The 144,179-nt window shown below is 39.8% G+C and overlaps 1 protein-coding gene across 3 annotated transcripts; it reads right to left on the reverse strand.

The window, feature by feature from the left end:
- Positions 1 to 1,932: 1,932 nt before the first annotated feature.
- phf14 (PHD finger protein 14) lies at positions 1,933 to 102,703 on the reverse strand. Of its 3 annotated transcripts, none has more exons than XM_030063323.1 (18): positions 102,574 to 102,703; positions 97,963 to 98,073; positions 95,752 to 96,476; positions 95,256 to 95,397; positions 81,490 to 81,649; positions 80,558 to 80,669; positions 79,708 to 79,845; positions 78,261 to 78,407; positions 77,542 to 77,788; positions 76,041 to 76,147; positions 71,595 to 71,690; positions 61,916 to 62,022; positions 57,995 to 58,126; positions 52,856 to 53,006; positions 44,006 to 44,068; positions 43,063 to 43,184; positions 26,808 to 26,925; positions 1,933 to 3,540 (listed from the first exon to the last, which is right to left on the reverse strand). In XM_030063323.1, coding segments are annotated over exons 1-18 (2,754 nt in total). In that variant the 5' UTR covers positions 102,575 to 102,703; the 3' UTR covers positions 1,933 to 3,465. The 3 variants fall into 3 exon arrangements, with proteins under 3 accessions (XP_029919183.1, XP_029919181.1, XP_029919184.1); XM_030063321.1 differs by having other exon boundaries at positions 77,542 to 77,812; XM_030063324.1 differs by lacking the exons at positions 1,933 to 3,540; positions 26,808 to 26,925 and adding an exon at positions 38,432 to 40,773 and having other exon boundaries at positions 77,542 to 77,812.
- Positions 102,704 to 144,179: the final 41,476 nt, after the last annotated feature.

Genomic DNA, 144,179 nt, shown 5'->3' on the forward strand with positions numbered 1-144,179 from the left:
TAAAGGTAGTGTGTTCCAAAGCTTGGGGGCATACGTAACAAAGGCGGCATCCCCAATTTTCTTTCGACTTTTGTGGGGAACCAATAAGCCAGCAGCAGACGATCGCAGTGCTCTTTGGGGTGCATAGCCAATAAGGGAGTTGGCAATGTAGCTTGGTCCTAGCCCATGAAGTGCTTTGTATACAAGTAGGAGAACCTTAAAGTCAACTCTAAATGTTACAGGGAGCCAGTGTAGGGCAGCTAGGACCGGACTAATATGCTCTCTCTTCCTGGTTCTGGTTAATAAGCGAGCAGCAGAGTTTTGGATGAGCTGAAGTCTGTCAGTGGTTTTCTTTGGAAGGCCGGTAAAAAGTACGTTACAGTAGTCAAGTCTGCTTGAGATGAAAGCATGTATTAGTTTTTCAGCATCTTTTTGATTTATAAATGGTCGCACTTTAGCGATGTTTCTAAGGTGGAAGAATGATGTCTTCGTCACCTTGTTAATGTGGGACTTAAAACTAAGATCTGGATCCAATACAATGCCAAGACTTGTAACCTCAGATTTAATCCTGGAAGCCAGTTTCCCCAAGTTAATGGACAGCGTCTCTCTTTTTGTTTTGGGGCCAACTAACAGGATCTCTGTTTTGTCTTCATTTAGCTTTAAAAAGTTATCACTCATCCATTTGTTCACCGCCATGAGACAGGTAGTGATGGGATTTATCGCTGTAGCATCATTTGGTTCAGCAGAAATATACAGTTGTGTGTCGTCCGCATAACTGTGAAAACATACATTGTGCTCTCTGATGATGTCACCGAGTGGCAGCATGTATAGTGAGAAAAGTAATGGACCAAGGCAGCTCCCTTGTGGAACTCCATAGCAGTTGTCCTGTTCCCCAGACACATGATCTCCCAGTCTGATGTAAAACTTTCTCCCTTTGATGTAAGTTTTAAACCAGTGTAACACACAGTCAAAAAGACCAACCAATTTTTCAAGGCGATTGATTAAGATGTCATGGTCAATCGTATCAAACGCAGCACTAAGGTCTAAGAGGATAAGAACTGAGACCTTATTTTCATCATAGTTCAGTCTGAGGTCACTGACAATTTTAGCAAGCGCCGTTTCAGTGCTATGATGTTTTCTAAAGCCTGATTGAAATTCCTCCAGGATGTTATTTTCTTTAAGAAAGGCATTTATTTGCACTGCAACTATTTTTTCAAGTATCTTACTAATGAATGGTATGTTTGATATTGGCCTATAGCTGCTTAGTGCATTACTATCTAGGTTAGGTTTCTTTAGTAAAGGTTTTACAACAGCTGTTTTGAACTCATCTGGGAAGATGCCAGTTTGAAGTGACATGTTTATAATTGCCAGGACATGACCTGATACACTGTTGAACACCCGTTTAATAAATGCTGTAGGTACTGGGTCAACACATGAGGTAGTGGAGTTGCATTCATTAACAGTCTTACAGAGCTCAGATAATGTTATGCTGTTGAATTTCCCCATGGTTGCATTGTTTTTGCAGAATTTTCTGAGATCACCTGCGTTTGCATTTGTGTATGGATTAACAGGAATAGTAGTTCTAATTGATGTTATTTTGTTATTGAAGAACAGTGCAAGTTCTTCACATCTGGATGCAGAGATCTGTGTATTGTAGTATTTCTTACTCCTCTCCAGCTGTTGTGTAGGACAGTAGTGGCTCTATCTTCCTCTCATTGTTACTGAGTGCTGGGTACTGGCTGGATGCTCCACATGCTAACTGTTAGCCTCCTGTCACTGAGCTGGACTTCCCCTTGGTGACAAATATGTTCTAATATGTGATATTTCAAATGCCTTTTGTCATTTTCATGTCTCACCAGTCAGGCATCCACACTGAAAAGGCTGAGAAGCTCTGCCTCAGAGAAGCTGATGCTCTGACGTCCACACACAGTATCAATAACAGAGAAACACTCGTGCAATTCACTGGATTTATTGGCACTTTAAGGGATAATTCCAGATTTAATATGAGAGTGTGATGGTTCTTTGGCCTGACAGTAGGTTTTGGTCCAGATAAAAGCAAAATACACATTTTGGTTCTCTGGTAATAGTCATGAGAGCAAAGTGTAATCACTGCTCAGATTCATGGAACAGTTTGATAGGCAGAGGTGAACACACTCCTCAGAGGGTAAACGCAGTTCTTCTGGCATTAAATATCACTACATAACGTTAAAGTATTTGATCGAGTGTTTGACTGCGTTTGATTTAAAAAGATCATTTGATCGTGAAAGCTGCTGCTGCTCATGAGGTGCTAAACTTTGCTGTGCGTCTGACGATTACCAGAGAAGCTTAACAAACTACTTGAACCGACCTGGACCGCTGCGAGGACAAAACACCATCTGGCTAAAAAAACACAGAGAGAGAGAGAGAGAGAGAAAGAAAAAACAGCCCAAAAGAAATTCTACTTTAACTTAAGTGTACAAACTCTGAGTTGACACATTTCCTGAAAGCTGCACAAACCCAATAAAGAAATCTACTGGCATGGAGCACTTAAACAGACTGTAAACCAAAGGCAAAGTGTTTTCTTTTCTGAAACAGGGAAACCACAACTCCTAGTTTGCACAATAGAGATGTAACTGCACTAAAATAAGTAAATACTCTAAATGACAGAAGGAAGCAGAGATTTTCTATCGTCGTGTGAGTAAGTAACACATCATGGACAGTAAGTATGCATAAAATATAAAAATAAAATCGTAAAAACTACAGCATCAATAGAAACAGATATCGGATAGATGAATTCATTTCAGCGGCTGGCCTGAGGCCGTGCTGTGAGTGTGCTTGGCGAGGAAAGAAAGTGTTACGTGGGCCTTGAACGAAAAATTCAACACCACTCTGGTAGCTTCATCTTGTAAACAGGACACTGAGGATACTGTGTGTGCACACTGTATGCTGATTATTAGTGTATGAAAATAGATTGCATGGAAAATGTCTGGTTGGACTCATAAATACATCAAGCAGTCGGCCGTTAACAGTCTGACACATCCAACCAAACACTTGCCGTGTGTTTATCTCTGCTGTAAAAGAACCACAGTGGTGCGTGCGCCCCTGGCAACAGAAATCTATCGCAGGGCCTGACAGGGTGGAAGATGTGGCTGAATACATCCATGTGCTGCTTCATGAGGATGGTTTGGGGGGTGGGGGGGGGGGTCAGTGTGTTGTCTCCAGCTTCTGTCCAGCCTTCTCCACTGAAAAGACGAGCTCTACCCTTACATCTAAACATACCACCTTTTACTTACAGTGTGTTCTACAGACACTGCTCCTCGGGCTGCTAAACTATGGTGAGCAGAAGCTAACTCAGTCGTCTGGCTGTCTAGAAACATCGAGACGGTGTGACACTAGTAGAAAGTTACATGTGCTATCGGAGTCTGAACGGAAATCCTGGAGCTGGAGGTGAAGTCGCAGACCACCGTGTTGTTTTGTTTCCTGTCGCTCGGGATTCGGTTTGGAGTCTCAGTTGGGAATCTCCTGCTCTGCCGCCTCCTCCTTGACAGAGTCGTCCTCCGCCGGCTGCTCCTCCTCTTCCTCCTGGAAAAACATCAAACATCATGTTGTCATCGAAACGAGGCAACGTGAGGCATGCCGTCTCCGACAAACCAAAAACAAAAGGGTGGCTGCTTTATCGCTTTCAACCAAGACGCAACAACTTGAAAACGATGGGAAGGAAGAACAAGTGCAGACATGCTTGGCAGCTGATAGGTTTTCTAAAAACTTTATAAAATGTCTTTATCAGTGCATCGAAAAAACCTCCACCAACACTGTGCAGCTGTCAAGACATGCCAGCTTCTTATAGCAGTCCTGCCTAAGTCCACTGGTGGAGGTAACAATGTGTTTGGAAGGCACGCCTTCATTAGGGTCTTGTGTAAATGTTATTGTACTGTTTTTCTCCCTCTCATGTAACCCTGATGAAGGTTTACTTTTTGACTCACTAATGTCAGCTCATGTTAGCTTTCAATTTTCCGGACTGACTGACCTTCATTTCTTAAAGTAATGATGGCCACTGGTTTTTCTTTAGTTAGCTGATTGGTTCTTGCCATAATATGAATTTTAACAGTTGTCCAATAGGGCTGTCAGCTGTGTAGTAACCTGACTTCTGCACAACACAACTGATGGTCCCAACCCCATTGATAAAGCAAGAAATTCCACTAATTAACCCTGATAAGGCACACCTGTGAAGTGAAAACCATTTCAGGTGACTACCTCTTGAAGCTCATCGAGAGAATGCCAAGAGTGTGCAAAGCAGTAATCAGAGCAAAGGGTGGCTATTTTGAAGAAACTAGAATATAAAACATGTTTTCAGTTATTTCTCCTTTTTTTGTTAAGTACATAACTCCACGTGTTCATTCATAGTTTTGATTCCTTCAGTTAGAATCTACAATGTAAATAGTTATGAAAATTAAGAAAACACATTGAATGAGAAGGTGTGTCCAAACTTTTGGCCTGTACTGTATATCTCAAATATGAACACAATATGGTGTTTACTTGGGTCCCTTCATATTTAGAAAACTTATACACTGACACTTATTGTTGTGGTTGGGTGGAAACCTTGTATTTCCAATTTTGGTGATTTTCATGCTTTAGCTTACTTTGAGCTCCACCACGGGTGCAGAAGGTTCAACAACCTCGGGATTATGAAACCTTTACAGAACTAATCCTATGAGCTGTAAAATGTGCAGTCGTCATCCTGGTGACAAGACTGTTTCCCCTGGTTTCTGAAAAGTTGGTATTATGGAGATGCATGGTTTTGGTTGGCCAGCGGCATTATGCACAATCTCAATTAGTGTTGCAAAATTCCCGGAATTTTCAAAGTCGGAAAATTTCCATGGGAATTTTTGGAAATTAACGGGAATAAATGGGAATAAACGGGAATTTTCAGGGAATTTTCGGGAATTTATATTCACTGCATTCACCTGGTCATACACATGTATACATAATACACATTTTGGTTTGTTATAAGCAGATATGCATGCAAACATGTTACATTATAATGAATTTCCAGGGAATTTTCGGGAATTTTCATAACTGGCAAATGACTTTTACATCGCTGTGGAGGAATTTTGGCCCACTCCTCTTTACAGAAATGTTTTAATTCAGCCAAATTGGAGGGTTTTTGAACATGAAAGGGCTGTTTAAGGTCATGCCACAGCATCTCAGTTGCTTTTAATTCTGGACTTTGACCAGGCCACTCCAAAACCTTCATTTTTTTTTTTTTTTTTTTTTTTTTGTTAAGCCGGTGGACTTGCTGGTGCATTTTAACCCAAGTGCGCTTGAGTTTGAGGTCACGAACTGATGGCTGACTTTTTTCCCCATTCACCTTAAGTTAACAACAACAAAAATGAACATTTCCAAATTTCCCAAGCTTAAATTTCCATGGAAACTTTTTTAAACACCTCATTCAAATGGATAACAAGAAAAAAAAAAAAAAAAAAAAAAAAGAGAAAAAAAACGAAAATTCCCAAAATTCCCGAGCTGAATATTCCTGGGAATTTTCGGAAAAATTGGAAAAAGAGTGAAAGCAAAAATCTCCTGAAAATTTCCAATAATCCAGAGTGAAAATTCCCACAGGAATCTTTGGAAACTTTCCGGGAAATTTAACAGAAACTTTCCACCCCTTTGCAACACTAATCTCAATGTACATGTACTGCACACACACACTCTTTGTGGTTCCTTTGAGCCAATCAGTGTCATTTTGATGCATCATTCCCCCAAATTTCATCAAAGTCTGACCTGTCGTTTGTGTGATAAACAGGCTGATCAGTACTTTCACAGCAGAGTCATTTACTGAATGGACAAATTTTAATAAACTATCGAGCAGAGTTCCCTCAAAATGTATTTTTCTGTGCTAAAACCAACAAAACGAAGGCACCCAGTGAGGCAGTGGGCAGCCCGGTCACGTCCACAGAACAGAGAGCAGAAGTGGTGGTGGGTGGAGCGAGGAGCCGGCTGATTTAGTAAAGCAGACAAAGTGAAAGTGACAGCAGAGAGAGCAGCAGCGGCGGCTAAACGACTCTGACAGATACAATTATCCCCCCCCCAAGAGGTTAATAAACACATCTACACACTATAATGTGCGATCACTAAGTTAGGATCACCGGCCCCACAACACTTGATGAATCTACATTCCCTCGGCGGGCCCCGGAGCCGCGCCACCTCATCTACAATTCTGATTCAGAGTGGGTGAAGCGAGCGCGGCCTCCACACCACACGGCTTTCTTCTGCCCTCCGTGTGATACACAGGGAGGCTTACACTCATATACAACCCTGATACCTGCCACAGTCTGTTCCCTGCCTACAGCACTTGTTGGGAAATCTATTTTGAAACAAAAGGAATCAATCACGTGCCATGCTTGCCCCGGCATGCCGATCTTTGGGGAAGCTATTTTTAAAAGCCCGCAGCGAGGCCCGACTGTGTGCTCGCTAATTAGAAAATGAGGCTTCGATAAGAGGAGTTTCATAGCGCATCTCTGCACAATGGATTCTGATGGGAAAATTTCACTTGCAGACTCATTAATTATTAGACAATCGGGCAAAAACACACAGCTCTACAGAAACTTTCCCCTCTAAAACATAACAACAATTAAAGGCCGGGAATAAGGCAATCTGTACAATCAGGAACATGCCAGAACCAGACTGACGCAGTTTAAAACAAAGTACTGATTCAGGATTTTAGGCACACGGATTCTTCAAGAGTGTGACTTCATTCTGGAAAAATTAGCGTTTTGCTACTTTCTTAGGCCATCAGGACTCAAATTCCAGCTTTGACTTTAACCTTTCAGTTTGCAGTATCCTCTCAGCCCCTCAGTGTACAAGCTGTCATACAGTAAGCCGCTGCGTCTAAATCTCAGCCCGTCTGAGGGAGAAAAGGCCCGTCATCCTGGGAATCAGATCATAAACAAAGCCTGTTACGGGGCTGCTGTGTTGTGACAGGGGGATGCCACGCTGCAATTAGAGACTGGGCTTTAAAAAGAAAGGCGCTGTAAACCTGGAAGCAGGCGGAACGCAGCGTGCAGCGTGATGAGAGCGATGTGCAAGATTTACAGCAGAAAACACGGCGAGCTCCGCAAATCCATTTGTTCCGACATTCTGTGCTCCACTGTTTGGAAACCTTGAAAATCAGTCAGCCACTGTTTTGAAAATCTAAACTTTAGCTGACCCATTCTCAATTCATGTCTAACGTCGTCTTCTTAAGTTTGAATCTGTTAATGGTTTTATCCATTTCCTCTTGACTTTTAAAGTTCTTATTTTAATACTTGATTTTAGCCTTTAATCTACAACCGTGTACATTTGTATTGAGAAGTCCTCTGCTATGATTATAAAGCACTTTGGGTCGACTCCTGTTGTTGCTGAATGTGCTGTAGAAATACAAGTGACTTGACTTGACTGGGGCATCTAGTCTCATGTAGTTCAGCAACATCTAGCAGGGAAAAACGGAGCCTTTGCACTGCAAAAACTCTAAATCTTACCAAGATTATTTGTCTTATTTCAAGTCAAAAGTGTCTTATTCCTAGTCAAAATATCTCATTACACTTAAAATAAGACATGATCACCTCAGAAGTAACTTGTTTTTAGACAATTGTCTCTTGTTTCAAGTGAAAATTTGCTTGAAACAAGTGAAAATTTGTTTGTATCATTTGCAAAATTTGTTTCTTGTTTCCAGCTAATTTTCACTTATTTCAAGTGAATTTTCACTTTTTCCACTGGAAAATGTTGCCAATGAAACAAGCAAATTTTCACTTGTTTTAAGTGAATTTTCACTTGAAACAAGTGACAACTGTCTAAAAACAATTTACTTCTGAGGTGATCATGTCTTATTTTAAGTGTAATGAGATATTTTGACTAGAAATAAGACAAATAATCTTGGTAAGATTTTGTGTTTTTGCAGTGTAGGTGCCCGGTGACCTGAGATGAGGAAGGTTCTCATGTCATCTGCAGTCTGTACTGTAAAGCGGAGGATAAACAGAGGTAGTTGGCTGTTAAGGCATCTCAAGAAACAGTTCATCACCGTCGGCTGTAATGCAGAGGACGCTCCATACATCATCTCTTCACCAACAGGAACCTTGTCTTCGTCTCTGGACCCATCGTGATATGCGCTCTCCCCGGCAGAAATATGTGTTACTTTTTCCTGAACTCGGGATACTTTCTTCTGCTTGCCCATAAGGCGTTATAAATCTCGCGGCGAGGTGACACCTCATGAACTCCACCGCCGTATACACTTGTGCCATCCACCAAATCTCCCTGACAAGCCTGCCAATTTTCCAATTACCTGTGGCGCCATCCGTTATCGGAAGACCAGTCAGCTCTTAAATGGGAAACAAGAGGGGAGGTGGGGCCAGCGCATGCTAACTATCTCATAAAGCCAGAGCTGCACCTCCAATGGCTCCCTCCTCTCCTGATTTAATGTCTGTCCCTGAGGAGAGGGGTGACACCCGTCCTCCTGGCCTCTCAGGGCTCTCAGAGTATTTCTCATGCCCCCTCCCTCCACCCCCCATCCCACCCACCCATCATCCCTGTTTCTGCCTGAGGGGAAGGAGATGGGCGTCTTGAGCGCGGCAGCTAGCAGCCAGTTGCTCCACCATGGCTGGCATTATCCTGCTGCCTGTGTGCCTGCAGAGCTCCCTCCAGTCTGGAGAGGAGGGGAGCGGCGGGGAGATGCACGGGGCAATCTTCATCTGTTTTTATGTTCTGGTTTCTTTGCCTTTCAGGGGAACGCTGTGGTAGAGCTGATACTAGAGCTGAAGATTGCCTTCCGTTAGGACCCACTCCTCATTTATCCGCCCTTATAGTCAGGCTTATGGAGTGAGTCTACAGAAATTGCCTCTGCAGCATGCAATTTAAGCTGTCAGAGAGATGGAGAAGACTGGCTGTTAATCATATTTGAAATACACATATCACCTGGGGAGTATGTGGGGAGTTGCGGGGGGATGTAATCCTTGTTAGAGAGTGCGCCTCACGCGCTGCGGTGGAGCAGTCTGCTGTTGCACATTAGAAGCCTTTAGCCCGGGTCCTTCATGTGTGACGGCATTACTATGCTGCATGCAAACATCGACTGACGCTCCTCACACATTCATCTAATTGCATCTAAATTCTGCTTTCTGAAAGTGGAAACGTTATTTTCACATTAAGGGTGAGGTAGATTGGCTTAGGGTTTGACTGATACAGATTTCTGAAGGTCAGAAGCTGATGCATTTTGTGTCAGTATACAACACACGTGACTGAAACTGAAATGCAGTTTGTGTTGAATCTGATGAAAACGTCTCATCAGGATCAGTTCAGGTTAAAGGCCTCTCATAGACAACCAGTGTAGCTCGGATCAAATAATAAAAATATATAATAGGACAATATGTGGCTTCTTACAAGACAGGTTTGATTTTCCAAGGCTTAAATATATTTTTTCTATATGTAATATTTTTTCTTGTCTGTGACCAACTTTTTGTTCGTTTTGCTCTCATTTTTGCATTCATTGGCTATAATGACCGTCACAGGCAAAATGAAACGAGCGCACCAACAAACCCATCAGCCCCCCCCGCCCCCGCCCCGCCCCCTCACCGCCTCCGTCCTGCCACGTTCAGAGCTGCAGATGTGTTTACAAGTCTAAGATCACGGATGAAACATATTGTACTTGGCAGCCCAACAGATAATTAGAGCATATACGCCCTCATATACTGCAATACACCATAATGAATACATATGTTAGTGTAGAGAAGATATCATTTGCATGAGAAGAATGAACGATTGAGATTTGCAGCATGTTTGAACAACCGGGGAGTACAGCCACACTCCTGCCTCATTGTGCCTGCTCCTCTTTACTAGCGGCAGACCACAGAGGTCGGTGTGTGTGGAGCTGAGTTTTGCGTCAGCGGCCCCTGACAGAGTGATATTTGCTTTGTGCAGAGCAGAGACGGGAAAGCCGCAAGGCAGAAGCTCCCCCTCCGATGGCCCCGAGGAGCTGAAGGGCTCTGGCATTGTGGGATATCTCCATCAATTCCCTCTGGGGAGAGAGAGAGAGAGAGGGGGAGAGGGGGAGGGAGAAGAGGAAAATGGGGGAGAGCGGGGCGGGTTTGCTTTCGCTACTCGCTTTCCATAGGCTGGCAGGCCCCATGGCGCTAACATATACATATATGATAATGAAATGCCACATTTTTCATTGTGAGTGTGGCTGTTTAAAGGGCAGGAGCAGAGCGCCCCCCCCCCCCTCTCTTGTGATGCAGAGAGAGAGAAGGAGAACACAGTCTGAGCTCTAGGTGGCAACAAAGACCGGTCCAGCATTAATGCTTTTCAGGTTGACATCCCAGTGCAATGCAACTGAAGTGAAGACAAAGTAACCCCCCCCTGCGAACACACACACACACACACACACGCAAACGCACGTATACACACACAGCTGCCAAGCACCCAACCACACACCTCATGCAATCAACCTCATAAACTTGGATTAAAATAATGCTGTAAAAGAATTTAAATTTACAACGCTGCATGTACTTTAAGAAGCTTTGGCTTCCTTTATCAAGTCTGCACAGTCCTCCAAAGAATTAGCTGCTAATTAGGATGACTTATTTACTTATCGTGTTTTCTGCTTTCATTGTATTTACTTGCGTGCGGGTCCGTGGTGCGCCGCGCGCTTACATAGCGTGGCAGCTGCTTTATTATGTCCTTCACCTTTGACGTTTCTTTTTTTTTCCACGTGGCTCGATGTGCCCGAGCAGAGATGATGATGTTTCATACATGTAAAAGCAGGACGACCATACATTTTTAGGCTGTTGTCTCCACCGGTGATGCGATACACACTCTGCACTGCACATCGCAGAGATCGCCTGTCAGTCAAAGCGTGTTTAGCATTACTTGCAATGCTGCAGCCAGAATTTCCTTTAGGGGAAATTAAAATCTGATTGCTGGATTTTCTGTTGAGGAAGTTTGAGTTTCTGTACGTGGTGCTTTTGTCTTTGTCTGTTTAGTCATAGTAGAGTGGAGTAGTTTTTATTTTGTTTTTCTTCCCCAGGGGGAAATTTGTTTTGCAGCCATAGTCACCCAAAAATGCACAGACTCAAAGCCACAGAAAAAAAAACAAAACAAAACAAAAAAAACAATTAAAACCTGAATTATAAAACATTAAGAAATCCAACTGCAGCAGGAGCAAAGGACTGTTTGGCTTTATTAGCTCTACATAGTGGAACTTTATAGTGAATAACAAAATAGACTCAATGAAAGACAGAAAATGGATGGAAAGTGGACATTAGCATTGTATCCACTGCAAAACGGCAAAGTTTCTAAAGACAGAACAAGCACTGATTTTGCTTTATGCATTCAGCATCCACATTCACCACAAAGCTAAGGCTGTGACAACATTTTTTTTTTTTATAGTTATCTTCAAATTGCACTGGTTGACCTTTAATCACTCTTTGTGTAAGCTGAGGCTGTCAGCTCTGAAAGTCCATGACCACCTCCTTGGATTTCTTTACATTGAAGTGGACAGAGTGGGCACACCGCAGGGTTCCCACTGCTTTACCGAAATCAGCTTCCAACATTTTTCAAGGACATATTCAATGTCTTATGCACGTTAGCTGTTGCTCATAGAGATTCATCTTAGAATGATTCGAAAGGAACAAAGCGGCCAAATTGCATGAAACTGACAATTACAAGTTGTCATCGTTGTTGATTGTTGTTCCCATTCTAACAACGTGCTAATAACATGAAATCGCATTGATCAAAGCGTTGACTTCATGAGTTTATGACCTGTTTGGGCTTCCGTACACATGACTGCAGCAGACAGGAACACAACAGCTGGGTATGAACGGGCGCTGAAACAGATCATCAGCGGTTAAAAAATGTGCAGTGTGAACTGAGAAAAAGATTTCAACCTGTAATCTCAGCTGAACTTCAGAATTTTCCAGGAGCTCACTAGTATTTCCAGGACCTTTTGTCAGTTTTTGCATTTTACGTGATTGGAAAACTACTCCAAGAATTTCCAGGTCTTCCTGTCCATGACTCCATGATAACAGTGTCATCAGCAAAGATGAGGATGTGTCTAGGGTCACTATTACTTTGACAGTCATTTGCATGCAAAACAAATGTCGTCAGTTTTAACACTGCAAGAGTGCGCACTACCATGGCGGCAGGTATTCTCCTTATTGATAAAAGAGGTTTACTGTCTGAGTCTGACCGCTTCCACCATTTTGGCACTACCACCTCCCTCTGCTCATTTGCATGTCCCATAAACAATTCATAAAAGCACATCGCTGTGCAAAACATTCCACCTGCTTTCAGACGATGATTCCAGTTCAAATTCAGCACTAGAGATGAATTCAAGTTGGGTCTTACTCCACATAAAAATTAATACATTGGAATTATGACTTTTTACTTAAAAACTAGACCCAAACTGAAACCAGTGTTTAATGATGTCCTAATACAGTCCTGCAACTACTACTAATGATACTACTACTAATAATAATATTACTAATACTAACACTAATACTAAATTCATATTATTAACTATGGTTCTTTAGTTGGCGTATTTATCAAATGCTACTCCCCAGATCACCTTGACTTGGCCTGGGCAGACATTGCTGGAGGATGATTTGCTGGAGGAGGAAAACCCCAGATGTGACAAAACCTCTTCTACACACATTTCTGCTGGTGAAAAATCTCGGCCTTCTCCCTCTTTCTGACTGTTTGCTTTCCACTGTGCTTCCACACATGGCTGATTATTAACGTGTTGATTCTCATTGGCTTTCGCCTGGGACACGTGACAGAAACGCCACGGTGATGTGATTCAGCTGCGCTAATCCGCACCACAGTAACTTTATGAGTCACCTCAAATTACCATGATGCTGTTAAGTTGTTTCCAGAGGAGTTTTATGAATACAGGCGATTGTGCAAAGACCAGCAAATATACAAGCTTTCATGAACCGAGTACAGGATGTGGAGTGTATTACCAAACCGTCTACAGTCATGGAATCTGGAGTTTGGTACAGACATCAGCTGTATGCCAAATTTCTTTTGGATTCTTTACATGGTGGGTGGTCATTTTGGCCTATTGGTTAAGGTTAAGGTTAGGGGGTTATGGGTAACTCTGATGCATGTAAGTAAATTAATTCATATAAAATACCCCCCCGTACAAGACTTTGGTTAATTAGAAAACAATAGAAGATTTCAATATAATTCAATGAAGCAATGCTGATTTTGGGGTGACAGGAGGATGGAAATATATGTACACCTCTTTCCTAAACCCCATTTTACTCCTTCCTGCTCTGAACGCATATGTTTGTCTCTGCATGTGTGTTTATGTGCAGGTCAATGAGTCTGTGTGTTTTTGGTTTCCTTGATGCGCACCGGCCTGATTCAAAGTTCCCGTTGCAATCTGAGAGATGACACAATCGCAGCCACTGGAAGGTTCACTGGCCCGTTCAGGCGGCGCGTTACGCGCTACATTTAACCACCTCTGCCCTCTGCGCTGCCGACGCACTTCTGGCTCCTCAGCTCCCACAAACCAGTCACCAGAAAGCACAATTAAATTTCATGACTGGGCATATTTGCGATTCCCATTTCGTTTATTACAAAGGGCATTCATTAATGCCCCCCCCCCCCCATTTTTTCCCCAAGAAACGGATTTCCATTTTAGTGAGGCGTGACTGATACTGAGGTGAACTTACCAGGCGACGCCTAATTTAATCAGAGGTAAAATGCACAAGCAGGTTTTTTTTATCGCCTCGTCTGATAAGACCAGATGCCTCCAAGCGGAGAATATATGGTGGGGTAGGGGGTTGGGGGTGGGAGGGGGAGCGACTTTCTCTCTGTTTCCAATTTGAAGCATTTAGAATAAAGCACTGAATCATAAATAGGTCTGAGTGCTCGGGCACTATGGGCAAATTGGCTGTGTATCTGTGCTATTACTCCTGAATGGAGCTGAGAAGACACAACATATCAAATAGAAAACAGCGAAAATGTCTCCTGAGCTGAAAATACATGTAGAGGAGACTTTGGTGAGGTTGGCTGGGGGATGACTGACTGATGGATGCATTTTATATGTGATAGTTGTGTGCATGATATCGATTTCCACTGGAGCTTTTATAATGAGCTGCTACTGGAGAGGATGTGTGCAGCTCCAGGTGGGGCGGTGTGTGTTGTGTGTAGGTGTGTGTGTGCGGAGTAGGGGGGCCGCTTCATAAATGGCTGCAGAGCCAGTGGAAAAGGCAGGCTCACAGGTAGTGGAGGAATGGAGACTTCAGCAGGCTGCAGTCTATGAAGCCTCTCCGTTGTGAGCGGGATGCTTTTCCCTGAAGCCCATTAGTGTGATTTATGGCATCAATGAGACGCACTCCACCGCAAAAGTGTTTTGTTAAACACTATGTGTCTGTGCGCTGAGTGTGTGTCTCAACACATGCTTGTACGGGCAAATCAGCACGGCCAAACCTACCCTAGATACATCATTATAACATTTTCCATATCCAATACAACAGGGCCGCTTATCTCATGCAACTGAAATGACTGTGTATATAACGCTGCTGTAACACAACTGAACAACAACCTGAACGAACTGAACCTGAACTGAACCACTTGTGCACTATAAAAAGGAAAATAACTACTACTTAAGCCCTGTTTGGACAGGATTACTTTCCCAAATGACGTTTGAGTGTTAATTACTAACATGGGATGTCTGTAATGTCATGTTCCTATGTGCATGGGATTACAATCTCTGGTAATTTCCCCTCATCATTACAGAGATGGGAGTGGCTACCTGATGCTGCAACGCCATCTCAGCAGCTTGTGGAATCTAGCTCTCTTCTCTGATTTATTTATTTATTCATTTATTTTTCTGTTCCTGTTTTCCTGCATTAATGAGACAATTATCTGAGAATTTTGAGAAACAATTAATGGAGAAAAATCAGTCCTGTTTTTCTGAGTAAATGAAATAATTATCTCAGAATTGTGAGAAAAGAGATTTGATGTAATAATAATAATAAAAAAAAAATTCTGGGCAGAAGATGTTTGATAGTGGGAAGATAGTGAAAACATCCATTAAACTCTGTACACAGGTTTTTCTGTTCAAACGGGAATAAATTTATCTGAGGAGATCTGTGAGTAACAAAAAACAGTAGGTAATTTGCTGTGTAATAAAAAACACAGACACAGTGGATTCATGCTGAGGTCCCTGTGCAAAGTAAATCCTGCCTGAATAGGGCTTGAAACATCAAACTATTAAAACCTGCACATACACCAACATCCTCCACTCCTATGTGCACTATACCTACTTTTATGTCTTAGTGGTAGTCTTAGCTAGTCATGTGTTTCCATGTCTCAAGTCCACTATCACTGGTCCATTATAATAAGTTGTGTGTGTCAGTTACTGTAAATATACACAGACGAGGGGGCAAAACTCCTCACACACTTACCTTGCAAATGCCAAAAAATCTCACAGTGTTTAATTATTTTGCCATTATTACTCTACTGACTGACCTCTGGTTAGTCTCCCCTCTCGCCTCGACCCTAGCTGCAGCACAGTGACTCAGCGTTCTCCAGGAACATCAAACATGAATGATCTATCCACCCAAACCAGGAGGATGCAGTTTTCATCTGTTTAAAAAAGAAGTCTCGGCTGACACGGCTTGGTATTTCTGCACCTGCTGCTCCTCGGTCTCAAATGATTACTGTTTGAGTGTACTCACAACTTGGGCAGCAAGTAATTTTACAATTAGCATGTAAGCTGGAGGGCATTTATTGGTCTGATGCAGTGTTTTTGTGTGTGTATTCATTTATTTATTCTTTGAAAAGCACCATGGGCAGTTCATTCACCTTTGTTCTTATTTATTTTGTTAGGTATGTTTGCTCCTCGTTTGGAAACCACCCAACCAGCCCTGCACAACGTTCTTGACTGTATCATCATCCGTGTTTTTGCAGACTTTTGCTGAAAATCTATGCAAGGAAGTCACATGAAGATTTTAAAAACAATATTTTGTATGTTTTGAAAGAGATAAATTTGAAAAAATATATATATTTCACGTGTGGATTAAGGATTAAGGCGGTTATTTTGATGAATATTAGGGAGGTGGGGGGATAATAACACATTTTTCAAAATAGGTTAACTATCCCTTTAAACAATATTCCTAATATGCTTTGTGTTTTAATCACAGCGGCACAGAATGATGTAAAGACAAAGGGCCTGTCATCAAACAGGTATCATTTTATGCTTGAAAGGGTTAATCATTTTATGTGGTAAACAGAAGCACATTGTCACTGTTGGGAGAAAACCTCTCTATAAATGTCCAATTGTCAAATTCACAAGAAAAACACAAGCTGCTTTTTTACCTAAACCACAGTGCATAGCACATTAGAGTTTATCCAGCAGGGTTTTCACAGCTTTTCATTAACACAAGGCTCGCAGGATTTTGTCAACACGTATTCCTTCAGTTGATGTACAAACATGAAAATCACCCAGGGCAGATAGAGTTGTCAAGTTTATATGGTAACACGATGAAGCTGAATTCAAATCAAAACAGCATTATAATTGAATACCTACTAAAGTTTGAATCATTTACACATAAGGTTGGAAAAAAATATGCATTAGAACTGCTATATTCAAATCTGGTAGGTTCACAACCAGAAATTTAGACCAAAGCTTTATTAAGTGTATTTATTAAAGTCCCGGCTCTAAAGAGGGTGCTATTAGACCACAGTATGGTTTGTGCTTACTCAGCAGGATCCAGGGGCTTGTGGGAATGTTATCTTGATGAAGGGCCTGTGCTGCTGCTGCTTGGTGTCTGCCACAGTGTTAATGGTCATAAAGTACTGAGGGGTCCGGAAAGTGGCTTCATGTACGCTCTCCGCTAAGAGGGTTATTAGAATGGAGCCAGGTCCAGAATAATGGACCACTGGGGCCACTGGGGAACCCAACAGCAATCACACACTCCTGTTTACTCCACAAATTGGCCCCTGAGAGGGGCATGGGCGTCTGTAGCGCCTAGTTAAAGTGATGGAGGTGACTCCTACCCATTGATTTTCCCTTCATCTTCAGCCTCCCGCCTGGCCACCCTTGACCATGTCCCGTGCTCCCTACAGGCTAGTTGAGCTGCCCCCACTTGCCTTTAAATCAGATTAAAGTGTCGTTAAACTTTGGCCTTGTCTTAAAGACAACAATCATTGATGAGGATATGATGCTTTCATGTGCTTGAATGAAAGCCTCAGCTGTAAGGCCAGCTGATCAGTGATGAAGACATGCAGACTCAAGAACGAAAAGCAGACACCAACAAATTGGAATCAAGTTCAGGAATTTATATTCATTTCATAAATGGGCCTTTCATACTGATGAAACCAATCGGATGGTTTGTGAAAAAAAAAAAAAATGACTTGAATATATAAACAATAAGGCAATAGGTTACGTTTTTCCACTCAGATAGACACCCATCAGATGACAAGATGTGAGGAAATGCTTTCCTCCCTGCCTCACTCTAAACACCATAACATCTGATGAGTAATGATGCCTATTTTTCTTTCAATTTACTCTATATAGTAAAGCCGCTGAAGTGTGACACTTCATTAAGTTAATTAGGCTAACTTAATTACAATGTTTCACAGGTCAAGCTGTGAAGTCTCTGATTGATGGCACTACTTGTAAAGGTAATCTTCCTCTGAATTGGGAACAGCATCAAAATGTACATTAACTGATACCCTGATAAAAACAATTACAGGACCATACCAGTGATTTGACATGCTTCTGCATGTCTACAAAATGTAGAACCTTCACGTTTCTGCTAATCTCTTCCCAAAGCAAGCAGTCATGATTTCAGAATTCTCCTATCATTTTCCTTCCTTTTCTCCAGCCTTTGGTTTCCATTCAATACACCATGATATGCAAATGAACTTTCAGAGACTTCAAACTTTCTTCACACCAGTATTCCATCACTGTAATAAAGTCGTCCACATTCGTTTTCCTAAAAGCAGCAGCACTGTTGTGCTTTGATGACCTGAAGTTGGGAGGAGTGAGACGGTTCCTCCACAGGAAAATAGTCCCCAGCAAATGTTTGCTTTCCATAGCCAGTTATCAGTTCTGTGGCTGATGAATGGTGATGACTTTGTTAGCAGCAGAAGCAGAATATTATAAGGTGGATGTTCCAAACAAAAATTCATAGTTTAAAATCAAAGGATTTTGATTATGTGTTGTGATCTTTCGTACTCCTGCATGATTTGTTGCGATAGTTTGCTGCGATGTAAATTGTGGGGAAATTCAAATATTCAAAGTCACTGGTAAATATGACTTACAGGATATCTCTATATATTCTATAGTCAAAAAAGGCAAACACTATCCTTAAACACATAACTTTTATCATATAAACATGGAGCTGAATACTCCAAGGTCACAGCAGAACTTCAAACACAAATGAAGTGTTTGCTTTTCTGAGGAGAGGGCCTACAGCTCTGAAGGAATTGAAGAAAACACCACACTTTCACGGACAGTAATTCCAACAGTCGCAAACCCTTTTGATGACAACAAGTCCAAAGTGTAGCTAAAGAAGTGCATCCCACACAAGTTCACAGCTGAGCACTTTAAACACTGCCTGAGCAACTTTAAGAGCTGTTGGCATTTCAAACCTTTTTTCCAGATCTTCTGGTCTGATTCACCATGGAGGCCAGCACGCCAGGCAGCGCCACGAGGGTGTAAATAAAGCCTTAAACAAGCACCCCTTGGCACGGTAACAGGCTTGAATTAAAGGCCATCCGTATATTACGGCAAGACTGTCACTTTATTACTGAAATCAATTCGGTGAGGGCCTGGGGTGACAGCGGGAAGGATGTGGCCTTGGTCAGTGAGAGGTTTATCTAAGCCAGGCAGGCTGAGAGAAACACAGCGTCTATAATGAACTCAAGCCTGTCTAATAAAGCCTTTTATTGCCCCTTCGCACAACAGAAACATGTCTGCAATGACACCGACATTCAGCTCCTGCATTTTCCCACAACACTGTAAACCAACAGCTCCTGCACAATTAATAATAGTCTACAAATGCTTTAATAATCTGAACAAATCACAGAGACAAATCATCTTCAAAAAGACATTTTGTTCTGAAAGAAGACTTCAGAGGCCTAATCCCATTTACTGTGACCTTTAGCTGGAAAGCAGAAGACGAGCACACATGAACGATGACAGATACCCTCTGTCTTAGGCTGCTATTACACCTACAGCGTGTTTTCTTTGGTTTGAACAAGAGAGAAAACTAACCAAAGTGCTGCAAAGCTTTATCCTGTGTTGTCTGAGATTTGTGTACAGATTCCAATCCCCGTAAATTTATTTGAGTATTTGAGTATGATGACAAACGCCTATCACTCCCAAAGCCATGTTCTTCCTTAGACTAACCAGTATTTATATGTGATTAACCTACAAAACTTTTAGATTCTATACACACACACAAAAAATGCAATGTTTCAGTCAGTGACCTTTGTCAGGATGTAAGACTGACACAGTGATATAAACAACATGGCCCAGCCAATCAAACGATCAGACATGGACCCACAGCAATGTGTATTTCACCATGCAAAATCAGACTGGATGTCAAACAGCTGATGCTGAAACTTACCGTCATTTGCGTGGTAAATGTCATTTTTTTTTTTTTTTTTTAAAGGAAGTTTTGCAAATTCCTGCAATGCACAGGACGGCCTCCTTTCTAAATGTTACCTGTCTGAATATTAAATCATAGGGCAGGTACTGTCCATGCTATCGCCATTATGGATATTGGATGTTACCGATTCACATACTGATACATGATAGACGCACACACACAATGCTGCCTGCAATATTTTTATAATATTTCTGTAGTTACTCTACCTCTACTGCCTCCGCAACAGCCTGCCAGCCTGGCTGTAGCTAGTGAACGCAAAGGTGTTCCTCTTCTTGAACAATGCCCTCCTGGGTGCACTGTGCTGATTATGGTATAGCGCCACAGTGGCATAAGCCAGTATTGCATTTAAATAAGAAAATTCTGTCACAGTGGTCATTGCTATGAGCCAAATCTACTTACAAACAGTTGATAATGCATTGATAAGCCTCTTGTAACCTTGCGCATAATGCAAACAACAACAATACTACTACTAGTACTACTAGTACTACTACTACTACTACTACTACTACTACCACCACTAACAATAATAAAAATAATGATGATAATAATCGAGACAAAAGAGCTCTGGTATCAGACTCAGCGTTGACTAATACCCAAAGCCAAGGTATTGGAATTGAATCAGAACTGAAAAAACTGGACTGGTGCCTCCCTAATTTGATGCAAATCTCTTAGCCTTTGTCTTCCAGTGCAAGGACACAAACGGGATCTGATCACCAAACAAGAGATGTAGCCGTAACTGTGGTCAGCCTCACGTACACTGCAAGAAACTGTGTGCGGCTTCCCATGCACCTTTTCCCTCAGATGTCTTACATCTTCCACTCAGATAAGAGCGGTGGCTGCAGGGAGCTTCGACAAATCACTTCCTGTACTGTTCTTTTGTGCCAGGCTGTCAGAGCAGAAGGCTGACCACCCACTATCTCCTCTAGCACCTGAATCTCAGTCACAACGGTCAGGTAGTATTCTGCACTTAACGTTGGCATTTAAGAAACATTCTCCCCCCACAGGCAAAAACGGTGCGTGGCTTGGCATTTAAAAGCAGATAATAAAACTTTCCTTAAATACAGCTCTCATCTCAGAGTGCTTTTTAGATGCCCTGAGTGGAGTCAATTATCTCCCCACACTTGCTGCTATTACCGAGACACTCTGAGCACCTTGCGCCTTAAAAGGTCTGTGCACCATGCTTTTTCAAAAATGTCACATTCTTAACTGCCTCTCAGAAAATTTAGACCCTGTAATATTAGAAATGGTTTAGACTTGTCGTTTCTTTCATCCATTTGTTGCCTAAACATGCCTCCTCGATGTGCTGGATGAACTGAAATCGAATAGTGAAAATAGTCTTTCACCACAAACCGTTTACCCAATATAGTATATCTATATAAACTGGGCCTTCCACGGGAGAGAAAAGACACAGATTGATATAACCAACTGTTAGAATAAGCTTGCAGCGAGCCAGCTTGCTAAACGGGATGGAGTAAAAGAGTTGGCGCTAATTTGTCACGTCAACACGCCGCAGCGTTATTCCACTGTCACCGGCGAAATGTCACTCGGCTTCTAGGGCAGAGAGATCCGAAGCCCCAAGGTTTTAGAGCTTGATGTAAAAACGTGGGAGGAGGAGGAGGAGGAGGAGGAGGAGGAGGATGAGGAGGAGGACGGGAGCAACTTCACAGGGACAAGATACTCCAGAGGCAATGACACACTCCCTAATGTCTGAGAGCTGGTAGAACGAGGGAAACAAGACAGGCGGTTGAGGAGGGAGAGAGAAGAGAGAGAGACTGTTTGAAAGCTCACGTCTCTAGTGTTACTATATGTTGACAGAAGCACAACATGCAAAAATGTTAGTAAATTATTGTAAATGAACGTGACTCAAGGGAAGAATAATGTTAATCAATACAGGGATCTGAATGCTGATAGCAGTATTCAGTATTTCCCCCAGAGTTTTATTCACTGTGCAGTGCCTGTGAGCACTCTAAATATTCTTTACACAATATTAAATGCAGGATAATAATAGAAATATATGGATACTGGATGTATGGAATCCAAGAAGAAAGCTGAATTACCATCAAATCAGGCACAACCTGTGTGGCACTGATCAATACCTAATAAAAACAAACTGAGCACATCCATTAAGTCAGACATGTATGACACAGACTTTATGCAGGATTTTTAATTAAATGCGAATATCGGCTTGGTATACTGGTCCAACATGAGTCAAGGTGTAATGTAAAAAAAAAGAAAAAAGAAAAAAGAAAGAAAAACAGGGGAATTAGGAGCTCTGCGTGGGTTTTCTAGCAGGCAAACAAGAATTAGTCCCCATTTGGAGAGGGCTGGACTGTCAGCAGCCAGGTTTTTAAATCATACTTAGCCATGTCATTATAAAGGCTTTGGAAGATTTTTTTTTTTCTTTTCCAGTGGAACAGGATCTTTTTTTAAGTTCGCCGGTCATATTCTACACAGGATGTTTATTTAAAAATTTAAAAAGGAGACAAACTGGTGGATGAGGGTATACTGGCTGGCGGGCTGTAAATCTATCTCCATCCACCTTTTTGCATATTTTGCTGTAACGGATAAAAGCGCTTGATGGAAATGGCAAGTGTTGAATAAAATGGCGCCAGCAAACGGTGACAAAATACCTCGCTGCTCACTTAAGGCGGATAAATATTTTAGTCAGTAACAAGGAATGTGATGGCTTGCAAATGGAAATGCATTTGTCAAATATGCGCCAGGATATGTGCGTGGGATTTAATCACATGACCTCTGGCTGTCACGGTGGATGGGGGGTCACGTCGACGGCTACAAGTGGACAAATGAAGAAATCAACATATTTGACTCTTACATCCAAAGCAATGGAACGGCGACATCAGACTGGAAGAATTTCTTTGCAAAACCTGAATACATGTAAATTCCTACTGTGGTAAATCCTGTGTATTTCTCATGTACACATTCACACACACACACACACACACACACACACACACTTTCTTGCACTTTTTTTGCCCCGACACACCAAGGCAAATTCCTCTTCCTTTTCCTTTTAAAACCTCCTGGGAAATAAACCTGATTCTGACTCTGAGATGTCATGCACCTTAATTTGCCTAATTCTTTTGCAGCATTTAGTTATTCGCTTGCAGTTCATTTGTATGTTTTATGGCAACATGACTGGTGTGTGTGTGTGTGTGTGTGTGCACGTTCCATAGGATGTCCACTGCAGCTTTGTTTGTTTGTGGCCGTGTCGCGATGCGTCGGCCGGGCCCTGATTAAACTGGACTGGACCCGGTGCTCCTCTGGGAGGGTCTGCTCTCTCTCTTCAGGCGGCCAGTAAGCACATTAAAAAAGCTAAGTCTTGTTTAATCCCAGTGTCCTCCTCCCCCTCCTCCCCCGCCTTCACCTACCGCTGTTAAAAGCTCCTTTTTATGCCTCTCCAGCAGCAGCCCTTCCTCCGTCGCTGCTGCTTGCAACACTACAGTTCTCACAAATTAACAGTGGGTGACCAATTTAAACCTTTCTTCTCTCCCTCTGACTTATAATAGCCCTATTTACGAGACACATATTGTAGATGTAGTGTACAATATGGGCTGTAATGTCACAACTAGCCAGCTTGGGAACTAAATTTGAAAAGCACAACGCTCTGCATCTCTAAATATATGATTTTAAAAGTTATGTTTTCTGCTTTATCTTTGGGGAACATTGTACTAGTTCATGGCATTCATGAAAACAATTCTCCAAAGTGCTCTTTGTACTCTGGTGGCACCAAATAACCGCACCGAGACACCTGAAAATGCAGCTTCTGTCTTTTTTGAGCACAGTTCATTAGGAGTGATGCTGTAATGTGAGCCAACTTCAGGAAAACAATAGTAAAACACAAGGTTTGATGGGTAAAATGCTGACATGTGATAGCCAGCAGTCCCTCAGGGAAAGCCTTGCGTAACAAAATGAAGCAAAATGCAGCCTAGCTTCATATTCAGCTATTTCTGTTTTTTTTTTTTTTTGGTTCTTAACTGAACATCAGAGAAAAGCAATTCCTGTACTGTGCTCATGCTAAGTTGCAGTTCCAGTGACTAGAATCAGATTTGCTGTTGGCTCTAACCTGGCAGGATGATCAGCTTACCAAAATGACCTACCTGTGTATGGAGTAGAGTGTGGATAAAAAAATTCAGAAATGATGTTCGGGTTCAGCCACGTCGGTGTTATTTTAGAGAAACTCTAGTGTAAAATAAGTAAAAATGATGGACCTACTGTCTGTTCTGGGAAACTTTCTGTATGGTGCTGGAGTTTACATGATGCCGCTGAAGGCAACACGTAGGCGGTAAATGTAACCTAGCCATGGAGGACAAGCAAATCCTCAGGTTCGGGTTGAGTTGAGTTTGAACCCCCCCCAAAAAAAAGAATGCCTCGGGTTCGGGTCAGGTTTGATAACTATACTCTCATCTCAGGTCGGGAATGGACAAAAATATGCAGCCTGATCAAACCTGACTTATTTAGAAATACATAAATAAATGAAGAAATTAACAAACCTCTTGAAGAAACTGAGAAATGAGTGAATGAGTAAATAAATGAATAAATAAATAAACTGCATAAAGAAAAAAATACATGAATGAATAAGTAAACAAATGCATAAAACGCACAAAGAACTGAAATCTATGAATATAAATGATCTCATTCCAAATTATTTATTGTGTACTTTATTGCTACTTCTGGATGTATCTCTCATTTTCCAGCGGGGTGTGGTACATTATGAGGATGTCAATCAAAACTGTATGGATTGTTACTGATTAATAATTGGCTGATCATTTCACAGCATCTAGTAGACAGAAATGCATCAGCCAATCACAAATCAACCAAGTGTTTGATTGACAGGTGAAAATAAATTTCACTCCAAGATGAACCCTGCTGGAAAATAAATTCTATTATACAAAATAAATGAATGAATTAATTAATAATAACATAAAAGATGGTAAATTATATACACATTTATAGATTTATTTTCAATTTTTTTTTCATGTTTGGTCCCCATACATGAGTCCAAATATCTTTCGTTTACAGCCCAAGTTTGCTTGATATTGGGCGATATAAGGATAAATGAACTGAATAACAAAATGCAACAAATTGAACTTTCCTGCTGTGGGTCAGACAAAAGAAAACACTAAAAAAAGGAAAACCATGGCTGAAATCCCACCATTAAAAGCAGGTAAGCATTCAAATGTCTTTCGATAAACGGGAAAATATAGGCATTATTCATTGTCCCGTCGTGCAGCTAATGCAGCCCCTGCCTTTCCCACAGCAGCAATAACCAGCAGCTTAACACGAGGAATTCTGCTGCCCACCATCTAACATTCAAAGTGAGCTTTAACCTTTTCATTTTCCTCATATTTTAATGCATTACTCCCGTGATGCAGCGTTTCCAGTATGGCTTTTATGTTTCACTTACTCCATGCCAACATCAATTAACCCCCATTTTCCACATAGATAGAGCCTGGCAGGACAGACTGCCCTTTTCTGGAGAAATAGAAATGGGGATACATTTATCTAATTAATTAGGTTCAGAAACAGCCGAATGTTACCTTTGATTGCAGTGTAATTCAATAAAAAAAAACTTGAAAAAGTTCTGCTGGTGCACTTTTTTTTTTTTTTTTTAAATGAAAATGGAATCCTGCTTGTTATGCGGCATTTGGCAAAGCGTTGACATTATCTTTTTTTCATCCAGTCACAGTAGGACGCTGTCACGTGTTGTCAGGTCACTGTGTTAGATTTGTGATTTCGAGGCATTTTCCACTCAGAAAGAGACACACAAATACAGCTGGAACTGTGGGGATTGAGGACAGAGGCTTTCTAACTTTTCCATGTTCCAAATGCCCAAGTTGACTTTCATTAAGCAACCCACCACCATTTGAGGTCATGTTGTGCTATAGAGATTGTTTTTCACTTGGTTTCTTACAAACACACACACACACACACACACACACACACACATAAATGTATGTGTGTGTGTGTGTGTGTGTACAGTAATCGTGGCTGAAGGGCTTTTCAGGCTGGTGAAGCAGCAGGGTACTGAGGTTACTGACTGAAATCATTTGGCACTGAACATACATTGGTCTGCACTAAAGTCAAATCCATGTCAATATGCTGTCAGAAATAAAGCTGAAATGACGTCTGTTGTCATCTATAGCTGCACTTTCAAAAGCTGTTATCCATTCACCATGCTGTAATATTACAATGACATTTTTGTGCCTCTGCTCAAGCACTGTATAGTCCTGTCATTCATTACATTTTTTCCCTGTAATATATGGCATTTTTTAAATGTAATTTTCAATATATAATTGTAACACTAATAAATATCAATGAATTGAGTGGTGTTCATTTTATGTAAATTTTCAGCAAGAATTCTTCTTCTTAAGAAAAATCTGGTCAAATTCTGGGTTTTAGTATTTTTTGAACTAATCCTCTGTGGTTGTTTCTTGTCATTTTCTTGCTTTTTTATTTTGCAGTCATTCTGTGGTCATTTTCTTGTAATTTCTTTGTAAATATATATTTCTGATAGAAATCAAGTGAATTTTGTCAGTGATTTTCTGACCGCTACAGGGTGTGTTTTTTTTTGTTTGTTTGTTTGTTTTAAATGAGGCACACATTTTACTGCAAGGCTCCTGTTGGATGACTTGGGTTACTTTATCTGAGCTTCCACTTAAAAAATGTGGTGACACTGCAGACTGTCAGCTACAAGGTAAGCTTTGAATAAATTTTCTCTCACGGCATTGCTGATTGATGAGGCACATTCAGTTTGAGAAAAGCTTTGAACGAAGCTGAAGTGGCAAGGGGGAGGAAGTAGGAGGACAGAGGGAGAGCTTATCCCCCGATACAGAATTTTAGAAAGCTCAAACCAGGAAATAACAGCAGAATGACAACAATTACAGTACAGTGGAAAGAGACCTGCAATGACTCACATTGCAAGGGCTCATTTAACTACAAGAGAATGCACATAATATTGCTTAACATATAGCAGCAATGTAAAAATTAACTGTGCTAATCCTGATGATTACTGTATTCCAAGAAAACACTGATCATTAGAGGAAAAATCCCCCATGAGATAAGATGTAAGGCTCAGTTAATATGAGATGCCAACTCCAACTCCAACTCCATCCTGCACACGCCCTCCATCGCTTTCTCAGAAACACACACACACACCCAGACAAACACACTCACCTTGGAGGAAGATGTGTCACACTCCTGGCAGATCCAGCCATATCCCGTCTGTTTGGGGGATTTCTTCAGGGGCGGGTCCAGACACCCAAAGTGATAGCAGAGCCGGCACTCGTCACACCTGAGGCAGAGGCAGGGCAGATATTACACCTCATGCATGCGTGTGTCTGTGCATGTGTCTGTGTGTGTGTGTGTACGTCTCAGGCTCATGTCCCATAAATAAGGCGACCCTCTTCTCCCGGTGATGAGCCTGACTCAGTGGGGAATGATGGACGATGAAAAGGCCGCTAGTTGTCAGTCATGGGATTTTGTTTTTATTTTAATATAGTCAGAAGCACCTCTATTCACTGTATCCTAAAGAGGACTGCCTCTGTTTCCGTGAGCAAAGCAACAAGGGTCAGATGACACAATTCAAATAGGAATTGTTTGGATTATTGTCTCATATGATTTCCTTCACTATCATGGATTAAGTGATGCCTTAAAAAAAGCCAATTTTCTTGTGCTAAATTAGCCCAAAATACATTTATTTGGGATTTTTGGGTTTAAAAATCTATGGAAATTACACTTTTTTGTTAAACCAGATTTGAAATCCAGGACATTTCCATGGAAATATAAAATTGCAAAAAAAAAAGAAAAAGAAATTAGATTGCTAAAGAATGTATTCACTATACTGTTAACCTACAAGATGAACTGAAAGAGATGGGATCCGATTTTCATGAGATATTCTGAAAACAATGAAAACGAAATATGTTGGTCCCTCAAAGATGAAGTATGAATCAGTGATGTTTGCTGAGTACAAGCAAATGATTAAAAAAAAAAAAAGTTATTAAAAATTTATACCGACTTTCATATAAATTTCCTGAATTCACAGTCCAACTTGATATAAATTGCTGCGTTAATTTTAGACAATACAGAAACTGTTTTGAACTACTTTTAGACTTGAAACTGTGTGAAAATGTTCTTGTACATCCATGACATCCACCTCCAGTAAAGAATAGCATTTCATTATACAGCTGCCTTAAATACATGGGTATACCTGCACAAGTAAAACAAGACATGCACCTGTGACTGCAGCAGAACTAGACAAGAGTTTTCTTTTAATCATTTATGAGCCTTGACTGCCCTTCAACAAGCTCTCCCTCTCCAACAAACACACACACACACACACACACACACACACACACACACACGCGCCACGATTAGACCCAATTATGTCCTAATCAATGAAGGAGATTCAGATTCTTCAATGAAAATCTGATAAAGACGATAACAGCCAGGGAGGTCAATCTGTTCCCTCTCTCTATTCATCTCCATTACGGGGCGAGGAAGGGCAGCATGGTGTGTTTCAAGAGAGGGAAACGAATGAAACGAAGACACAACAGAACCAGAACAAGGACAAGGATATCTGCAGAGAGCTGGAAATAAATGAAGCAAAATTGCACTTTGGTAGAGCGTTGGGTGGTATAGTTGAAGCGATATGAGTCCACATGGTGGTGAAATCTCCTCATTAGTTACTCCATGCTCCCCTGGGCTGCTAATCCACAATAATGCATTTCTATCTCACCATTCACTTCAATAGCACAGCAAAACAGCTCCTAAAATAAAACTTTTAGTACATAAACGAATGCAAACAACGCGATTTATGTCACTATAAAAAAACAGCAAGTCCAGGTACCCACTGTTGGAGGAAATTAAACCACTCTATTCTTGTTATTTCTACTATTTGAATTTGAAAGTAGATCTGGCAGGTAGTTTCTGCACAAAACTTCCACATGGTAACCTTGCACCAGGAAGAAAAGACCTGATAGTACTTTGACAAATAACTGTGATCACATGAAAAAAGGGACCAGGTCTTGTTTTGGACATATAGGGAGGAAGTCTGTAGGAAATGGTGTATTGTGAATAAATAAAAAGCAAAACTGGTCCCATCTTACTGCTTAAGATGGTCAGCCAACCTTTTTGTACAAAAATAAGACAGCGATGTCTATGAAAGCTATTATAATAAAACTGCATCGCCTGGAAGTAAATCTGATGAAATGTGACTTGCAACAACTGTATTTAACACATATTAATACTTTTTAAGGCCTTGACCTTTTCAAATACCTCACATATTAGACAGATCACAGCTTCTTTTGCAGACAGCAACATCATTATTACAAACTTCCAACAGAATTCAGTGTCATTCGGGAATCTGCTGACCCAATTTCTATGCCTCAGTCAATAACATGAGCAAGGTTTATTGGGAAATCAATGCGTGATCATTCATTGCCTCTCCACATTGATTCTGTTTCATTTTGTTGGATTGTGCAGTCCTTTCAAGCGGCAGTTTTGGTATGAATGCAATGAAATCACATTATACACTGTATCCAAGAAGCTGTCTGTGCATGATTTATGGCACCAAGTGTTTGGGTATCAATTCCTAGTCTTCAACAATGAAGCCAGCTTTGTGTTGGATGTCTGCGCTGAAAGGAATTAGGCAGTAGGTTGATAATATCAGACTCGATGGCTCTGCAGAGAAATGCAATATGGTGGATGGCAAGACTAACTCAGTTTTTGACTGAGGCAAACTATGAAAAGAGGAATGAACGAGAGCACATCCAGTCTGAACATGTAAGAATGATCATCGAAGGTTGGTATTTTGTGAAGTATATCCTGTGTTCACTTCATGCTGAATTAGTGACTAGGAGACAGATGGAGTTGTACTAATGTTTGCCAACAGTGAGCAATTACCCAGCTCATCCAACATTACGACATTGCTATAGGATTGGGAATCAAGTCTCTATCTCTGCTAGTTTCATAGCTATAGATAAAAGACAAGAATTGTCAAGCAGACAAACTAACTAATGGGTGAAAACATAAAAAAAAGATTCACATACTGCCACAAAGGAATTATCATTATTACCATTGGAAAGGTACTGTATAGGCGCCGCAAAGATTGTGCTTTGTCTCCAGTTCTGTTTGTGATTTTCATGGACAGGATCGAAAGGCACAGAGACAGAGCGTGTCCAGTATGGTGACCTCAGGGTTGCACCTGCTTTTGCAGATGATGTGGTTCTGTTGGCTTCACGGAGCTGTGACCTCTAGCATGCATGGGACCAAGTGTGAAGCGGTAGTGATGAGGATCAGCACTTTCCAATCCAAAGACATGGTTCTCTGTAGGAAAAAGATGTAGTGTCCCCTCCAAGTTGGGAGTGAGTTACTGCTCCAAGTGGAGGTGGTTCGGGCATCTAGTTAGGATGCCTTCTGGTTGCATCCCTGTGGAGGTGTTCTAGACACGTCCGACAGGAGGGAAACCCTGGGGCTGATCCAGAACACATGATATATCCCGGTTGGCATGGGAATGCCTGGGGAACCCACAGAGGGAGCTGGTGGAAAGGAACATCTGGGCTGCCCTCGTCAGCCTGCTACCACTGTGACCCAGGCCAGATAAGAGGCAGAAAACAGGAATGTGGACGTGGATGAATATAGGCACATATTTTCAAAAGAAAAAAAAAAAGTCCATGTTCTATGTTGAGCTTCTCCTGGCACATACATGTATTCACTTTGACAGCACAGTGAAGAACTAAGATGCCCTCAGGGACACACCTTCAACTCTGTATGTCTTGGTTTTTTAGGGAGTTGTTCCTCATCTGATGGGAGGTTCTAAGGACAGAGGATGTTGTATTTCCTGTGAAGCCCTTTGAGACAAATTTGTAATTTGTCATTCTGGGCTATATAAATAAATAAAATTGAAATGAATTAAATTGCCTTAATTCTTTAGCATTTTCAATCATTTTCTACTGTAAATACGTGGTCTGAAACAATTAAATATACAAGTTAGACTGATGTATTGATTTGCTGGTCTGGCTGGTATTAGTCTTTCATTAACAGTCAAATACTCTCCAGTCAGTGTTATCCACCTGATATTGTGGATGCTCTCTCAACTCACAACTATACACTCACAATGCTCACAACTACATACTGTACAAGCAATCAGGACAAGCTGATGTGAAAAACTGACTTTCTCTATACATTTATTCATTTATTCGTTTCATTTGTTAAAATCATTGGTGTGGGAGCTGCAAACATAAAGGGCTTTCATCAATTTGGATTTTAGTGAAGAGGTTTGGTCTAAATGCTGCTTCAGAGTGCTGCTTTAGAATAAAAAAAATAAACCTCTGGGGAAAACACTGACGCCTCATAATTTTCTGGCATAGAAATCGTCAGATTTAAAGATATTAAGTATCAGCATAAAATATTGGCTATTAGCAGTTTTAGTCTAAAAATATTTGTAATAACCTCAGCACCCATATCAGTCTAATCGTAATGTGCATAAACTCACTGAAGGTGGGCCTCTGGCATCGGGCTAAGAAATCTGTTAAGTAGGTGTGATAATACACTTCTAGTGTTTACACATTAAGCATGGTAGATTTACTAAAAACAGTGTAGAAATTTAATTGGCATAGATAATTGGCATCATATGAGTTGTAGAGGCAGAAGCTCGCAGCTGCTGCACATTAGTGGGAATATGCCTAGGCAGGTGGATACACATACACACACACATACACACACACACACACACACAGGCATGGATGGGCTGAGCAGGCATATCTGCCTAGGAAACGATGGGAATTTAAAGTGCCCTCCGGCCGCCCAGTGAAAAGAAGACAAATGACTAAAGTGTGTGTGCTCCACTAATGAGCACACTCCTATTGTTGCACACAAACCGCCAATTGATTTCACATGAATCTCCAACTAAGGCGAATGGAAAGGAGCAAACTCCTTGGCTTCTCTGTTGGAGACACTTGAAGCCCTTCCAAACTCACAGGAGGGCTCTTTTTATTTAGCGAGACTGTGACGATTCTACATGCGCTTCCCTAATTACTTTACCTTAATGAACCCATTGTAGTGTTTGTTGTGTATCGTGGGGAAGATCTATGAATTAAATCACTGCTCAGTGATGCAGACGCAGGGGGTGGTGTTGACCGCGGGGAGGGGCATGTGATAATTAATTAGAACTCAAAATGACAATACATGCACTTTTCAAAAACATTCCAAAAAAAGTAGAGATTACGTGCCACTGCTTACCACAACACTTTCTAACAGAAAATGGACAGAGGATCAAGTCTGTAACTTTTTTTTTATGTTAAAGGCACAGTTTTGATGATTAACCCTTTCAAGCATAAAATTATACATTGATATGTTTGATGAGAGGTCCTTTGTCTTTACATCATTCTGTGCCGGTGTGATTAAAACAAAAAGCATATTAGAAATATTACTTAAAGGGATAGTTAACCTATTTTGAAAAATGTTATATTATTTCAGTGTTATGTAGGACAGTAGTGGTGGATGCATGCTCCAAATGCTGTTAGCCTCCTGCCATTGAGGTGGATTTCAACGCAGCTAACGTTCTGAAAAATAAGCACCTCCATCCACTCAAAGAAGCTTCAACAGCACTTTACAAGTGTCACTTTCCGAAACTAAAATACTGCGTTCACACGGGTTGAGTTTTGCTCAAACGACTCTTTATAACCGTATTTTTCCTGTTATCAACATCCGGAAAGATCTGGTAACTTCTTCACTTCCTGCATCACTTCATGCCAGAGCAGCAGCAGCAGCCACCACAGAGACACAAGCAGATTACTCACTGCAAAAACTCAAAATCTTACCAAGATTATTTGTCTTATTTCAAGTCAAAAATGTCTTATTTATAGTCAAAATATCTCATTACACTTAAAATAAGACATGATCACCTCAGAAGTAACTTGTTTTTAGACAATTGTCTCTTGTTTCAAGTGAAAATTTGCTTGAAACAAGTGAAAATTTGCTTGTTTCATTGGCAAAATTTGTTTCTTGTTTCTAGCTAATTTTCACTTATTTCAAGTGAATTTTCACTTTTTCTACTGGCAAATTTTGCCAATGAAACAAGCAAATTTCCACTTGTTTCAAGTGAATTTTCACTTGAAACAAGAAAATTGTCTAAAAACAAGTTACTTCTGAGGTGATCATGTCTTATTTTAAGTATAATGAGATATTTTGACTAGAAATAAGACATTTTTGACTTGAAATAAGACAAATAATCTTGGTAAGATTTTGCGTTTTTGCAGTGCTTGAGTTTGCTGTCATTTTGTTTTTGAACACATTACTACAAGACATTTTTTAACCTTTACGTGTCTTGGCAAACTGAGCTCCATGATCTCTTCTAGCAATATCCAACTTCACATTCGTCCAGCTCCAGACATTGATGTTAGGAGCTGACCAGTGTGAACACAGTTTCTACCAGCAGCCACTGAGCAGCTCCACTCCAGCAGTTTAGGGGCTCAGTGCTGCTGGTGCAGGAGGGATTGCGTCACTCCTTCACTTCCTCCACCTACATTTCCCCAGCTGGTGTGAGCATTTGCATCAGATGCCAACCGTCGAGCTGAACCGGTATTTGGACTGAAGGCAGCTATTGTGGGCTGCATGCTGGCTCACTGTAGTGTCCAGAATTAAGTTTTGGTCTCACCTGCCAAGAGCTGGTAAAGAAGCAATTATTAGTACCGGCAAAATTAGTGAATATCTTTTTTTTTTTTTTTTTTTTTTTTTGTAGTCATACTACCAGTTTTCACTACTATCATAACTATGTAGTGAAGAATTTAGATGCTGTGAGTTTTACCTCTGAAAAGACTTTTTTTTTTCTTTACACATGCTCCTTACGTCACCAAATGGAAATAAGTAGGCTGCACGCAGGCAGTGAGGAAACAGAGACACTGAAAGCTTCTGACTTACCCACCAAAGGTAAAGGCTTGGAGATAATTGTGCATCCTCCAGGCAGGCTGATCTACGTAATATAGCCAGTCATCTCAGTCGCTTCACTGTCTGAGTCACCTGCTGCCACCAGCCTATCTGCTCCCAACACTGCCCTTACACACCCCGCCACAGCAAGGTCCTTGATGTTATCAAAGCAATTTGGCCTTGCTTTAATCATTGGGAAAATTGAGCAGCACCCCTCCTCCCTTGTACTCTGGAGGCAGACAAAATCCAATCACTCATAAGAGAGGTTATTGATTGATGTAATCTTATTGGAGGTGAGGTGGTGGAGGGGACATTATTGATTGCTTTTGTCTGCTACACATGTTGCTCTCGGTTGGCGATTTGTGTCCACTTTCATCTGGTGTTTAATCTCTGTGTGAAGTTCTCAGAGCCCCCTTCCCTCTGGCGTCACCCCGGGACCCCTCCTCTCTGAGAGCACTGACAGCCAGGTATCAAGGCTGAGCTCATCCCATCCCGTCTCACCCGCCTCTTCAAATTGTCTACATTTTCCCATTTTTTCCGATGGGTTTCGTAGCCTGCGGGCGCGTGAGGAGCCTCCCCTCACCCACACAGCCTGCAGAAGGAGGATGCGCTGACTTGGCAACACCGCTAAATTAATCACACAGTGATAGAGACATACAACACAATATTAGATCGATGATTTGGAGGGATATAATTCAAAATCAAGTGTCTAAATGTGGGCTTGTCAGACTTGTGAAAATGAAACGAGAAGAATACTAATTGAACCATCTCCGTTCTATAAAATGGAGCAAATAATTGGATATCATTTGCTCCATCCCAGTGATTTTGCATGTTTAGTGTAATATCTACAGAATGTATAAACTTCACATATCTGCTAATCTCTTCCCAAAGCAAGCCGTCGTATTTTAGAACTCCCATATCATCTTTCCTCCCTTTTATCCAGCCATTGGTTTCCATTCATTCCACTGCAATATGAAAACGAACTTTCGGTTATTATAAACTTGATCCATCAAAGCCAAACAGTCTGTACTGAGTTCAGGTTTATAGCTTAAATATGATGACAAACAGAATTTCATGCATACTGAAAATATGTAAAGCAAATGCTAGAGCTTCAAGTGTTTAAGTTCTCCAGTCTATGGCATTCACACTGGCAGCTGATCAGCATAAAAACAGTGTGTTGCGAATCAGATAAGAGATAATAGCACTCTTTCAACAGAGAAAGACAAAAGGAAATGAAGTTTTATATGTCTGTTAAATGTAATTAAATGTTGTTTACTTGTTTGGGGCATAATCTGCTTGCGTGCCAATTGTGATTAGCCTCTTTGTGGATTAACTACAAGAAGGAAATTCACAATCAGGCTGCAAAAAAGCATTAAGTTAGCACAACTTTCCTCATCAGTGTCTGTGTTTCCACTTCCTTATCAAAATCAAACCAGATAACAGAAGCAGTAAGAGAAATAAAAATGAAGCACTGGGCTGACAAATAAGCCTCTTCATGACAGGACATTGAACCTGGTGGGGTATTGATGCTTGCTTACTTTACAACTGCTTTGTGCCCACAGGCAAGGAGTCCAGGTATTGACAATGGGCTTGTGGCCTCAAAACTTCTTTTCTCTCCGGCGGCCCTGATGTCTGAGCCCGAGTGGCTGATACAAGGCAGTGAATTTATCACAAGTGGGCAACGCAATTACCTTGGGAGTGGCCACGTGACAAAAATCAATATGGCACAAAGCGCTCAGCCATTGACTCTCATCCATGACAAAGTGCGCCGGTGTCTTTCCATAGAAAGGAGTGGATTATTGGACTTTGCAAGCCTCCTACTTTTTGATTTACTGTTGGGTCACTGCAACATTATTAAGGAGCCATTGTTTTACAAGAAGGGGAAGTAATGAATGGGCTGCTGGAGTCAAACCTATGGAGAGAGCCCTGTCAGGACGGCTACCTTTATTAGCTCATTTGGACACAACTCATTCACCGCTGGGTGGAGAGGAAGGGGAAGGAAGAGAAGGGAAGGAAGAGGGGAGGGATGTCTTGAGCTCTCACCGAGCACTTTCTGTGTGACGGATGTTTCTCCAGATTTCCAGCAGGGGGCCCCAGTGAACCGGCCATAAAGCTGGAGGAGGTGACATGCTGAGTTTCTATCAACAGCAGGTCTGTGCCCTCTCCTCTGCAGGACAAACCTTAGCCCTGCAGCATCTGACCCGACCAGAAACTCAAGTCTGCTCAGCCAGCACCTTGTTATATGACGTCCTTTGGCCCCCGTGACACAAACGGTCCCCGCAAACGCCGTGTACCACACTGCAATTCCCTTAAAGCTGGACTGTGTGTGTGTGTGACGAGGTAAGCTATCAGTTAATTAGTTAGGATATGACGCACCCCTAGGGATTTGGATTCATCTTTATTGTGTAGTCATTGAAAAATGAGTGTAGGTGGGAACAGAATGCAGTAAAAAAAGAATGAAATGTGGAAACCAGTAAGGAGGAGGAGGAAGAGGAAGAGACGATACCTAAGGAAGCATTCAAGCAGACGCACACTGCGGTGGAATCAGTGGGATAAAAGAGGCAGGGGAAGAAGCTGGGGAGTAATAGATTTTAGCTGCTTGGCCACACTTCCCACACAGCCTCAGCCCCGGCTCTTGTGTTTTCTCTTTTAATAGGGGGGAAAAAAAGGGTGAAGTCAGCAAAAACAAAATGCCGCCATTAAATCATCTCCCTAGATCCAGTGTCAGAACAGTAATGGGAAACGCACTCATCATCGGAAAGGTTACTGCTCTTCCAGAACCACCCGGCTTGCTTTTCTCTTCCTTTCTTTCGCCCCTCCCTTCCTCTAGTCTCTTGGCCTCAGTCTCGTCCCCTAACCGGAGCACAGCTGTAGCAAAGCTGATCTCTGGTCACCGGCCACAGTCTGGTCTCCAAAGACCCAGGCCCGACGATGAAGGATTGGGGCATTTACAGTTCGCCACGGTGAGCTGATTCCATCTCGCCCTGACGCCACCGAGTGACGCTGCCACTGTGTCCTACACTGAAAATCTCTGTTTCCCCATCTTCTGCTGCACTTGTTTAAAGCGCAAACGTTATCTATCTACCTGATGGTCGCGTGGTTAGCCTTATTGTACACGAACGCCTCTCAGTATAAGAACAGAAAAAAATACACTATAGTGAATAGAATAAGATTGGTCTATTGGTTTGACAATTGGGTTGATGTAGGTCTTATTGGCCTGTCAATTTCATTCACTGTTGATATAATGGATATATTGCAGATTTATTGATTACATGAAGACCCTAAGATGAACTGAGATATTTTGATCGCTTTCCAGACAAGTATGTATGTCATGATTATGTTAATATTATCATTACTACTATATTTCAATGCAGAGTTACTCTTTAAAAAGCAAGAGTATAATTCTGTTTGAAATACCTTTAGTACAGTTTATGGCATGAAACTGATCCAAATTAAATATACTGAATATGAACAATTGGCAACATTAATGAAAATATATTAGTACTGTTATGTGTCTTTAAAGGGCCATTCCAGTGATTTTGCATGTTTAGCGTAATATCTATATTATGCTATTGCAGCTATTGGTTCCATTCATTCCACTGCAATATGAAAATCAACACTCAGAGATTTAGACTTTCTTCACACCAGTATTCCATCACTGTTATAAAGTCGTCCACATTTGTTTTCCTAAAAGCAGCAGCACTGCAAAATAGTCCCGGGGAAACATTTGCTTTCCTGTCATAATATTCATTGGCTCATGCAACCCCAAACCTCACACACACACACACTCACACACACACAAAAACAACCTAAAACTGAACAACTGTATATCCATATCATCTTTCGAGGACTCTATTATAACCAGTCTCACTGATACATGTTTCCCGACCCAGCAATATTCCCTCACCTTGGTTTGTCTGCTGCTTAGTGTTTGTCCCTTCATTTTCCTGTTTTATTTCTGCTTCGGTTTTGCTTTGCCTGGTTCTTCTGCTTGCTTGTTTGCTACTCTTGCTGTATTGCCTGATGCTGTTGTCTGCTTGCTACCTGCCCAGTGCGTTTGTGCTAGACTGCATGCCTGTTATGAACTGTATGTTTTTAATGTGATGCTTGATGTACCTGCTGATGTTTGCGTGCTAGACTGCATGCCTTTTATGTAATGCCTGTTGTCAAACATGTTTGTTGTGACTGTATGTAAGTGATGGGTTTGTTGGGAGTGTGCTGTCCTCTTAACATTTATTTTCCTCTTTTTAGCCCCTGTACCCCCTCCCTCAAGAGGCTTTGCCTTTCACCACCATTTGTTCTTAATGACTTGCCTGGTTAGATAAAAGTTAAATAAAATAAAATAAAACAAATAAATAAAACAAAAATAAAGCACAGCCAATTAACAGCTTTGTGGTTTATAAATGTGGTTTGTGACTGTGCTGTAGAAGCCGAACATTAGAAGGTGGCTATTTCAATCCAAAAAAAAAAAAAAAAAAAAATCATATTTGAAAATCAAGGGATATTGATTATATGTTGTGAAATCTTTATTACCCCCGGATGATTTGTAAAATGGTTTGTTAACTTATAAAATGTGGCTAAATTGTAGTAAATGGGCCAAACAATCGAAATCACTGGTATGATCCTTTAAAATCCCATGCAGATAGTGAGTGCAGTGGGAGAGTCCAGGCCCGACTGAAACAGACAGATCAGTTTAGTATGTGGTATACCAGGCTGAGTAGTGACGTTTTGTCTGAGCCACCCCCAACAAGAAGGCCACTTCCCAGGTGATAAATCACAGATGACAGAGGGCATTACACGCACAAACGGACCGCCGCTGCTGCACCTTCAGAACAATTAATTAGCTGGCTGACACTCATTTATCACTGTGGCAATAAGGTGAAAAAGTCAAGAGTTTATTAAAGCTCCGCTTAATTTTAGAGAGCTAGGGGGCCAGAGACACTTCACATACACAACAGCAGCAACATTCACATTCTTACTTCATATCACAGTTATACATTACATACATTACACAATTAATCAGAATTAATCCCTTAAAGGCATGTCTGTAAACAAATAAATGTGTAGTGAATAAACAAACAGTGGTAGTCATTTAAAGAGTATGTCACAAGTAAGACTTCAGCTCTGTTCACAACACAAGAAGGCTTATGATATTCTGTATAATAAAGTAAGTAGGCACAAAAAGAAAAAAAAAAAAAGATGACTGACCTCTTCAATAAATACTGTACACATCATCACACTACGAAGCTATCTGGCATTCAAACTCTACAAGAGCACATCACTTAATTTCAGGTTAAAATGAATGTACAGATGTGGGTAAATAGATTTAGCCATGCACCGGAGCTTTGACAAGCAGTCCTTTAAACTGACTGGGCATGAGTGAAGGGAATGGGCTGATCAGGAGTCAGCGAGTCACTCTGCACAGGGATCTCCTCATCTCCAAAGAAAAACCCAGCATGGCTTCATTCCTGGACAGACTTTCCAGAAGGGAAAAAGCAGCAAACTGTGTGGGTTTGACTGCTCCCAAATGCATGCATATAGGGCCCTGGATGGGCAACAGAGTGACATATGAGGGCAGGATGTGACACTTGTCATGAGCCCTGACAGACCAGAAAGCAGCTGTTGTGCTGACAGCGCTGACTATGGGCCACCAGGGACATGGAGACAAAGCTGGGCTTCTTTCTGAGGAGGTGTCAGTTTATCTGTCACTTGAAGATATGGAGAGAGAGAGAGAGGAAGACTTCTATATGCCTAAAGACACTCAAGACATTTGTACTAACATTTTAAGTTACTACTACTGTTAACTAGCCTATTTTGTTTCTTCAACAGATATTTTATTGTAGCATCACTGCACCGCTACACGTCATACACCAGAAAGGGTTATCTTTTCTATACAAAACACTGATGTTTCCTAATACTTCTTTCCCTCCAGTTACTGAACAAACACAACACAAAACTAGAAACTGAGAGAGCCTAGGTTCAAGTGCATATGCAATTAAAGGAATTTAGGTTGAAATACACAGGGTGATTGGGTGGGAAATGGCTTAAATCAATACTACTGATTAGCTGAGATGAGAAGCATTATGAGCGGGTCAAAAGAGAAAAGTGTGGTCCTGGTACCAACGAGAGCTAAAACAGTTTTATGTAGTATGTGGGTGAGCACCTAGAGACATAGAGAGGATTCGGTTAGGACAGAAAAGGGAGAATACACTTCTCTCAGTAAAAGCTCACTGCTGTTTTCCCAGTGAGTCCAAAGTCCAGCATCAACCTGGCTCCTCCTTCATACAGTTAGAAGTGGAACAAGAGATTTGGCCACCAAGGATGCACAGGGGTCACAACAACACTTGGAAGTCCATAAAAGAGTGCAACAGTTTCATGCCATTTATAGCACTTTTAGCATTTGCTGTGCTTCCACACTGCGAGTAACATAATCAGCAACAGTGCTTCCTTGTTTCCCTATCAACGTGAGTTCGTTTCATGAACAATAGTTGTACATGGCAAGTGCAAAATGAATAAGTTGATTACAGTCATTCAAACCTTTCCAGTTCTCTGCACCTTTGAAAGACTAAAGGAATAACTGTGTTAAAAATGATGCTTGGAGAAAGGTTGCATCCACCACTGGGTCAACTGTGAGCTCTGATCTGAAGTCATTTTATTATTTTCTTTTGATTATTATTTTACCTAATAAGTGTTTGCAATTAATTCATAGCAACTCATAAACACAATATTAAATAAACTGATGTCAAAGTCTATACCAAATTAGCAAAAAACACATTCTTTGTATAAATACATAGTTTATTTGTCCTGCTCAAAACTTTGTAGATGCAATCTAAGTACCGCCTCTCGCATGGCCCTCAGCCAGTCAGAATTGAGTGACCTATCAACCAAGTTACTCGCAGTGTGTTCAAGCTTTAGAGTTCCCTGACAACCAAACCTTATTGGCTCAAAGCAACACTCAAGCAATTAGAGTCCTTGTCTTAGATTTCACACAATTCACACAATTTTCATTGGACAAGTTGTTGGTCCAGTTTGGTTCAGAGGTCGTTGGGGAGGTGAAGACCAAGGGGGAGAAGGGAGGGGGGGCGCATCTCGTTCTCCAGCCTGACCCGACCGCCATTCTTCAAACGCCTCAATTTGCCTCTCTCTGTCTCTAAGCCAAAGGTCATCTGTCCCGAGTTTTTTTGGGAGTTGAGGTGGCTGCCCCGGCTCTCACAACCTGTGCAATGCAAAGATAGAAAGAGTCAGGGCAGCACACCTCACACCCCGACCACCAAATCTTACAGCCTAAATGCTGCCTAAGGGCCACTATAAATAATATACAAACACTTTTGGTATTAAAACATAACTCCAGCCATTTTTCCCACTGTACTGACTGATTCAGACTGAAATCAGTTGTCTTACTACAGTTCTACTTAAATCTTGTCAGCATGGGTGTAGCTCTCCATTATAATTCAATAGAGCCAGTGATCACTCCAACCACAACTGTACCCAGAGCATTTCTTTTTCAACACGCTATGATTGCTTGCTCTGTGATACATGTTAGTAAAAAAAAAAAAAAAAAAGCTTTAGCATCTTTGTTTCTTCTTTGCTGCCCATCAATATGCAATGCTGTGTAAAACAGTAATAATATAGTTCAACGAATCAAGTAATGGATAAAGTGAAAATGAAATACATACATCTCATTATAAAGTGAGCATCAATATGCTGAAAAGCACACACACTTGATGCTTTTGGGCACCATTTTTGAGTGTCAGTTGTCCCTGTAGGACTGTAATGAAGAGCTGCATCCTGGCCAGCAAAATACAAGTAGCATAGTAGTGAAGCAATTAACCTCAAATTCATATTTCTTTTAAAAACATGGGGAAAATCGTTATGAGTCAATTAGCAAGAAGTGACACAAAAATTAGAAAGAATCTAGGAAAAAATGACAAGAAAATAACCTGAAAATTATGTGTTTGTATATCTATCTAGATAGATAGATAGATAGATTTAAATAGATACATATATCCGGTGGCCACTTTATTGGTCCACCTGCACAGTCTACTGCAGTTCAAAGAAACAGCTCCACCATTAATTCTACCTTTTAACAAAGTTTTTGTTGAAATTTAGGAGAATGTGTAAATTGAGGTTGTAGTTTGCAGAGGTCTTCTACTGGACTACATTATATTGAGAGGTGTTTCTAATTTTTATAATTTTTTGTCCTCCCTATTTATATACATGAGGGGGACAGATTAGTGGAAACAGCTCTCAGTAAAATGCAGTCCAGTCCAACAGCAGCACTAACTATGAGCTCAATGCCAAACACAGAAGTGATTGAACACCTCTGTTACTGTGACAACAAGACAAGCTGAGCATTTTAGGCAGCAGAAAAGGAAACTTTAAGGAAACTTTATGGCAGAACAGTTGGATTAGAATGCATTAGACTGCACCTAATAGGTGGACCTAATAAAGTGGCCACTGGGTGAGTGTGTGTGTGTGTGTGTGTGTGTGTGTGTGTGTGTGTGTGTGTGCATATCTATCTATCTATCTATCTATCTATCTATATACGTTTTAGATAAAATAGCAAACTAAATTTCCAGAAAATTAGTGAAACATCACCACAATTAATTAAAAGATAACTAATTGCAATGATTATGTATATATAAATATAGATCTCTCTCTCTATATATATCTATATCTATATCTATATGTATATGTATCTATATATAGATAGATAGATAGATAGATAGAGAGAGAGAGAGAGAGAGATGTGTGTGTGTGTGTGTGTGTGTGTGTGTGTGTGTAAAATGAAACCAAAATTACAAAACACATTTTTTTTTCATAAAAAAAAAAAAAAAATAATATAATAACATAAATAACATAAAAAATAAATAATCTCCTGGAAGTTAAAGGGTTAATAATTTTGGTTGGAACTGGTAAATATGATGGAAAACAGCACTGAACTCAAAAATGGCTGTAATTACTCTTTAATTTAATTTATTTAGTCAAAAATGGTTGAGGTTACATTGAGCCAATGACACTTTGGGACCATGTATGTGAGGACATGAAGAAAATCTTTTTTAGTCAAATAACATCAACTCATCCACAGTACAGAGGTCTGATGTGAATGGAGGCACATTTCATGTAAGAAATTCATCAAATGACAGTGTGATGACATTGAGATTTTTTTTTTCTCGTGCACATTTACAAAGTCGGAGAGGAATGTTGTTTATTGGGTGCCTGACACCTGAAATCCAGTGAAAGCACCAGAATAAATTGTGCTATTCATTATGTCTTAATGAACTGTGCAAATGTATGTGGCAGTTCAATAGAGGTGGCCTATGGAGCAGATACCCTCACCCCCTCATTCTGCAGAGCCAAGGCGGCAAGAGCCTAATGAAGACTGAACTTTAATCATCAGGAGGATATGGCTGCCTCACACGACACACACGCACACAAACACACACACACACACACATGTGCATGTTGAACCCAAACCCCATACCAGACACACACATTCCCTCACCTCACTAGGTTTTCATTGTCACCTGGTCCCTTGCAGGTTGTACACTCGGTCCTTGTGTCGTCGGCTTTGGGTTTCTTCTGCATTGCAGACTGGCGCTGCCGGCGCTCCCGTGGCGGTGGTTCCTATGGAAACACAACTGATTAGAACCAAGTGCTGTATAACTGCTTGCTAGTGGTTGGGATATACAAAAAGAATAAAATGTTCAATTCTGGGTGGGGGTGGGGTTTGGAGGTATATTATTTCATGAAAATAATTCATGAACATTTGGGTTAGACCAATATGGGCTTTTTATGGCTCACCTCAGTGTTTCTGGATTGAAGCTCCTGCTTTCTTTTTGCTAATATTCAATAACTTAATATGTGACCAATTCCATACCCAAAAATTAAATATAACATAATATGATATTCAGTGTTTACCCAATTTTACTCTTGTCAGGGTGGAAAACCGTCTGAAATAGCATTTGGACCCCATGGCACTAAATATGAAATTCGTTTAGTTAAGTTAGCAGCTCTTTAAGACAGGTTAGTGTGGTTGGTTTCATTGTATGTTTTGATCAAAAAAATTCTGCCACATCATGCATGCTGAAATGATTTTTTCTGATCAGAAATCTGATATACAACAATAAAAATAAAAAAGACATTCACAAGCTGTTGTCAGAGAGGAAACCCCATCATAAAAGAGGTAGACAATACTGACCGGATGATATCTGATTTTTCATAAAAGGCCAATATTAGCTCTGTATATTGGCAAGATGATATGTTGGTCTAACCTAAATGAACACAGACAGCTGGATTGCAAAGGTAATTAAAGGATGTGTCAAGAAACGGAAATGCACCAGTGAAGATAGAAGACAAGAGCTGAATTCAATAATCACAAATGTCAATGTGTCTTCGTAAGCTGGAAGAAATGCGACAGTTTTCCACACCAGAATGAAATGACAAACCTCGATTTTATCCTCTCTGTCTTCACAAATGGGCACCCTCTTCCTCTTCTGCCCTCTGGTTCTCTGTGACAAATGAAATTATACTTTTAAGCAATGAAATGTGAAATCACTTTATGATGCACTTCAGTTTCAAGTCAATTCATGTACCAACAACAAACTGTTGACAAAGTGGGTTTATATATGGTATCACTGAAGAAAAACTCATTTTACACATACTTCTGTGTGGGTTAGTAGTTCCTTAAAGGACCAGCCCAGTAATTTTGCACTAATATCTGTAAAAGCTCAAAGCAAGCAGTTGTTTTTTAGAAGTAGCTTTTCTCCAGCCAATGTTTCCATTCAGTCCTCTACAATATGAAAATGATCTTTCAGAGACTTCAAACTTTCTTCACACCAGTATTCCAACACAGTGATAAAGTCATCCACATTCATTTTCATAAAAGCAGCAGCACTGTTGTGTGAAATGATGTCTCCACCAGAAAGTAGTCCGTGGGGGAACATTTGTTTTACAAGCAATTCTCAGTTCTTTTGTTTATGAATGGCAAAGACTCTGTTAGTCACAGAAGCAGAACATTATAAGCTGGGTGTTTCAACCAAAACTTCAAATTTGAAAATCAAGAGATTTTGAATATATGTTCGGAAATCTTTACACCCATGCATGATTTGTAAAATGATTTGTTGCAGTGTAAAATGTGGGGAAATTGTATTAAACAAACCAAACATTCAAAATCACTGGTATGGTCTTTTAAGACAGACATCTCACCTATTCAATAGTAGAGTAAACTTAAATGACTGCCAGGGTGTTGTGACTGATATCTTGGGCGGAGGGAGTTGAGCTAGAGCTATGTGTCATAGCCAGCCACCTCTTCATTTTAAGACTGAAGATGAAGGCAGCCTGACTCACTGGACTAACGGCTGACCGCTCACACAGCAAGTCATGATGCTGCACTGAACATGATTGCTGGACATGCCAAGAAACCAGCGGGGGTGGCTCCAATTGCACACTTCCTGCAGAAACCAAACACTTGCGCTTGGCAGTTCAAACCTGCCCTGGCTGGAGGTACAGCAACGACTCCCAATCTACGGAGGCTGGAGGCTAGAGGCTGGAGGAGTGCTTTCTCTAGGCAGGGGATGGAATAGAACATGAAAGGAAATAAAAATCAACCGCCTCCTTCTTGACGCTAGCAAGCGAGTGATGGAGCTGGAGGGAGTGGGGTTAAAAGGGGAAGAAAAATCGACAACATATTTAAACAGATTGTGAAAACAATTCCATCTGTCGCCTTTGGCTTGCCACCATTTGCCAGATGGAGCACTTATCATTATGAATGCTAACTGCAAGAACGTTGCCAACTGGCTCCTAAAGCCCTTCACAATTTCTCCTGTGACAGTGCCACCAAACAAAAGGCCCAACATTATTCAATAATTTCTAGTAGTCTCTATTAAAGTAATCTATTAAAGTCCGCGAAGATCAACACATACTCAGTGCCTGGTTCAGCTCAACATCCTCTGAAAAACACACAAGCACACATCTTATCACAGACTCTGCTCAGGTGAGGAAATTAAAACTGCAGGCAGTTTATAAGACTCATGCAAAATCAATCTTTTAATTAAGTACATTGCATCATTGCATCTTTAACAACCATGAATCATTTCATACAGGATTAGACAAATTAACAGAGCAGAGGACCTGGTACTAACTACTCATATTAAGTTAATTCTCATTATTTCCAACCGACTAATAGCATACGTTCCTACGGGAAGTTTTAAGGTTAGCACCGTGGGAGGATGCAAGCAGCAGTCACATTCCATTAGGAAGATCATACAGTATCACCAGGAGATTTGAAGTGAAACAGTAAATGGCCATCTTCAATTAAAAACTCTGGGCATCATACATATTCTGTTTTTTTTTTTTTTTTGTTTGTTTTTTCTCCCCCAAAATGCCTTAAATTAAATTTTGCCAAGGAGAAGATACTTGCAAAAATTATAATTCTAAAAACAAGTTCTATTCTGATACACGTCAGAATGTAACAAGTATCAGATATTCATAGCAGCACCATGGCTTCAGGTGGCACCTTCAGTTGCAACATGCCTACGTTTTCTTGTTTTTGGCAGAAAGTTTTCATCAAACATCTGACTATCTGTCTTGCTGAGTGCTTCACTGTTGGCATTTTATTCTGTTTTTACAATATACCACATGAAATTTTAACATCACAGTTTAGTGAGGACCACTGTTCAAGGAAAACATGCACCTTATTCAACATATGATAAAAGGAAATGATCATATGTGAATAGAAAGAATGAACAAGGTTGAAAAATAGAAATTAATCTCTAAAAAACTGCAAAACTTATTTACTTGAGCAATTTGATTATGATCGATAAATCAGAAGCATCTATCAAAACTAATGTCATTTTGTGGAGACAGTAACAGTGTGGTGCTAAAAAACAATAAATGTTTAACTTCAAATGGCAACTTTCTGTGATGAATCACTAATGGCTGGTCAAAACATTCTTTCCCAGCTTCTGTTCTGAATAAAAACAGATGTTCAATGATAAGAAAAAAACCTCCTCTCTACTTTTGGTCAGTGCCAAACGTAACTTTCATTTACTCTATAGCATATTCAAACCTAAGAGGCTGTTGTACGGTTCCTGTGACATTACATCATCATATAAATGGGGATGTTTTGTGTTGTCCACCCCTCCCCCCAAAGCTTCCCCAAATTAGAGGCTCTAAAAAAATGCCTTCATGTAAATTGTGGATTTATATGAAAGGTAACATAAAACATGTTGATAGAGAGCAGCATCCAGGGGCAACAGAATTTAGTATCAATGGATATCATAAAAATGTATCCATAAATATTTAGAGAAAGTCCTATTTGGATTCTTTAACATTATGCTCATTTAACAGAAAACCAGGCTTAATTCATGGTTCTTACATAAGGCTCAGTGATTTTTGTCTGAATATGCTGGCTTAAAGATAAGAATGCCTGAGATCTGCTCTATCTTTAGAGGGGCTGTGCTGTGTAAAATCAGGAAGTGTGCGCTATGGAGCATTAATTTTACAGCTACAGCATTTCTTATATGCTAAATAAAATTCAGTTCACAGGTTGACTTTAAAGGTTCTACTCCAGTAGGCACTACCCACGACAGGGCATGAAAAACAGCCAAAGGAGTCTCAGCTTCATGATGGTGGCACTGGGCCATTTTAGCCCTCATGGCCAAATGCGGGTGTGTGCATGTGCACGTACACACCAACACACCCTCCTTTTCCACATACTACCCCCCCCACTACACACACCACATCCTCAGAGGCCAGTGGGAGGTCGATTAGCCAGCCCTGATAAATTGAAACATGGCTTTAGAGAAGTGCCAGTGCCTGGGTGCCCTGGTAAAAGCATTAAAAATGCAAAGGAGGGCCTTTTTAGCGCCTGCCATCGCACGGCTTGCATTTGAAGATAAATGCTGCACTGAAGTGCCTTGACTGGGTGGTTGTGGTGGCGAGAAAAATCAGAAAAAGCTGCTTAATCCCTGAGCACTCCAGCAGGGTCCTAAGCACACGTCAAGGCCTAGGTTTTCCAAACCTGAACAGGAAAATACATTAACCCAGACTGGCACTGTGCTCCTCCACTCTTCAGTTCCCTCTCTGTAACAGATAGACAGAGCAGTAACCTCGAGAGGAGAGGGAAGACATGCCTTTTCTTTGTTCATTTCTCTATTTGAAAATGTGAAGATTGTTTTTGTCATTTGATCACTGATAGCTTCAGCAGTGTTGAACATGCTGTGAGTGTCCACAGTCAGAGGTAGAAAGCCCCCCGCCCCAACCCCAATCCCCACTCCCCCCAACCCCCACTCCTGTTCTTGAATGTGGGAATGGGTTAGATAATGACAGTCTTAAAACAAAAGAAAAGAGAAAGACGAAGGAAAAGGCTGGAGAGCCTGCCATCCCCACCCCAACTCCAGCCCCCGGAAAGATATCAATCTTGAGTGTTTCTTGAGGGACGAGGGAGGCAGGTCTATATCGCAGGATCAGAGCATGGTTGGGATAGATAAGTCGGATCCATGGAGAGGTGGAGAGATTTCTGTTCGCGAACAGCTGACAGAAAATGTTGCACCACAAATAGGACACAGTTCAGATACTATGGCACTTCTATGGCCATAGTCAAAAGTCTGACCGAGAAATCAGCTAGAACATTTATTGCAACCTGGCAAGTTTCAGTCTAAACCACAATGTTTTGAGAAATAATTCATCTGTATGTCAATATCCCCTTAAAACACAGAGGAAGCCAAAGACCCACACTACTGGAACTTTGTCTTGAGAAATTAAATTTCTCCAGCTCTGTAAAAGAAGTACACTCATTGTTCCTTGATTTTTCCTAAACATTTTGTCTTTAAGACACCAAAAGGCCCATGTGTAATGTGATATAAAAATTACATTTTGTAGATTTGTATACATTATAGTTATAAGTAATAGTTAAATGGATGGAAGGAAATGCTGCTTCATTAGTGTGTAGAATCTGCTCCTTAATTTAAGTGGCTGTGGATAAAGAGAAGTTCTTCTTACATTTTCTTTAGACAACTGTCCATGAATGTGGGATAAAAATTCCATGTGTGGAACATGTGATTATTTCCGTTTTGAGCATTGCTCCAAAGCTCGTGCCTGGGATTTCCCACAACTGACAGGGCATTGGAATGTGTCTTGGACTTTTGAGCAGACCAGCTGAAAATGATGTCCAAGCAGGAAGACGATGAATCCAAAATAGAGTCAATAAGCTGTTTATCATGGATTATTTGATAAAATAAATCCTACTATCAATCTAAACAGCTAGAGGCAACTGCAGTCAAAAGAGGTCGTGCAAAGAATACCAAAATTAATAAGTTACTACAAGTGAAAATTATGCTACTGAGTTGTGCAAACTGCACCATGTGGATAAATTGCACAAGTTGAAGAACCAGGGGCCGGATTCTCCAAAGGTTCTTAAGATTAAATTTCTTCTTAAGTTCCACTTTTTTTCTTAAGTTTGGGTTTAAGAAGAATCTTAAGATATTTTCGAATTCACAAACAAAATATCTTAAGAATCCAAACAAAAGATCTGAAGAATGTTCTCAACTTTATTCTTAAGATTTTTCTTAAGAATAAATGGGATTCTTGAAAGAAATTATTTTACTATTTTTCTTAAATAGTATCGTAACTTTAAGACAGGTAAAGGTCGTCTTAAGTAACCACATGCTGTGTGAAGGTAAGCTGTTTTTCAAACATCTTTGATTAATTTAGAGCCAAATTTGATTATATAACATAGATTAATGTAGTAGGCTAATACCTTAATAATTTTACATTGTATATGTTAACATAGTGATAATCGTTAACTAAACTGTAATTCAGCCTAATATCTAAACCAGTATAAAGACACATACAGGCTATTGTTTCTGAGTCTATATGAGGACATTTTGTTTAGCTGTCCAATACAAAGTATGTATCTCAATTTTTGAGAAAGCACTTTTATAACATCAAATCAAAGTTGAGACTATAATGGATATTGTTTTGTTGTATTTTAGATGGAACTGCTGTGGGTTGCAGCTAGAGGCTGTTTGTTTACATAAAGGTAGATAGTTGAGAAGTTCGTAAGTGGAAAAAGTTAAGAAGTTCTTAAGATAATGTGCAGTTCTTAAGAAAATAATGGGGAATAGCACTTGAGAACATTCTTATGAACTTCTCATTTTTTCCTCTTACGAAACGTCTTAAGATTATTAGTAAGAACTTTTTGGAGAATCTGGCCCCAGGCTCACAAGTTCTTCAACTTGTGGATATAGTCAATGCAGTCCTTTTCACGAAAAGGTTCATCAGTGTTGTCACTGGGTGAACCAAATGCTCTATTACTGTCATGATGTTCAGGTGGAAAATCAGCAAAGGTAACCCTTGACAACTTGAGCTAGATGAGAGATTGAGCAACAGAAAGATGTAACACGAACAGTGCACGTCAGGTGGTAAAGGACCAACAAAAACAACATAATCTCCTTTACTGACAATGGGGAACTTCAATTAATAACTGATTTTCTTGCAGATGCCATTGCTTTCAATTGTGTGGACCAGCTGAACGACTTCCTGCTAACTGACAGAGCCGAGACGACACATCGTGTCTTTGATGTTGAAATGTTTTGACTTGTCCTCCTGCCAGCATAATGACTGCACACTTGGTGCAAAAGGAGAAAATGAACCTTCATCTAAAAAACCTCAACACCTAACATTAAAAAGTATGGCAATACTTTAAAAAGAGACCCGTAACACAGTGTGCTGTACACTTTGTAAGTATGAAATGGCTTATCATTGCAGCAGAAGTGCTATGCAGGAATATATGAAATGCAAACACTCTTTGTGAGAGCTCTTTGTAAGACATTTCTGTAAGTCATGTTTACTTTTTGTCACTAATGTTACACAAGCATGATGTTAGCATCAATTAAGCTGCTTCCTATAAGCATAATGAAATAGCTGTATCAGACCACAACATATTTCTGCAGTGAGTAGTATCACTTGGGAAAAGTTTAGTTTCTTTTGCCATCTTCATGTTACTGTAAGAGATTTTCAGGCAGCAGTTTACTTATAAAGGCATGGGTTAACATGAAACAATGAAAGACGGACCACGAACATGTCCAAAAAACCCGGCCACTGAACGCCGAATCAAGGGAAAAGTTAAGAAAAGGAAAAAAAAATCAACAATCCAACAAGGAGAAGATGGCTCTGAGCTCCTAGGTGCCATGTAGCCCTGTGTCCAGCACAAATGACCCGCTGGTTCTTACCAGCCGGCATGCAACAACTGTTGACAGCCCAATTCAGTCACCTTCCAACAGGAAGGTGACTGAATTGCAGAAAGGTTGTTTAGTGGGAAATGTAGGAAATGTTACCTCTACCCTATGTTTGAACTAATTTGGTGCTACTGTGCATGTACACAAACAAACACTAGGAATGTGGAATTGCAGAAAATGTAGAAAATGTTCCATTTAAGTGATGTGCATTGTAGTGGTGGTCTGGCTAAGCTAAGCTTGCATAGTCTTGTTGTTTACCTTCCTTTGCGGGAAACTGGATAATTCTGAGATAGAAAAAAGAAAGCTATTGGAATGAGATGGTATCATTTATGTGACCAAGCTTGTCCGTAAGCCATTAGTCCGTCTACAAGATGACACTGTGGGCCCTCTCTGCAGAAACAAAAGTCATGGCTACAGCTGTATTTCCTTGCAACAAGAGAATTGCTGGTAATTGATGGTAATTGAAAATGGGTGGCTGTTGATTAAATGGTGATTGAGAGATAGTTAAATAATTTACGAACCAATAGCTGGTTAAACTATACACATAGATGGTATCACTTCCCCAATAAATAAAGCCCCTTTTCCACTAGTACCTACTCAGCTCGACTCGGCTCGACTCTACTCGGTTTAAGAGCTTTTCCATTAGGTCGTAGTACCTGCTAGCAGGTCCCATTTTAGCACCTACTCAGCCGGGGTTCCAAGCGAGCTGAGTCGAGCTGAGTCGAGCTGAAAATGTGACGTTAACGCCGTGCAGGCAACTGATTGGACAGGGAGTGACGAGAGCGACTCCCGCACGAAAACAAAACCCGACATTTAAAAAAAAAAAAAAAAAGACGGCAACAGCGGCCGTGCGCATTGGTCGTCAGTGAAGTTGTCAAAGTCGGAAAATGGCAAGCACACCGCAACCGCGGTCAAATAAAGACGTGGAGACTTTTCTGAGCTTTGTGGCGGCCCAAAGAATCCAGAGGGAGCTGGACGGTGCGCCGGCGACTCCACCCACGGCGCGGTGCTACTCAATTGTAATGGAAAACCACCTAAACCGTGTCGAGGCGAGTAGAGTCGAGCCGAGTAGATACTAATGGAAAAGGGCCATAAATATGTAGATATAATATGAATGGTCTATTAATGGTGTAATCCTCTTAAAGAGATTGGGGAGGCCTGATTTGAGGTTAGGTGATGTTTCTCACTATGCCAACCTTCAAGGTGGTCTGTGCCTTACTGTAAAGACTTTACAGTAACAAAGTTACAATATAATATATTAAATAGATTTAACTTGACTTGGCCAATTTTAGATATATATATTTGTCTTGTTTAAAAAGCTGAAGAAAAATTGACTACAATATGTCATCATTAGTTTCAATTGGCAATTGTGACAGTAGGAGTTCTCAAAGTCTAACTCCTACTGCTCTTTACATACAGTACATTTAGGACAATAACCAACTCCTGTATCCTGCTCTGAGAAGTGGCCACTTTTAGTCATACAAACACTTTTAGTACTATTCTTCAATAATTCTGAGAAGCTTGATAAATATCGACCCCGATGTCTTTCAACCCGGCTTGGTTGCAGCCTGGGGTTCAAGAGCTTTGCATCTCTAGTGATTCTGCATCCAGCATGGATTTGTGCATTTTGGGTAAATACCACTGAAACTATTGTAAACTTGGAATGCCTACAATTCTAAGTTACTTACATGACAGAAATATTGAAATTTTATACACAAGGGAATAAACTGATAACATACTAATCTTAACCTTGAATGACTCTTTGATTACTTTATAGAGATACATGAATCTAAAATAAAGAAAACTGAAATTATTTATTTTTGTAGACAGATATTAATTTGTACAATACACATTTCTCAATTAGTCACTCAAATAACTCTTCAGTCTATGTTAACCAACATGGATATCAGTGAGACTCTAGTCTGAAGTGGAGTGAAGGTCAGACTGGGCTTATAAACTTTCAAATCTTATTTTTTGGCTGTAGTTTTTGGTTTCAGTGATTTATTCATCCACATATCACATTTTATATTTACAGTTTGTCTCACAGTTGTCTCTTACCTGATGTTTCTTGGGCTCTGGCGACATCTCCTGCGGGATGAATTTAATTGGTCCTTTGATCTGCCTCCTGGACCTCTTTGTGCCATCGGGCAGCGTCTCCATGGCGATATCTGCCTCGTCGCTGCTGGCCTGGTCACACTCGGAGCATTGCCTAAGGGGAAGAAAAAGAACCAGCTCTGTCCACTACAATGTATTGATTTTATTATCTGGGGAGAAAATCTTTTCTCTTTACTGTAGAAAACAGGCTTTCATGGCTTGTTCTGATCAGAAGGTGAAAAAAAAGAGCCAGATAATAGGGCTGGGTGAAAAAAATCAATATACCAATACATAGCAATTTGTTTTTTCCGATTCAGAATCCATTCTGCAAATTCCAATATTGATACTCCATTTTAATTTTTTCTAGAGATTTGTCTCCTGTAGGTAGTACTATAGAAGTCCTTACTCCAAACTACAACTCTTCAATAACAATGGCGGGTACTATTAAGATAGCAACAAAGGCGCAACATAAGCTCAATGAGAGTAACGTTATCTGTGATATTTGGTATTAATGTCATACTGTTACATGATATCACAAACATGACTATATGTCAGTTGGATATTTGTAAACTGATGTCAGTCTTTAGCCTCTTCAACGTTCTCATCCCCTTGACCTACAGTAGCGGCAAGATGGCAGAAAATAATAAACTAACAATTCATGTTTTCACAATAGAGATGAGAAAGCTAGATAATTAAAGAGGAGATCCAACTGAAATGTCTAGTGAACAGGTGATAAATTCCCATACTAATTACATAGGAGTAACAACACTGTTTTGGCATTTGCTTTTGTGCCTTGAGAATGAAAAATTTTAGCTTTTGTAGCTCAAGTGTCTTATGGCACCAGTTGCTCAGTTGTAGCCCCATCCTCCCCTGTTCAGCAGCAAAGAGACATCTTCAAATCTAAGCACTGGACAACATAATCACTAAGTCACTGGTAGTGATTAAGAACCCAATCAAACTGATGCAGACGTAGTACGGTCATGTTTTGCTATTAAATGGTAAAATTATGCAATATCACATGAGATGGACTGCTGTTATACTGAATACCAGCATGGCTGTGATTTGGTTGTAAGACGATTTGGCTGAAGATCATTCTAGCCATGCTGACATTCAGTATAAAAGTGTGATGTTATTTTTTATACAACAGTTTTGCAAACAGCACGATTTATCAAGTAGCAGTGATATGCAATTGTGACTTATTTATTTACTTAATCACTTGTCGGCTCTGCCAACACACATAGTTCCATTAGCATTTAGACAACTGCACTGAACATAGCTAATCAGAATGCAAGCTAGCTTGCCTGCAGGTTTCCAAAGCAGTGTCTGCACATGGTATTCCCCAGAAAGTTGTCTATAAGGCAGTGCTTCCTAACCCTAAACTTATCCCCGGCCCTTACTACAACCACAGCCTAATACACACGGTCTTCAGTCACAGTCTTCAGTGAATAGAAGGAGCTACGTAAATAAATAAATAAATTGATTAATTAATAAAGATGCAGGTCGTGGCAGTATTTAGGCTTCTTTCCTCCCTAGAGGTAGATCATGGCAGTTAATGTAGTTAACGCTTATTACAGAACACTAGGAAAAGGTGTTAGATAATAGTAAAAAGTCAGAATGTATAGTATCTGGATCCATACTCAAAATGCCATCCTGCCATATGTCCTTCTAAATACAAATTTGTGTGTATGTGATGTATTGCTGAGATTTACTGCATGGTGTGAAGACTGGACACGGGCATGGAAACTGTCATACAATAACAGTAGTACTGGTTTCACAAACCCAGCAATATTCAACTCCTGTGTGTCTACTGCATAAACCAGCATAGCACCCTCTCGTCTTTCTGGATTCTTGCATGTGCAGATCTTTGTAATTAGGTATGATTTGGGCTCCACACAATTTTATCGTTCAAATGCTTTCTAATTTTAATCCAATAAAGCGGAACAGCATCATGCTCCTCTTGTTCATAATTTTAATGAATTGCTCCAGTCACAAAGATTGTGCTATACAAACAAATAACCACCCTGAATTATAGCACCAGCTGCTTCTCTTCACATCCTTAATTTTCAAAATAATACGGAAAAAGGTTTGACTTGGTTTGGCATAAACCAGTTGAAGCAGTAGTTTACCAAGTGACAGAAATGGAATGTAACTACCATGTATGGAGAAACAGATGCACCAAAGGGCTGTATCTCTTCTCTAGATAAAGAACTCCAGTAGTTTAGGGGGGGACTGTGACATTTCCACCATCTCACCATCCTTCATCTGATAATCCTGCTGCCACTGACTGGGCTGAAATGTCAGGCCTAATATGAATAAATAAACTGGGAACCCTAATGTATACTACTACTACCACCACCCAGTTAACATGTACTGGCTAAATAACACTTTTCACTGTTGCTTTTACAATTTGACCAATGCACAGGTTTGCTATTTGCCTTTTATATGAATTGGATATCAGACAATCTGTTTCATTCATCAACAATGAAACGGATATAGAGCAGTTCATGGTTACATATTTATTGGAGAGCTGATCAATATTACACTACTAGTTGATGCAAATGCCCTATAAATTGATTCTATCGCAACATTTTTTATCAGATGCAAGTATGCATCAAAGTATGCATAAATATGTATTATTAAGTAACTATCACCCTCGGTTTCAGAAGGAAACTTTTAATGTTCAGTGATGGTCAAGCTGTTTTAAGTTTTACCTTATATTTATGAATCTATTTTTTATAATTACAGTGTTGTTTTTGTGAAATTCTGTTCTCTTTTTGTTGTCTTTGTTAAGTTGTTACATGAGATGTTGGTCTGTTTTGCAACTGAGGGCTATTAAAACTTTTTTTTCCACCCTGACAAGAATATGATTGCAGAGAAATACTGAATTCTTGTAATAATTTTGGAATGTACTAAGGATGAAAATGCTCATACAATCTTATAAGATAGGGATTGTCCAATCCCATCCACTGGATCGGTATCGAGTTCGATCCAGGCCAAAATGACTAGATTGGGCATCGGATTTTTTTTATTAGAACCCGTCCGATCCAACCCATAAGCCCAAACTATCTCATATATCCTCAACTTCACTTTGCGCGACATGCCGTAACACAGACGAGCTGTCGCCATGGTTGCCATGTGCCTATGTTTTCGTCACGTGAGCAGAAGCCTGCAGAGCTGTAGTCATGTCCTCCGTTAACTTTATGTTAACGGAGGACAAAAGTAAAACAGCTGAGTGCAACATTTGCAAAATGAGTGTCTCAAGGGGTGGTAGCAAAACCGGACATTTTAACACAACGGACTTAATAAAGCATCTGAAGAAGCATCATGGAAAGCAGTACGGAGACTTTTTACAGGCGAGTGCAAAGAAAGGCGAACCGTTTTTGTTTTGGTGCAGCAAATCTTGGGTCCGTTTCCCAAAGCAGGCTTAGTGAAAACTCTGAGTCTGTTAACCCTGAAATGAGGGAAACTCTGAGTTTTCCGTTTCACAAAGGGAGGTAACTCAAACCAGAGAAAGAGGGGTAACTCTAGCCGAGTTTCTGTCTGTGTCCGCCCTCTTTCAGCCACACACGGTATTTAACTTCCTCATTCATTCAGTCAGCAGGCGAGTTTTGGCGTGGCGTATTAGTTCTGCCGTCTGTTATTTTTTTTTTAAAAATTATTAAAAAAAAAAAAAACTGTCAGTAGGCCTTTATTAGAAGTCCATTAGTAGTTAGATGGCGACTTTCTTTTCACGAACATGGCATGTCCTTTTGACAATGATCCCGTGGATGAAGGTGCAGTGTTACTGCGCAGAGAATTAAATATTCGTTGGGAGATAGTTATAAGACCGCGCATAGATGTTTTAGCATTTCCAGACAATTATCTTTTTAAGCGTTACCGTTCCTCGGAACCTAAATGAAATAAATTAATAGGCTACCATTCAAGCAGTTTTCCCCTGTAATATTACTGATTGCAACGGACTACATTTAAACTTATGCTTTGACCCGAGCAGCAGTGTTCTCCCACGCCATCTCCCTCTCCTTTGCCGCTGCAGCGGTGTTGCACTTTAAAAAAAAAAAAAAAAAAAATTCAAACTCGCTGTATGAATGCATTAAGATTTCCAATTCAACTGGGGTGAAAAACGCAGCCCGACACTTCCCCGTTGCGATGGTGACTCGTCAAATCGGGGCCCCGTTGACGCTGTATTTTTATATCTATGGTGCACGCGCTTAACTCCAGGTGAAACTACTCCGAGTTGATAAAACTAACTCAAATCAGCTTTTCTGGAACTGAAAACTCAGAGTTTCCTATCTCAGAGTAGATCAACTCAGAGTTTGGGGTAAGACTCAGAGTTTGTTGAACCTGCTTCGTGAAACGGACCCCAGGTGTATAGCCTAGATTTTTATTGTTTTGATTGTGTGTGCCTACATTATTCTAGTGGATATTTTTTTATATTTTTAATTTTATGTTAATTCATAAAATCATTTATTGCAGCTTTGCAATGTCATTAAGGTATAATGTGACTTTTCTGTTTATACACTGGGATTATTTTATTTAATTTAAATATTTGCACCAAGTTGCACTTTTATTTTATTTCAAACATTTGAATGGTGCAGCTGGGTCTGTTGTGTTTAAAAATGCTGTTAAAAGCGATGTGAGCTTTAAGTTTTAATAAAGCCACAGCAGTTACACATGACTTCAGTTGTTGTCACATATTTTCCTTCTTTCTTTAGGGGACCAGAATAGTTGTTGTACAGTGAATGTGGTGTTTTTAGATGTCAGTATCAAGCAAATTACATCCACATATTATTAACAACTTTTAGAGTGACAAAAAGAATTGGATCGGTATCGGACTGGTATCGGCCAATCCTCAAGGCTGCAGTATCGGTATCGATATCGGATGTGAAAAAGTAGTATCGAGCCATTCCTACTTTAAGATATGTCACAGTAGTTAAAAAAACAAACAAACAAACAAACAAACAAAAAAAACAGCTACAACCACATTCAAAAGAAATGCTTACTGTTGAATCCCAGTGTATCTTGTGTAAGAATATGGGCATGTGAATATGTGAGGTGGGATCCCATCATCCCCAGTCTATGTAGTAGTGTGCTAGTTCTTCTTACCAGTAGCTGTTCTTGGTCTTCTTGGGCATGCGTGTTAGTGGCGGTTCAAGGCAGCCCAGGTGATAGTAGAGCTTACAGGTATCACAGAGCAGCAGCAGATGCTGGTCTTGGTTCTTCTTACAGATCCCACAACTGCAGGAAAATATCCCCGACATGGCAACAGTAAACATGGTTTCCCCTACCAATGACACAGGCCTCCTTTGAGGCAAGTTTGTACGTTTTTTTTAATCATGATCCTTTTTTCGCCTGACAGCGTAGCCTTTTTGGCTTAATGCCACCACTTCTCTGGGCTCCTGCACTCACCTGCTTCATGGAGCCCACCTTTTCCATCAATGTGAGGTATCTAAGTATGGACAGACATTAGCCTGATGCATTCTAATCCACAAATAAGAGATGAACAAGAAATGTATTTTGCAATCCACAACAAATATCTTTCAGTTTGTGCAAATGTAAAATTGACTTTTGAAGTGTTGAATCTGCATTTGTAAACAGTGACGTGTACAGTCACTGAGGGAATTTGGAAACCTTTTTCCTTTCATTTTGAGGTCAACTTTTTGCTTTCAGTGCACAATCCACAATAACACACAAATAACTACTGCTCAAATCACTAGTTATCTACACACAAATAGCTGCTGCTACACACACACACACACACAGACACACACACATGCTATTCTGAAACATCTTTCAGCTGCTGTGCGATCCACACACACAACTGTTTACTGATCAACACATATGTCCCAAAGGCATCTTCTGCTAGTCAGTAGTAGGACTACCAGTTACTCTGGAGTTTAACTGTTCAGTGCCAATCCAACAGAAATGTCACTTGCCATGACAGGCAGTGCAAATGGCTGCCCTTTGCTAAAGTGCATGGTTACTCAGTTAACTGAGATTGGGCACAGCCCTAGATGGTAGTGAATGGTTAGTGATGCTTGACGACTCAAAAATGGCGCCCCATTCATCACAATGAGAGTTTCTCACGGTTCATGGCTCACGGCCAAGTCCCCAGGAAGTGCTCTGGTCAGTGCTAGTGGGGCTTCTATTGAAACACATTTTACTAAACTCAATATACACGCAAGCAAAAGCTCCCATCAGCACTGGATGTTTGTTAACACACCTGGTAGGTGAAGCCACTGTGTAGTGATACAGAAAGTAGTTCCACCAGTTAGCCAGCAAAATGGCTGGTAAATTGCGGTAATGAATCTCCAACAAACGTGTGCTGTAATGCACCCTTCAAAAACATTTTTTCAGCTTTGGGCTTTTGGGCTGCTCAGAATTATGTTGATTGGTGGTCCAGGTATACTATTTATTTTGGAGATGAATACGTCCAGATGAAGCGCTCGATCTGATAACAGGGGAGGAATTGATGGGTCAAACTTCAAGGATCTATCTTGTACTGAGGAGGAAATACCACTATATGGGGAAGAACCCAGACTATCACTTTAACCATTAACAGGTCAAACTAGAGAATGGGGTTAAATTTTCCAGTCAATCGATAAGCAAGTGAGTTGGCACAGTAGTTACATAAAGACATAACCAAACTGAACAACATTAATTTTTGTGGATCGTAAAATATACATTTGTAATGTTTCTCTTATTTCCACATTGATATGTAACAACTCAAATAAATTTTGTAAGGCCACTTAAATTGTCTGACTGCTTTTTGGGAGAAATTTGGCATTCCATAAATGGTACATGGTGTAAACTATACAGTCACCCCTTGGACCAATCAGTAACTACATGAAAAACCCTTGGGGGGAAATAATTTCCAAGAAACTGAAAATGGTTGAAAATAAATATGCTGTACATTGATGGTCCTGGAGGCAAACATGTAGAGCAGATAGCTAGATATGTGTACCAAATGTTACTACATTAGAGTGTTGGAGCTGATGATGTGATATATGTGTGTGTGTATATGTGTGTGTATATAAACTCAGCACAAAAAGTAAAGAAATTTGTGTTTGGTAGATTATTTCTTTGTTGTAACAATGCTTCTTGGCAATAAATCTCATACCGTTGGAAAGCCTGTTTATTTCCCTTTTAAATGGCGCGACATTTGCAAGGATCATGCATTTGTGGGATGAGCAGCAGAGCTGAGTATGTAGGTTGCGCCCATGAAAAATTTGCCAAATCTTCTCTGCCAATGCCAAACAGCTTATTCTGCCATTGACTCTTGTTTGGTGTTTGGTGGATTGGATGATTGAAGTTTGAAGAAACAAGACATATTGGCAATTTAACAATTTATTCATTTAACAAACAGGAGCCTCAGTAGCATGTGGAAGAACCATACACAGCCACAACAGCCTGGCACCTCCTCCTCATGCTGGTCACCAGCCTGCTCACACACTGCTGTGGGATGGCATCCCATTCTTCAACCAGCATTTGTCACAAGTCAGCCAACGTGGTTGTGTTGGTCACTCTGGCACGAACAGCAGGCCCAAGCTGATCCCACAAGTGTTCAATGGGTTGGGGTCAAGACTGCTGGAAGGCCATTCCATCCTCTCCACTCCAAAATTCTGGAGGATGTCTCTGATAAACCCCGCTCTGTGGGGGCAAGTGTTATCATCTTGGAGGACAGAGTTCGATCCCAGACTGTGGAGATATGAGATTGCCACTGGTTACAGAATCTCATCTCGATATCTCTCTGCATTGAGATTGCCTTCAATGATGACAAGCCTCGTTTTTCCAGTGAGGGAGATGCCGCCCCACACCATCACACTGCCTCCACCAAAAGATGTATTACTCTATCGGCACAGCAATCAGCATAGCGTTCTCCGCGTCTTCTCCACACTTTGACCCTACGATCCAATTGCCGTAGGCTGAATCTGGACTCATCGCTGAACATAATGTTCCTCCACATGTTCCGGTTCCATTGCACGTGTTGCCGACACCAGCGCAAACAGGCCTGACAGTGAAGGGCAGTCATGGCAGGCCTCCTGGCAGCCCTGTGAGACCGGAGATTGGCTGTGTGCAGTCTGTTCCGGATTGTCTGGGCAGAGAGCCACTGGCCATATCGTCCTGCAAACCTTGACTGCAAATCTGTAGAAGACAGCCTACGGTACCTAAGTGCTGACAGGGTGAGGAAACGGTCTTCTCGGGGTGTTGTCTTCTTGGGATGCCCACTTCATGGCCTGTCTCTGACATCCCCCGTTATATGGAACTTGGCCTTCACTTTGGAGATGGTACTAGGGCTCGCTCCAAATAATGCCGCAACTTGGTTTTGTGGAACACCAGCTTGAAGTTGCCCTGTTGCACAGGCCCTATCCAGATCAGTCAAACGTGGCATGCTGGTTCTTGGACCAGACACCTGCTGACCACTGTAGCAGGGCCCATGCTCACAGGTGCCAATCAGGCACCTGATTGGCAGCACCTGGGGGTACCAGAAGCTCAAAACAAGAGTCAATAGCAACAGCAAAATTAGCTGTTTGGCATTGGCAGAGAAGATTTGGCAAATTTTTCATGGGCACAACCCACATACTCAGCTCTGCTGCTCATCCCACAAATGCATGTTCCTTACAAATGTGGCGCCACTTAAAAGCGAAATAAACAGGCTTTCCAACGGTATAATATTTATTGCCAAGAAGCATTGTTACAACAAAGAAATAATCTACCAAACACAAATTTCTTTACTTTTTGTGCTGAGTTTATATTTAGATAGATAGATAGATGTGTCTGTGTGTGTGTACATATATACACAAATACAATTTTTTATTAATAAATACTATAATATAATAATAAACATGATCAAATGTGTAGGTTGAGTCTACATAAAGTGATAACTTTACACAGTAAGTAACAGGCGTTCTGGTCATGCCCTTGAGACTAACAATAAACCAAACATTTATATTCTGCTTTGTCGACCTTTCTTTTACCCTTTTTTATATCCTATATGTAGCAACTCCCCAGAGGCTCTGTATTCACCTGTAGAGGATGGCTGGGAGGCTGGATGCCTTCCCTGGGGCTCCTCCCTCCTTCTTACTAGGCTTCCTCTCCTTGGGGGCTTTCAGCACAGCTGGAGCATTCAGTTTCTATTAAGAAACAACAACAACAACAACAAAACAACAGAAAAAATGTTGGTAATAACAATGGCAATAAATCAAGAACACCAAACCAGAGTTTAACAAACATGTTCATATTACAGACCTTTAACCCTTGTACCTTGTTTAAAATTACATCCACTTATCCTGTTAAGGATTCATTGAGTCCTTGTGACGGCTGAAGGTATAATATATTTAATTATTTAAGTTCAGTCCAACCATTACTGTTATAATTCAATCAGTAAAATTAAATAATTAACCCTTTATAGACCAGTTTCTATGATGTACCACTCATTTTTATACAAAAAAAAAACACCCCAAAATCCAAGTTAGAAGGGGCTGGAGGGATTTTTTTTTAAATGACTATCACTGCCCCTGGTGTCAGGCAGTGTTTATGGAAAATATTAGTTTTTATGCATTTTTACTTTTTACATAGTGTAAGATTGAGGTAAAAAATAACTTTCACCCTGTTAAGGACTCATTGAGTCCTCGTGATGGCTGAAGGTATAATTTATAAAAGGATTATTCTTTTCAGATTTTTTTTTTTTTTTTGGCATGTTATTGAGGTTCAGTCCAACCATTACTGTTATAATTCAGTCAATAAAATTGAATAATTGACCCTTTACAAACTAGTTTCTATGATGTACCACTCATTTTTATATACAAAAAACAACCAAAATTTGAAATATTTTCAGTTTACAGCTCACAGTCAGTGCCAACAGGGAAATGAGGTGTGCTGCAGTATGTCACACACAGTCAGGCCTGTGAGATGATCCAGAGGCTGAAAGCAGGCAACAGAAAAAAAAAGAAAAAAAAAAAAAAAAACTTCAGCAGCTCTGTTTAACTGTGTGAAATTACTCTGTTTTTTACTTGTACCAGCCAAAGCAGTCAGGAAAACAACTACCGTAATTTTAGGCGTTGTGGTCCACATTCAGGGATGGCAATAAAACAACATGGCTGGAAACTGAGAGAGTACATTCCAAAACAACACAACACAGCAACAGGCCCAAATGGGAGTGATCCAGCTCTTGAAGATGGTGTAACGTGGTTCCAGGCTAGTCAACAATAGGCAATAACTTTGCAATCCATTCACTTAAGGTTGAGAATATGTAGCCAGGACCGGTGCAGAGAACCATGACACAGGTATAGTTTTACTCGGCTTGTAAATAAGCTGAGGTTCACGCACTGTGGCTTGTATAGCAGAGAATCCAATTAAAACAAGTTAAAACATTGCTAAAACCTGCTATAAAACAGTGATTATGCAATAAAATTATAAGAAAATAATGTTAAAATAAGCACAGAGAGGGAGGATGTAATCAAACACACCACCAACAGCAACCTGATATAATGTAACAATTTGTATGTCTTCTCAGTAGTGTAGCACATAGATACGGTCCTATGACATTTTACTTGATTCATAATACAGATTTAGACCAAAATCTAATGAGAATAGCGGGTTGGGTGTGTGACTTCTTCCTGCGTGCTACAGAATGTGTCCATAAGAAGTAAATAGCATGTACATCAGTAGACCATGTGCGTCCATGGGTGAGAAACACAGGCAGTATAATTTTAATTTTTAATTGGCCATGTAAGATTTCGTTGAACAATTAATAGTAAGTGAGTTAATGTGCAGAAACACAAATCATAGGTCAAACTTTTGTTAATTTTGACTTTTACTGACTGGAAATGTTATTGAACAAAGAGCTGTTTGGGAGCCAAAGGAGCAGGCTCACATTGGTGAACTGAGCCAAATTATGTGACTGACTGAAAAGAGAAGGAATACCCATCACTAGGACTTATATTGCCCCATTCTGATTGCATGATATCTCAGAAGGTTTTTCACCTACCGAGAGAACACTCCATAACTGACCCAATCAAACCACATGGGGGCACTGGAGAGCTCATTAACAGTTTAGACATAATCGCCCTGCTGGCCAGTGAACAAATACAGTGCCAACTAGCCACATGATAGTAAGATAGTTGATTAACATGCATGAAAGTACCTTGAATTTGGCATCTTATGCTCCATTTCATGTACAGGCATGGCAATATGTGCATCTCCTGATGTGAAACAAACTGGTAATGGGGCACTGAAGAAATTATTAAATTTGAGTGAAAATACAACATGCAGTGACATGTCTTGACAGTTGAGTTGGTGGGCGTATGTATGCCATCTAGTTTCAATTCTTTTTAATTAGAAGCACATTTGCGCCTAAGAAAAAAAATGTTATTATACAACCAAGCACTGCATCCTGTAATTAATTAATTACTTCATTCATTCATTCATTGAATAAAAGATACTTTTGGTTTGGATCAAACCTTAGTGTAGTGATCCACCTAGCACCCTACTTCAGCAGCATAGAAATCTGCTTGAAACTGAAAGCTCTTTGTGCAAGACAAGCTCTGATGGAACTTTTCAGCGTTGTGAGAGTGGCAGTGAAGGACAAGCAGTGGGAACCTGTCGTAGGTGGCAGGGGAACAGCAGCCGCAGAAAGACGGTTTATTCTACCCTGCATCTCAGGTGCATTGCTGCCGTGTGGGTTAATTAGAAAACTTATCTTGTAGGGACTGAGTCTGTCACTAAACAGACAAGCTTTTCCCTTGCGGCAGCTCTAATCAGAGCACGCTTGGTCTGCCTGCAGCACCAGGGGAGCATTCCTGCAGGAGGGCCTGATAGATTGGGGGGCCAGGGTGACCGGAGCCTGAGGGGCTACAGGGGCTATCTCTCAACTGTGGACTACAGTCTCCTTGTATCTGGCCACTAGAAAAAGTCTTTCCACCACTGATATAGAGCAGTTTGAACATCATTCAGAGGATGTATCAGATGAAGTAATTCGAAGGCATGGGCTATAAAATGTGAGTAGAGATAGTCAGGTACACAGAAAGCCTGAAGCCAGGTGGCTTCTTCACAGCATAAGGCAGACAGATTAACATGGGGGGTGGCTAAGGGAACTCCCATGTGCCCATGCCCTCAGAAAAACTAGAGACCAAAGTCACTAAAATTGGAAACTAAGGTCACAAATAAATGCACGATTTTTAGTTTGGATTTTTACGCCAGACTTTATGTACTAGGTGACCCACAGACATTGTCTAATTGTGGAGCTTCAGATATGTTTCAGTCAAGTTTAATGGCCGGGTGGCAGATTTTACTAAGGGACGGGAAGACTCCAGGGGAGTCAACTTTTCAGGACGGGTTTATCCAGTTAGGCAAGGTAGCCTCCTTTGAAAAAATGTCATTTAGAATGAACTATAAGACAGATTATTACTTAGGTAAATAGGGAGGTTTTCTGAGTTATATCTGGAAACTGAAATAGTATTTTTAGGGAATGGGACACAGGCCATTCAAAGCCATAGTCCCTAAGTTTTACCCATTCCTCACAGTAAACTATCAATTGTTGCTACTATCAAAAGCCACAAAACCTAAAATATTCATTGTTGGTACATATCCCATTATCTGGCTTCATCTAGGATATGTATTGTAAATCTCATTCAGAATCTTGATGGTGCTATTCTTTTGGATTTGCCAGTGTTTGAAGGCACTAGAGAGGACATTTGTTTATATCATTGGGTTAGGGACTAGAACGTCATGATTGCAAAGATTTGGAAACATTATATACATCAGCAGTAGAAGTGTGAGAAGACCTTGTGCTGGATGACAAGTTTTTTCTTCTTTTTTAATTTTGTCTTGTTTGCGTATTGTTTATATGTCTTCTTCTATATTGCTTTATTTTGAACATTTTATTGTTTTTTTGTAATGTGTTCACAGCAAGGAAATTTGGGTGTCTTTGAAATGAAAAATATATATCATAAAAAATGTGCTGCAAGGGTAATGTGTTATCTTTTGTCTTATTTACTAGGAAATTTATGCTAATCTACATGTAGCACAAACAAGCCCTTAAGAAGACCACTACACAAGCAAAAAGATCTCGCATCACCACTTGCAACTGCAAACTGTGTGCTTCAGCTGGAAGAGTAATTCACAAAAGCTGACACTCTTGCTCCCCATAGTGTCTTTTGTAAGAGCAGCATTCTCTGATCTGATGTAAGATCATATAATGGAAAGCCCTCTCCTTTGCTTCCTGACCTTCTGACAATGTCTCCACTCCACCACCTTATTTGAGGGAGCTAGCATTGTGAAGTGTTACTGAATCAGCCACAACCTCGATAAGCATGGCCTTACCTACGAACATACACTATTTTGGAGCAAACATCTGTCATATGCAAAGTTTGCAAAAAAGCGGTGATTACAAAGGATGCAGTACAGGTGTACTACTTAAACTTAATTGGTATAGTTTAGTAGCGTATTTGACTACAGTAAGTATTATTTTTGAGCAGTATTTGTGGGGTTCTCAAGACTGAATGCGGTGATAGATTTGTAGTCAAAAAGATGGAGTTGAATTGTTTTATATTTTTTATCGTCACTTTTATCGTTATCGCAATAAATGCCAGAAATTATCGTGATAAAATTTTTAGTCCATATCGCCCCTCACTACTGTGCAGGCCAGTCAAGGTCTTCCACACCAAACTCGCTCATCCATGTCTTTCAGGACCTTGTTTTGTGCACTGGTTCGCAGTCATGTTGGAACAGGAAGGGGCCATCTCCAAACTGTTCCCACAAAGTTGGGAGCATGAAATTGTCCAAAATGTCTTGGTATGCTGAAGCATTAAGAGTTCCTTTCACTGGACCTAAGGGGCCAAGCCCAACTCCCGAAAAACAAGCCCACACCATAATCCCCCCTCCACCAAACTTTACACTTGGCACAATGCAGTCAGACAAGTACCGTTCTCCTGGCAACTGCCAAACCCAGACTCATCCATCAGATAGCCAGACGGAGAAGCATGATTCGTCACTCCAGAGAACATGTCTCTACTGCTCTAGAGTCCAGTGGCGGCGTGCTTTACACCACTGCATCCAACGCTTTGCATTGCACTTGGTGATGTAAGGCTTGGATGCAGCTGCTCGGCCATGGAAACCCATTCCATGAAGCTCTCTACTAGGGCTGTAGTCTGTTAGTCGACTGGTCGATTTATTGGTCCATATGAATCGCGCATTTAGGAGCTTCCGCTATCCCTAAACGGTATCTTGCGGCCACACTACCCGCTATACATTATGCCGACTCCGTTATTTGCGCCTGGAGGTGTGTCCATGGGCGTGTTTTACGCACTATCCCTAAAATTGCTATCTTGAGCACACATTTTAGGGAAAGCAGATAGCGGGTGGTCCTGACCACCCACTATCCGCTTTCCCTAGAGTTTGGGCTTTAACAAGAGCGCGCCCAGGGGGCTTCAACGCGCGCCCCCGATGGAGCACGCGGTTGGACTGATACCGGGACGCCGTCGGAATGGACTGAATATATTACTCATATAGACTGTTTAGAGGAAAGACTGTTTTAACTTGGACACTTACACCAGTGTGTTTTATAGTTTTATCATAAGCCAGTAGCTGTGCTATAGCCTATTTTTATTCTTAATATTTTATTTGCCCAATCTACCTTGTCAATAAATTAGTTTACACATAGTTCCACCTCTGCCTCTTGTGTGTGTGTGGTGTGTGGCCCGGGGATTCTACTCAATCAGTACAACCTTGTGGCACGTCCACTTGGACACATAATATTATATATATACAGTACAGGCCAAAAGTTTGGACACACCTTCTCATTCAATGCATTTTCTTTATTTTCATGACTATTTACATTGTAGATTCTCACTGAGGGCATCAAAACTATGAATGAACACATGTGGAGTTATGTACTTAACAAAAAAAGGTGAAATAACTGAAAACATGTTTTATATTCTAGTTTCTTCAAAATAGCCACCCTTTGCTCTGATTACTGCTTTGCACACTCTTGGCATTCTCTCCATGAGCTTCAAGAGGTAGTCACCTGAAATGGTTTTCACTTCACAGGTGTGCCTTATCAGGGTTAATTAGTGGAATTTCTTGCTTTATCAATGGGGTTGGGACCATCAGTTGTGTTGTGCAGAAGTCAGGTTACTACACAGCCGACAGCCCTATTGGACAACTGTTAAAATTCATATTATGGCAAGAACCAATCAGCTAACTAAAGAAAAACGAGTGGCCATCATTACTTTAAGAAATGAAGGTCAGTCAGTCCGGAAAATTGCAAAAACTTTAAATGTGTCCCCAAGTGGAGTCGCAAAAACCATCAAGCGCTACAACGAAACTGGTACACATGAGGACCGACCCAGGAAAGGAAGACCAAGAGTCATCTCTGCTTCTGAGGACAAGTTCATCCAAGTCACCAGCCTCAGAAATCGCAAGTTAACAGCAGCTCAGATCAGAGACCAGATAAATGCCACACAGAGTTCTAGCAGCAGACCCATCTCTAGAACATCTGTTGAGAGGAGACTACGCGAATCAGGCCTTCATGGTCAAATAGCTGCTAGGAAACCACTGCTAAGGAGAGGCAACAAGCAGAAGAGATTTGTTTGGGCCAAGAAACACAAGGAATGGACATTAGACCAGTGGAAATCTGTGCTTTGGTCTGATGAGTCCAAATTTGAGATCTTTGGTTCCAACCGCCGTGTCTTTGTGAGACGCAGAAAAGGTGAACGGATGGATTCCACATGCCTGGTTCCCACTGTGAAGCATGGAGGAGGAGGTGTGATGGTGTGGGGGTGTTTTGCTGGTGACACTGTTGGGGATTTATTCAAAATTGAAGGCACACTGAACCAGCATGGCTACCACAGCATCCTGCAGCGACATGCCATCCCATCCGGTTTGCGTTTAGTTGGACGATCATTTATTTTTCAACAGGACAATAACCCCAAACACACCTCCAGGCTGTGTAAGGGCTATTTGACCAAGAAGGAGAGTGATGGAGTGCTGCGGCAGATGACCTGGCCTCCACAGTCACCAGACCTGAACCCAATCCAGATGGTTTGGGGTGAGCTGGACCGCAGAGTGAAGGCAAAGGGGCCAACAAGTGCTAAACACCTCTGGGAACTCCTTCAAGACTGTTGGAAAACCATTTCAGGTGACTACCTCTTGAAGCTCATGGAGAGAATGCCAAGAGTGTGCAAAGCAGTAATCAGAGCAAAGGGTGGCTATTTTGAAGAAACTAGAATATAAAACATGTTTTCAGTTATTTCACCTTTTTTTGTTAAGTACATAACTCCACGTGTTCATTCATAGTTTTGATTCCTTGAAACGCACTGAATGAGAAGGTGTGTCCAAACATTTGGCCTGTACTGTATATAGATATAGATATATATATAGATATACACACACACACATACACATATATATACATACATATATATATATATCTATGTATATATATATCAGTGAATCCTGGCATGACAGTTACATTTCATATGCATCAATCTGTACGCTGTTAAAAGACCATACCAATTGTTCTGCATGTAAAGTATAATATCTACAAAATGTATATACTTCATACTTCATATTTCTTCAATATAATTTTCCTCCCATTCAACCACCCATTGGTTTCCATTCATTCCACTACGATATGAAAATGAACTTTCAGAGACTTAAAATTTTCTTCACACCAATGCCATCACTAGAATAAAGTCGTTCACATTTGCAAGACAGCCAGTTATCAGTGTTCTACACTTTATAAACGTTGACTTTGTTAACCACAGAGATGGAACATTTTCATTACATATTGTTAAATCTTTAGTTCCCTCACATGATTTGCAAAATGCTTTGTTGCTCTGTAAAATGTGAATAAATTGTAGTAAATGGGCAAAATATTCAGAATCACTTCTATAGTCCTTTAAGATTACAGGACTGTAAGTCAGTCCACACTGTCAACTGGTACTCTGCATGCAAAACCTACAAGTCCAAATAAGATTTTACATGAGAGGCAGATGTTTTAACACCACAAGTTTTACAGAATCTGAATGAAAATGTTTCTTAATGTTTTCTCTTCAGTAGCTGAGAGTGCTGAACTCCCAGGGGCATCCTGAACAAAAACACTGACTATGTATGGGATGAGGGATGTGAGTTCCAGTTGGGAACATTAATAATTTCTGGTAATGCACAAGCAGGATGACAAATAGGAGATAAAAATGTAGCAGATAGATGACACAAAAGCATGTGGTGATGTGACTGATGTTGCTACTTAAACCTTGCATGTTTCTAATTAGGTGATTTATGGTGGTCATTGCAGATTCACTGCCGCTCTCCATCTAGTCCTCGTCCATCCCGCTGCCTTCCATCTTCCTTTACATCACTCCACCATTTATCTGCACAGCCCATACTCTAAACAAGCACACTTTTAATCAAGCCTTTTATGCCTTCAGTTAGGTGCTTATATAGATAGAATTCTAAAGGACTGATTACACTTTGCAGTTCCAGGCACCACAGGGGATATGATTTCAATTTCCTTAAACAAGTCTTGAGAGTTTGCAGCACCTACTAATGTCTACAATGAAATGGGTGATTTTGATAGCTAGAAAATATGCACATGTCAAAGATGACAAAAAGTGACACATTAGAACATGAGCAAGACTGTTTGGAACAGCAAACCTCTGGACAATAGTGTCTGAAGTGGCTAGGAGACAAGATGGGGCTGTCTTACGACAACTTGCTACAAGCTGCTCTCAACTTGTTTGTTTTTGTTGTTTTTTGGGGGGATGGTGTGTCCTTTGTGTTAAGGCAGAGGGAGCCAGAGCACAAGTATTTCATTATATTTTTAATAAACATGACAATAAAACTGAACTTGAGTGAGGCTTCACTGCTTGTGTGATTAATACAGTGACAAAGCAGCGATGCAGAACCTCAGTGCAAACAGTTTGTGCATCAGTTTCTCCAGTTTTTCAACAATTTTTTTGTGATAGTTATGACAACAAATGATTGATTTGCAGGCTGGGAGATTGCAGAACTAGGGCTATTCAATGGTAAAGCTTATTGGTAAATTATGTTTAATGAAATTGCTTATTGCATCTAGGAGGCTAGACTGACAACTGTTGAATGAGTCTATTCCTTTTCCTATTATTTCTTCTATCTGGACACAACTTGACATTGAGTTGACATTTGTATAACTTGCAGGTATAAAATTCTAAGACTTTGGAGTCAATTATTAATTCACACTTATTTGAATTTTGTGTCAGAGAAACATTTTAAGTTTTTCCAAAATAGACCGTTACCTCAACAAAATAGAGATTTCACAGTGTACTTCTGCAGATTGCATTTCGCACTCATTAAATGACCCGTCACCTGTGGTGGCGCATCTTTGTGATGTGGTTGCCATGGGAGCAAGAAGCGAGAGACAGCTTTTACCTCCACAGTCAGGTCTGACTTCATGGCAAATGACAGGTCAATCAGTTAGTGCAAATGAAAGTATTTTTACAAACAGCAGGGCTATTACAGAGTGCAGAATTACCCCACTGTGGGCCATGTGCGTTGCTACTTGCGATCTAGATTCATCTCAATCACAAATCATTACTAAACTCAAAGCAGAAATTTGTAGAGGACTTTTCCTCAAACTTTTTAAACAACTAATCGTTGCCAGGAGAGCCAGACAGATGCAGAAATCAGGAGAGGGGGAGGCTGGAGGGTGAAGAGGTATCGATGGTACCTGGCCTAGGATGCCTCCCAGAAGAGTCCACATGGCCTGGCCTTCACTCCTCAGCTCTCCGTTGACATTCAGCAGTTCCTCCAGAGACTCACAGAGCTGCATAGAAGAGAGCACAGCAGGAGAGCACAGATAACATTAGGAGAGGACACCAGACAGTCTCTGCCCCTATTAACACACACATTCTCTGTCTTTCTTGTTTTCAAAATGCTTCATCTTATATTTAAACCGTTATGCTTGCACTTACACTCATTCACTTGTAGAACACAAGAGCAGTATCTGAAATCAACATTTTATCTCACCTTGAATGTGTTGATAATCAAAATATCTACCTGCTACACATAGCATTTACCAGTCAAAGTAATGATTAATACAGCTGAAACAATTAGTCAAATCGATATTAACAAAGCAATATTAATCGAATAGGCAACTCACAGAAAATTTATCAATTATAATTTTGATAATCAATTAATGGTTGCAGTCATTAATCAAGTAAAAATACCTAACATTTGCTGGTTACTGCTTCATAAATGCTATGGATCACTTACTTTTCTCGGTGTCATATCATTACAAAATGTAAATCAACAACTTGCGCACACCTGAATTGTCTGAGAAACAAAACAAGACCAAATGTTGTGGTCCCACACACTGCTGTAACTTGCAAAACTTAATAAATAAATAAAACCTTTGCTGTTTTCTGCACAAATGTTTATCTGCTTTAACACCAACTATCTGAGATCTAGCACAATTTTCACAGTAAATGATGTGTTGTCATGTGTGCATGTATGGGCTTTTGATTGGCTATGACATGTTTTTACATGATCTTACCGCTTGTTTGCCTGACAAAGGTCTCACACCAAAACTTTACACTTCTTTTTTGAATAAACTACTAAATGAATGCGCTTTTAAAATAATTTCCTACAGTTAACAATTATCAAACAAACTTCCGTCACAGCCCTAAGCCAGAAATATGTGCCTTTCGAGGTGTGTTTGTGAGTCAGATGTACCCCGCAGGGATGTGGAGAATAATTTTGATGGCAAATTTTATGATGCAAGTTTGAATATTTACAAGTTCTTTTTTATTAGGTTTAGGGATTTATCTGCATGGGATGGTGTTCTTGGTGTTGGTTAAACATGTTTGACGTGTTTCTTTCCCGTTTGTTTTTGGGATATTCAAAGTGACACTGCTGAATTTAATTTCTGTTTCAGGGGATGGAGATTGGTAATATCAGCCTCACATTTTCTCTGGTGGATGTGTGTACGCTGCACCAGTTGATGAGTAAGACCCCTGACCTATGTAGGACAAAAGGGGATATGCAGGCGAGATCCCGGCATAAAACTCTACAATGACATCTCCATAAGGTTGTATTTTGGCCATGTGTGACATTAACTTGTAGCAGTGTTGAGAAAAACACTTTCCCTGTTGTGTGGCACAACGGATAATCAACATCTGGTTGCACAGTAGAATTCGATAGATAAAAAGTCACTTTTCATACCGTGGTATACCATGAAACTGCTACACTGCTGCCACCCACATATTCAGACATGATTTTAGTTAAATTTAGATTGTTTCAGATTTTTTATATCAAAGTTTAGATCCTACCACTTTGTGCAGAGCAGCACTAAAGCAATGAAGCCAATCAGGAGTCTGTCTGGTACAGAGCCATTGTTTTGTTTTGACTGGCTAGGTCTGACAGTGAGTACAGTGGACGGCAAAACCAAATACTGAAAAGAACTGAGCAATTCACTTCAAAAAGTTGTCGCCCAGTTTAAGCCAGTAATGCTTATTGACTGATCCACCGAGAAAAGATTTTCTGTTGAGTTGAGTTTCTGTTTGTACTGGCATTTGGTACTTGTCGGATGTAATTTTGGACACTGCACAACACTAGCAATATAGGGCCTCACCTACTTAGACATTAAAAAAAACACATGTGTCATATACATTACAAGCATCACTTTGATATTGAACACAAGATGAACACAAGATGAACTAATACAGACTACGATGCCATGATTATGGCAAAAATTATAATAATTTTTTTGAGATTATTGAGTTGAGATTATTTAACATGATTACTGACTGACTTTGGAAACATGCGTTTATTGAGCTTTAAAAAATGTCTTTTTAACAGTGGATTTCCTTGAACTTTACATGTAAACATGCCGCAGCCTGGCTGAGAGTGAGTTTAGGCTTTCAGTGAGGGGCGGAAGTGGCGTGCTACATTTACAAAACAAGACAAAACGAAAGCATCATTGCAAAACAGAATGCAGCACAATAACTGATTTTCTTGATTATCTTTTTACCATAATCATTAGAAGCCAAAATCGTAACTGAAAATAAAATTCAATTAATTGCCCAGCTCTAATACAGACCAGAATGAGGGGGTTGAACATTATTTATTGCATCTCAATCCAAAATGTTTGCATTTCTCTGCAATCTCTGCAACAATCCAGGTTCCTCTGCATGATCCTGATCTGCAGCCCTTCTACTGGGCTCTACAACTGTATCAGTCAGTCAGTCAGACTTCTAACAACATTCCTCCACTGTCTTTCTCTCCAAGGCCAAGGCCATGTAAAAGCAACTCGAGCGGTGCAATTAGCAACACACACTCCATTAATAACGCTTAATACACACGGCAGAAGACTGAACGCAACATTAACTCCTCTGACTTTTACTCTGCTGTTTTATTCCCCTCCGCATCTTGACAGATGGAGCGACACAGCCTCTTCACAGAGGTCGCATGTTTGAGGAGAGACGAGGAGAGAGAAAGGCAGGCTTAGTATTATTGAGGCCCCCTCTCTTTTTATTATCACACTACACAGTAAAGCAGTATTTAATGGGCTCAAATTGTTTTATGAGTTAACTTGAACATTATGCACAAACAATAAAGGCAACAACCCTTGATACCAGATGATATTTAAAGGGATAGTTCACCCATTTTGAAAACAGCGCTATTAGTTATTACATAGGACAGTAACTCCCTGGATACTAGCTGGATGCTCCAAATGCTAACAGTTAATTAGTTTTATGAAAATTACAGCTTACAACTGTATCCGAAAAGATCCAGTAACTTCAGCATTTCTTGTATCACTCTGCACAAGACGAGAAGTGGCAAATACAGGGGGAGTCCTAAAAAACAGCTGGCAAGTAATGTTGTGGCTAGCTTCTTTTCTTCCACTCCCCTCTATCACACATTGGATGTGCCTTTCAGGCTCCTGCCAGCCACTGTTGTAATTGAGGACAAGCACAGAAACCTGAGACCGCACAAGAAAATAGCCCTACTGTCCACAATAACAGTTTTTACTTATCATGTATTTAAACAATTTTAACACTACTTCAGGCTGTAAAAATTCTGCTACACATCATCAAACTCAAACTTTGTCTATTAAACAATTTGAGTGGAATAAGGCAGTTAATCTTAAAAATGGTAGCTGGTGGGGCTGTGCCATATCATATGATTCATGATAATACTGGTATAAATTTGTATGCAGAAAAAAGTCATATTATGGTATGGATGATATAGCAGCATGATGACATGTTGATGCTTTTGTATCCCCTACAACGTTCTCTCAGCACAAAAACAAACAGAGCAGAAATTAATTCAGTGTATTCAACACCGCCCAGGAATATTAACAGCCACCCAAAAATAATTAAACCCATTCAGGGTCCCCCCCGGCCCTGGTGGTCACCTTCACCATGAGACCAGCACTTTGGTTTGCCCAGACACACAGTCTGAAACATGTTATCAGTAGAGCTGGGTATCAAAATTCATTACCTTAATGGCACCTTAAATGCCTTGGTGTGACAGATTATTGGACAAAGGAAGCATCACTCTCTACCAAGTTATACTGTTTCAAAATGTCATTAATCACAAACTGCCTCCAAGCACAGCTTACTTAGCTGTTGTGAAAACGGAATCACCGGTGGGAGACAGAAAGAGACTGGCAAGGCAAGGTCTAGTTTGTGTAGTGAGACTGTGTGCGTGTGTGTGTGTGTGTGTGTGTGTGTGTGTGTGTGTGTGTGCTTGTGATGGCAGTGCTTGTGAAAAACTTAAAAATAAAGTGGAGAATTAACTAGAATTAAAATGGTGAAATATTTTTAATTTTATTTATTACATTTTATATTTTTTTAATATCACCTTGAATATTTTTACAGCAAATTACCCTGAAATATTATATTATTTTAAGACTATATTGCCTTCCTCTAAGTCCAGCTAAATGGCAGGAGGCTAACAGTTGCTAACAGCATGTGGAGCATCCAGCCAGTATCCAGCACTCAGTAACAATGAGAGGAAGATAGAGCCACTACTGTCCTACAGAACAGCTAGGGGGGAAGTGAAATAATATCATATTTTTCAATATGGGTGAACTACCCCTGTAATAATCCATATTGAAATGACCCTTTGGGTTTGAGTAAGATAGCTTTTTCTGTGAGTAGGTGTTGCTAACCTTGTTGTACTCCACATGCAGCTTTTCCTGCTCGCTCTCCAGCTTGTCTTTCAAGTTCTTCTGCTCGGAGATGTTGTCCTGGATCTGGATCATTCGCATGTTGCGCTCTGAATATCAATGGGAAAAAAATCAATTGCATGATCACAATCTATATACAGGAAAAAGCACATGAGAGAGCGTACTGATGGTAGATAGGCCTTCTTGCTGCAGGCTAATGGAGTGTGCTCTCAAGGTTACTGGCATGCCGTCTCCTCCACATCTGGCATCATCATCATTCATTTGGGGAGAAAATGCCTTTATGCAAGGCTACATGCTGAATGTCTACATGAGCCTGGCATCCTCTCTTAGACTACCTCTGGTTTTATCACAACTCCAAGAAACAATAACTCAATAACTCTGAGCAACAGCAGAAGCAATGGAGGTCTAGACTGAATATCCATAAAAGCTGCTTTTGACTACAGTGTTTGTTTGTGGATAACCTTTGTTAATCTATTAAGCATTCTTAATATTTTAATTATGATTATGATACCAGATGTGATTGCTAAAAGGTATTGCAACACATCATTACGCAAAGTTATTTACCAGAATGAATCTATGCAGAGAGGATCAGAATTATAAGAAAATAAGTTTACATAAAAATAAGAATATGTCATGGAAAATCGGTTAGGGGGGCCCTAACATGTGAATATTATAATTCAAAATCAAAAGGCAATGGAAAATTGAGTGCAATATTCTTTAAGAGAGTATGAATTTCTGCAATGATGTTGTTGACACACAGTAAGCAAAACAATTAAGTATTGGATCCAATTCTACTGGTTTGTTTACTACAGTAGTAGCTATTTTTCAGCTACATTTAGCCATGATGACCAGGAGACAACTTGCACTAGTTCTAGAGTTAGAAACCAAAGCTGTGTAAATTTTCTGTCCTTAGCCAACATGTGTGCTAGAAGCCTGTTTTTCATGTTGTGATTTGTTAGCTGCTAACAAGTGGATGATGTCACAGGCCAGTTTTCTGAAAGGTTGAACTTGTTTCAGCTGGAAAAATACATTTAAAAATTAATTTTAAAAAATATCAAGTAATTAATTAAAATTAATAAATAGGCTACAGGTGGCTTTTCTATGTTTTTTTTGTTTGTTTTGTTTTTTGGAACCAATGCTTTCTGATCGTTTAATGGCTGTCTTCCATAACATTACACACACACAAAAAAAAAGAAAAGACAATGGCAGCTCAGAAAAAACAGTGTGTGTGAGCACAGCCAAAGGCAGGACCATCACTTTGGCCTTAGTCAATCCGTAGCTGAAACATACTGCTGATGCTGAAACAAAAAATATCATAAAAAAGAAAAACAACTCTAAAATCACCACTTGGCATTTATCTTAATGGAAACAAACTAATAATTATAATAGTGCTCTCAGTATTCTCATTTTCTATTTGTGATTTTGAATTACGATGTTAAACCAAGTGTTCCATGCAGCATGAAGCTGGTATGGGTTTTCTCACCCAGGTAGTAATTGACGAAGTCGGCTGTGAGGGCAGGCTGCTTGTGTTTCCTGCGTCCGTCCATGCTAGCGTTGGTGTCAGATGTGTCCACAGGGAAGATATCAGTGCTGATGCCCATCAGTTCTGCCTTTCTCATCAGCTTCCTAATAGCGGAGGCACTAGAGGTCAGGGGTCGTGGCAGCTTTTCTCGGGGCACCCATGCCTGAGGTCGGGTGTTCCTGGACAACTCTGCTTTCGCCCGGTACTGCTGCAAGCGGGTGGTGATACGAGCCTGCAGTTATAATGCGCACACACACACACACACACACACACACACACACACAAATGCACACACTTTTGAGAACCATCCATTAAGTCCATTCATTCTCTAACCCTAATTTTAAACCTTGTCCTAGGTCTAATCTTAAGCTTAACTCTTAAATCCAAAACTTAATCTAACCATAACCCTTACCATAAACTTAATCCAAACTCAAACCTAAAATCCGAATCCTAAACTAGCTCCTAATAGAACTGAGGACAGACAAAATATCCTCAGTCTGAAATACATTCAGCATTGTTCAATTTGTGTGAGGCTATAAGAACACACACACACACACACACACACACACACACACACACAGACACACAGCTGACAGTTTTTCGGAGGTTTTTCTTCTTCTGAGATTTTGCTGCTGCAGCTGATGTAAAGTGATGATGAATGGCTGAATGCTGCTGCTCACCTGAGCTTCAGGAGCGAGCTGTTTCTCTCTCTCCTGTAAGGAAACTTTGCAGTAGGACTGTAGGGCCAGATAGTTCTTCCTTTTCCACTTTCTGTCAAAGCGGTCTGCGTGCTGTTTGCAGTAGGCAAAGAATGGGTCGGCAATATCCTGAGGAAATACACACACACACACACACATATTCGTTGACTGGTACAGTAAGTGAAGAAGAACAACAGCCATTTTTTATAGCTTTCCACTTAACTTACTAAACTCTATTCGCATCCATTTCTCTCTCTGAGTAAGAGGAATACAAAAAAGCAGAGGCATTTTCCAGCTGCTGGCCTCCTGGAATCGTTTAGGCTTAGGGTGTTTCAGTGGATGCTATCAGCACTTTCACCTGTTGATAGGGCTTTTTGCACAGTTGACTGGATTAAGTGGTTTGCAGCGGGTAGGCACTTTCCTGGATGCTTATATCGTACAGAAATAAGTGATGCACGGTGCATACATGATCCACACCGCAGACTAGTCAGTGACCATGAATACTCAATGTGTTTTGTTGAAGGAGTCAGCTGTAAAACAATAACATCAATATCAAACAACCAATGATGGGTTGTGACAAAAAGCATTCAAAACGTTGACTTTAGTAAACATGTTGAGATGACTTAAAATGAAATGAAATGACTGTACATGTTGGTGTGAAAAAAAACAAACAAACTAAAACTAGCTAATTCTGCTTCATTTCAATCTTGCAGACTACATCTGACTTGATTTGAAAATGACAGTTGAATCAACTAGGTAAATAAAATGCCCAAAATGTCTTCCACAATTTACATCAAAGGGTTGAAATGAAAGGAATTCGAACTACATATAAATCGGTTTGTGTGTGTCCATTTGTCTGTCCATCCATCCTTTTGCCAAACTGTGGCAAAACTTCCACTACATTTGGCGCTAAGATTGGTCAAGAACCAAGGAAAAAAGCAGCCCGTTGGCAAATAAGGGGCGTGATAGTGGATATGGCATAATCACAAAAAGGCTCCTAACTTCTGAAGAAATTCACACATCATAACACAACTTTGAGCAGGGCTATCATAGCCCACAGGACCTGATTTACTTTTCAGGCCATTCATTCAAAACAGGGAATGGCAGTAGGCGTGGCCTATTACAAAAAGTCACACAACGTCCCAAAATATTTATGTAACATCAAAAAAAATTGATGAATGCTGAATTTAAATGAATGAAAAAATCAATGAAAATGAATGAATGAAAAACACATTTTTTTCTGCCAACCAGCTGCCTTCCATATATTAGTAATTCAAGTATTCAGGGATGCACCACTGGTGGATGACAACATGTTCACTTGTTGAACACTAATTCACTAATTCTAGCTAAGGCATAAAGTCTCCCTAAGCTATGCTGGAGGAAAAACAAAGTGATGAAATACTACTAGCAATTTATCATGCTTTCTTACCTCCTCCGCTGCAGCCTCAGAGAGGAGCCCCTCCCTCTGTGCACAGGTGACATGGAAGTAAGAGCGACACATCCCTGCATCACAGCTGATACAAACACCGGTTCTGGCAAAGCGGGCATCCTCACAGAAACTGCACTCCTACACAAAATAGAATTCAACAGGGACACTTAAAATTGTGGCTGAAACATCAATCTTCTTCCTATTTTTAAATGCACCCACATCTTTCTTTTTTTCCATTTACAATGTTTTGGTCTTGATAGACACAAGCATACTCCAAACTATGCATCTTGCGTTTTGGGGTACTGAACATCTCTCAGCTTCAGCTGTGCCATACATTATGTAAACTGGAATATTAGTCCTTGAGATGGGATGTATCTATATGAAGCTCTTGGACACAATGATAAAACTCTTTTTCTGTCTTCCCAAGGAGGACATCATGGATCCACGTCCTCCTCTTCCTCAACAAGTGGAGCAATCCGTGGTTTCCTTTTGTCCTTTTATATCGTCAACATTATCTCCTTTGTTACTTCAACTGAATAAGCATCTTTCAAATAATTCAGCTTTCAGAAGCAGCTGGAGTCATTCCTTTTGAAGAATAGTGTTTAGTTAAAGCTAGAATAACTATGAGTGGCCTAATTATGAGGGATTGCACAAATTATCTGGACATAATGTACAGCTGTGGACAGTAACTATGCAAGAATGTCAGATCAATACATTTGGGTAAACACACTGAGCAAAATGATTATCTTGAAGTTACGGTTCATCTGGGGTTTTTAAGACTCAAAAAACACTTCATTACAGGCTGATTCACATCGAACACATCACATAAACATGAAGAACAAGTACTTGCCTTGGCCCCGTATTTTGAATAATTCATCTCTGTGAGAGTCACTGGTCGCAGTTTATCGATGTCGCCAAATGCTACTCCAGGGACATAAAGTGCACAAACCACATGTACCCATCTAAGAAAAAAAATACATTTTAGCAGATAAATAGATTTGTTTGAAAGAAATGGAAAATACTTCTATTAAATTCAGACACTAAAAATATTTTAAGATGAACAATTATTTAGGGATTTTACAAAGCTGGCTTGTAAAACGGACAGATTTCTGCATTGCTAATTTTAAATAACACTAGAATCAACTCAATCAAAATCTATGACTGCACTTGTTTTCTCACTGAGGTCTAACTGAGGTCAATTACTTAAGACAGTAAGAAACAAAATCTTGAAATTAGCTTTACAGAGTTGATCATACACTAAAAAAGAAAAGGATTCATAAACATATGTGGACCTAGACTCTGGCTACAGTTTGGTGTGACACAATTTCAAATGCGGACTTTAGGGAAGAGAATCCTAAGTCCAATATAAAGATATCCATCTCTAGCAAGCAAGCGCTTCACAGTTTAATTTGCTGTGTTTTTCATGCTCTAGTGAAGTAGTAAATTCGGGTGCAGCCTGGCTGAGGAGCACTATCAGCGATAACGTGGCTGAAGTCTCCACGCTTCACATAACACTCTTTTCTCTCACTCCCTTTCTCTCCTTTTCTTCCTCTATCTCTCCCTCCCCCCCCCCCCACAATTCCTCACTCTAGTTCTCTCTCTCCCCTCCTTAATCCAACTTCTTTTTCTCTCCAGTGCTGAATGTATGCACAATTTAGATAGCTTTTTGGCTGCCTGCAGCATTTTGACCAATGAAGGTCAATGGCTTTATTTGTTTCTTTCCAGTTGCAGCTTCTCATAAATGGTAACTGACCACTGGGTCAATAAGATGCTGTATCCCACCTCCCAGCGTCAGTCTCTTTGAAGATGCCGTCCTGGTTGGGGCAGAGCTCACAACTCGGAGTCACACCGTTCTTACAGGCATCGCAGAACCAAGGCTCTGTTGAATTCTCTGAGGCAGAGCTCATGATCGAGTCGCTCTCACCATCAACACCATAGCAGCCTGGAAAACAGAGAAGTGGTTGTTTGTATAGGAAAATCCATTACATTATGGACTTTCCATGGAAAAAATAGTTCTGTGATGGCAATAATATTAGCCAAAACAAGTATCAGGATTTTGTTGCTATCCTCCTAGAACCAGAAGATATACAATTAGACTGTTTCCCATAGTATAGAGAGGCTGTTTTGTAACAATGGAGTACAATCAACGGACCATGCAAATAGGTTCAGACAGTTTGCAAAAGAGGGAGAGCATAAGAAAAAACAACAAAAAAAAACAACAACAAAAAAACAGCACTTGAGACAGAGTTAATAGGTCAACCGTTTACAATTCTTAAAACTCATTTCGTTACTGAATTCTTAAAGACATGAATGATAGTTGTTTTTCCTGTTGCCATTTATGTTTATAAAAGCCTAAACCCACTGATACATTTGCCACAATCAGAAGCCACTTTTTCTTCTACTGCAGGTTTGCCTTGCCTCCTACAAGTCACAGGCTCATTTTCTTTTGAAAAATACACTGAAACAGCTTTCAGAGACACACTGCTGCCTTGACTAGCATAATCCATCATTTTCAACATGTGTATTGCATTTTTACATTTTACAGGGTCTCAAGTATTGCAGTTGCATCAGAAACAGTTTTAAGTCTGCCATAAATGAAGAAACAATTGAGTGTATTTGCCTTTAACTCTGACTTAAGTTTGGTTTAATCTCTTCAGTGCTACCAGAAATAACTCCATATTACCCTTGATAATTAGCTGCAGGATAAAATTTGCAATACACATTGTTTAAAATAATAGCTTACATCAGGTCAGCAGTATCTCTCTGCCTTGGCTTCCAGGAGCTCAGGAAAACCTGCAGCAGAATAGACACTGGAACCTTCTGACTCTGACAAAAAGGTTTAAGGGTTTAGATTTTATATGGGCAATAATGGTAATGTTACATTCGTGGTATCCTTTAAAATGCATGTACAACTCATGCAATTAAAGTTATAGACAGTTCATTAAGTTTCTATGACGAAAAAAATGTCAGCTAACATTTTTGAACAACATTCCTTCGTTAGCTGATGTGGAAAAGTTGGCTCCAACCAATTAGGAGCCAATACCTCCTACTTCAGCTACATCCAATCAACCATCAGACAATAACATGGCAATGCTGTTGCATCAGTATACATATAGTATATCTATTGGATTATGTTTATCTGGGATCCAACTGGAGGGCAAGCAAGGACAAGCAGAAGCAATAGCTTACCTGTCTAAAACTGTCAATCTACTATGATACTGCAGCACCACAAATTGAACATTTGATAAAAATGTGCCCTCTGAGAAGCAAGAAGAAGCCACACAAAAAAAGCATTTTAATGCTGTCCTCTTAATTTTCTGAGGTTGCCTAAACAATTACTTCACTGATGTGGTTTCTATGGTGGCTATTACACCAAGCAAACGTGCTCCTTGCTACCAATGAGGGCAGCAATCAGTGCTCTGCCTCCATTGGGGAGATAACACACTAACTCCTAATTCAGTCAACCAGCCTTCAGGCTTTTTGAGCAATGGGAAAGACTCACAAATGAAAAGCTCAATGTTCTGCATGCCCGTACTATGTACCACACTAGGGAGTCAGGCAGCCCATCGAAAGCAAACACTGAAGCAGACGGAGCTGTTTATTCAGGTCTATACTTTGTTTGGTATGCATGTCCTTTTCTGATTGAGAGACCATTCGCTGTGCGTCATGGTGAATCACTAATTTTGAACTCTGCTCCTCAGAGGCTAAGAGCTATAACTTGTAAGTTTTTACAGGCTTCTTATTTCTTTTCGAGAACAACTCAAAGCCAGGATTACACCAATCAAGCTACTGATTACTTGAATGGGGAAATTAAGACACAGCTGCAGCTCTGTCCTGACCTTCAAATGGGGATAACTGCATACAATCTAAGCACCCACGATGACAAAGCTACCACACATTTTTACCTCCATTTTCCTCCACCGTATGTGGTGAGGGCAGGAGGCTAAGTCCTGCTTGCTCCAATATAGCTCCACTCAACATTTATTTTCTTAAAGAAAGGTATTACTGAAACACATCTGGCAACAGTTGGGAGCCTAATACTGATTGGGCTTTGAACCGTGGCACTGGGGTTTTGAACGACCACCACACTGATTTAACAGACTTATGGCTGAACCGGTGCACAAATCTTCGATGTTCCTTTTGAACTGAGATACAAAGCTCAGCCCACTAAGCCATGGGTTGCTGGCTAATATGAGCTAAGCTGACAAAATGTGATGACTACAGGATAGCTTCATAATCCCAGAAGTAAAGATTATCCTTGTCAGAAATGACGAGCCTAGCAGTAAAAAAAAAGAAATGGCAGGGTTGCGTTGACTAAATCAAGAGTAGTACTTTTAAATTAATCAAGATTTAATAATCAGAAAGATCTAGGAATTGCTTATATGGCCTTAACAAAAGTAATGTATCAAGGGGTGACAATATGAAATCATGTCTGTGTATGCATATGATGATACAATATGAAGGTAATGAAGGGCGGTGTTTTCGTCCATGGGATGAAAAGAAAAGTGATGAGCACCTCATAATAGTAAACGAGCCATCTGTTATTCTGACAGTACATTGATGGTCCCCATTTTCATCTTGGCAGGAGTCTCATACTAATAATCTATCTATAGCTATCTGCATACTCAATAGTATGTCCATGTCTCCCTCCATCACTGTGAGGTAAAGCAACACCATCAGCACTGTAACAGCCTATTATCATCAGGGCTGAAATTGTGATGCTGGTTACATCAACACATCCAATTCTCATATTTCAAGCATAATTCTACATGGAAAAAATCCACTATCTCCATGTCACTGACATATTTCAGTATGCAGTAAGTCTAACTTGTACAGCCTAAGTAATATATTTTCAGGCCCTTTTACAGCTACTTAAATCTCTACAAATTTGAGGTTGAGCATTTATAATATTTAAAAAGTTTAACATCATAATTGGTCTTTGTACAACACTTCTAGTGGAATGGTCATTCACTGTGAAAGATGAAAGTGTTCAGAATCCTTAGACTAGCTCAATTCAATTTCCTCATCAATAGTGTCATGTTTCCTCTCAAAACAATCACAGTTACTTACAAAAAACAGTCCAAAGCAAATGAGCCTGAAAGAGACAGACCATAACACAAAGCATAGCCGGCTCCCAGCCTGCTGTCCCTAAATAAGACCAAAAAATGAAAAAAAAAACTAACTCACAGTGCATGGGAAATGTAATGTCTGTCTGTCTTTTAACCCAAAAGACCAATTTCTTTGCCCACGATGTGTAAATCATGGAACATCTCTTATAAATGTGTGAAATAAACAACCTTCTGAGAGGATAGAGCTCATCACTGCACTATCTGTGCCATTTGCATTATATCTCAATTAGCTGTCAGTGCATCAGTAACATCACAGGTTTACATTTGCACTTACGGGTACATTTTCTGACTGATATTGTATGTACACATTTCTTGATGTTAAGATGTTATTCTTCATCACCTAGCTACACATTATAAGCCTGTAAAAGCCATGATAGTATGCAGCTGCCTTCAATAGTAGACATTTTGATTAAATATTTAAAAAAAGCAGCATGTAGACAGTTCATATTTTTCGTCTGTGTACTTTGTGGATCGCTTGCAACCTTTTTTTGTAGCTAAATGAAGGAATTTTATTTTTATGAACAACTTATAGCTTCTATAGTACCCACAGGCGTTGTCACCACTAGGGGGTCTGCTATGTTAATTCTGAAAAAGCCAGTCTGTAAGTCAGTAAGTTAGTTAGTGACATATCAATTTCTAGGCCTTTCCCTCAGTTTGGGTCCAGTAATTATACCACAAAATGGGCTACAAACACACTGAAATAAGGGGTTCTGTAATTCCACATTGGATTTCCATTTTGTACTGAAGATGGATGAATAAATGGTGAGGGGAGTGAAGAAAGCAAATTATGCTTTACAACAGAAAGCCAGTTTCAAGGGCATCACTGTGAAGAAAAAAAAAACATCCACAAGGACATTTTTTTATCTCTCTTTCTGCCATCAAGACAACACACAGCCACATGTACAGCACATTGGAGGATATTTTAATCATGCAAACTCACTGGATGTGACCAGCGAGCTTATGTGTTACACACTGCTTACCAGTATGTACTCAAAATCAGATGGGCAGTTAGTGTGATGTCTTAGACTCTTCTGAAACTTACTCCATTTTGAACAAATATGCTGAAACAACTCAAATGACTCTGAGCACTTTCAGGGAAATAATTAAGTTTACAGTCCAGAACTCATTAGATTCCCAACTAAATCAATACCACATATATAATTGGTGGTAGATTCAAAAAAGGCCTATTAACATCATCATGGTAATTTATAAGAGAATGCTTTTTTTTTACTGCCACCCACCACTGAATGACAGAGGAAACAATTACCCATTAATGACAAAATAAGAAAACTGAAACTACAAAGTACTAGAGTAGGAGGAGAAAAAAGTTTAATGAGTAAAGTTGTAACAAAAATATAGGCCTTAATTAGCATTTACTGTCAAAAACAAATAAAAGCAATGAGTGTCAGCGGTATGATTAATGGTGTCCGCTTGTACCACTGTCCAGAATCAGATAATCAAAAGGAAGGTCAGCAGGAGCAGCACACTACTGTGTTCTCTGTGTGTATGGCTAGCTCTTTGGACCCCTGCCCATTCAGGCTTTTGATCTTGCACCCAGGTCTCCGTCTCCCACCTTTCATCTCAGCCTCTCCTTTCGTTCGAGGAGGGGTGACGGCATCCAGACAGTGTGAACGCGAGAACAAAGACAAGCACTGGAGTCAAGCAGCAAGACTGCATATAATGACAGCTCATCTCTCATCTCTATGTCGCAAGTCCTCCCTTGTTTGACTCTTTTTCTCTGTCCTGCCAAGCTAATGCTCCATTTCTCATACACATTTTATGATAGTGACATCAAGGGTGCCGGGTATCAACTAAACTCAACATGCTGTGTGGTACCTGGTATGAGCTCATGCAATAACAGAATATTTGATGTTGAGTCTTGCCAGTACAAAAGCATAACACCTGTTGGCCATGGCGGGCTAAATGCTTTTCTGTGTTTATGAGGCATAATCTGTTCCTTATGTGTTAACATATTCAGAGTAAGATTGCTTGGTTGACAAATGCTGAAATTGCTGTTTTTATCTGTTATCCTACTCTGAGTAAGCTGTATTAAGTATTTACATGCGTTGAATAATCTTATTTAATCTGTTAACCTACTCTTAACGGGTGGTCTTTAAATGAAAATTCCACCCTAAGCATCATCGGCATCAATTGGTGAGATGTTTAATGCAGCTAAGGAGTTATTTTGAGACCAACTTTTGTAATTTACCTTTTTATGATATCGTTTCTGCATCATCCTGCTTCATAACCTGCCTCATCTGCATCTACTTCGGTCAGTGATTTCCTATATTTCCCAGAATGCCTTTCAACATCCCACAGTGAACTTGCTTGGGCTTTGCTCCTCCTTTGTGGAGTGAGCTAGATTAATCTGTTGACAGTCTGACATAATCCTGGGATTTTTGGCTCCTTTAGGCAAGATTTAAATTTAATCTAACTTACCAGGGCAACAGCCCCTTAAACTCAAACCTGCAAAAACGCAGGTTTACCCAAGAGTTAACTGGATTATAACCATGACTTTTTAGCCTTAACCCATTCATGAAGTCATTTTTAGACATGGCTCTGCCTTTCCTTAGAGAGGAACCAACAGACCAAGGTGTTATTATGAACAGGTAAAATTACACCAACAAAAATACCAAGGTCATGTGATGTTTCAAATATATATTTGGTCAAATAAGTTCCATAGAGTTAAATGTATACACTAAAAAAATACAGTGCCAGTCTTATGTATTAAGAAAAATATTGTATTTATATTATGCATAAAATGTACTGTTGCTTAAATAAAAAATAAAATAAAATTACACTTCTGAAATGTGCTGGTATCACAAGTAGGAACTACATATAGGCTATTTAAGCTGATTCCGCTTATTTTAGTTGTATCTGAGGCAACATTAATGAAATGTGGCAATATTGTGGCAATACTGTATCGATATATGGACACCATGAATTGATGCAACATTTATGACAGGATTTTATGACGGAGTTGGTCAGTCTGTACCATTTTACTGCAATAAAAATGACTGTGAGATGAACAGAATGAAAACCTTGTCTTATTAGATAAAACAGATGTTGTCAAAGTTTTCATTTTGGGACATAATTTGCAGTTGTGAAAAGTTAATAAATCACAATACATCACAATACATGTTATCACAATGCTCGAGGTTTAATCCGCAGTACTATTGTACCGTGACTTAAGTATCGTGATAGTATTGTATCGTGGGGCCTTTGGTGATTCCCACCTCTACTGTATTCACTGTTAACCAGATGAGGATTAGCAAGATAACATAAGTCAGCTAACATCAAAGTATCTTGGAGTAATTTAGCAACATCAAGGAACTGGCAGGACGAGCTGGATGCAATTCAGAAATAACATAGTCCACATACTGTTTACATAACATTTTCTGCTAGCACCCATAAGCAAAGTGGGTGACATAATACACATGCCAATATAAACAATAAAATTGTGAAAATATAAAAATATGCAGTGTTTGTTGCAAAAATGCATGCCAGACCCATGCTCCTCCCATTGCTTCTCCTACTGTTTCAAGTAAGTGCTCTCCCCTTCTGATCCCTGAAAAGTAACAATAGCAGAATCCATGAAGCAAGTGAGCGCAACAACTGAGGCAAGTGGTGTCACTAAGCCAAAGAGGGCCCTTTCTGAGTAAAAAAGGGAATACTGTGAGAAATGCAACACACAATGCTTGGTTTAGGTTAGTTATTGGCTTGCAGGCACAGCACTTATTAAAGTTTGTCCTCTGCTGCCCTCCGCACAGTTGTGATGAAGTATATTGTTTGTTTGGGGCAACACAGAGGTGGTCAGATAAAACTGAATAGTGCACATTTAACACTGTTGTAATGTTTTACAATTGTGCAGCATTAGGCAGTATGAATGAGCAGCACTTTTTTAAAAACTGGTATCAGTGCTGAAGTTTACTTCAAGAAGCCAATGCCTTTCTCGAGGCCAATCAAAATGTTCTAAAATACTGCACTGGTCCTGGAAAAAAAAAAAAAAAAAAAAAAAAAAAATTCTATCTACCGAATAAATGTCCTTGCATTTCATGGACCTTCTGAGATGCATACTCAAAACAATTAAAAATCAACTCATTTCTAATAAAAAAAAAAAAAAAACATGGCCTAATCAACAAACTTGCTTACTAGCAGAAAGGACACAAATTCTGGGCCAGATCCAACTAGACTGGGCATTGCAGTTGCTCATAACCAAAGTGCTTGATCTCAAAGTTGCAAATCCACAGGAAGGCCTGGATTCATTGATGGCTGCAATATTTTTTAGAGTTTATAACACAACAAGAGAACAACAAGAGATGAATTTGCATTGCATGCTACATCAGAAGCTAGGATATTCTGCTTGTGCTGGCCATGCATACACAATATTATTGCCAACTGCACATTCTTGAATGATAATTCAATGGTGTAAGTGTTGAGACAGGAATGAGAAAGTGAATGATTTGCTGTAATGTATTTCTGATAGCAGGATAAACATGTAGCAGAGGAGCAGATTATTACTGACTGTGATTTAAGCCCCCGCTCCATTCAAAAATGTGTTTTTTCTTATGTCTCTGTTCCCTAAAATGTCTGTCTGTCTTGTATCTGTGCAAAGTTTGTCACTAGAGAGCTGTTTTCACAATCCTATGCTGAAGGTGGAGGTGTGTGCACATGCCCCTCAAATCTGGGGGGCAGGAATCCACACATTTTTAATGAGGGCAAGATTAAGAGTTATATTTAAGCATGGGAAAAAAATATAAATATGTAATACTGATGATCACAGACTATTTTTTAGGGGCTTAATAAATGGCAGGAAGGGGACTTAAGGATGCATACAGCATATATGCTACGCTTAAAATATGCAAGAGAAATCAGTCTTTCTCCCAACAGTTTCAATTGTTATTGGACAAATTCTTAAATTTAAGAATTTGTCCAATAACAATATATAATATAATAATACATTTACAAATGTAAACTCCTATGTCTTTGCTATCTGGGCCTTTAGACCGCAAACCACCACTTATATATGTTTTTACAGACAAACTTTAGGCTTTTTTTCCTTTTCTCTATTTGAACCCTGCAATATATATCCCACATTAAATCCTTTCAAATTATTTTTCAAATGAGTCTGACTTGATCTTACTGCACTTTTACTAATTTTTGTCTACTAACTCTTTGTCGATACTTCCTTTAATATAAAATGGCACATAGTGTATGCATATTATAGCTGAATATATCCCTTTGCATTTCTCTGACATTTTGTTTGTAAGATGACATGCATTACTTTCCCTGTGAAACTCACAAATGACTCCTAGATTGATCTATTTTATACTTAACATATGAATGTCTGCAAGTTATATTAACTACAATTAATAGTATGGTGTGTTCAGCATTAACTTAGGTGAAGAATAAAAAACTAAAATAATTCTTTTATGCATACCGTAATAATAATGGTTTGACCAATATGAAAAATATTACTGTAATATCACTGTTGGCCATATCACTGAGCCCTAGAATACTGTAGACTTAGCTGTTACAACAAAGAGCCTTTTGCCATGAAATGAAGATGTTTTTGAGATGCAGCAGTAGATATTTTTAATCCTCCCACACATGCCTGCAAATCACACGTCAGCTCACATTAATAAAAATTCTGCTTTCTATATAGTTTCAGCCCAAAGCATCTTGGAGTCTTCAAGGGGGATTGGATGTCAATATCCTGCCAGCATTTTAATATAATGTACATGCAGTATATGACATTTTCCCCCAAATTTCCGGGTCACCTTTCCAAGTGAGTGCGTAAGACTTAGGTGAACATTCTTGACACAAGGCATCCTCCCTCCTGTTCCAATCAAGCCTTCTCTCTTAAGGTTGGTGACAGCATGCTGCAGCTGGCACAGAGGTGGCTAGCAGGGCAACAGCTGTCTGTTCGGTTGGAGTCGGCAGCCCTGCCCAACTCTCATGGCCACAAGTAGGAACATGAGCAGATTGAAATGCTTCTATGAGGGCAATACAGGAGAGCTGCTCTCCACGTCATCTTTGATTGAGGGTGTTTTCACCCCAGGCATGTCTGGAGCAGGTTTTTCAAACTCTGCAATGCTTATTCTGATTTATTTGGACGAGTAAGAACAATGCTATTCAAATTCAAAAAGGCACGAAACCACAGAACCATGATGCCTGAAAATGTGGCTCTAGATCCTCTTCCAGCAGTAGCTGAAAGGTCAAAGTACAGTCGTATGTGACAGTTCATGCTTAAGACTAATGGTACCCCTGTCACAGGCTGTTGTGGATTATGGCTTAGTTACTAATCCTTACCTGAAGTGAGAGCGATGCGTCCAGCTAGATCAAACTGGAGAACAGGGGCATTATTCAAGTCCCTGCACTGCACTCCTGCTAACTCTCTGAGTGCTATACATTTCAGATTAAAACAAGGTACCATTTATAAATAAAGTTACATTGTAGAATTTTAACTCTTATTTTGGTTTTCACAGCAGGAGGCTCTTTCTGAGTGCAAAGCAACTCGTCTTGGTCTGTTCATTGTCAAATGATCAAGTGAAAGCTGCACAGCCAGTTCTGTAACAGAAGGTGAATTTGAGATTAAAATTACCTTTTTTTTTTTTTTAAACCTCCTTGACCGAAAGCAATAGGGTAAAGCTACACATAACAAACACCTCGTACATAGCTTTTTTTTTTTTTTGTTAATCGATTAAAGCTGGTTTAAAAGTGCCCTGCATCAAAAATAAACGGTGGTCGTCCGTTGACATTGAGGAGCGTACCCTTGTATTTGGAAAAGGGGGGCAGGATACAAATAAGCTATGCTTCCTCCTGTCCCTCCTCGAGCCTTTTTTTGTTGTCTTTCTTTTTTGTATCTTTTTTTTCTTTTAATCACTTTTTTTGCTGTGTATAGACCCTGTGTCTTGTGATTGTTGTTTTTTTCCGGCTTCACGGTAAATAAAGAAACTGAAACTGAAACTGAAACTGAAACTTAACGCATTTGGGAAAGATGTTAATGTTACCTGTGTAGAGAGTCTCACTGAAGGAAAACTAAATGCAGTGGAAACAGCTCATAGTGATCACAGTTACAGTGATCACCTGTTTATATAAGTTAAAAAGCTTGACAGAATCATTCTTGTACAAATATTGTTTCAATTATTTGCCTACTGTAATCAAGTAGTCCACTTACAGTGTTCATTTTTGTTTTTTTTCCATACATGAAAATATAAAGAGAGAAAAAATTAAACCAATGTAATTATATTTATTTGTTTTTTTTTTGTTTGTTTGTTTTTTTCTTTTTTTGCTCAATTGTTAAGTAGTTGCTTAGTAATTATGCTACCGACTTCACTCTACTTTTAAACAATACACACACAATACTGTTTTAGGATACTGGGTAGTCTCAGTAGTATTAACTATATGATTTATATTTTATGTTCTGCATCATATTTAAATTACATAGTGACTGAATGTGTAATCTGAAAAGCATTTCAAATTGATGCACTGTATTTTCAAACAGTCAATAAATTACAGTAATTAGCAAAACTGTCTGTTGGATGGATGTGATCACTATAAGCGGTTTCCTCTTCGTGTTACTCATGCTGTTATGTTATTCATGTTGAGTTAAGTTAACATTTGCACTATGTTACTTTGTTCTCGCAGTTGTCACTGTCCAATGTGATCAGCTGCTTGAGGACTGGACCGTGCTTTATAATAAATTTATAAGTTTCATGATTTCCTATTTTTTAATATTTTTTATGGCCTTGAACTTAAATTCTTTTTAAAACTCTTTTTCAGGGCTTTTTTAAACACTTAAGTACCTGCAGTCCTGTCCATGCTTTATTAGCCTGCCAAAACCATGCCAGTAATATTAAGACACAAACCAAATGCTTCTGACTTGTTGGCTAATTGTCAGAAGGTTTGGAAATTGGAATCCTTTCTTATCTAATTAAAAGGAAAGTAAAACATTAAAAAAGTCCAAGATTCAATTTAGGCTGTCTGGGTGAATGATAAGTTATGCTGTACATCTCTAGTAAAAAAGACATTGATATAACAAAAAAAAAAAAAAAACAATACTACAATATATCCATCAATTTTGAGCATAAGAACACAAGAACATAAACTTAAAAGAATTACGTTCCATATTTTGTAGCCCCAGAAAAAAAAAATCATCATTCATGTCTTCAGAGAGAGAAAGATAAGAACTGGCCACAAGTGCTGCCACTGCCTGCTCTTCTTTCTCAAGCCTCCACTACGAACCACTTAGTCTCCCTTCTGTGTCTTTTCAGGGAGATTAAACATGTCTCAGAGGAAAAAAATATCAACGAACGAAAGGAACAAGATAAATGTAAGACCTGCTCCTAATATCTTGTGTCTGCCTACAGAGAATTGGTGATTAGGCCTGTGTTTCCACCCCTCAGTGGGCATGCATGTGTGTGTGAGTGTGTGTGTGTGTCTGTCTGTTAGGCTATCTGTCTGAGAGTATCTTATGAGTTTCTCTGAAGTGCTGCTTGCACCAAGTCAAAGGTTCTAGCTGCACCAAGCTTAACCCCTGATTCATTGCAGGAAATCACAGTGATGTGAAGTGTCTTGTTTCTGGATGAAGGGTGGGGTAGGTAGGTACATGTGTCTGTGTGTATATGTACGTGTTTACATGCTAGCTACCACTGTGAATGTGTCAGATATTACAGTGGAAACAACGCAAGCAAACAATAGATTTTTTGGTGACTTAATGAAACTATTACCATTTTGCCTTGGATGAAATTATGATGCTGTTTTCAGGTCACAATCAATTCAAACTATGCAAAATCAACTATACACTGCATCATTGCATGACACATTTCCTTTGAGTGCAAAATTGCATATTCCCCATATCAAAACTCACAAAATCATCTGCTAACATTTTCCATATTAAATGAAAAGCTCTTTTTCATTATGTACTTCATCTCTTCAAGATGCCTTTAAATTAATAAAACAAGGGCAAATAAATAAATAAGTGGACTGACGGAAAATTAGTAGTGTCACATTGATCCATCCCGCATGGTCAGCCGTAACTATCGCTGTCTGGGCGAGAAGGCCAAATCTGAGAGACGATTTAAAACGTCATTGATTTTGTTTCCAACAAGTCAGAGGCACAATGAGCTGATAAAGCGAGAAGAGAAGTTTACTCCCTTCTCAGCCTCTGTGGCCCACTTTCTGATCATGATAATAATGCAATATCACACAGTAAGGAATTCCACAGGCTAAACCTAAGAAGGAAATGCATTTTCTTATGCTACCAGAGCAATATACCAATATATTTGGTATGCTGACATTTGAAAAAACTCAAATGATCATCCTGAGTACTTGAATGTGTAATCTAAAAAAAACATTTCCATCATATCAACATGGACAACAGAGCCTGAAAATTATATTTGACTTTTCAGGCTCTATATGATCATTTATTATTTAAGTGTGTGAATATGATGGTTGGTGCATACACTGCCAAAACTATTCAATGAAGTCGTTCTCCCACAAAGACCTCATGGGAGTTGTAATAAATCTTGTAATTTGTGAACTCTTCTCTTGCTTGAGTTTGCAAACATCAAACATCTTCCATCTACACAAGCTACTTGCACTATATTCAGTGGATAGTTGATATTAAATTCAGTATCGCTGTCAGTAGACTACTGTGATAAAAAATGGAAATTTATTTTTCTGTACCACAGAGTTGATGCAAAGGGCCTCGAGAAAAAATGAATGATACATTGGTGGTCACCAACACAGATCAAGAATCCACTCAATTGTAATAAACTGAGAGAGCTGGATTTTAGATTAGCATCAAGTTCCATAGGTAGGTCTTATGAGGTAAGACATCCCATTCTTTGTAAAGATGCCTGTTTAGCAAGAACACAGCCTTGCTCTCAATTCCCTCAAACATAAGCCGTCAACACCTGATGATAAAAAATTTGAAAAATCCACATTTTCTAAGAAAATTATGGGTTTGCCTGAAGCTGAAAAAAGTGCATAGTCAAGCAGTGGTTGAACCAATACTTTAAGCAGTCAAAACAGTAGCTGAAGTAATTAAAGTAATTAAAGCAGTACTTGAAGTAGAAGAATCAATACCTGAATTAGTCAAAATACTTGAAGTAGTTGACACTAAATCAGCTTGTCTGTATTTCACAAAAGGAGCATTCAGGTTAAAACCTTTCACACTCTGTCTGTTTTGTCACATTTAAAAAGATAAACTGTACCAGTTACAGGGATCAACACTTTATAAAAGTGTTTTTATGGGCTTTTTGCTTGAGCACTACAATATTTCAGTTTGTACTACTTTTCTAGCACAAGTGCTAACTGCTCAAAAAGTTAATATACAGCCCTGCTTTTAATGAAAGATCTTTACTGGCACTGTACACAGACAAACCAATATATCAGCGTAACCCTGCAGCTTACCTTCATGCACAGTCACCCCACAGTTGTCACACTGGATGATCTCATCTGCATCCTCGCTGTTGTCTCCCAAGCAAACGCAGCAGATGAGGATATGCTCCATCCGCTGAGAGCTCCAGGTTTGGGCTCGGTCCAGCAAGGCATCCTGGGGAATCAGGAAGGCACAGCCACAGTAAAGCCACTGACAATCTTCCTCTTCTCTTCTGACCACAGATCCAGTTATTGGCAGTTAGCAAATCCCACACACAATGATGATGGACACTACAGTAAGGCGATTACCACAAAGCCAGAACCATTCTCTGGGGATCTCTCTGATATCATCTAAACTTTTCATTGGATTATACGGCTACTTTGTGACTCATATTATTGTGTTTGGTATTATGCAGTGCTAAACAAAGTGGTTAAAGTGCAGGCCAAAGACCAAGTTCCTTTGCAGTGGTTTAAAAAACAAGGAATAGGAGGAAAAAGAAGCTCAGTAAATCATTAGTGTTGCACTAACCTCATTGCCCTTTCCCTGGGACATGCTGTCATTAGTCAGCTCCTCATCAAAAGTACTGCTACTCTTAGGCTTCTTCTTGGACTTCTTCACTTCTTTTTCACTGTCGCTGCTGCTGTTGTTGTTGTCGTCACCATCTTCCTTGTCATCATCATCGTCGTCATCATCGTCGTTATCATCATCATCATCGTCATCACTGGCACTGCCCCCTTCCTCCTCCTCAGTCCCTCCTTTCTGAGCAGCCGTCTTTCCTTTCTTCTTTCCAGCCGTGGGTCTCCAGTCATTGTCGTCCTCGCTGTCATAGTCGTCCATCTCGTTTAGCTCCTCCATGGTGGTGAAGTCCAGAAGAGGACGGTTCCTGCGGAAATTCCATTTCTTGGGTTCAGCCTGAGCCTCCTCTGTGTTCACACTGCCCGACCCGGACGCTGAGGTAGATCCGTTCCCACTGCTGCCAGCCACAGTGGCCTCAGTGTCTGAAGTCTTCTTGCTCTTGCGTCGGCTCTTGGGTGGGGTCGCAGCGGGGGGGTCTTTGGTAGAGCTGTCTGAAGAAGGCTGTTGTTTGGTCTTTTCTTCATCTTCAGTTAAGGTGTCATCAGCAGCCAGTTCTTTGGCCTCTTCTTCATCTATGCCATCTTCTGCAGAGCCAATGTTATCAGAGTCACTGTCTGAACCTGCAGCACTCCCTTTAGAACCCTCCTCATCACTCCCATTGCCTGTTCCATCTGACCCTATTATAAGACAAAAAATTGATGACACAGTCAAAAAGGAACATAGAGAAGTCTGAAAGACAAAGCAAAAAAAATTGCAACAAAGTTCCAAGTTTATATTGTCAGGATGAGTTACTAAGTCATTTGTATGAGGTAAATTTTGTCACACTGCCACTCAGGGCTTCCAGCAGTAAGTTGTTCAAATGACTTAGCACTACCCTATTAAACTGTTAAAATCCAATGGATAAACGGCACACCCGTTAGGGTTTGGAGATGCCAGAGGTGCACAAACTAAAAACTCACTAGCTCCCACAAAGTTTGACCAAGAGGTCTAAAAATTTACTATGATGTAGCTGAAAAATATAAAATGTATGTGGTCATTCTCAGTTAGTTCTAACTCTGAGCAAGACCTAATTATTGCTATTTAAATAGGGCTTACTGAAGGTGAAAACCAAAAAAAAAAAAAAAATGCTTCCTTCGTGTTTGAGCTGTAGTGTACGCTCTGTTTTAGTCCCATACTAAAGGAGCACATTTTCAGAAACTAGAGGTTGTTGCTTTTCAAATAAAACCTCATAAATGCATTTTGGCCAGTTCTTATTATAACAGTTCTTCTGTTATAAGCTTTTTCATTGAAATATACAAAAACAGACAACAGTTACAAAAGTGGGTTTAAAGAGTTAAACAGGGGCATAAAACAGCCCAAATCCATACTGAATACTTTGGTTTGACCAAAATCAAAGAATGGCATAACCCAAAGGGTCCTTTATGTATCGGTCTTATTTAGCTATTCCAACTCTAACATTATCCAAATTAACATACAAAGGATGTGTGAGGCTTGCTTATAAAAGCAAAAGAAAATAATACATTGCCTAACTTGAAAATGGGGTCTTATACCAGCACAAAATCAGGCAAAAGAAAAAAGTATTTAATCAACCCCTTATTGACTTCTCAACACTGTATAAACATTAACATTAAATGTACATCTCCTCTTACAGTAGTGGTAGATTTGTAATGAAGTAGTAGACAGCACAATTAAAACAGCTATTGAGAACACCCACTGTGCAAAGGAGATTAAATTACATGCAGAGAGAAAGCATGAGAGTGATACAAAGGGCGCTCAAAGTTTAAAATCTAAATCTAATAATGCTGGCACAGTGTTGGCAGACTGCTGTATCAGTCTTTAAAGTTATTTTGATGATGAGATGTCATGTTTTGGACTCAATATAACCTGTCTTTGCCTAACATTGCAACATTCCAGCCGACAGCACTTGTTAGTTTCATGGTGCAAAATAACATGTTATAGTAGGAGATTGGATGCCTGGAGTGCTTTCAGTTTGGAAATGATAAGTCTAATAAAATGCTGTTTCTGTAGCACACACACAAGAACATTACAACAGCACTCATGAGTCTTTTTAAACTGCCCTAAATTGCAGGGAAAGTAAGGATAAGGATCTATAAATGTATGTAAAGGTTAAAGGATGCTAGAAATTACAGAGACTGTAGTTACCTGAGGCATCGCCAACTTCAAAGTCACTGTCATCTGAGCTGTCATAATCCAAGGCATCCAGCAGTGAGGCAGCAAGTGGCTTCACCTGCCGGCGCTTCAAACCACGGTCCACTAAAAAAGGAGAAGAACTTCAGTGGAATGGAATTAATGTGGAAACGCAATTATTATTATTACCACCCAGAAAAAAAAAAAAAAACACCTGGGAAAAAAATCTGCATCTTCAAATGTCTGACCTATTTGAGGTGCCTTGATTATCTTCAGGTCCTAAATACAGTTTGAGTCTCAACACAAAAATGGCCATCTTTTATAAAAAAAAAAAATCCAAATTCCCCAATACTTTGTCTATAAAACTGTTTTCTATCAGTGAACCAAGTCTGACTATATTATGGCAATTTACAATTGATTTTTACTAGGTGTGGTAACTGTGCTGCACTCTTATTGGTTAGTCTGAGCACCAGGCTAACAGTCATGCTCTAACTGATCCTGCAATATGGCAAACAGGAGCTTCTGAAAATTCCATTCAGCCAGTAAATAGTACTACAAAATCCATTTCACATCAGCTATCAGTTGGCAAATACCAGACAAGTACATCATTTCTGATGTACTGAAACAAACCTGGCTTTTTAAGATGTATGGCAGACAAGTCACACATTTTCATTTCAGTTGGTGGCTTCAATCAGAAACCTGCACTCCTGGCACTATAGAAGTGCAGCTGACCAACCATTAGAATACTGTTTTGAACAAGTTTATGGTATACACAGTTCTAGATCCTCAAGTTCATCAGCTAAAAGACTGAAACCCAGCAGCAAGTGTTGCGTTACATATATAAGATTCAGCTGCTAGCCAGCTGCTGTTGTCACTGGAGTTTTTCAGAGCAATGTATCAATATTATATCAATACTGTGATACAGATCGCTTAATGTCTGGGATTTTGGATATTGTAATACTGTAAAATGGCATAAGTATTGTCTTCTCCTGGTTTTAAAGCCGTGCTTCCTCTGTTATTTTATGCATGGTGCTTTGGGGTGCTAGACTAATTCAAGTTTTGTCCAATATCAGAAGCTTTTTGGGTTTATGTTTCAAGTTGAGGTTTGAAATGTTGTTTTCATGAAAATGTAATCATTACTTACTATTACATTTGGACTAGTTCAGATAATAGTAAGACTAAATTACAATGGTCATTTTAAAGTCCCCCTTGAACCATTTTCAGTTCTCTGATCACCATATTACATATTTATTGATAATAACTTATGTATTCTTTTTTCCATGAAAAAACATCCCTTACTACCGTAAAACTGCTTAAATGTAACTCTAAAGCGTTACATCCATTTCTGATTAAAAATGTGCAGATCTCTGAATACATCTCATCTGCTGGCACACGAGCTCATAACCAGAGTTCTGTTCACAAGACACAGAAGTGTTGTACATGACAGTCACAGGAATTGTACCATATTTGAAAATGTAACCATGAAAACAAAATGTTTTCTCAGCAAATCTCCTAGGTACAGTAATATTGTTCATGTGAAACAGAAATTTCCAGTTGGTCTTGTTGATTTTTTTGAAAATAAAACACTCAAGAGACAGGTGGGGCTGGTGCTAATGACAGACATGACTGGCTGTGGGATTTGTGACATAGCAAATCCAGCAGGCCCAGGGTACGTCTGAATCTTAGATTTTAGGGGTGTGATCACTCACACACACACACACACACACACACACACACACACACACACACACACACACATACACTTCCACCTTCAACAGAGGATTATGAAAACAACTCTCTAGTGACAAACTTTGCGCAGATACAAGTCTGTACAGTCAAGGTCAGATATTTTAGGAGACAGAAACATAAGAAAAACAGATTTTTTGAGTGAAGGGGGACTTTAATTTCACATTTTCTCTTGCCGTGCTGGTAATTTCCTTGCGTGGTGGCGCACCACTGCTAATTGAATGCAGAGGAAATACTGTTTTAATTCAAGTCTGCATTAAAGAAAAGTCAATTTCTGAAATTACTAGACTGTTCTAGCTGTTCCATTATCACATACACGTTACTGATGAATTAGTAATAAAAATCTTGTGTATGTAAATACCTTATAAAAACATCAACAGTCATCCCTACAATATTGTGTTATCTGAGTGTGTTCATTTTGTCCAGCCCTAGTACGTCCAAGTCCTAACCTGAACAGCACAACAGTTAAGGAGCCTGAAATGATGCAATCCAACCATGGAAAACCATGGAAAACTGCCCAACATGGAAAAGAGTCTATGGGTAACCCAACATATTGGTTCACGGCATTGTTAGCTCCCGATTCTTTTGTTGAAAGCCCAAGAACAGACCGGAGTCAGTCTTCAATTTTCTGATGCAATATTTATTATGGTCACATATAAAGCAAAGCAGCGCTGGTCTCAGTGTGACAGAGCTCCCGCAGGATCTCAGTCAGAAAGCGCCCCGATATCAGGAAATGATACACATTTATGTTCTTGGGCTTGGGCCTGCACCGTACAAAGGTTGGACTTAAACGCAACCGAGAATAATTGGCCAGTTACCCGGACATGGACAGGCCAACCACTGTCCATGCCTTGTTTCTGGAATGTGCTATGCTATGTGTGTGATTGTTGACTGGGCGTGTATCTAATGCAACAGACCTAACTAACAAGACAGAGAAAGTACATCTGGCTCCTGCTGTGTCTATCCTCTGCTTAGCAGCCAAGCTGTCCTGAACTATGTAATACATTGGATAATGCAAGAAACATTGAACTACACGGCCAATTGTAACAGCATCACAGTGGCCACATGATAAAGAAGGAGCAGCAGATGAGCAGACAGGGAAGAAGAAAGGACAGGATCATATGGAGCAGTTTAAAAAAGTGGTGGCCCACACATTTTTTAAAACAATTTCTCAGGCACAGAATAAATTAAAACCAAAACAATCAAACCAAAAATTATTCCCACATCAGTCAGCGCTACTTTGAGGAAAATACAGTTTCAACTACAGTTCAATATTCACAGAAATAGCTGAGTAGATAAGGAAACACGGCTGACTGGATCTGAAGTGTGATCTAGTCCTATTTTGGGGGTTTTGATCAAACGTGACATTTTGGTTTTTAGGGGGCACAGCACTGACTAGTGCTACTGAGATACTGTTAGCTTCAAGCTTTAATCCTATTTATTAGTGCTCTTAAATCTATGACACCAGATTTGTGCCAAAAAGAGCAAACAAAACTTCTTCAGTATCAAGCAAAAACACAAATTTGAGAGAGAGAAAAAAAAAAACTGAGGCAAAAAAAAAAAAAGTCATCTTGTCCTTTTCAGGGGCACGTCCTATTGGCTACTGACATACATCGCCATGTCACCACAAAGTAACCTTAACGTCTATAAAATGCAGCACATTTCATTAGGCCTAGATTATCCTAAAACGCTAATTCTATCACAGATGGCACTTTGATCAAAATGAGCTGTGACCTCGCAGCTTGTGTGACATTTAGGACTGTCAAAAATATTCAGTATTTAGCCAAGGCAGTAACCAAAGATGTATTAGAGAATAAAAACTGTTTACCTCGTTATCTTTTCATTTCCATTGTTTCTGAGTTAATAACCTTTATAGTAGGGGCAGGGGAAAAATGATACATACTTACAAATCACAAAGCATATCTAATCAGCACCCAAATACTGTGATAGTATCGAATCGTGAAATAAGCACATTGTCCCAGCCCTACTTTATTGACCAAAATTGTTGAGCTACATTAAGGTGCATCAAAATGATGCATCATATAATACATATAATGCACTGCTGCAATTTTTATCTTCTGGAAACAGAGTTGATTTTGTTGATGCCAGTGGTTAATCTGCATCACCAATAGCTGCAACAAAGTCCCCCGTTTTATTACTAAACAATATGTTCATGAGTTTGGGTTTTAATGAATAGCAGGTAACTAACTCTGAGAGTAAGACTGTACCTGATCTTCACATCAGTCTACAGCTCAACAACCCAACAACCCATAGTGCGTGTTTGTGATTAATGAGCAGCTAGCAAACAAAGAGCAGCATGTGTGTCTTGGCAGCTAAAACAAAGACTGCACACTGTCGCGACCATGGCTTGCTCTATCGGCCAAAAGCCAACTGCACACTCTCACCTCAACAACCTTCAACATAGAAAGTCACAATTAATTCTGTAGAATTATCGTAGCGACAACTGGGTTTGTGTTTCGCTATCAGCTGCAGCTGTGTCACAAACCAGACACACGTAGCTAATGTTAGCTTAGCATTGACAGTATTGCACGTCACATGGACTTTATTTACACGGCTATCACGTTAAACACATTGCACGTTGTTACAGTGCCCTTCACATTGCTAAAGATAAAAGATTACAGAAAAATACACAGACCAGGCTGAGAATAATGCCAAACAGCGAAATAAGCCACATAGCTAGCACTGTTAGCAACATGGGCTGCTAACCGTAGCTAGCTGGGCTAGCGCTAGCGGCTAACTGCTAACCAGCATTAGCTCGAGTCTGCTAATAAGGCTGTTGCGTCGCTGTGAGGACAGTTTCTAAGGATTCAAACCGAGCACCTTCTCAACGAAAATGATAACGTGAAAAGCAACACTCACTTTATCTGTTTTGTGTCGTTTATACTACAGGGAACAAGACAGCTCTCCCCTTAGCAGCATGTTAAGTGGACAACGGAAAACACACAACAGTGACGTAGCGTGCAGACGACTGGATGTTGTTACCATGGTGATGACTGGACATATTTGGTGCAACGCAGATGATGAAGTTATCTTTACGTTATCTGTTGTTAAACGAGGAAGAAATTATTGTGTTCTATTCTTTTCTATTCTTTTCTGAGATAGATAGATAAACAGAGACAGATAGACAGACAGACAGACAGACAGACAGACAGACAGGTTGATAGATAAAGCATACAAATTGAATGGGAATAGCAGGATAGCTGGAGGAGTTTAAATAAATATCAATCAAAGCAGAGTGTAACCATGCTGACCTGCTTCCAAACAGCACCATATGAGCTGAATGGAGATGGTGAGAACTGCACTACTGAATGGAAAAACTAGTCAGGGGAAAAAAAGAAAGGAAAAAAAAGGGCAAAGGATGTTAGATGAACGTGCCTCACTCAGGAAACAACAACTTTAGGAATTATTAAGTATTATCTCCGACACCAAAAAATCAGATCCTTGTAAGTAGGAGCTGAGACTTAATTATTCACAGGTCTTATCAGTGTATTAAAACCTAACCTTTGTCAAAAAAAAAAAAAAAAAAAAAAAACATAACAAGAATTGGGAAGTTTTGGTTTGGCTGCAAATGTATTAGGTGAAAAAAAATAAGATAAGCATTTTAGGCAATCAAAAACAGATTTGAGCAGTATACCTGTGAAAACCTCTATCAATTCTCTATCAACATATGAATTATATGGGAGTGAGGTCTGGGCACCCATATTTGACACCCCATCTCAAATTAACAAAAAAAAAAAAGCAAAAACAACAACAAAAAAAAACAAACAAACAAATGTAATATGTATTTGAAGTCCATCAAAACTGACCAGCAAGGACTCAGCACACTGTCTGAAACAGGAGTACAGCAGGAAACAATTTCTGTCCCTCAAGGTGCAGTCGACACAAATGCACCTCCTAGGGCTAATTATTGGACCGCAAGGTAATTACGTGAACATTTTCAGAACCAAAAAGGTAGATACACACTCAGTGGCCACTTGATTAGACACCTGTAATCAAATCCAATTCAATCCAACTGTTCTGCCATAAAGTTTCCTTTAAATTTTCCTTTCCTGCTGCCTGTAATGTTCAGCTTTTCTTGCTGTCACAGTAATAGAGGTGTTCATTCACTTCTATGTTTGGCACTGAGCTCATAGTTAGTGCTGCTGCTGGACTGGACTGCATTTTACTGAGAGCTATTTCCACTATTCTGTCCCCCCATTTACATTAACACGGAGGACAAAAAAGTAGAAACACCCCTCAATATAATGTAGTTCAGTCCAAGACCTCTGCAAACTACAACCTCAATAATAAACAGAGAAAATATTTTGACACATATTCCACAATGTCAACAAAAACTGAACATTACCAACTTTCTTAAAAGCTAAAATTTTTGGCAGAGCTGTTGCACTGAACAGCATTAGATTGATAAAGTGGCCACTGAGTGTATGTTCCCAAGCAGTAAAAGGCTGTGTTAAGTGTTAAGGTACATTATCGGGAGACAGCATTTGTTGGGCCAAATACAATGAATTAATAAATAAGTAAATGAATGAATCAATAAATATATAAACAAATACCTAAATAAAAGAATATCAAAGGCATCAGGTTGATTTCAGGTAGATTTGAACTCATAGGTTGTGGTTGAGTGGCCTTGACATGAAATCAGTTTTGTAGATTTGAGGATTCCTGCTGTCAAGGGGACAAAAGCTGCACCTTAGAGGGTCCTGCCCCAGTGACAAGCTGCTGGACCCCTAAAGGTGCAATTATGGGCAATTATATGCATTTTTCATTTTTCAAAAACAATACTATACCAGAGGGCTTGCGTATATATTGCAGGTTTGAAGCCTGGATTTTTCCGCTCTCTCAGGAGCTGAAAATGTGCAATTCTCGTTGCTAAATTTGTAACCGCCTGCCAGATGACTAAAGAAATACATTCAACTAAAAAAAGACACAGCACTGTATTATGTCATGTGCCCTGTCTTTTAGTACACCACCGTGTTAGTACAACATGAATGACATGCTTTCATTTTGTATCTTTTAAATACAATACATATGCATTAATGATTCAGATGCATGTACAGTACAGGCCAAAAGTTTGGACACACCTTCTCATTCAATGCGTTTTCTTTATTTTCATGACTATTTACATTGTAGATTCTCACTGAAGGCATCAAAACTATGAATGAACACGTGGAGTTATGTAATAACTGAAAACATGTTTTATATTCTAGTTTCTTCAAAATAGCCACCCTTTGCTCTGATTACTGCTTTGCACACTCTTGGCATTCTCTCGATGAGCTTCAAGAGGTAGTCACCTGAAATGGTTTTCACTTCACAGGTGTGCCTTATCAGGGTTAATTAGTGGAATTTCTTGCTTTATCAATGGGGTTGGGACCATCAGTTGTGTTGTGCAGAAGTCAGGTTACTACACAGCCGACAGCCCTATTGGACAACTGTTAAAATTCATATTATGGCAAGAACCAATCAGCTAACTAAAGAAAAACGAGTGGCCATCATTACTTTAAGAAATGAAGGTCAGTCAGTCCGGAAAATTGCAAAAACTTTAAATGTGTCCCCAAGTGGAGTCGCAAAAACCATCAAGCGCTACAACGAAACTGGCACACATGAGGACCGACCCAGGAAAGGAAGATCAAGAGTCACCTCTGCTTCTGAGGACAAGTTCATCCGAGTCACCAGCCTCAGAAATCGCAAGTTAACAGCAGCTCAGATCAGAGACCAGATAAATGCCACACAGAGTTCTAGCAGCAGACCCATCTCTAGAACAACTGTTAAGAGGAGACTGCACCAATCAGGCCTTCATGGTCAAATAGCTGCTAGGAAACCACTGCTAAGGAGAGGCAACAAACAGAAGAGATTTGTTTGGGCCAAGAAACACAAGGAATGGACATTAGACCAGTGGAAATCTGTGCTTTGGTCTGATGAGTCCAAATTTGAGATCTTTGGTTCCAACCGCCGTGACTTTGTGAGACGCAGAAAAGGTGAACGGATGGATTCCACATGCCTGGTTCCCACTGTGAACCATGGAGGAGGAGGTGTGATGGTGTGGGGGTGTTTTGCTGGTGACACTGTTGGGGATTTATTCAAAATTGAAGGCACACTGAACCAGCATGGCTACCACAGCATCCTGCAGCGACATGCCATCCCATCCGGTTTGCGTTTAGTTGGACCATCATTTATTTTTCAACAGGACAATGAGCCCAAACACACCTCCAGGCTGTGTAAGGGCTATTTGACCAAGAAGGAGAGTGATGGAGTGCTGCGGCAGATGACCTGGCCTCCACAGTCACCGGACCTGAACCCAATCCAGATGGTTTGGGGTGAGCTGGACCACAGAGTGAAGGCAAAGGGGCCAACAAGTGCTAAACACCTCTGGGAACTCCTTCAAGACTGTTGGAAAACCATTTCAGGTGACTACCTCTTGAAGCTCATGGAGAGAATGCCAAGAGTGTGCAAAGCAGTAATCAGAGCAAAGGGTGGCTATTTTGAAGAAACTAGAATATAAAACATGTTTTCAATTATTTCACCTTTTTTTGTTAAGTACATAACTCCACGTGTTCATTCATAGTTTTGATTCCTTCAGTTAGAATCTACAATGTAAATAGTCATGAAAATAAAGAAAACGCATTGAATGAGAAGGTGTGTCCAAACTTTTGGCCTGTACTGTATGTGTATTATATATATATAAACTAGGCAAAAAAAAGTTCTGCACCGCTTTTTCAGTCTATAATTTCTCCCCTTTATTTATACCCAATAGTGTTGTATCTCATACCGTTGTAAAGCCTGATTCGTCCTCTTTCCAATAAGATACAACTTGTAAGGATCCTGCATTTCTGGAATGAGTGACACCAGTAATTGTATGGGAAGCAACCAATTTTTTTTTTTTTTAAGAAAATCCCCTGCAATATTTTTTCAGTTGATCATTTCTCACATTTAACAATACCGATTGGTGTTGTCTTTTATACGATTAGAAAGCCTGATTAGTCCCCTTTTCAATGAGAAATAAGTTGTAAGGATTGTCAATCGATTGGTATGACCAACATGGCTAAACATGTCCCCTCCCCCCCTTTTTGAGGGGAGCAAAATCCCATTGAGTGTGTTTTCAGTTGATCATTTCTCCCCTGTGAGAGGACCAATTGGATTTGTGAGTTATACTGTTGGAATGTCAGTCCCCTTTACAATAGGGTATAACTGTAAGGATGAGGCAACACAGCTAAACAGGTGGGAAGCACAATATTTTATTCATTTTCTCATTTTGCCATATGCTGTCAATTAAGTGCCAGTTAGGTACACCTGTGAGTACACCAACAGAAGAACACTGAATAGAAGGGAATTTTGATTGACTGAAAGGACAAAAAAAAAAAAAAAAAAAAAAATGGTTGCTTCCCACACAATTACCAGTGTCACTCATTCCAGAAATGCAGGATCCTTACAAGTTGTATCTGGAAAGAGGAAAGAGGAAGAATCAGGCTTTACAACGGTATAAGATACAACACTATTGGGTATAAATAAAGGGGAGAAATTATAGACTGAAAAAGCGGTGCAGAACTTTTTTTTGCCTAGTTTATATATATAATACACATACAGTACAGGCCAAAAGTTTGGACACAATTAATTTTTTCTCTCATTAATTTAAAGTCTTATTCTTACTACACTCGTTCTTTGCGAATCCTCTCGAGCTCGGTCAGATTAGATGGGGACTGTCGGTGGACAGCCATTTTCAGGTCTCTGCAGAGATGTTGGATAGGGTTCAAGTAAGGGCTCTGGCTGGGCCTCTCCAAGACATTCACAGAGTTGTCCCTAAGCCACTCCTGTGTTGTCTTGGCTGTGTGCTTAGGGTCACTGTCATGTTGGAAGGTGAACCTTCGGCCCAGTCTGAGGTCCTGAGTGCTGTGGAACAGGTTTTCATTGAGGATATCTCTGTACTTTGCTCCATTCAGCTTTCCTTCAACCCTGACCAGTCTCCCAGTCCCTGCTGCTGAAAAACAGCCCCACAGCATGATGCTGCCACCACCATGCTTCACTGTTGAATTGAGGCCACACAATTCAATCTTGGTTTCATCAGACCAGAGAATCTTGTTTCTCACAGTCTGAGAGTCCTTCAGGTGCTTTTTTACAAACTCCAAGCTGCTTTCATGTGTTTTTCACTGAGGAGAGGCTTCCATCCAGCCACTCTGCCATAAAGCCCAGATCAGAGGAGGGACACAGTGGTGTTGGAACTTTGTCCCATCTCCACACAGGATCTCTGGAGGTTCTTGGTAACCTTTCTTACTAAGGCCCTCCTCCCACCATTGCTCAGTTTGGCCCGGTGACCAGCTCTTAGAAGAGTCCTGGTTGTGGCAAACTTCTTCCATTTGAGAATTATGGAGGCCACTGTGCTCTTGGGAACCTTCAGTGCAGCAGATTTTTTTTTTTTTTTTTTTTTTGTAGCTTTTCCCAGATCTGCGCCTTGCAACAAATCTGTCTCTGAGCTCTGCAGGCAGTTCCTTTGACCTCATGTCTTGGTTTTTGCTCTGATATGCATCGTCAGCTGTGAGGCCTTCTATAGAGAGGAGTGTGCCTTTCAAAATCATGTCCAAATCAATTTAATTTACCACAGGTGGACTCTAATCAAGGTGTAGCAACATCTCAGTAATGATCAAGAGAAACGGGAGGCACCTGAGCTAAATTTCAAGTGTTGTTGCAAAAGGTCTGAATACATGTCAGTGTGAGTTCAGTTTTTCCTTTTTAATACATTTGCAAAAAAATCTAAAATTCTGTTTTCACTTTGTCATTATGGGAAACTGAGTGTAGATTAATGAGAGAAAAAATGAATTTAAATGATTGTAGCATCAGGCTGCAACATATGATGACACAAAATATACCTCTTATTTATTTATTTATTTATTGTATTTTATGTTTTTAATTATTATTTTTAACTTTTTTCCTCTCCTGTAAATAGAAAATAGAAGTTTCATCTAATCTAATCTAATCTAATCTAATCTAATTTAATTTAATCTAATCTAATCTAATCTGTTTATTACTTCTTTTATTTTACTTGCACAGTTGCTGGAGAAGTTGCAATCTCATTTCACTGCTGCTGTACATGTACAGTCATGCATGTGACAAATAAACCTCTTGAAATCTTGAATCATATAAAATATAAACATATATCTTAAAAAATAATCACAAGTAACAAAAAGTGGATCAACATAAAGAATATAAGAAAAGAAAAACCTTTGAATACTCTATAAGAGTAATAAAAAATATGTCTACTATAACCTATAAATTAGGTTCAAAATATTTTTTGTGTGTATGCAATTGTAATAATGGAAGTTGTCCTGTTCACATAATTCAATGTGAGGAAGACTGATCCGTAATATATTTGATATTAATATGGACCTTATATTGTTCTTTTCTGCATTTGTTGTCTTTATTGATTTATTGTTGTCTGCTTTGGGAATACATGCAGTACACATACATGTTATGCCAATTAAAGCTTACTGAACTGAAGTGAGAGAGACAGAGACTGAAAGACACACACACACACACACACACACACACACACAGAGAGAGAGAGAAAGAGAGAGAGAGAGAGAGAGAGAGAGAGAGAGAGAGAGAGACAGAGAGAGAGGCAATCATAGTAGAAAGTGGACAAAATTATGGAAATCCCATGAGACAGGACTTTGAAGTAGCTAAATCAAAGGCAGCGACAGAGCCCAGTCACATTAAGTTGAATGCAGATTAGCAGTATGTGCCAGCTTTAAAACAGGCCTGACAATCACCACCATTCTATAGCATGAGAGCGGTTTGCAAAGTGGGGTCTGGGGACCCCCAGGAGTTCTTGAGGGTCTTCCGAGGGGCCCTTAGGAAAACGAGGAATTGTTTCAATGTTTGTGAAAGGCATGAAAGTCTGTACCCGAGCCCAGACAGGAGCATAGTAACTGAGCACGACCCGAACCTGTCTGAATGCAACCCAAGCCTGAGATTTTGCTTGTCCTCTATCCCTAGGTTACATTTAAACAGCTTACGTGTTGCCTTCAGCGTCGTCATGTAAATTACAGAACTATACAGGAAGTTGTCCGGAACAGACAGTAGGTCCATCCTTTTTTTTTAATTTTTTTTTTTTTTTTACACTAGAGTTTCACTAAAATAACACATGACTGAACCTGATCCGAACCCAATCATAATTTCTAAAATTTGTTCAAACCCGGCCCTGGTCAGGTACACACACTCCAGTTCAGATGCTTTTCTTGAGAATGTTCGGGTAATTGTCTTTCTTTCTTTTTCTTATTTAGCAGATTTATTTTAAGCAATGCTCCACTAATTCTTTGCTAATTTAATAATAATCTTTTTCCAAAGGAAGGACCACGTGTGAAACACATCAGGCAAATTTTTCAGATGCAAGACAAAAAAATGTTTAACACATGCCACAAAGGAGTAAGGTCTGCACACTGATAAGCTTTGGCATAGAAACATTTTGATACTTAATACAAAAAAAAAATAATACTTTTTCTCATCAAAGACCTAATGTTAAAACAGTAAAGTTGTATAGGCTGATGTAATTCTTCCACTGTTTTGCTTAAATTATACTTAATTTAATCTAAGATGTACTACATTTTTTCACTTACAGCCAAACATGTATTAGTAAGTTTAACCAACTCAGAATATGCAGAAGTTCACCCAACTTAAAAAAAAAACGCTTGGAAAATGTTGCCTCATTTTTTAAAAAGTTTTATCAAAGTAACATTTTTTGGAGTGCAAGGCAAACTCATTTCAGACAGGGGATCTCTGGCTTAATGAAAGTCAACTTCAGAGCATGAAAAAGTCTGAGAAGCCCTGCAGTTGGACAACAGGACAGAGGACTAAAGCTACTCACCCTTCATAGAGGATTTTTGTATACTGTGTATTGTACATGTTGAGAGGTACCACAACTTATCTGGTTTGAAAGAATATATTTAGGAAACCATAATAACATTCCTTTGTCAAATCTTGTATAAGTATTGGATTGGATGCACTATTGCATGCTTTACAAAGCCAGGTCCTGGGACGATGCACAAGAGCTCTCAGTAGTTTTGCTCCCGGCATGCTGCAATCATGATGGGCTTGAAAATCCCATATTGGTGAAACTGTAATATTAAAACTGTAAGGGGTTTACGGTGTGCCCTGCTCACAAATCTGAGCACAGAACAACATTAACCCTCTAAAACTCAAGCCTCTGAGACTTTTTTTTGTTTTTGTCTTTTAATATTCATTTTAAATACATAATTTAACATTTTTTCCAGTAAAGGTTCAGCTTATTTTTAATAATTTACTAGGTTTAATAAGTTCTTCTTTTCTTTCTGTTAATTTTCAGGTATTTTTATATCTTTTATTTTATTTCTTTTTTTTTTTTTTTTTTTTTCCAGCTTATTTTTTTGGGTCATTTCTTGAGCATTAATATGCTTATTGCCTTTTCCCCCCCCTGTGTTTCTGAAAGAAATGAAGTGGATTTGCTCAGTGTTCAAAGGGTTAAAAGAGAGGGTTTGCCACTCTGGCTGTTATCAAATAACCATTTGGGGAATGCAGTATGGTAGCAATGTGTTTGAATCTAATAGTCTATCACACTGTGGGAGCAGCGCTTTAGGAGGATATTCTGAGTCCTGTTATCAAAGTTACACAAGGTATTGTACAATCCAAACCCTGCAGTGTTCTTATCCAGGTCATAGATGTTTGTATGAGTCCTAAACTGGAATTGTCCAGCAGCATCAAAAACAATTTCGCTCTAGAACTGCTTCATATTGTATTCTGTGGCAAATGATCCTCTATAAATTCCCTGCTGAATTATAATGTCTTTTTTTAATGCAATAACCCCGAGCAAATTTTCCTCTGGATTCCTGAACAGCTGGAAAAGTTCCGAGTTTAGAAAGATGTAATGAATATATACTGGCATTGGCTCATTTTCAGCGTGATATTTGTTTCTACTGTCCTCCTTTGACTTTGCCAGTTTAGCAAACAGGAGACGATTAAAATAAATGAGCCTAGATTGATCCTGATACACGGTAAGGGGAAGACTGATGGGGCAGGCAAGCGAAAGGGATGATTACAACTGTCCTTGCTTGATGACAAATGGCACTGGATTGTACTAGAAAGCGCTAGTTTTTTATCGGCTTGTATCAAAACACTTTGGGGATATCATGGTTGCCATCGCTGTCATCATTACTATCAGCATTGTCATTGTTTTCTCTTCTGCTCTGCTTTGTTCCACACATTATGCGTGATGAGGCCAGATATTGGCTGAGAAAGAAGTGACAAGAAGTGGCTCTGAAATGGCTGAGGTCAGTCTGATAAAGTCTCTGTGTTCATTTAACAGAATCACACACCCTGAGCTCTTTCACAACCATAACACATTCTCAGCCTGATGAAAATTCATGATTTTAATTAATTTAAAAAATAGTTTTTTTTTGGCTTGTCTTGGCTTGTTTTGTTTTGTTGTTTTAAAGAAAAAGAAAAAAAAAAGAAAAGAAATGGCCCTTTATTGTACCTATTACAACCATACTTCTAACCATGGTATTAACAAGATTTTGCTATAGCACTGATTGATTATGAAATAACACAAACATTGATTAAAATAGCTATTTTTTATTTAAAAAATACAAAGAATGAATCACCACCAAATATCTCTCTAATACTGATGAACAAAATAAAGCAAAAATTGAAAAAATAATTAAAATTGCATATTAAATGTATTAAAATTAGCCAAAAGATAAAATCACATAAGTAATATTATTACTTTTTTTTTTTTTTTTTTTAAATATGAAGAATACATTTCCACTGATATTTTCTGATTTCCAAAATAAAGCACACAATTTCAAATTAATCAAATTTGAAAGTTAATCAAAATTGCAGTAAATATTAAATATTGAAATTAGACAAATGTTCAGTGACATGAAATCTTACAAAGGAACTTAAGGGTAAGTGTGATAACCATAGTACTATCTTTTTTTAAATTTTATTTTAATATTTTATTACTTTTTTTTGTGAAAAAAAAATTGCCTCATGGCCAGTTGAACAAGAGTACAGACAAAAGACCTTTTCCACAGCAGCCATTTTGACAGGAAATAGCAGGTAAACACTGGAGTTAGTGATCATTAAAGAAGGCTCTGTTCCATTCAGCTGTAGCAGAGCCAGGGTCAGCCAAGTAGGTGGTTTTGGCATCTACTGGGATTCCTGAAGATGTCATCTGTGAATGAGGACCATCCTGAGCAAGCATCTGAACCTAAGAATAGCATCTTAAAGTGACAGGCAAGATTTTTATTTAAAAATATACTTGTCTTGTCAGACACTTTTTTTTTTTTTTTGGAAAGTAGAAAATGATTTTGTCTAACAGGACAAGGGACAGAGAAGAATAACATCCCATCCTCACTCTTAGAGATGCTGTAGGTCCCCAGCAGCTGCTCCGTGCTTCCCTGGACTGCTTGCCTGGACTCAAATAACATTCTTAGTATACAAACAAATGCAAACAAATGCCAATATAAACAGCAACAACTTCTGGTACCCATTTTTTAAGAAAATTAAACTTCTCTTTTCCTAATATTTCTATTAAGTAGATCTGGCAATTAGCGTCAGCAGGAAATCTCCACATAGTAGTCTTGCGCCAGGAAGAAACGACCTGATAATACTTTCACAAATAATTATAACTACACAAAAAACAAGAGGATACTGGGACTTGTTGTTTTTTATATTCACATAATCTTCTTTGTTTGCATTTTTTTTCTTGTGCTGAAAGGCTTACTCTTAGAGCTGCTTTGCTATGGAAGTGAATGCACAGATATGTTGTGGATTAGCAGTCCAAAGGAGCACGGAGCAACTAATAAGGAGATTTCACCACCATGTGTGTACATGTGTGTATGAGCACACATGTTTGTGTGCACACGGGGATGGAAATTACTCCGCAGATGATACCTGATGATTTTGCATGTTTCAGTTCATTTACTAAATTTCATGTACACTTTGCATCCACAGTACACTGTAGTGTTTTAGATGTTTGAATGCATTTTTCCAACCTTTTAGGCAGGTACTTGTTTCCATTCATTTCAGTGTGGTATGAAAATCAACCTGCAGAGACTTGAAACCTGTTTGCGACAGGTAATTCATCACAGTGAGCATCCTGCCCGGGTATATTTTTGTCAAAGTTACTTCATGATTGTGAGATAATTCATTCCATTGCCCCCACTGAATTGAAAAGTCTACATAATTTCTGGTGTGTTCACATGCCGCTGGGAAGCTGTGACACCCGGGACTTCAAAGTTGGCTTCCAGAAAGCAGAGCTATTTAGACATAAAATCAAACCCAGGAAACAAAGAAAACACAAACATTGTGAAACGTGATTTGGATTTCTGGCTATATGAGGGAAATCCACTTTTTTATCACTGGAACACAAATGCACCATTCTTCTTTGTTGCATTTACAAACCTGCACAATAACCTGAATTTAATATATATTTTTTCACCAAGTAAAATTTGTCATCTATGACTTCTTACTTCTGACATAAATGTCAGAGTAGCAAAAAAATTTCAGGTTTATCTCTTGAATGACCGAAGGCAAAAAAATACAGACATCAAATACAAACATGCAAAAAAACACCAGAATGGTCCTAGGCACAATATGAGTCCACATGGTGGTGAAATCTCCTCATTAGTTGCTCTGTGCTTCCCTGAGATGCTAATCCACATTACTGTTTTTCTATCACTCCTCTCACTTCCATAGTGTGGCAAAAAGATCCCCAAATAACATTATTAGTGCATAAACAAACATGGACAAAGCAGATTATGCCAATATAAAAAACAACATGTCCCAGTTCCCATGTTTTGAGGAAATTAAACAGCTTGGTTCTTGTTACTTTCCTATTTGCATTGGAAAGTAGATCCGGTAGGCAGTGTACATGGAAAAAAAAGGGTACCGCCGCTTGTTGTTTTATACACTGGCTGTTTTGTTATTTTCCTATTTGAAATGGAAAGTAGATCCGGCAGGCAGCATCTTAAGAGAGCTTCCACATAGCACCCTTGTACCAGAACAATTTTATTTATTTTATTTATTATTTTATCAAGTGTGACTTACTTTCACATAAAATTGAACTTACATGGCATTTTTTGTTTGTTTGTATTTTAATATTGGCATATTTGCTCACATTTGTTTATGTGCTGAAAGTGTTATTTTGGAACTGCTTTTGCCATACTATGAAAGTGAATGGAGAGATGGAAATATAGTATTGTGGATTAGCGACCCAGGGGAGCACAGAGGATATTTCACCACCCTTCATTCATTCATTTTCCAAGCCGCTTAATCCTAATTATTGTTGTGGGGTGCTGGAGCCTGTCCCAGCACTCATTGGGCGTAAGGCAGGGAAACAACCGGGACAAGTCGTGAATGCGTCGCGGGGCAGGCACACAGACATGTTCACACCTAGGTCCAATTACGTAACTCCTGTTCACCTGACCTGCATGTCTGTGGACTGTGGGAGAAAACTGGAGCTCCCAGCAGACCTTCTTGCTGTGAGGCAGCGGGGCTTACTGCTGTGCTACTTTGCCTATTTCTGTTGGACTCCTATCACGCCTGGGCAACTGTACAAAATAGCACTCTACCAAACTTCAATTTTGTGAGCGCTGCATCCAGGGAGAGAGATGAACTCACCAACATTAGACTGTCTGCCTCTCAAACGTCTTTGGTGTCCTCTGGTTTATAGCACATGACATGCTGACATCACCTTACAGTCTGGCCTAAAACAGTCTTTCTGCCAAGCTTCCAGCTTTCAATGCTCAAGCAGCATTCCAGCAAATTGTTTCAAGTGATGCAAGGAGGGTCTTGCAATGCATGGACAAATAAATATTCATACTCTTCATCCGGCAGATTGTGATTAGAACATACAGGGACTAAATATGGTTTGTGATTCAATGAGTCCCATGTCACTTGAAGGGGACAAATGGGGTGCACTAACATACAGTATACATTGAAAATTAACCTCAAGCTATTACTTCCACAGGGCAGAATGAAATACCGCAGATGATAAGACTAGATGGTGATTTTACTGAGGTTTGATTTAGATTTAGAGGACGGGTAGGAGGAGCTTTGCAGGCTCAGTGCAAAGCGCTGAGATCTTGAGAAACTGTCCTACCACAGATATCAGTCAGCTTGATGAGCCAGAGGACAGAAGCAATTACATTGAGAGCAAGAATAACACAGGGTTTAGGAAATAAAAACATTACTATAAGGACGCTGCATGACACATAAGGTTTAAAACCTCATTTGAAGAGGAGTAATTGCATTGGATGTTATTTATGAATCCTGGGGTAAAATGTACCAAAATGTTTCCATTGATCTACAGCCTCCCACCACTTCAACATTTTGCATTTAAATTGGAATATTTATCCATTCATATGGTGTAAATCATGTGACACCATGTTGCGCATTTATCTTTCATGAGACTGCCTTTACATTTCAGCCCACCGCCATGGATCTGCAGAAATTGCTGCTGAATTGTATTACTGCCCCACTGGCACTGCGTTACAGCGATGTTATCTTAATACAATATAATGTTCACAGGTAACCAATTACCTCAGAGGCAAGAAAAACACATTGCATTTCAGGAACAGCAATTTTCAGCTCAGACTGAAGTATATTTGATAACACACTTGATGAACATAGAGCAAACTCCTTTTACTGCCCAACATGGTGGTTGTCAAATTGGGGTCTGAGGACTTCCAGGGGCCCTTGATGAGGCTCTAGCTCTCTTTGAGATGGTTCCAAGGGCCCCCAGCAAAATGACATATATGTAATTTCATTGTACTTTCATTAAACTTAAAATCATTCAAATTTAGATTCCAGGGTTTGGTTGATTGATTTATTGATTTATGTCGGTCAATTAGAAGCAACAGAAAAAAAAGAAAATATCAACAACAATGCACAAGTAATCAAAACAAGGACTGACCGAAAAGGTGTAGGCTGAAGCAAAGCTTACAACACCTACCCTTATCACAAATAAACCATTTACACACAATATGAGCTAATCCAAACATAACTACTACCTAAGTAGTCAACCAACGATGCAGCTTTCAGTCAACAAATACAAACTTAACTAAGTTACTTGTTACTAATTGGTAATTTTTTTAGTCAACCAAAACATCAGACACCAAAAGGACAAGGCAAAAAAAAAAAAAAAAAAAAAAAAAAAAAAAAAGCATGGCATGGATTCGTGAGATACAAGATGTACGTACAATTTTTTGACAGTATACTGCATAATTAAGGTAGTCTTGTAAAGTTGTTTCAGACTGGCTAATGTAATGGTTTTTACATTTTCAGAACATTTGTTCCATAAGTTCACCCCCATAACAGACAGACAATGACCTTTTGCGTTTGTACGGATCTTTTGTGGAAGTTGTCACTTTCACTATTATTATCTCTAAACCTAAAATGTAGACCAGGGGTTTTAAACGTTTTCATGTTCTGGACCCACAGGTTTACTTTCAATAAGGAATTACAGTTTGAGGTAAGTATTAAATGTTTGTGAAACACCTTTCAGAAACATTTAAACTCAAGACATCTGATCCAGCATCACTAATATGACCTATAAATATATCATTATAAATTTACTTTTCTTGTTGTTTTTTTTTTTTAATATTATTTTGCTGTTTTTTGAGTGTTTTTCCCCTCATTTTTTGGTAATATGTTTTCTAATTTCATGTTCCTTCTTGTATTTTCTTCAGACATTTTTTTTTTTTTTTTATGTTCTGGTAATTTTTTGCTAATTACCTCGTTACCTTTTTCGCCCCATGTTTTTGAAAGAAATCAAGTGAATTTGCTCAGGGTTAAATTGTTTCGATGTCACACTTGAACACTGACAAACTGTGGTGAAATTAAACCAGAAAGACGAAAATGTTCAAATGATCCTTCATACATTTTCCACATTCTAACAATTTCTAGTGAAATTATTTCTCATTTTACTGAGGATCCTCTGAAAGACCCTCAAGGACCCCACTTTGAAAACCACCGGACCAGTGTTACAGTTTTACAGTTCAGGACCAAATCAACAACCTTTCAAGTATAGATGAAGAGTTTTTTTCTGACAATATTTGCAAAATACTAGAGGAGCTGAGATGAATGAAATGAACTGAAATTGTATGCTGAGGACGAGAGGACTGACCCAGGTTTGTATTTCTGCTGTGCTCCAAAGTCAAAGGGGCTTGACTGTGCAGCTTCCACAGAGGGCTTCTTGTCTGGATTGCTTTCTCTGGTGCCATAAGTGAGATGAAAGGGAACATACAGCTTCATGTAGCCGCGTTTAGTCTGAGCCCTCTGGCTACCTCTTGTAAGCGTAGCTGACTAGCATTCACTTGCGGTAGTAGTCAACTTTAATCAGTCGCTGCTATGACAGTTTAATTTTTTTTTTGGCCGCCAAGAATTAGACACAGTGCAATACATCTTTGAAGTTCAGTTTGTGGCTCCCACTGATATTAACTTCTTCACTGACCACTGACAATTTTCAGTTCAGTGTGAAGTACACTCAAGCATATTTGATTCTGATGAATTCATCTAGGCAGGAACTGGTGCTGTCATTATATTTAATTGTCTTAGAATGAGTTACAGGTTTGTGGAGTCTCTGCACCAACACACCAAACCCATTCATGGATTCTCAGGTGAATTTTTATTTTACTGCTGGATTTGTTAGGGAAGGGACATTGGGGAAGGGACTGCAATAATAACTTTATTTATATGGCTGTTATTAAAAGTGCCTCACAGAGAGAGGTAAAACCAAAGATAATGTACAAAGAACAATGAGTGGCATAAAATGACTCACTGTAGGTATAAAATTACACAATCATAAACAAATATATAAATCAATAAATACAACAACAACATTACTGCTACCACTGCCACTGCCACCACCACCACCACTACTACTACTACTACTACTACTACTACTACTACTATGGATAACAACAACAACAAAAATAATAATAACATGAGCCCCTGTAAAAATGGAGGCACAGAGGTTTGCCCACCATGTCTAAAATCTGTCTGGCTACTCTCTCTGAGGCTATGTAGCATTTGATAAGTATACTGTCGACCAGTCCTGGCATTCATTTAAACCTGGTTGCATGTGATGTCATTTACACCAAGAAGTATATTAAAACTCAAAATCTGTATGAGCCTGTTGACAACCAGAGGGAGAGTTTTTTAAAGGGAGCTAATCAAATTTCCACAATGCTTATAGTTAGTGTCATTTCAGTAAGAGTGCTGAATGGCTCCTGAAGTAACACTTTAAGCATGTAATTGAACATGATCAAATCAGATTATGCCACTATAGATAACAACAAATCCCGGTACCCATTTTTTTCATGTAATTCCAATTAGTTATTAGAGTAATATCAGGTAGTTTCTTCCTGGCGTAAGGCTATTATGTGCAAGTTTCCTGTAGACTCTACCTGCTGGATCTACTTTCCAATTCAAATAGGAAAATAACAAGAAACTACTCATTTAATTTCTTCAAAAAATGGGTACTGGGACTCGTCGTTTTCTATATTGGCATAATCTGATTTTAAGTTGGCATATTCCACTTTGTTTGGGTTCTTTTATGTGCTAAGTGTTTGTGTGCTGTTTTGCTGTGCTATGGAAGTGAATGAAGACAGAAATACAGTACAATGGATTAGCAACCCAGAGGAGCATGGTGCAACTAATGAGGAGATTTTACCTTTATGCTGAATCACATCACGTCGTAACTATACAACCCAACGCTGTACCAAAGTTCATTTGCTTTGAATTTAAACCATGAAATTGAGTGATGTAATTCTCATTTTACTGGACCTTTAAGAATCCCTTAGTAGTCCTATAACCCTAAACCCAAATGTGAATCTTAAACCAGCCCCACTTGCAGAATGAGGATTAGCAATAATATCCTAGACATTCGAGAATACATAAACACAAACAAATATACATACACAATGCAAGGGTTAATTTTTAAAGATAGGTATAAGCGAGATTAAACAACCTTTGTTCATTAGCCCTCGCACCCTGATACTGTGTTACTGGGCCATGAGCACACTCATCTTAAAGCACTAAGAGATCCAGAGGTTTCCAGGTAGGCTTTCTGCTCTGCCACTTTGTATGCTATGATGTTTCAATCATGCTCCAGGAGTACATCTACTGGAGAGATTCTCAAAAAAAATGCAGATGGCATGTGTCTGACAACTTCCAATTTCCTTTAAAAATGCGCAACTATTTATAAAACTTCTAGCCGCTCTCTCCTTGGTGCTTTAGACAGAGCCTCCATTTCTCTGATGGATTGGCTGTCATATTCCGACAGTGCAGTGCTTCTTTTAGTTTATAGACGTCTCTGTGCTCCTGACTGTGTCGTTTTTCTCCCTTATCGTTACGATGCTGTTTCCGTCCCACTCGTAAACACAAACACGCCGCAGAATTGAATAATCATGACTTTTTGGTGGATTGAAGTCGCGTGATGTTGCTCACATGCCATGCAGAGTAATCATCATCATTCACACGCTCATCAGAAAGGTTAATTACTGTGGTGTATGAACATGTTCTAATGGGAGGATAAAGTCTTGAAGGGACAGGTGCGTTTGTGCATTTACATTTGCGTGCATGCATGCATATATGTACGGGTGTATGGAGGTGTATGTGGGACCAAACAAGGACGGAGGGATGAGGAAAGTCTCCAGAAGTCAGGGCATTTTGGTCTTCTTTGTTGAGGGTTAAGATTAGAATTAGGATTAGGTTTAGGATTAAGATCAAGGTTAGAGGTTGGGATAGGAATGTAGTCGAGGAGAACCTACACAAATACAGCTATTCAAACACATACATGTATGCGTGCGCGTGTGTGTCGTGTCTGACCCAGTGGACATTGTCTTCCTGGTAACTCCGGTCCCTCCAGCGGGCCTGCGTGTGAGCAGCAGCTTATCAGCTCCGACCAGAGTCGCCCTCACTCCCAACCACCTCCATCGCCTGAGAGGAAAATAAATTGCACCCATGCAGTTAATAAGAATAAAAAAAAAAAATATTGCGACCGTGTCTCACGCAACCATTAAAAATGCCGCATAGATACTTTGCAGGTGGGGGAATGTGTGTGTTGAAAGGGAGGGGGCTTTGGCATTAACTTGTTGGCGTGGGGAGACGTTTCCCACCATCAGGCGGGGTTCGACCTGCTTCTCATGATGAACAGCGAAGGTGTTTTTTCACCCCCCCTCCTCCACGAGGCCAAACAAACATTTATTTCCTTTGCGCTATACTGCGAGTGTCATGGGTGCATATTGAATTCTTGACAACACCGTGACGATGTCTATGGAAGGTAATTACATATTGAATGTTCTTTTTCTTCATTCAGCTCCTGGAGGGGAAAATCCATCTGTTGCGCCGAGAGACTGTATGAAGAAATCATGTTTCCTCAAGCCTCAAACACAGCCATTTACATCGATATCAAAACAGGTAGGGCAATGCGGGATATCTGCGCCGTGGTAAATTAGCTTCTGGCAACGCCACACATGATACATTTCCTGTGAAATAAGGAGGATGTTCTATTATACAGTGCTGAAAACAACAAATACTCAATTCATCTTAAACATATGATTCCTTTTAAAAAGCTAGATTTCCATTTTGAATCTTACAGCATGGCGTAGGATTCAAAAGAGCCACCCCTACTGTACCATTCATCTAGATTTGATTCATTTTCCAGACATGTATGAAGACAGGCAGCGGAGTATGGAGAGATGAGAACGCAAGCATAACATAAGCTGATTTCACCCCGTTCAGACTGTCTGTGGATGGATTCCAGGGCACGTAATTCTCAAGAGGTGTTCATCTTGTGTGACCATCCAGGGAGCAGGATCCCTCTCTGTATGGCCCTTCCCAAGGCTTCTTCCATTTATTTATCCATAATGAGATTTTTGTGGGACTTTTTTTTTTTCTTTGTTCTTCTCTGAGGGTCTAAGGTTCTGGAGTGTCATTTTCACTTATTGTTTTCAGAATGCGGCAGTTGTGAAGCCCTTTGAAACTGCAGCTGTGATAAAGGACTATGCAAATAATTGTGACTTGACTCTCGGCTTTTCTTGTCCACAGTGTATTCTTATTGTCTCTCCCTGAAAACAGTGTGTGTTCCTACCTTTGTCCAGTCCCAAACCCTCCCGGGCAGCACCCTGAAGCCCCCGCTAAACCTCCACAAATCTCTGCTGTGTGCGCGTCTCTGTCAGACTCGGGAAGGAGAGCCATTGTTCTCTGATGTAAGATCCTCTGCTTCAGCCTGTGGGATTAGCACTGGTAATGCACTGCCTTGGCAGGGACTGGCTTTGGTCTTGCACATATCACACAGGAGCTGCGGTGCCACATGTCTGGTTGGGTTGTGGGCTGGAGGTGGGAGGGCCTCTGTGGCGGGAGCCAAGCCCGCTGAAGGGAGCCCACAGTGGGCAGGAGCACTGGCCACAGCTCCCGCTTTGCTCCCACAGCTGCCACCATCCATGCAACCGCTGGCGCTACCACTACTACTACTACAAGCAGGCACCACTGCACTATTCACTACTCATCCCTTATTCCTGAGATCAGGCTCTTGAAAGAAAAACTCAGGACTAATTCAAACCGTTGAAAGGAAAATGGGCATGTAAGACATGGATTAAGACAAAACCCAGGACATACGGCTTGTTTAAAAATGAGTTCAGGACTGAAAATGATGTGAGATGTACTCTGAATCTCATCTGAATACCCAGAACATTGCCTTTACATGTGGAAACATGTTATTTTGCAAATGACAAAATGAATCCATCATAGATTTGCCATTTATGTGTGTAGAATGAAGTTGAATATGCCACACTTTTTTTTTTTTTTTTTTTTTTAACTTTTTTTTGTCCTTTCTATTATGATTTGAGGAAGTGTTTGCTCAATAAGATAAATAGGGAAGATCTTCTACTGGAGGACTCTGAAATAATTGAAAAATGATTGGAGGGAAGCATTTACCTTTGCAGGACATTTAGATAAAGCGTGGTCACCAAGAAAATGTATGTAGTTTAAATAGTTGTAGTATCTGAGAGTGTTATAAATCTGTATGACGCTAAGTGACCTGGAGTCTATGGTGCTGTAATTGTGTGTCATGTAATCCCATGTAGGATGAGCCATTCAGATGGTGTGACACAAAAATAAATCAATCAAGAATAAATCATAAATTTATTCATTTATACATTCATTCATTACTGCTGCTACATATGAGAAAAGCATTCACCATAATAAATTGATAAATGATGCTGATACTGTCTTTTATCTATTTATGTGTTATATGTGTATGCGTGTATATACACACACACACACACACACACACACACGTATATATATACCTTTCCACGATAGCTTTAACCATAGCTTTAACTATTGTTTCCATGGTCACAATATCTAAATAATAGTTTCGGAGAGAATTTCAGAACAGCTCTAGGATCAAACCAAGACTGTAGAATTGCTTTTTCCCCCCAACCTGACTTTTCATCACATTACTAATGTCTAATTTACATGTGCCACCTAATAAGAAGGGCTCATACAGTCTTTTTTTCCATTAAATATCACCTGCTCCTATAATTTAATATGATCCGCTTTGATTTCTTACATATTTAGCAGAGTCAACTTCATTTTTAAAGCACATTTTAAACAACTTGACCAAAGTGCCGCACGTTACAGTCAAGTAGACATGAAAGCAGAACACAAAAACAAAGGAGATTGTAACAGAACAAAATGAAGACATTGTAGCAAAAATTACAATAAAACATCATAATAAAATTTCAATTATAAGAGAAAAGATATGATTTTAGTCTTGATTTAAAGGGAAATTTCTAATGTGGAGAGGTGGGCTGCTCCATGGTTTGGATCAGTGCTACTCTGGTTTTCTACATGAAGCACCTGAGCTCAATTATAGGATGCCATATTATGTTTTCATTACACATTTTTTCTGATCATGCACTGTGATGTGACAAGAGGCTTTACATTGTGAGTGCAATATACTCATGGGAACTCATTTTTTCAACAATAAAATAATTTAATTACAACAAAAGTGATTTATTTTTAAAATGACGGTCAAGATGTTGTAAATCCTGTATAACAGCAATAATCTTCTTGCAGCTGTGTAATATCATGGCTGTTAGCACTGGTGTGCTGTGGTTGTAAGACATAAGCTGCAAGCCACATAAACACAATGCACCACTCTCTCTTGTCTGTTACTGTGTAATTAGCATTGTTGCATTGCTCATCCCAGGTTTGAAAGGAGTTTTAGTGTGTAATGCTGCTCTAATTGCTGTTAATCTTTTCCACCTTGACAAGAATACAATTCTGGGGTAAATATTGAGCAGTTGGAATATTGGCACAAAATTCGTAACTTTCAGAAACCTTTAAAAGCCAGCCTTTAACCTCTTCAATGCTGTAGCACCCATGGATGGATTTGTCATTGCCGTGCAGCTGAGCTTCATTCAAACCAAATGATATTTATTTTAAATTCTGGTGGAGATCTCAAGGTTTCCAAAGATCCCAGATATGTCCTGCAGAATTCTAGGGAAATTTGTGTAAAATGATGCACAAGATATCCAGATGTTTTCTATTTGATGTAATTCTGCAGCCATAAAACAACTGCATCTTGGCTTTGAATATTTCACTCAATATAAGTGTGATGGAGCTTCAACGATGCTGCAAACAGCAAATACACAATACAGATGTGACATCGTCCTACAATATGGAAAAAGGGTTTTATAAATTTAAAGATACTTAACCCTATGAAGCCATTTGTATCATATATGATACACATTATCAAATAACACATTCCATTTTTTTTTAATTTTTTTAATTTTTTAAATTTTTTTTACATTTTGTTATAGGACTAAATAAAGGGTTCAGTATCAAAAAATTGGAATTTTCTGTCAATTCTTTCATAGTTCAGGCTTTATAGGGTTAAAGGACCATACCAGTGATTTTGAATACAACTGACCCACATGTTACATTGCAACAAACCATTTTGCAAAGCATGCTGGGGTACGAAAGATTTCACAACATAGCATCAAAATCCCTCTATTGTCAAATTTGAATTTTTGGTTTAAATGCTCTGCTTCTGTGGCTAACAAAGTCATCATCATTCATAAACCACAGAACTGGTAATTGGCTGTGTAAAGCAAATGTCTCCCTGGGGACTATATTCCCGGGCAGAGGAACTGTTTCGCTCCGCCCAGTTTCATGTTATCAAAACCCAACAGTGCTGCTGCTTTTAGGAAAACTAATGTGGACGACTTTATTACAGTGATGGAATACTGCAGTGAAGAAAGTCTGAAGTCTCTGAAAGTTCTTTTTCATATCGTAGTGCAATGAGTGTAAACCAGTGGCTGGAGAAAAGGGATGAAAAATGATATTGGACTAAAATACGACTGCTTGCTTTGGGAAAAGATTAGCAGAAACGTGAAGTATGTACATATTGTAGATATTATGCTAAACATGCAACATCACTAGTATGGTCCATTAAGGGGGAAATATGAGGTAGTTTGATTGTTTAAAAAAAAAAACACACACACATTCTAGACCAACCCTAGTCCCTAACCCTGTCAGTACTGATTATGATTCTTTATATTGTAAAAACCATCTAAGAGTTAAAACAATGAACTATATTTTGCAAATGTAATTGTGGATTCAGTTAGACTCACTTTTGTTTAACGTACCATAATTGCTCTTGGATTACCTCTCTGTCATTTTACATGAACATCTTCAAATGGCGCTCCCGCTGTCTGTCTGCTAATTGAAATTTATTGTAATGATACACTTGGCGTGCGTTTATTGAATCACTGTACAATAGCAGCCGGTTGAGGGAAATTCAATAGGCCTCCTTTCCTTTTACAAATAACATTTCACTCGCTATTGTGATTGCTCTTTTATGAAATGGAGTAATACTTCTCGTATCTGTGTCAGTCATTCGCTATTCAAACAACATTTTTTTTTGTCACCCGGCAGAAATGGCTGAGAGTGCAGGCGCACGTTTTTCCAGCCAGACGAAACCGCTGCAACCGCCATCCATTTACATCCCGGGCCTCCAGACCACTCTGCAGCGCCCGTGTCAAAGTGCACTCCGCCTATGTTCATATTCATTTCCTCCTGATTATGTCTTCCTCGTGTCTGTGATTACTCCCAGACAGCGCGCTGGGCCCACTCATTTCAGAATACATCATAAACAATTTACACGTCATTAGTTTTGTTTTGATCATATTTGTTTGACAAAATGTCTCCCCGCATGGTGAGCACTGGGGTTATTTACCCCATTTAGAGGCCCAGGGAACACCATGCAGGGTGCGTTATGTTGCATTGTGTGATTAATTGTCATGGCTCTGTGCAGAACTTTGAACAAAAAGGGAAGAAAGATGGCATAAGAGAAGTGTATTTGTGTTTGAACACGTCTGTGTGTAGGTTTAACCGAACAGAGTGCTGCATGTGCTCACTGGTTTATTAATCTCTGCTAGGATGAGGTCATCAAACGCTCATGCAGGTGCTTCAGTGTATTTTAGCCGTCATCACACTGCAAGTACCCTGCAGAGGACACTCCTATAGTGACAGCAAGCGAGTGAAAGCACATGCATCTGTGAGTGTGTGAACGCTGTGTGAGTGTGCATACATATGCATCCAAATGTGTCTGTGTGTGTGTGTGTGTGTGTGTGTGTGTTAGCTCGCTGATGCCCTGCAGAGGGCAGTGAAGGCAACAGTCAGAGCTGACAGAGAGGCTGAATTATGCCAAACATCATCATCAATAACAACAACAGCAATAACAAAAAGCAGATTAAGTTCCACCTAACAAACACAGGGAACATACCTACATAGAAACTGATTTATACCCCAAGTTTGAATATGGTTGATCACATCTTACAAATAAGTGATTATCATATTTGTGGTAAGAAAACTATGCTGCTTCTTAAAGAGAGAAAATCTGCTTGGCTCTTTTTTATATATCTGGCAGCACTTCTCCATTCTTGATGATACATAAATTGTCTAAGGGCAAATGGCTGTTGTTGGAACATGCACTTATTATTAGCTGCTTGTAATGTTAATACATTAACTGAAACTGAAACTCTATTGTTGCACGTGTCAGACGCTCTCAATAAATGTATGCGAAATGTAGTTGGGTTTATCTTGTTTCGTGTATTGGCAAGGGGAAGGACAGATTTAGGCAAATTCTGCGATGGAACCCGTGGAAATTTCACTCTGGCGCTGACCGCTGATCACTTGGCCACAATCAGTTAATTGGCAGGTTGAGTAAAGCTGGGTGCTGGCAGCGGGTTCAGCCTCAGCTTTGTTTTCTCTCTTTATCCTGTTGACTGAAGGCCGGCGCTTCCAAGGAAGTTGATTCCCTGATTCCTCAACCTGGCATCACATCAGGATAGCGTGCTGCGCGAAGCCCTGATGCTCCCGCCTCATTTGACTTGGGCAAAAATGACATGATAAACTATATAAACTAAACCCCCACCACCACATACACACACACACACACACACACACACACACATGCAAAATATTAACCAGCAAAGAGCCCTGGAGAAGTCACAGAAACTTTTTTGTTTTTAAATTCCATTGGCACAAAATACTAAATGTTGCCCACAAAATGCTAAATTGAGGTCATAAAATCCTAAATTGTGCACACAAGTTACTTTTTGGGCCCTCAATTTGACTTTTCCAGCTCTTGACTTCATCAAACTGTGTCCACATGTTGGTTAGACTGAACCCTTGTCTCATGAAAATTTGCTGATGATTTGATGGATAAACTGCCAGCAGCCATTTTTGTAGATACAGACAGAGCTTCTTAGATCAAAGTCTGTTTTGACATGGAGGATCCTGAGGGTGCAGAGACTTTAGCAGCACCAATACACTGATTTGGACAAGTCATTCAATTCATTATGTAAGCCAAATTGCGTGGTTATAGATCTACACAGACTTTACAGGAGTTTATATTTTTAATATATTATGAATCATTATTATTAGGATTCATAAAATTCATTCATTAAATCCTATAATTGTCATTTTTGGGCAACCTGGACACAGTAACCTCCCAGGGTGCTCATGCAACAGCAGGGCACCAGTCTCTAACAGGGTGGGCTTGTTTTCCTTGGGATGGGAGCACATATTACAGGCAAAATGTGGGCAAAAGTTGGTTAATTTGAGAGAACACCTTGAGCGCGCAAAATGAGTGAATCATGCACAGGAGTTAGGATTTCATGATGTCAGTTTAGCATTCTGTGGGCATGATTTAGTAGATTGTATGCACAGAGAAAAAAATCTAAATAAATAAATTAATTAATTAATAACAATTCTGTGGCCTCTCCAGGGCTCTGAGGCAAAGTGAGCTCTCAGCTGCAGAGCCTCTGGGGTTCTGCAAGACCCTTCAGCTGGACCATCACTGCACCACAACTTCCACCAAAATACAAGCTTTCTACACCACAACAGCAGCGGATGCACTGGCTTTTGTAGGGCAAACAATCAAAGTGTGTGTGTGTGTGTGTGTGTGTGTGTGTGTGTGTGTTAGAAGTCCGACATCTGCACTTCTTTCCTTGCACAACATACAGCATAAGTGGGCTTATTCATCGAGGTGAGGTGCAGTTATACTGTAGTGCTGCAGAACAAGGGGAACACACTCAGAGTATATAACTAGCAAATAAAGTGAAATATGAGTGGAAACACACACAAACAAAAAGGCAAACAATGAATGAATGAATGAATAAATAATAAACAGGCAAATAAACAATCTAAATAAGTAAATCAATAAAACAAAACAAACAGGCAAACAAATACGACAATAAATATAAAACAAACAGGCAAACAGGCAACAAACAAAAATAAATAAACAAATGAGGTAGACAGACAAAAAACAAACTAACAAAGAGTAAAATAAACAGGCAAACAAAAAATAAATAAACAAACAAATGAAATAGACAGGTAAACAAAGCAACAAATAGTAAAATAAACAGGCAAACAAACAAATGATAAATAAATAAATAAATAAATGAACTAGACAGGCAAACAAACAAATCAACAAATAGTAGAATAAACAGGCAAACAAACAAATGATAAATAAATAAATAAATAAATAAATAAATAAATGAACTAGACAGGCAAACAAACAAATCAACAAATAGTAGAATAAACAGGCAAACAAACAAACGATAAATAAATAAATAAATAAATAAATGAACTAGACAGGCAAACAAACAAATCAACAAATAGTAAAATAAACAGGCAAACAGACAAACAAACGATAAATAAATAAATGAACTAGACAGGCAAACAAACAAATCAACAAATAGTAGAATAAACAGGCAAACAAAAAAACAAACGATAAATAAATAAATGAACTAGACAGGCAAACAAACAAATCAACAAATAGTTAAATAAACAGGCAAACAGACAAACGATAAATAAATTAATGAAGTAGACAGGCAAACAAACAAATCAACAAATAGTAAAATAAACAGGCAAACAGACAAACGATAAATGAATTAATGAAGTCGACAGGCAAACAAACAAATCAACAAATAGTAAAATAAACAGGCAAACAAACAAACGATAAATAAATAAATGAACTAAACAGGCAAACAAACAAATCAACAAATAGTTAAATAAACAGGCAAACAGACAAACAAACAATAAATAAACAAATGAAATAAACAAGCAAACAAACAAATAAACCAACAAATAGTAAAATAAACAGGCAAACAAACAAACAATAAATTGTTTCTTCCCACTACATGCTGAATGTTTCATCTGAAACGCCATGCGGGCTGTCGGCGTGCTGTGTGTTGTTTATGTCCATATGCTATAAGCACAAGGATTGAGGAGAAATGACATTTTTCTTGTGTCAGTATATTTGTGGTTAACAAGAAATAAGATCTCTGCCTTCCTCAGCAACATCCCAAAACGCATATTAGCTGCATGTTTAGCAGCCTCTTATCTCTCATGACATGCCTGGGTCCTGAACCCTGTTGCTGTTGTGTTTGATGCCGCTAGAAATTAATGCAAACCACGGCGGCTATCTGTGGCCTATCAGCCGTTACTTCAAAGCAAGGGCCTGAGCTGCGGCTGGCCGAAGGTCTCCGCTTCGCTGTCTGATTTAGGAGATCACCCAAACAGCCCAGAGTGGATTACCAGGGTTAGTGGGAATATGACCCGGCACGGCTAAGATGTCCACCAAAGGGCGGGCAGGGGAAACGCAGAGAGAGAGATTGAGAGAAAGAGAGAGGAAGAGGAAGAGAGAGAGAGAGAGAGAGAGAGGAGGTTGCGGTGAATGAGGGAAAATATCAGGGAGAGAGAAACCTTGGAGGCCATTTCAATACTTTCCTCCAATTTATCTCCCTCGTCTCTCCTCCCCTCCACCCCCCTCCCTCCCCCCAAACGCCTGCAGGTAGAGAACAGACTTCCACTGAGCAGTTTTTATTTGAATAATTCCTTCCTCTAGAAAGTTAAAAAAAAAAAAAAAAAAAAAAAAAAAAAAACATAAAAAAATTATATATATATTAAACCAAAATCAGCGAAGATCAGAGAAAAGGGATTATGCCTGAGTAGTAATCAGAGTCTCTGGCTGCTGTTTTTTTTTTCCCCCACTGAGTGTGCGTGAACAGAATCAGTCAGAGTGGTGGGGAGGAAGGCTGGGATGGCTTTAAATACAAAGGTCGCCACTAAGAGAAGCAGGACTGGAAAAAAAAAAAAAAAAAAAAAAAGATGGCGCATTAACCAGGCCATTTTGACTTCAGTGTAGTATATTTGCGTATGTGCTAATACATTTCTATGTTGTGTATGTTTGAATGAAGCCACCTGAAGGCTAATAAGGGCATCTCGCACGCTCACAGTCTGGGTTGAGTGGCTATGGTGACTAAAAGCCCATACCCAGCCATCTCATGAGGGTTTGTTTTGAAGAACCAGAGGAATGATAGGAACCAATATGAACCCACCCATCCTGCATAGGAAACTGTGTCAGTAGTGTCAGTTTCCATCCAAATATATCACAAATTTTAACTGAATTTTCAGAAAATCAGCAAAACAAAATGCTAATTTATGTGTGTTTCCATTCACTTCTGTTATGCGAATATTTGGAGTTGTTTCATCGAGGTAGCAATAGGTGGCGGTAACTCTCCAGCCAGGTGACATTATACCACTGCAGAAGAAGAGGGTGCAATGTGATGACGTATTACAGGTGTGTCAGTCAAAAATCAAAATTTTGTTGTGTGCTATCCAGTATAGCACTAATATTGTTTTCTTTAATTAGTTCAAGAAAAATTAAAGTCTCGTCTTCAGTCCAAACATACTGGCTGTTGTTGTCATCTGCTGCCATTTTTCGTCTGTACAGTGGAGCTGAAGTCACGTTATTATGAACGTCAGCGTTTCCATAGCACTTTCCTTTTATCGATACACAAACTTTTCCACCTCCCCCAAGCATAAAAACTTTTTTTGTGATATTTGGAGATTTTTTCGAATTTTCAGGGTTTCCATTTGGGTTATTAATGTGCAAATTGAAAATGCGAATTAAAACAGGTGGATGGAAACCCACCTAGTGTCATGTTTTGTGTCACTAGGTGTGGTTTTATGAAGGAGCACTAACATGATATAGTGTAAAGTGAGCAACATAAGTCCACATAAAGAGGCAGGCAGGGTGCTGGATGGCTCAAACATACTGACTTTCGCATGAGACACCTGAGTGCAAACCCATGTTTTTAATGTAGTCTGCTGTAGTCTGGAAATCTTCTTTGCCTTTGCCAGACATACGTTCATATTCCGCACAAAAACAGCATTTCATTCAAATTATGTCAAATTCCGCGATATTCGGCGTTAAAAATAGATTCCGTTTTATTTGGCTAATTCCGTGATTCCGGAAATTATAGGGCCCTACCACTGTTATAAAAAATAGTGGCGCAACTTGGTGGGCGTACTCCTGGTAATTTCTCTGCGTGAGAAATACAAGGTGTGGCGTGTGAACGGGTTGAAGTGACTTGAGAGCCCTGGTACTCTGGGTAAGGTAAGCTAAGGAGCTAGGAGGCTAATGTTCAAGTTATTATTATTACACACTCTATTACACACTTTTGCATGATATCTGGTTGGATAATATACATTTTGACCAGCTAGGCTGATGAGAAGTTGAAGCTATATACTTGTTAAGGAGATTCAGTGACGATAGTGGACGACAGTAACTTTTGCTGCTAATGTTAACAAAGCTATAGCATGTCATCTTCACTTCACATCACGAACAAAGTGGATGATGTCCCAGTACCCATTTTCAGGGGAAATTAAATGTTCTTTTCTTGTTATTTTGCTGTTTGAATTGAAAAGTAGATCCAGCAGGTAGCATTAGCAGGAAACTTATAGTTTCATAGTAGTGTTGTGCTAGGAACACATGCTTTAATTGGAATTACATGGGGCATAATCTGCTTTGTTTCCATTTGTTTATGTGAAGGCTGAAATAAAAATACAGAATTGTGGAGTAGCTGCTCAGGAGAGTACTAATGAGGAGATTTTGCTACCATGTGCACTCACATTACACCCAGGTTAGTATACTCCCCAGCACTCTACCAAACTTCAATTTGCTTTAAGTGACAAGATCCAACAAATGCTGGCTAATTACAGCTTTTGTTTTGTCGAGATGGAACTGTCAGTAGAGTTACTGCAAGTTATTGAAGTTATTTCCGCAAAGATGATTGCAAGGTGGCCTATTAGTGGCTGTAGAATCCACCGCACAATGCCACTTCTGCTCTACATCATTTCTGTGGTTTTGTCATTGATTATGAACTGCAAGAAACTGATGTGGTAATGATTTGATGTTTAATAATAATACACTTCACACCTTTGAATCCACATGATGATTGATTTTTTTTATTTTACTGGTGCCAAACATTCCTTGCTGTAGTGTTTCTGTATGGCACTTCTCAGAGAACATCTGTCGATCAAACAGTGTGTCCAGTACTGTGACATCATTTTCCTTGGATTTCACAAAGTTTAATTTACAGCCTTGTGTCCCTGGGCATTTATTGTTTGAAAGGTGGGACCCATTATTCCTCTCTTGCTGAATGAAGCAGCATAGCTAATCCACTGGTTATTTCATCTTAAAAGTCCACTTGCTGTCACGGAGACGGATGACAAACTTCAACTATTTGCCTCTTTGAATTATAATAATGATTCCTCGTTTATTACTATGACTACTAATATTAGCATTGCTAATTTGCTAGCATCTGTACTCTCTGCGATGAGTCTGATCTCTGCTCTCTAACCTTTCACCTTCTGAGGAGGGGCGCTTGCTCACACAGGTCATTTGCTACCACCTTGTGGCCACAGATGCACCTTACAGTTTGTGGGGTTTCGGGTCCTACAATTGTGATGTAGTATAAAGAACAAGAAAGTCCATGTTAGAGGCAATATGGGGTGGCAGATTTGTCAATTAAAACAACTTTCCTGTGGGAAATTTGGATTTCATTCCTGAGTGTGATTCTTTTCATTTCCCATTATGTTTTGTAGGGTTAACGTTTAGTGATGTTAGCCATGACTTTTTCCTAACCTTAACCATTGCCTTTTTCTAACCTTAACCAAGTTGTTTTGTTTGCTAAAACTACTGGAATTTAGCTACTTCCAGTAAAGCAAAAATTATGTTCATGACAAGAATTAAATTCAAGTGCATTCGCATAAAAAAGGAAAATTCACGTCACCGTGGCCATTCAGGTCCATGTGCATGTGTGCATGTGCACATGAACACATTTTATGTCCACATGCATGAAAAAATAGACAGTTTGTGTCCAGGAACATGAATCTGTAGATTCCATTTGTGACTATTGCATAAACCGCTGTGACACAGGACAGGGCTGGGGATTTTCTGTTGATTAGGTTTTAGTTTTTGTATGTGGCACGTGGCCATGGTTACTCTAACTGCTCACACTAACTACTCACTTCCTCTTCTATTTAGTGTCCTGTCCTGTGTGTGATTTTTTTCCATGACCAACCAGAAAACAGGAGTTCAGAACAGCTTTCATGATCTGGATATTGGTTGCATCTCAATCTCTTGAGCTCTGATTTTCCCTTAAATTTCCTCTTAAGTAGCCACATTTTTCACAGATTCCAGCAGGGCAGAACTGCTTGCGGAGTAGTGGAGTTTGTGCCCTGCACACGAACTGGGACTTTGTCCCACTGGAGATATGGTGTTCGCCTTGGAGGGGAGAGACCAGCGCAGCCCTGGGGACACTGTGTAGACGGCAACACCACAGAAGACCCAGGAGGGCTAAAAGAGGAGGGCTTCGAGCCAGGTTAAAGGCTAACCCCTACAAACTGACGATACTAAGCCTCTTCCTTGCAAACACCTGGTCACTCATCAATAAGATGGTTGAGTTAAGACTACGGATTATGTCGCACTGCTTGGGGCATTGTGTGATGATAATAACAGAGACCTGGCTGGACTTGCACACCCTGGATGTTGTTATTCAGCTAGCAGGCTGCGTTGTTTACAGAGTGGACAACACCATTCACTCCGGTAAATGCAGGGGCAGGGAACTTTGATTCTATATAAACAGCAGCTGGTGTACTGATGCCAGGATTATTGAGACACACTGTTCCCCTGAGATAGAATACCTGATGCTGAGTTGTAGACCTTTTTACTTGCCAACTGTCGTGATAACAGCTGTCTATATACCACATCAAGCTAACAGTAAACCAGCCTTGGAGCAGCTACAGAGTGCCATAAGTAACTACATGTCAGCACGCCCAGACAGCATTGTGGCAGCAGCAGGACTCATGGCCAAAAATGTAAACTTTCCTACAAGGGAGAAAAACACACTTGTCCAGGTCTATACTAGCATCCCAGATGCCTATAAAGCCACTCCACTCCCACATCTTGGACCAGACCAGCTACCTCTGTCCTTGGCACCAGCATACAAACCTTTGATCTGCAGACAGAAACCAACTATTAAAACAGTTGGTGTGGACCGAGGAAGCCACCTCAGCTCCACAGGACTGTTTTGATGCTACAGACTGGGATGTATTTGCTGAGGGGACAGACCTGGAAGGACACACAACAGCTGTCCTCTCCTACATAAACTTCTGTGCTGAGAATGTGGCTGAGACAAAAACCATCAGAGCATTTCCAAATCAGACACTGTGGCTCAATGGTGAGGTGTGGACCCTGCTCAGAGCACGGAACTCTGCCTTTAAATCTGCGATGGCACCTGAATATAAAGAGGGGCAGAACAGACTGAGGAAGGGGATCAGGGTGGCCAAGAATAGATACAACCAGCGCAAAGAGGAGCACTTCAACAACGACGACTCTAGGTGCATGTGGCAGGGAATAAAGACCATCACTGACCACAAAGACAACTGTATAGCCTGTATAGCCTTAGGTACCACAGACAGCACATCAGTACTTCCTGATACCGTGAACCAGTTCTTCACTTGTTTCGACTGGCAAAACAAAGACACTAACATCGAGCCAGCACGACCCGAGATGGACCACCCGACAGAGCTCCATCACCACCAGGGAAAATCCGTGCTGTGTAGAGCTGACATCAGGAAAGACTGGATGTGGTTTCCAGACAGATCCTTAAGGCCTGTGCTAGCGGGGCTGTTCACCATCATCTTTAACCTCTTGCTTGAACAGTCTATCATGCCCACATGTATACATAATGACTACTGCCCAGTTGCTCTAACCCCCGTCATCACAAAATGTTTCGGGAGAGATGTTGATTTCAATTCTGCATCCAATACAATAATCCCAGACAAACTGGTTCAGAAACTGAGCTACTTGGGCTTACGCAGTTCACTGTGCACATGGGTGCTGGACTTCCTCAGAAACAGACCCTTGAGTGTCAGGATGGGAGGCATCACATCTCAGCCACTCTGACCCTGAGCACTGGAACATCACAGGGGTGTATCCTCAGTCCTGTCTTTCCTCTACTCCCTCTACACGTATGACTGCTCGCCTATCCACAACAATCTAACACCACTGCAAAATTTGCAGATGACACTGCTGTCGTAGGACTGATAACCAACAACAACGAATCAGACTACGGGGGGAGATCCGACATCTGCCACAACGGTGTTCCCATAATAACCAGTGTTTAAAGACAACAAATACAAAGGAAATGATAATAGACTATACCTGAGATTCCACATTTCTGCTGACCTCACCCGGTCTAGAAATATCTCCCATCAGGTGGGTAAGGCCCAGCAGAGACTCTACTTTCTCCGGAGTCTGAAGCAGGCTCACCTTCCTCAACACCTGTTAATTAATTTCAACCTGTCCACCATCGAGAGCCTCCTGACCTACGGCTGCACTGTGTGGTTTGTTAGCTGCACAGCAGAGGACAGGAGGGACCTGCAGTGGGTGGTAAGAATGGCAGAAAGGGTGTTGTGGACTGCTACCCCTCAGTGACATATACTCTGGCTGGTCCCACAGAAAAGCCAGCTGTATTTGAAAAGATCCCACCTACCCAGGATGCAGAATTTTTAGCCAACGTTCCTAGGAAGAAGGTTCAGGAAAATAAAAACACACACAAACAGACTGAGAAATAGCTTCTATACACAGGCAGTCAAGTGAATGAACCCCTCCCCCCAAAGACTGAGTGTAATTCATGATGACCCTTATTTATTGATTCATTTTTATTTTATCTGAACGTTTCCTACTTGTTTTTACTGTCAAGAGCTGCTAAATTGTTTTTCCATTCTTTCTGACACTGACAAAGTCTCTAAGTCTCTCTAACATTATACGACATACAGTTGTACATACACTTGCACACATACAGTTTCTATAGCTGCTGGCTGCAATACTTCATCAACACTCCATCACACTTAAATTGAGTGAAACATTCAAACTCAAGATGCCATTGTTTTATGGATGCAGCATTACATCAGATGGAACATTTCTAGATGTCTTGTGCATTATTTTTATACACATTTCCCTGTCATCTAGCAGGACATATTTGGTATCTTTGGAAACCTTGAGATCTCCACTACAATTTAAAATTAGGTTGTGTGGGTTTGAACACAGCACAAGAAAGACAAACCCACTCATGGGAGAAGCAGTGCTGACAAGGTCAATCCTGTTGGAACAATCAGTGGCCCATTTATTCATGGGAAATGCTGTATGTCATTTTTTTTTTTTTTTTTTTTTTTTTTTTTGAATAAGTGGGATAGCTTGATAAACACATCAACAGTAAACAAGCAGTGTGTATGAAAATGTGCTAAGGTGTTACTGGTCACCTCCCATTTGATTCTTCAAGCTATTTCTCCAAGAATCCCAGACTTGCTGAGTGGGAGCAGGACCACTGCACTGTTCAAGATCATAAAGCCCCAGATTTATCTAGGAGGGTCAGATTGATCTATTAAAGGCCCTCTGTTGACATCGCATCCACCATGTCCTGTGCTTATGCTGCTAAACGCCTGCTCTCTGGTGAGGCTTTCTGCTGAAATAAGCAGCGCTCGAGCTCCTTGGGGTGGGACAACCTTCGCTGCATCGTGCCTGGATCATCCATAACCATAGAACTGCGGCACTGATAAACATTCCCCCTACACTGGAGGAAAATGGGGGTGCTTTGGACAAACAATGTGCGTTTCTTTCGGCAGCGGGTAATAGATTCATTCAATCAGTGTTGTCAGAAGCCGTACAGCCCCAAGACAGTATTGTATTTGATTTTCAAAACTGGCCTTTGATTGCAAAAGGGAATGGCACCCTTGTGACACCGAAAACCCTCTGCACAATTACTCTAGCACTGCATGCTCTTCAGGCAATTAATTCATTTTGATTTGCTGTGTATTTCCTGGGCCTCCTACCTCATTAGTAATGATTAATTACAGAGTAGCCTACTTGTGTCTTGGGGTTCAACTTCACTTTTTAATTTTTTTTTTCTTTTTTCCCCCCTTATCGTTAGAGTAATATAAAACAGAAGCCTGTTCAGAGTGATCTGAGGCCTCTGGGGTCAGGGTGTCACTTTTTTTTTTTGCTGCTGTGGATTGCTCGTGTTTAAAATCAATAGGCTAGATTAAAGGCATTGACAAATTTCTCAGGTGTGAAAACAGACACATTCTAATTTAGCCTGAAATCATTTTAGAGGTCGGCTTGTCTGAGGCGAGTTAGATTTTTAATTAAAAATTTTAAGTACAAGATCAGTCGGGGGAAAAATACAAAGTCAGGAAAGAAAATAAACACACATTCTGTCCAAATACTGGCAGATCCGGAAAAAGATTGTCCAGGCTTTCCAGCTCTCCCATTCTCTCTCTCTCTCTCTCTCTTCCAGTGGTCTCTTCCAAAGAGAAAGCATGAGGTGTGTGTGTATTTGTGTGTGTGTGCATGTGTGTGTGCGCATGTGTGTGTGTGTGTGTAGGAGGAGGAGAGGAGGAGGGGGGGCAGAGAAGAGGAAGTTATCACCAAATTGCCATATCTACAAAGCTCTCCCTGCACGCCACAGATTTCCCCTCTTTAATCTGACACATACAGCCTCATGCCTGCTAAAACCCTGCAAGGCGCTGTGCAGCTCAGCATCCTGGGCTGAAAGAACACCACAGCCAAGAGAGGGGAGTCAGACAGAGGGATAGACCGAGAAACAGAAAAAGAAAAGATAGCGGGAGAGAGAGAGAGAGAGAGAGAGAGAGAGGGAGGGAGAGAGAGAGACGGAGAGACAGAGAAAGAGACCATTTTATTTGTTCTTTGGAGCAAACATGCGCCTGGCTTTATGAAGGGAGTTAAATCGTGGAGGTTAATTGAAAAATGAGATAAACAAAGCCTGTGAAAAGCAGAGGGAAAGATTGTGGCTGGCAGTGCAGGCGGGCCGCCACTGAACCTCCTTCAGACTGTGCAACCCTGATAAAAAAGCACAGTTAATTGTCTTGCAATTTCTTCCACTTAATTTCAGTCCAATTAGAGAAAAAAATAGCAAGGAACTGTCTTTTTCCCTGCCATTACTATGCACGTACAGTACCTCTGTAGGAAAATAACTTTAATTGGGGGTTGGGGAATGGGAGAGAGAGGGGGGGGGGGTAATCTTTTTGTAGAGTAGCTTTTCTTTTTTGGCTGTGAAGTCATGCTCAGCAAAGATGTCCTAACGATTCAAAACACGAACATTATTTCCGAAACAATCGTCTGCAAGTTCCTGCTTTCTCCTAAGCATGGTTGACGGTGAATTTTTCTCTGCGGGAGCTTTCTAAGTCCAGCGTACTTCATCGTAGGAATGGAGTTCAGCTCATTTGGTGACTAATAACTCCCTTGTGGATAAATGAGGTGTAGGCTGCGGTGTGGGAGCTGCGCCGGTCATACATTACACTCGGGATCGCGCAGATGCTTTAGATGATCAAAACCAGTCCATTTGGTTGAGGGAACCTTTAAGATAAGCGGCAAAATTTAAATGTCAAAGCACTTAAAGGTGAGCGAGCGAGTGACCTGTGAGATTACAGCAGTGAATGTTCTACATGGATATGTGGTAAAGCAAAACTTCTAAATAATAATTCCTCGAATAAAGTACCCTGTGTGAGACAGCACACAGGCAAGCATCAATTTTTTTTTTTTTTTAATTTTTTCGTGTATTTCTGATGAGGTTTGACTGTCATATGAGGCTGATGCTGGCCTTTTACAATAATGTGGATCTGCTCCACTAGGCGTTTCCATGTCTGATATGACAGGCAGAATGCATTTCGATAGATTACATATTTATTAAATTTGAGCCCCTTTCTGTCTGTTTATTTGTTAGTGGGATACCTCAGAAAGTTATGAATGGATTTGCACAAAACTTTGTGGAGCGGTTAGTCATGGGCCAGGAAAGACTGGATTCACTTTCCATGCTGACTTTTGAACAGATTCATATAACATGGCAAAATGTTTATGGAAATGTTGAGGTCATGATGGAAAACTTGGTCCCAGGGCAAGAATGACATGATTACGCCAATTGGCCAAAAAGAAGGGGCGTGGCCTATCACAACAGGGCGTGTAATTCCCAAATGGACATAACAACTGTTTAATATTTGAATTTATTAAACAAAAAAACATCACCTTCAATTAAAAAGTGTGATGAGTAAGAATTGATAGAAGTTTAATCAATGATTAACTGACCAGCACCACACTGGTTGTCTGTGGGGAGCTTTGAATTGATTCCAACTCCATATTTTGATCGGCACTATGATAATGATCATAGTTTATCATGATTATCATTATTCAGTGAAGGTTTTCACTGTGCCATGGTGGTATAAATGCTGATTCAGAAGTTTTTTCTACTCTGACAAGTACAAAATTCTGGAGGAAATACACACAAATTGCAATATTTTAGAATTTTTGGCATGGAAACAAATTTAAAGATACTGAATATGAGCTATCAGCAGCTTCAATCCAAAAACTGCCTTTTCAAATGGCTTCCAAAAAGCCATTGAACCCTGATTTTGAGTAATACCCCACATCTATAGTATGTTCTCAAAGGGTGAAAGCACTGTCAGCATTTATAATATTCGCACACAAAATGCCCATGGAGTGAATGGCTATGATAATGCTGTGGAAGTATCGCAGAGGGGACCTCTTTGAAGCCAGACGGTACAGTACATTCTCTCCCTCTCCATCCTGGCTGAGGACAACAGAGCACACCGCCCTCTCCTCTCTGCTCACTCCAAAAAGACATAAGAAACTTCAGAGATAACTTTGAGTGCAAGAGCAGCTTTGGCACTCTAAAGCTTCTTTTTAAAAAATAAAATAAAAAAAGAGGCAAATAACATCTTAATTTTAGATTTGGGGCTGACTTTGAAGACTTGTGCCTCACGGACACCGAGGCGTGATTAGCATATGTTTCCAGCATACTGAATGAATCTGAGGGGGGATATACATACATTAGGAGGTGTCCCATTAGCAGCCCGGCAGAAGGGCTGATTTATGTTTTCTGCTGGCGTCACCTGACAGGGACATTAGTGTTACAGATGGGGACAGGTGACGTTGTCAGGACCATCAGTCTCCAGGTGACGCATCGCCAAAATGATGTGAGAGGAGCAGGCAATGGGGATTATGGGTAGTGTCAGAACAGGAAAAAAGCCTCTGCGGCTGCTCCACACACTTCCAGATCACCTAGTGGAAGATTACCTTGTCAGCATCAGAGAAAAAACACTCCTGCAGCAAGAGAAATGACAATTCAATAATTTTGAATGGGTTAAATGTGTCTCTCACTCTTGCATAACTCAATTACAGTGACAAAGGCAACTAATATAAGTTCATTGGGTACATGCCCAGATGCTGACTAGATTTATCGCATCATGTGAGCTTATGACTTATTCATGGCCTATTATACTTTATGATTGCTATCACTTTGCCACTAAATACAGTTGACACCATACAGCACAGTACTGTACAAAATGAGGGCTTTAAAGATCAAGGAAGATATACTCCAAAGGTCCTGTCATGGAAAAATGATGAAAAACACATAAAAACAAGTGAAAAATGAAAACTCCTAGTTGCACCTATCCCAGCTAGTATTTACATATGTCAAGACCGAAACGGGAACGGTAAAGCACAATTATACATCGTAAGCCTGGAAGTGCCCATTCATGCAGCACCACCTGAGGCCTCTGATCTCATTAAGCCATTCTTGCTTAGGGGGAAGACTTTTGGTTTTTAGAAAATCTTTTTTTTTTCTGTGTTATTGCTAGGATTAGTGTTGTCGAGCAGTATTACATAGAAAGTGAGTCTCATTTAAGAATGACAACGACAAATCAGAGGCAAACAAAAAGAGAAAGATTTGGGAACAAATTCTGCTTAACAGTTGCCAGTTGAATCGCCTGCTGTTGAAGGTGCGATCTCAATAAGAGCAATATGCCCTCTTCTGGTTGGCTTTGCACTTGTGAAATTAGTTAAATTAAAGACTATGTCAACAATAAATCACACCGGGCCAAAAAAGTCTGCCTATTAGAGGTTGAATCTTTCAGGCATGTTGCGCTAATGGCTGCCGCCAATTAGTGATGTGGCTGCAGGTATGTTTAGCAGCTGTCAGTTGCAAAGCACCTGTGGTCTAATTAGCAATGTTGTGTTCCACTTTGTTCAAATTCAAACCGCTACAGTTTTTTTCTGGCTTGTCAATAAACTAAAATAAATAAAAATAAAAAAATAAAAATAACCCATTTACACAACAGGCTACATGCACGTGAAGGAGTAATGGTACTTATGCTTTCTCAAGAGGCGCCATATTGGTTCCTGATTTACATCTTGAATTGGCTTTACATTTCTAACATTGCACAACCCATTTAAGAATCAACGCGGGGAGGGAGGGTCTGATTAGAACTGCTGTGTCCCACTTTGCTCAAATTGCTCCAGCTAGAACTCTGTGTTGAGCTTTCAGTGCCTCCTTGGAGATGCTGGTCTCCATGCACAGGGGTAACAAAGGATAAGGAGGGCTTGTTTCGCAGTAACCAGTCACACTAAGGGCTACAGCAGAAAGTTTTACTTACAATGAAATTCTTATAACATCCAAAGGCAAAAGTAACTTTTTTCAGCTCGGAACGGTCTCAAGATCCTGGTCCAGCAGCTCATCATCACTTAGACCATGACCACCTAATGCTCCAACCTCATACTGGCCAATTTCTATTTATCCATTTATTTACTTATTTACAGGGGTGATATCCTACAAGTATAGAGTTCACGATGACAGCCAGCTAAAATCGTCCTCCAACACAGGCAACATTTGCATATGCTGAAAATGAATTCTTATTTCTTATTATTTCTTAATCTGTTTACATTTAAATGATTTGGGTCACTGGGTTTGGTTTTTGCTTTGGGTCACTGCATACAAACCAACAAATCAAAACTGAGTTAGATTAACAAGGGAAATCATATATTCTGTGAGCAACTGGGTTAGATAATTGTCTTACTAAATTAAACAGTTCATCGCAAGTACCTTTTTTCTTGTAATTTGCCTTTGAACTGGAACGTAGATCTGGCACTTAGTGTCTACAGGAAGGTTCAGCAGGAAACTCTGTGCCAGGAGGAAACAACCTGATAATACTTTCACAAACAATTGCAATTACATGGGAAAAAATGGGTACAGGGAGTTGCCATTTTTATACCAGCATAATCTGCTTTGTTTGTGTTCATTTATATACTTAAAGTGCACAAATGCAATACTGTGGATTAGCAGCCCAAAGGGGCATGGTGCAATTAATGAAGACATTTCCCCACCATGTGGACTCATAGCACATCCAGGGAACTATACAACCCAACACTGTGCCAAAGGTCACTTTTGCTGTAAGACCAATTTATGGCCTTACGGCAAAACAGCTGTGATTGGTGCACTCTCTCCATGCTTTCTGTTGATCTCCATTCATAGTAACGACAACATAAAGCCTGCTGAAGAGTAACAGCCAACAGTGGACACACTTTGTGTCAGACAATGTAAATGCACATTGCTTCAGTTTTTAATCTGTGCTCAATTAGCTATTAAAAACTTGCCACTGCTCTGTACCATTGTCATAGTCTATACACAGACCCACCAACACAGAACTATAAATGCTTGCGTAGCTGTAGACCTACAATGTAGTGAGAGCAACACTTTGATGCAGAGGCATAAATCAGCCTTTAAATATGGCATGGAAACATTTTAATCCTTCGCCACCCGCCCTCTAGTCCTCAGGTCCAGGTTCCTGATTCAGCTCTCATTTATAACTGTTTGCTGTTCAGTAAATCATCAGCAAATTTCTAGGGCCAAGTATATTTCCAGCAAGAACTGTAGCTTGGTTTTTGTGACATCAGTGACTCATTATAATGAAAAGTATAAATGCCTGTATCATCAGGTTTTGTGATGGAAGCATAATAAAGATCAGATTAGAACTGGGATCATCATTTCCTTTCTTAGTAATACCATTGCTTAGTTGCTTGCAAGGAGGATGAATATTCTGGTAATCAGTTTATCCATGACAACAAACTATATTGCAGGATATCAACGGTTCATGTAAACAGCTTAACCTTAATAGGACCTTAACCCGAACACAGCCCATAGCCAGCATACTGCCTGCATGCAGACACAGCCACTGATGCCCACTACAAAAGGAGGTACAGCTGGCTTTTCTTCCTAAGAAGACTTAACTTGTTCAGTGTGGGCAACAAACTATACAATACCTGTTCCAACTAAGTGTCATCAGGTTTCTCTGATGGCTAACTGCTGTGTGGGAAGTTACAACAGCAAAATGAAATAGAATAAATCATGAATCATGGTTTCTAGGCAGCTAAAAGACAAAAAAAAAAAAAAAAAAAAGAGAAAAAATCTCTGATTTCAGGGTGACTCTTTCCAAAGTCAGACCATGGTTAGACTAATCAGAAAAAAAAGAAAAAAAAAAAAAATGAAAATCAGTATCGGCATCAAAAACCAGATTAATTGTCAGTACACTGAAAAGTCACCATGATTTCCTTAGTGTTTAAATGCAATGTCACATTATATTAAAGGGATAGGTCAGTCATTTTGAAAAAAATTATATGGTTTCACTTCCCCCCAGCT

This window comes from Myripristis murdjan, chromosome 11 (genome assembly GCF_902150065.1).
Source record: "Myripristis murdjan chromosome 11, fMyrMur1.1, whole genome shotgun sequence".
NCBI lineage: Eukaryota > Metazoa > Chordata > Actinopteri > Holocentriformes > Holocentridae > Myripristis > Myripristis murdjan.

What these genes read in the sequence shown, in the direction of transcription:
- phf14 (XM_030063321.1), bottom strand. An exon ending in TGAAGTTGGCGATGCCTCAG is followed by an intron (nt 96,477 to 97,962) that starts GTAACTACAGTC and finishes GTCTTATAATAG; the next exon opens with GGTCAGATGGAACAGGCAAT. An exon ending in AGCTCGCTCCTGAAGCTCAG is followed by an intron (nt 77,813 to 78,260) that starts GTGAGCAGCAGC and finishes TTATAACTGCAG; the next exon opens with GCTCGTATCACCACCCGCTT.